The 116,072-nt window shown below is 33.5% G+C and overlaps 2 protein-coding genes and 1 long non-coding RNA gene across 6 annotated transcripts; 1 reads left to right on the top strand and 2 right to left on the bottom strand.

Annotated features, from left to right (window-relative positions):
* Positions 1-1,168: 1,168 nt before the first annotated feature.
* Positions 1,169-59,175, bottom strand: LOC140447537 (uncharacterized). 4 transcript variants are annotated; one of them, XM_072540242.1, is made up of 3 exons: positions 59,082-59,175; positions 8,830-8,940; positions 1,169-4,295 (listed from the first exon to the last, which is right to left on the bottom strand). In XM_072540242.1, the coding sequence occupies exons 2-3, from the start codon at positions 8,908-8,910 to the stop codon at positions 1,545-1,547; spliced, it is 2,832 nt and encodes a 943-aa protein (XP_072396343.1). In that variant the 5' UTR covers positions 8,911-8,940; positions 59,082-59,175; the 3' UTR covers positions 1,169-1,544. The 4 variants fall into 4 exon arrangements, with proteins under 4 accessions (XP_072396343.1, XP_072396341.1, XP_072396340.1 ...); XM_072540240.1 differs by lacking the exon at positions 59,082-59,175 and adding an exon at positions 57,730-58,077; XM_072540239.1 differs by lacking the exon at positions 59,082-59,175 and adding an exon at positions 10,459-10,718.
* On the top strand, positions 57,661-60,349 carry LOC140447538 (uncharacterized). The gene is made up of 3 exons (XR_011951605.1): positions 57,661-57,680; positions 58,319-58,399; positions 60,267-60,349. It is a non-coding gene; the product is annotated as an uncharacterized lncRNA (long non-coding RNA).
* Positions 60,350-101,561: 41,212 nt separating this feature from the next.
* On the bottom strand, positions 101,562-102,182 carry LOC140448815 (uncharacterized). Its single transcript, XM_072541935.1, has one exon. The coding sequence runs from the start codon at positions 102,180-102,182 to the stop codon at positions 101,562-101,564; it is 621 nt and encodes a 206-aa protein (XP_072398036.1).
* Positions 102,183-116,072: the final 13,890 nt, after the last annotated feature.

Here is a 116,072-nt window from a genome sequence, read left to right as displayed (position 1 = left end):
GCGCTAGCTGTAGATCGTTCTCTCTGATCCACCTACTAATACGACGTAAGACTGTGTTAGCCGCATTATCCATGTCCATTTTCTGACTCGCCTTCGCAACCAGTGCGAGATCGTCGGCATAAGCTACAAGAGTGCATCCCCTTGGCATCTGTAGCCTAAACACCCCGTCGTACAGAACATTCCACAGGATGGTACCTAGTACTGAACCCTGCGAAAAGCTTTTTCTCTTATGAACCTGTCAATTACGTTGAGCAAGTACTCACTAACGCCCAATTCTCTCAGCCTGGACATGATTTTCTCCCATAATGCCGTGTTAAAGGCATTTTTGACTTCAAGCAAGATGAGAGCCACCCATCTCTTTGTATCCTGTGCGACTAAAGAGGTTACTTCTGTGTCCGCATCTATGGTGGATCTTTTGGCCCTAAACCTTTTTTGAAGAAAACGTTGTTTCCTTCTCTACTAACAAAATTTTTTAACATTTCTCTCCACTAATCTAGCATTACGTTATATTTTACAGGGTTCCTCTAATCGTCTAATCTGTTTCCTAAAAGGGAAGGTACTAAATCCTTTTTCAAAATTCTTATATTCTTGCTGGCGTATTCTAATTCTGCCATGAAATCTTTCACAATCATCGATAGTAAAATGTACATAACACATTCTTACAGTGATCACATTGAATTTGTCAGATCGGTGACAGAAATGTAGGTACCCATTTCTTAACAATTATCTTTGGGAAAACGAAAAAAATCTAATTCTCTTCCGTTTGCGCTATATCTTATCATGTTAGTCATAGTATCATGGTTCCACGGATCGAATAAGTTAGCTAGTGAATCTAAATTTTTGCCGAAATATTAATTTTTGACGCGTAGCGACTAGTTAATTCTACATAAAAGTGCTAGTAAACATTTTTCTTCAAAATTATCTCCGCTACATTTATTATTTGAAACATTTTTTCTACGGCGTACAGATCCTTGATAAATCGATTTTTTCGATTTTCCCCCTTCGAGGGGGATTTTAGGGGGAACCCAGGGTATGAGTGGCAAACTTGTGTGCATGTTTTGTGGGGTCCCAAAATTAATATTCTCAGCAAAATTCAGCTTGTTCGTCTCGTTTTTAGAGATCAAATCTATGACAAGCGGACTATAAGTAGGGAATAAAAATAAAAACATAAGAAAATTAGATTTATAATTAAAAATTTATAAAGTAACAAAGTAATAGAAAACTAAGTATAATGCAATTCATAGCAGTCTTTCTAGAAAAATGTCTGTATTTTTAAAATACTTTCAAATATGATCTACGTAATCAATTGTCTGGGTGATTCAAATGTTTTCTTCACTTTCTCTCGTTGTTGTTAATATTGATTCAAAGGTTCTTTATTAGAAAAAATCTTTATATAATTCCATATTAATGTGATTTAATACTTTTAATTCGATTAGGTAAGATCACCTAGTTTTGAGAATTCTTTGTTTTTAGTTTCAGAGTCTTTGGCTACTGACTTTCGCAACAATCGTTTTTATTAATTTGATCTACTTTATTTTTAAATGCTATAGTTGTATGTAAGTTTTTTTCAAGTTGTTATTATCTATTGTTTCTTTTATGAATTCATTTTGATCTAGTTCTTCATCTGAAATGACACAACAGTCTAGATTGGCGTCTATACCGTTTTTTGCTATTTGATCATTTACTGTATCTTCTGATGATTCATTATCATCTATAACAATAATGTCCCCTAAAATATTTTCTTTATAACTTTTTTCTCCTATATCGATATTGTTGGTAACTTTGTTCATAGTTTCATTAATTTTATCTATCACAATTTCACAATCGGATTGGTCTATCTCAGTTTGGGCTGATGTTTTATTATCAACGTTATTTGAGTTTGTATTTTCAGTAGCCATTTTTTCATTTGTTAGATTCTTTGATACATCTTCGATTAATTCAATATCACGTATTAATAAAGTATTCTGACCCACATCTTTTTGAATTAAGCAGTTTTTTGTTATTCGTTTGTTCATTTCTTTTGTGTGTGCATTATCATGGTTCTCTTTTAAATTCTTGTCAGCAGTACCGCTTATATTCATACTAGTTTTATTTGGCGTTTCATCTACGTTCTTTGTCATTTTTTTAATAACCAGCTCCACATTGCTGTGATTTAGCTCATCTTTTTCCAAATTAGTTTGATTTAATATTTCCTCTAGAGTTTCACCACCGTCTTGATCTACCCCTATACTATTGTGATTATATTTTTTATTGTTTGATATTTCTTTTTCAGATTCAGTATCATTTTCTTTTGTGATACAGTCAGATTGAATGTTTATTTTATCTATAGTTGATTTTTTCTTTATGACCTCGTAACAGGTTTGCTTTACTTCCAAACTAACACGTTCTATCATTTTATCACTAATGATAGTCGAGTTTTTATTTTCAGTACATTTTTTTATGAATATGTCCGTATTTTTCGATTCTTTTGTATAATATTTTGCGATAAATTTAATTTGTTTAGTTTTACTTGACGTCTCTCCCACACTTTCGCCAGTAATATCTAGTTTTGTAGTATTCTTAATTTTATTTTCTTTAGTATTTTCTTCACTATTTAATACTTCTGTAACTTCAGCATCATCTTCAATTACTACGATATCTTCTTCGATATCTGAGTTTTTGGAGTAACTTTTCTCATCTTCGCAATTTTTAGTTTGGTCTAAATGATCGGGTGTTGTGACACATGTGCCTTTTGTGATATGTTGCGAGTCAACCGATGTTTTATTAGCCTTAGCGTCAGTCGTTGTTTCAGGTATTTTATAAAATATTGGTACAGATCGAGCATAGATGTCTTCTACTAAGATTTCATCTTCTGTTGATACTGCAGTATCGTCGTAAGTTATAATATCTGGCGTGACTTCAATGGTAATAGAATCGAGTTCCTCGGAAGGTGTGTTGGTAAAATTAATATCACAACAAGTTAAATCGTTCCAGTGATGCAACTTTTTCTTTTCTGCGATTTCAAAATTTCTTTTGTAGGATATTTTGAAACATGAACCGTAATTCACACAAATGGGTATTTGATGAAAATTCAACATTAACTTTAAGAATTTCAATTGGATTGAAGAATTTGCATGGTTAAATGTTATCGACGAGTCAGTCGGGATGTTAGTTTGAGTTGATTCACAAACTTTTTTATTCAATTTGTTACATTGACTTAACAAATTCTGAAGAAGTTCTGTGTCTGAATCTGTATCAGTTTTAAGCCCTTCAATCAATTTATCTGTTATTATAATCTCCGTAAACAAAGAATCGTCACTATCCACTTCGCATTCTTCTTCATCTGCATCTGAAAGAATTTCAATAATATCTGAAGTTACTTTAGTTTGTCCAGTGTTGGGAATTCTTGATTTTGGCCTATTAGCATCTTCTTTGGGAATAAGATTAAAAGCTGCAAAAGCTTTTCGGAATTTGTTTCGTATTTTTACATTGCATTCTATTTTTTGCAGAGGGATATCGGGTAAGGCGACCATAGATTTCATGATTTTCTGTATATTACAATCGTTCTTAACATGAGTGTCTTTTAAAACAATAGTTTTAAATTTTTTCTTGCAAAACTGACAACGCAGATGTTTAAACTTATGTTTTCTTAAGTTTGAAGCTCCCGAATAAACAGAATTGCAAATATTACAGACATGAAGCTTCTCAGATCTAGCGAAAGATAACTCAGAAATATTATCACTAAATGTTGACGGAACAGGACTAGGGGTTAAGTCAATTGGAGTGCCTGCAGTTTCATCAAGTAAAGGCTTCTTAGCACTTTGATGCGAAGAACTACTACTGTCGGATATTTTTCTTTTGCGGTTAGTAGTATACAATACGTCAATATCTTTTGAGTTATTGCAGGTCTCTTCACTTTCTTTGTTTTTTATCGAAAAAACATTTCTAGATACCACGTTTTTTGAAGTTGAAGCTATTATGGAAGTACTTTTCCGAGCAACTTGCTTTTCCTTCGTAAGTATATTTACATCGTTCTGTATATTCAAGTTTCGTTTTTTAAAATAATTTTCCACCTCGTCCATCTTCATAACCACAGTTGGATTTATATTAGAATTAATGCACATTGTAGGTATTCGCATGGTAGGATACTTATTAAAAATTGCGGTAACACTAGAATGAACCATATACGGGTGAGGTTTCTCAACCTTGGTAGCTTTTACTTTTAAAACATCCTCAGTTTTTACTTCGTCTTTGATCTTGAAGATTTTTTCAGTTGTATTTGCTGGTTGGCTTTTTATAAGTTTTGCATATTTTGCCTGAAACAATAATTATTAAAATATGATTAATTACAATATTATAATAAATGATTATTTAAAATATGTATACGGCCCATTTTTTCTGAACACCTATGTATTTGAAATTTTTTTATTCACTACTAATGAGGTATGAGCGATAAAATTATTTGCATACGTAGAAAAACAAAACTCGAAAGGTATACCAGTATACCTATAATTTTAGATGAAGGGGCAAAAGGAAGCATACAATTTGATCAAATGTCAAGATGAGTACAAAGAAAGTAGCAAAAATAGCGTAAGGGAAAGAAAGAGATAGAGGGAGAAGATAAAAAAAAACATGATGTTTTACCCTGGGAGTGACCGAGGAGGGCAAGTATAGCTTTCTTATTTCAATTGATTTTAAATTCAATTCTATTCGATTCAAATGTCCATTCGATTCCATTTCATTCAATTCGATTTAATTTCATTCAATTCGATTCGATTCCATTCAATTCTGTGCCATTCGATTTAATTCGTTTCGATTTCGTTCGATTAAATTCTATCCGATTCCATTCGATTCGATTCAATTAGTTTCATTTCGAATCCACTCGTTTTGATTTCATTCGATTCCATTCGATTCAATTCGATTCAATTCCAATCAGTTCGATTTGAAAAGATTCAATTTGTTTCATTTAGATTCCATTTCATTCGATTCCATTCGATTCGATTCAATTCCATTCAGTTCGATTCGATACGATTCAATTTGTTTCATTTCAAATCTATTCGATTACATTTCATTCAATTCCATTCAATTCTATTAAATTCGATTTTTTCGATTCACTTTGATTGAATTCGATTTTATTCCATTCCATTCAAGTTAATTCGATTTCATTTGATTCGATTGATTCCATCAATTCGATTAAATTTTATTCAATTTCATTCGATTTTTTTTTTCATTTATTTTATTAATTTATTAATTATTTAGGCATAGAACTGCGTTGACTACTCCACGTAATGTGTGGTCGCAATGCGTTTCATTGCATTTCATCGTGTTTGTTTTGTTTTTATTTTTTACACCTCTGTGCGATCCATTTCACCGCTCAATGCATTACATCCGTAGCCCGCGATAAGAAAGCTATGCTTCCAAACATGCACTAAACGTCTGCTGATAAAATTGATTGTTATATATTAAGACACTCAGTTAAAATCAGTCAAAGCATTCTTTAGAACAATTCTCTATAGCCCCTGTCTCTGGCAACTCTACTCCAATTTCGATATATTTTATGGATATTCTATTATGGAACTGTTCATCTTTCTTTGTGGTATTCTTAGTTTCGAGGCATTTTTTTTGTTGGGGACAGTGTCTCTGCACCGTATGTCATTACTGGCACACTAAAAAATTAAAAAAAAACATGGAACGTAATCCACCTATAAGGAAACCTGATTGTTGGGCAGAAACAAATAAAAGAAAGCAGAAATTTTCGCTTCACATCTTGAAACAGTTTTTAAACCTCTCTCAACACAAGAAGATACAGATGACGAAATCATAGCCTTTCTTGATTTAAAAATACCATCGGGTGAACAAATACAACATATGCATTTGTTCAAAAAAGGTCCAGGACACGACTTAATCACTGGAAAAATTATGAAACAACTACCGAGAAAAGGAACACTTATGTTAACCTACCTTACAAACGTCGTCATAAGACTTAAATGTTTTCCAGTACGATGGAATGTAGCGCAAATAATCCTAATCCTAAAACTTGGTAAACCTCAACACGAGAATTGGTCTTACCGACCAATAAGTCTACTGCCTGTTATGTCGAAAATTATGGCAAAATTACTAGCTAAGAGACTAATAAAAATTATTGAGTACACTTTTGAAAATAAGCAATATTGCTCAACTGCATTGATCGATGTGAGTAAAACTTTTAACAAGTTGTGGCATCAGGGACTACTGTATAAACTAAAAAAGGAACTGCACCAGAACATGTATGATACACTATACTCGTACCTAAAAAAAAGATATTTCCAGGTAAAATATGAAGACGAAATAACCGGTCTACATCTCATAAAGGCAGGAGCTCCTCAAGTTTTTAGGTAGTCGTTGGTGTCAAGCTTTGATTGAAATCCCGCCTGCTCCCTGGTTTGGTATAAGTCTGTTTTCATCAAATCTCATTTTTATTATTCTTGTGAAGAGTTTGTACATATGGTTAGCAGGCTAATGGGTCGATCATTTTCTAGTCCTATTTTATCTCAATGGTTCAATTTCTAGTTCAATGTTACAGCCTCATTCCATAATTCCATCTAGATCGTTCTTGTAAAAGAAAATTCTCAAAAAATCCTTGTATTTTGAGGATCAGGGTCTCGACCCCGTTCTTGAGGAATTCTATCACTAGTTCATCATCTCCTGGTGATTTATTGGCTTTCATCTTTGCCATTGCTTGTCTGATTTGGTATGAGTTCAGAAACTTCATTTAATATGGTTTTTTCAGTTGGATTTTTGTATCTTTGTTTCAGTGCCCTGTCTACTATTGTATAATTCTTGATAGAAATATTCCACTGTTCTTAGTAATTCAGTCCTGTAAATTATTATTTGACCTGTTTGGTTTTTAATTTGTTTATTTGACTTTTTCCAGTTTTTAATTTTCTTTAAAGTACCTTTAAACTTTTAGTTACCTCTATGGGTTGTTGGATTTTTTCGTTATTATATATTCTCAAATCTTTTCTAATTGCTCTCTGAACTTCTTGATTTAGCTTCCTTATTTCTTCTTAACTTTTGTCTATATTCGCCTTATATCATTAGGGTTTTGGTTTCACTGCTGAGTTTTTCTTCGTTCTTCCTTTTTGGGCAATGTTTCATTTTGTACAAAAGGGCAAATGTTTCATTTTGCTTTGTCCAAAAGAAACATTGTAAAATACATTATCCTATTCACTTCATGATCATCAGCTGTTTTGCGTCCACTGCTGAACATAGGCCTCTCATATAAATAATTCCATTGTATCCGATCTTGAGTACCCTGAATCCAGTTGTGCTGGATGCGCATGATGTTTATCTGTCCACCTTGTTGAAGGACGTCCTCGATTACGATAGGCATTGTGTATTCACTCATATAGTAATAAATGGTCAAAAAAGTGGTTTTCAGAAGAACTATCTTCTTCTTCTGGCGCATTCCATTACTGGAGTTTTGCGATCACTACATCAAAATGCTCTCTATTCTACCCTTCTTCGGCCCTCTATCTTCTGTGCAATTATTAATCGTAGCGGGTTATATTTGTCATTTCTCATTACGTGGTCTAGACGAGGTCCTTCTTTTCTTAATCGTTGTTATAAGTTCTACAGTATTGTGCGAATTAATGGAATCATTGACATTTTTGAATACTCACAGTTGGCAACACTGTCCACGAATGTACAACTTACCAAGCAGTGAAAACATAACCTTACTTTTCACTGCCTTTTATTTGAGTGTGTTGGTGTTGTTTTGTACTATTTTGTGTTGTTTTCGGTAATTAGTGAGTTTGTTTCGTTTAATTCCATCATGGATATTACGCCTAGGAAGCGTGAAAATATTATCACGTTAAATGAACACACTTCTATGTCACAAGGAGACATCGCAAGAGCGTGTGAAGAGAGTCAGGGGGTAGTAATCAAGATTTTTAAGCGTAAACGAGAAAAAGGATCAATGGATGTGGAAAAGTTAGGAAAATGCCGAAGAAAGAGAAAAACAACACCAGCAGATGAAAGATTTTTACTTCGAAAGAGCAAATTGGACCCAAGAAAAACAAGCCAAGAGCTATAACAAGATATAGCAGTTCAGGTGTAGTGACTTATGACTCAACTGTTCGGAAAAAACTTTTGGAAAATGGTAGAAGGGTAATGCGCCTACAAAAAAACAGCTTCTAACTGAACGAATGGGGAAACAAAGGGCCAAAAAATACTCTAATTATTGGTCTACAGTCCAATTGGAGAAAAGGCCTATTTACAGATGAAACTCACTTTATAGTTCAGGGAGAGCGGCCGAAATTCGAAGTCGGAAGTCTGACAATGAAAACCTTACAGCATCTCATATTGATTAAACCGTAAAACATCCAGTCAAAAAAATGGTTTTGGGATGTTTTTTATACATAGGGGTTGGATCTTTGGTACAAATCCATGTTGGAAAAGCGTTTGGACACAGAAATCCAAAAATGTCAGCCTCAAGGAGGAGCGACTTTTCAACAGAACCCTGCTCCCTGTCACAAGTCAAAACAAATGATGGAATTTTTTAAATATATATATATATATATATATATATATATATATATATATATATATATATATATATATATATATATATATATATATATATATATATATATATATATATATCGGTTTTAAACGTTCTCCTACGTTAAAGACTAAGACAAAAAACTATGAAAATACGGGGTGACTCATTAAGAGGTGGCATGTCGTGGGTAATTTGACTTAAATTGTAGACTAGGTTTAAACATACCAAAAACTTATTTTCTCTAAGCGGTTTAGGTTCATTTTATGATAATGGCCCATATACAATTTTCTAAGGAAACTAAAAATTACCTTAAGACTCTCATCATTTCTTATGGCTTGTTCTCGAAACTGATATGTCTTAATTATAATACTGACACATTTATGGCACATTTTTTGGGACACCTTATCTTCCTTAGTTATCTGTAAAAAAAGGATAGAATTTAATATCAATACACAAAACGTTATGTTAAGTTTTAAATTAGTTTAAGAACGAATGGTTAAAGAGATTCTGAAACTGTTTTCTTGTGACTTGTTTAAATTAAATATTGTATTTCTTTGGAACTAAATCATGATTTGTAATGAGAATTATATTTTATATTTGTGCTTAGGTGTTGTATATAGTTGTACCATTTTGTCCTCTACGCCAACAGCTCCTTTTGTTTAATTATAATGAAGTTTCATTTCAGGTTTATAGGCGCGTCTTTTTGTTCACCAACTTCATTATCAAAATGATCTGTTCACAAATCGTGGGGTGTGTTTGCACCTAACAGTCACTTTTCCAAAAAATTACGTAAACACAATGAGTTTTAAATGCTGTAATGGATGGAATATGTTAGAATTGAATTTAATGCGAATAAAAAATGGACAAAAATAAAAAAAAAATATATTAAAAAAGATAGGTGAGAAAAAGAATACCCCGCACTGGCTTATGAGGGTTAAACTCACCAGGCTTCCGGGTTGAACCGCGTCAAAGAAGACATCAGAGACGATGTCGACAGCTCGGCGTAGTAACAATCGGCGTAGTTTAACCCGGAAGCCTGGTGAGTTTAATATTAATATTTGGAATAGTATTAATCTTAGGTTTAGGTTATATATATATATATATATATATATATATATATATATATATATATATATATATATATATATATATGCAAAAGTTTACATATTTTAGTAAAAACTTGCGATCGCTTCGATGAACTGAAAATCCAAATATATGGCGCAGGAGCACAATTCGTCAAACCTTCCGTGTTTGAATCGGTATCAATAGAGTTTTATGACGTAATTTTAGCATTCCTGCTTCGTCAGACACTCTTCAATACCTTATGGATAAAAAGGAGAATATCTTTGATTCAAAACTGGGAAAAATGGTTCAATACGTCTACAACCGAACTATTCCAAATAGCTGACAGCAAAGTTAGGTTACCTATGTTAATCGACAACATCCGGAATAGATAGACATCGTAAGAAGAAGAAGAGGACAATGTCCCACTTATACGTGATACTATGGTGCAGCCCTGTAAGATTTAATCACAAAATAATCTTTACATACATTTACATTATTACAATTAGAATGACGTTATTCCACAAGTAATAAAAAAAGGATGAGCAGCACATGCGCATTGTTACATTTTTTACGTTCGATTTCTTGAAAATTAAAAAGTGTTTTGTCTTTGTTATATACAATATTCAATTGTAACTAATTTAATATAATGATACATTATAAATATAAACGTAAATCTGATACAATAAAAAAAATAATGAACGTTCCTTGTATATTAAAAACTTCCATGATAAAACATTCTGAAACATATAAAGGTTTACTTAAATAGTAAAAAAATAATATGTCTGAATGTATTAAATGTCGGTATTAAAAACATACAATAAATTCTGGTAATACTTTTAGAAAGTATAAAAAGAGATCATGGTAAACCCTACCGTAACTGACGTAATTGCTGCAACAATTTCTGATAATGGTTTCGGTACATCAAATTGATCAAAAACTGACACTAACTGAAAATTAGAAATACACAGTCTACATGTCTCTTCAATAGCCTGAAAAATCAACTTGTATTCCATTTGTACTTTTTCCATAGTTTTTAGAATAATTATAAAAAAGGGATTAATATTAAAAGTAAACACTATTTTAAAACACACTGCTCTAGATTGACGATTTGACGTGAGACGTATCTTCTGGCACTATTGCCAGTTGTTAAAATAAATTCAAAAACTGCGCAGAATCCCACGTTGCCTCCTCCTTATGAGTTCGAGTGTTCGAGTCTGATATCGATATCAATTCTCGTTCGTCGTTTTCGACTACATGAATAAGCGCTTTCTTAATCTTCTTTAGTTATAAACGATTATTTATTACGATCGAATCTAAATCCGAGACTTCCCCATCTTCGTTTACAATATCTGATGAATTGATATTTTTCTTTTATAAAATATTTATTTCCAGCAAGTGTGTATTGTGAGTTGTATAATATAATTTTATATATACGTACGGTCAAATATTCTGCAACGTTGCCGGCGTGTGCAGAATATCTGGGATCGTACAAAAAAGTAAAAAGAATAGAAAACTGTGCATTGGTAGGTTTCAACCCTTCGACGAGTTGATTGGGGGTGAGTGCCTTCCGCATAGCAACAGTATTTCTTGTTATGGGTCGGACCACGCTGTTACATGTTAAGTAAATTAGTTAGGCAAAAAGCTTACTTAGTTATTTTTGTACATAAATTTCGTTTGGTATTTTTTGGGTATATCTAGCGTTTTAAGTGAAATAAAAATATATTTTTATAGCTTGATTTTGATAAAACCAAATTTATTAGAACAGGATTTTCAGTATAGAAAGCAAGCAAAAAAACAACAGATGAACAACGTAGAAAATAAAAACGGAGGAAAAGACACAAACCGAAACACGACAGCTCGATTGAATCGGACAAAGAAGAAAGAGAAACAATAACGTACGCGAAACAAGATAAAGAAGAAGAATTTACCTATACAGAAGTAAAAGAGAAAATATGCAAACTTAAAAACCAAAACAGCGGGAGAAGACCGAACAGCAGAACGAAAATAGGGTACAGGCACTAAACAGAAAGATTTATGAACTAATACAGAATATATGGAGTAAGGAAATAATGACACAAGGAAGGAGAAAGGAATTATATTGACAATTCCAAAACAAGGAGACCCTAGAATACGTAAAAACTATCGAGCAATTAATTTACTGAATGTCGTTCGGAAATCGTTATCATAACGATTTCCGAAGTAGAAATTGAAACAAGAAAAACAGCAGGAGAAAGTAAAACATAGGAGAAGTAATGACGAAATAAAGCAAAGAACATCAATGGAAACAGACATACTAACATATATAGAACAAAAAGGACTAAAGTGGTATGGACATGTAAGAAGAACTAGCGACAGCAGATGGATAAAGAGAATAACCGAATGGAGCCCCATAGGAAGGAGGAAAAGAGGACGACCCCTAAAATTCTGGATGAACGAAGTAGACACCATGAGTAAGAGAAGGCAGTGAATACTGTCGAATCCCTGAATATATATATATATATATATATATATATATATATATATATATATATATATATATATATATATATATATATATATTGTCATACTTTTTCTTTCCCAACCAAAGAAAAATAAATAAAAATATCCATCGGAATAAAATTTTAAGATATCATTATAAACAAAATGTATATAGTAATTTAAGATAAGATTTAGTGTAGATAAGAATAGAAATTTGTTTGGCAAACGACCTTTTTCCGTTTCAAACAAAATTATCAAAAAACCTTTGTTTAGAATTAGAAGACATTTTACCTGTAAGTTAATCTTTTCATTGTTTGTATAGTCGAGTATTAAATGACCATATTCTAATCTTTTGAAATATGTATAAATTGTGTATTGACAAAACCAATTTTAAAGTAAGATATTTAGTTTTTCTCTGAAACCGAAATTAGGCTTTTCCAAAATCATGGTAAACACAATTTGAGCTTTTGATTGGACGGTCGTTTTTAAATGGGAATTTGGTGAGCCGATCAGGAGACCGGAGAAGTTAGTGATAATTTGGTCATCGAAAGGAAACAGTCGTTTGTCTCAAGATAGGGTGTGATTCGTGAATTTGGATACCGGCAGTGCGAAAAGAAGTGAATAGTTTTGCAGAAGGAGATAACAAGTAGATTAAAAGAGGTCCTTGTATCTACCGTGGGCATTTTGTGAAGTATATGTGAAAGTAGTTACGGCATCAAGTTGACAAAAGGAGGTCCTTGTGTCATAAATAAGTAGCTGAGTTTGGAGAAGTGAATCAGGTGTTTTTGGGTAGTCTGCAGGAGGTTTGCAGAGACGTTAGGAAGGAGCCGAAGTGCCAAAGAGGAGAGATCACATCGTTGAGGAGACTGGACTTTTCTGGATATGTTCCAACATACAACTCAACAAGAAAATAAGCTGTAAGTGTTTGTACAATGGAATTTTATATCTGTGAAGGATCGGTTTGACATTTTAGCATTCAAATTTAAGAACTAAGGTTTTGGTAGGCTAATCAAAAGTTTAAAGTTTTGTTGTTTCTTGTTTCAAGTAAAGAAAAATTTAAGTAAAATTGGTTTTCACGTAATATAAATGTATGTAGATTTAAAATCTTATTATTATAAAAATTTGAGTTATTTTCTTGTATGCTGATTGATAAGATAACGACAGAATTTGATAATTGTTTTATTCTTTCATATAAAATAAAGAAACGTAAATTTTTGTAATATAATATTTTTTTTTATTCTTATCCTTTTCTTCTCTATCCCGATAAAAGACAACTAGAAAATCTTTGAATCCATCGAACACAGGTAATATAAGCAGTTTATTTTACTTTTGATAACAAATAAGTTATATTTTTTTATTGGCTCAATAAACTAAGATTAAAGTTAAAATAAACAATCATGACAATATATATATATATATATATATATATATATATATATATAAATTGAAACGTCAATAAACTTATTTTAAACTTCAAAAATAGTAATTACTTTAAGATGCCACAAGAAAATAACTTCTAAACAATAGAAAGGTTTTGAGTGTTAATTCTTTCTACAATTATTGTAGGTTAAAACTTGCAACAAACATAAGCATATTCATTTACTAATAAAAAAGTAAGTCATATAAGATTTAAATCAGAAAATAATCTACACGTTCACTTACAATCAGTGGGATACTATTCAGATAATAATATCCAGAACACAACAGTCATAATACAGAAAATTATTTAAATTCAGACCATTAATTCTATCAAAAACAAAATAAAAATAAATCATTTTTTGGTCATCAGTAAAGCCGATAAAGGTAATTGCTTAATTATCCTCGAGCACAATCTATATATTGAAGAATGGTTTATATGGTTTACCTAAAAAGTGTTATAACAGATTTACAAAATCTATTTTTCAAAATATAAACACAGACAAATAAAACTATAGGTTGAGGTAACTACCGGTCGCGTCTCAAAGTCGTGGATAGGTAAACGACTGGAGACATTCTCTGCCTAGTGCCTAGTCTTTGGGAAGGGAGAAAGACGGTGAAATATCTTAATCCTCTACCAAAGCCCCTCCGCGGACTACCTCCTCCAATTCCAGGTGAAGATTCCGCTTTGAATGGAAGGTCGCTGGGAAGTAGTTCCCCAGGGGAACCACCCCCTCTGAACCTGCAGTAGGCCCCCATTTGGAGGTCTCCTTCTCACTACCATCGAAGAGCTCCCCATGTGGGCCTCCATTTCCATCGTACCATTGACTCCTCTCCAACCATATCATCGGACAGCTCCCCTATGGGAGCCTCCCTGCCCTAGTACCAGCGAATCGCCACTCTACGGGGGTCTCCGCATCCCCATCCTGTGCCATAGAGCTCTCCCTTGGGGACCTCCGACCACGCGCCTCCGACACCGCCCCATCGGAGAGTCTTATTCCAGTTCCCCTGGGAGCTGCAACGACGCTACCGTCCATCCGGGTTCCCGGAGAGCTGGTGGAGGGCCTCTCCTTGGATGGTGCCCCTTCCAGCGGCAACGGTGGCTCGGAGAGAGATGAAGGCGATGACCTCTCAGGCCTAAAAACGGGTATTGAAAGGTTAACAATGAAAAATAGAAACAGATCAGGGGCGGTTTCCACCTTGATATTCACTATTGTCGAGCGCCAACAAGGGCTTGTGCAGAGGGTACTGAGGCGTAAGAGGCATTGACAAAATTCGTGTATCCCTCAACAATAAAACTGTTAACAGGACCCTGGTCTTCCTGGCCTTTCGACATACGACCATTACCTAGCCACTAACCCCTACGAGTCCGACACCATTTGAGGGTGGCGCGTTGCACGAAGCATCGCGGGGCTCCACCCTCCCCGTAGTACCTGTGTTGCTGCACGCACACCCGTCCGTTATCCCCCCCGGGGCGGAAAGGTGAACGCAGGTCGAGACTCGAGCTCGCACGTAGACAGGTAGCCACCGAGGAGCTCTTCTCTACCACTCTTAAGTCTCCCAAGGTGGGTAGGTGCCGTAACCCCACGCCCTTAATGGGTAAAGGGTGTATGAAGGACGCAGCACGTTCAACCTCACCTTGGTTCTGTGGAATGAGAGTAGAGTGGTCCCACGAGAGACTCGTCTCTTCATTCCTTCCCTTAGTCGCCCCTTACCACAGGCAGGGATAACTTGCCCCGGCTGTATTCTTGTCTCCGCAAACCGAAAGGAGAGGCGTTAGAGGCGGCTTCTCGCCTCGTAAAACAGCCAAAACAGTTGGCCAGACAGAAAACTTGATTACAGAGAGTCCCAGTTCTAAGTCAGCTGTTGCTGAGATGGTAATGGTTGACCGTAAAGTCTTGCTTCCCGGGACGAGAGAGAGAGCTCGTTGGTCGGTAACAAGCAGAGCCCCTCTGGCCCGGAGTACTCCGGGGGAAAGAAGAATGCGGGCTCGGGTGACCGGGATCACTCTTCCTCCCCTGGGCAATGGCCTCAATTACCACAATGGTTTGGATTATCCAAGCTTACTTGAAGAACGCAAGGTAGCCTAAGGTGGACTCCTGAGAAGACTGTCAGCAGGAATAGCCCTCATCCAGGAACCTTGGGTGTATAGAGGAAAAATGTCCGGACTAGGGAACCGCGGTGGTCAACTGTTCTGGTTGTGGACCTGATTTCCCTCACACTGGTCAGGATATTTTGGGCCTGTCTTGCGATTTTGTATATTCGTTTACCCTGGAGGAGGTCTAGGGTCGTATTTATTCCTAAACCGTGTAAAACTGAATTTACCCTTGCTAAATCGTTCTGACCAATCATTCTCTCATCCTTCCTTCTAACGGCTCTAGAGAGACTGGTAGACCGGTTCATACGTGATGTAGCACTTAGGGACAGCCCTTTGCATGTACGTCAATACGCTTACCAGGCTGAGAAGTCTTGTTAGACGTTCCTGTATTAACTTGTCTACTGGGTGGAGCGGGTACTAGATCGGAAGCAATACAGCCTGGGTATCTTTATAGATATTAAAGGTGCTTTTAGTTGCGCTACTTTTGATTTCATGTGTGATGCTGGGGAAAAGCATGAGGTTGGACGCAGCTTAGCAAGGTGGATCCGGGCCCTGTTCTCAGATAGCTGCGTACCGAAACGGTTGTTGCGTTCGGGTGTCGGCATCTGGTGATTGCCCTCAGAGAGGAGTTTTGTCCCCCCTGCTGTGGTGATTGACGGCCTTCTTCAGCAACTGTCCGAACAAGGTATATATACGCCGACGACGTAGTTATACTAGTTGAGGGGTTTCCGGGGAATGGTGCACGAGGTTGCTCAGGTGAGCCTCGGGCTCGGGCTCGTTGAAAGATGGCGGCGGAAGTAATCACTCAGGGTTATCCTAAGAATACTGCTGTGGTTTTTTTCACTCGGAGAAGGGTCTTGAACCTATCAGAGGGCTTACCTTCTATGGTAAAACTTTATCGGTTTCCAAATCAGTGAAGTACCTAGGAGTGATTCTGGATTCTAAACTTTCATGGAAGGAACATCTCGACGTCAAGGTGAAGAAGGTTGCGGCAGCTTTCTGGGCGTGCAGAAAAGCTTTTGGAGCCAAATGGAGTCAGCAGCTGAATATTTTATATTGGATGTATCAATGCATGATCAAGCCTATACTGACGTATGCGGCCATTGTGTGGGGGCCCTGGGCTAGAATGGCTTTAGCTAAGGCCAAGTTTACTCACCTTTAGCGGTTGGCATCTTAGAAGCTATGAGGACCACTCCCACAGCGGCTCTTAAGGCATTGCTGAGGAAACCTGCTCGCATAGCCCCTGGAAGTGCCCGGCACTGGCCTATCGGAGATGGCAGATCCTAGGTCTGGTCTTTATGTAATCGAGCCAAATAAAGGGGTTACTCTTAAAGAGAGTTGTGGCTTTCTATGAGGTCACAAGGTTACTAAAGGACTAGACATTCGGAACGGCGGGATGGGCTCAGATTTAGAGGGATTATAGCAGATATGGAAGCCAGAGCACCCTGGGAACCAGAAACACCGAAGACTAGGTCCTTATGGGCGTAGTTTGTATGATAGAGGTGATACAATGGAACCATCTTAGGAGGTCTAAGTGTCTGAAGGGCTCGTAAATGGGCCCTGCCCCGATCTACCATAACCAACCCCCAGTGCGACAGAGCATGTCGCAAAGCAGACACTGCATGTATCTCTAATGGACCGAGTTTATTGACCACTTAACCTTAGCATTGGCCGTTTATGTCACGTGGTTTATAAACCCGGCCTATTAGAAAGAGATGCAGAGACTATTTTGCGTTAGTTTTCTCTGTCACTCTGGGGGAACGGGTCTGTATTGAAGCGCTCAGTCTCTTTGTATTACATGTCTATAAATAAAACAAACACAAAGCTAAAAGCTACGTTATTTTGTTTGTTTGTTTGTAACCAAAAAAGCTACCGACGGATATTTATATTTTATTGTATTTTCATTAATATTTATAAGTATTCTGAAAATATTTATGGGAGTGGGAAGTTAAGTTTTTGCTAATTCAGCATACAAGCGGAAATGTGGGTTTTTATATTAGTGACATTCTAATAAAATATGGTTTAAACCTCCCACTTGGCCCCATTCGCAATAAGGATAATCTTTGACTAAAATTTGGAATAGATGAAGAGATCATACGGATAATTGTGGTTAAATGTCTACTACCGATATATGATAATTTATTGAACCATGGTAGAGTATGAACTTGCTTATTAATTTTGAAATATAATGAATTACTTGTACCATATTCTTCATACCATTCAGCTGCCCAGATGGACCAAGTCTCTTTCTGTAAATAGGGTATAAAATTTAAAGATTATAGTTCGATATTCACGGGAATATTCAGGGAACGACCTATATTGGGAAGTTGGTCAGCTTTGTGGTTTCCATTAATACCAGAGTGTCCCGGGATCCATACAAGTAAGATTTTGATATTATTATTCCTTGCTAGGATAATTCCTCTTTTCGTTAAATACGATATATGTTCTGTGTCTTTAGAAAACATTGATGTTTTGATTTTTTGTAATGCGCTTTTGAAGTCAGAAAAGATAATGGCTTTAGTGATATTTTGTTCCAGTATAATTTGGACTGCATGATTGATCGTGATCACCTCCGCTGTACATATTTAGACATGATTCGGTAGTTTAGATGGAAGTGAATAGTTGAACCATCCGTAAAGATTTTTTGTATGAAGGGAACTTTTGAACTATTTTCACTAAATTCCTAAGGTTGAATTCATTTTTTGTAATGTTTTCATTCAGAATTCCTATTGGTTGAAGTTGTACTGTCAGTTAGTATTCATGGCAAGGAATCAGATTACTGGAGTATAGGTTCTGCAAATAATGTTGGATTTTACTAAGGGTATTTCTATAGTGGGTATTTGGAGGTGGAGAATGGATCAGTTGTAGAATTCGAGAAGGTGGATGAATATATGTACTTAGGTACTCTTATTGATCAGACATGTAAAGAAGAAACTGAAATCAACCTGAGACTGACCAAGAGCAACAGGTGTGCTGGAGCCATGAGCAAAATAATTAAGGCCAAAGATATATCTCGTAATACAAAAATAAGAGTATACAAAACTATAATTAGACCCACAATGCTATACGCTGCCGAGACATGGACTATGAACAAACCCGTACAGAACACATTGGAAGCATGGGAAAGAAAGATACTTCGCAGAATATTTGGTGGAAAAGTAGTAGAAGGAGAATGGAGAAGACGAACTAATGCAGAAGTGTATCAGTTGTATGCTAACCCCACAATAACAAATGTGGTGAAAAAACGTAGACTAGAATGGCTCGGCCATCTAGAAAGAATGCAAGGTAATAGACTAGTCAAGAATATTGCTTGGAGAGTACCTGAGGGCAAAAAAAAGAGAGGAAGACCAAGAAAGAAATGGAGAGATGCAGTGATGGAAGATGTCAGAGAGATGGGAATCAGAGATTGGAAGCTGTTAGCTAAGAATAAAAAACGATGGAAATTATCCATCCAGCAATGGGCCTAAAAGGCCTGTTAACGCTGTACATACATACATTTCTCTAGTATTTGTTGTCTATATAACAAAGTGCTTCTAATTCAGCGATTTATTTTATGACAGAGTTATTTTTAACACTTTTGTTGTTACCGATTCTCTTCTGTATTTTAATGGCAGTTATCCAGACTCTGATAACAAGGCTGGGATTGAGTTGTCTTCATGCATCCTGTGATAATCCGGATACTTAGGTAGTGCATTTGATCTAATTCCTTCAAGATATATTGAGGGCATGTAGCTCATGGAAAATATGGTCTGGGAATATGAAATTAATGAGAAGATATTTTTTGTGTAGAAAAGCAACAAACACAATTTTCAAACTTCCAAAACGTCGCCTTTACACCTGGAGATCACAAGCAGATACACCTGAATGTGTAGTTTGTAACCAAATAGAGTTCATATGTACAACCAAAAGATACAAAAATTCAGTATTAGCGTTCAAAATATATCCAAGTGCAGATGTGCCAACAGATAACAATATTCTGGTAGGAAAAATAAGGCTCAGATTGAAAAGAGTTACAAGCACTAATAATCAAACAGTTACTATTGATAAAAAAAGATGTCAAATGATACCATAAAACAAGAAATAACCAATTTATTAGAAAAAAAAATAAAGTTTACATCAAGCAAAGATGAAAGTACTAAGGAAAACTGGACAAAAATTAAAGATATATTAAAGATCATCAAAGAAACAAAATTAAGTGTAGTAAAAACAAGAAGAAAACAAGGGTGAATGACAAAAAAATACTGAAACTCATGGATCAAAGAACATAAATCAGAAATAAAGATAAAAACGAATACAAAAGAATCCACGCAATAATCAGGCAGAAGATAAGACATGCGAAAATACAATTTTAGCCACTAAAAAAAATAATTATTAAATTTAGACAGATTGGACTGGTATCGGTGAACCACCTACAGGAGGTCCTACAGCATTAATTTGTTTTTAAGCATAGTTTAAGGATATTTTCTTACAGTTAAATCCTTAAATCCATAATCATCGGCATTACCTTAATATTATTATGTTTAATATTATAATTGAACAAATTACAATTTTTTCTCAAAACAAAAAGTTAAAATTGTATCCCTTTGTATTAAATTAAATAGAATTATAACCTTGCAGGTTATACACTGATAATGCTTCATTAGGGTCGAAAACGTTTTGAATTTTAAATAATCCATTTTGGATAATTTTACCTCTTACAAAAATTAGTTTTTATACTATGTAATTGTTTAAAAAAAAATAATGAACACTCCTGGTATATCAAAAACTTGATTGAATCATGAAATATTCTGTAGACATTAAAGTTTTAAATAGCATGAAATAAGGTGTATGCATATAAAAAATCGAAATCAAAAACGATTCTTTAGCAGGGATGAAAAATGAGATCATGGGAGAATAACTACACTACTGAAACTCACGTAATGGCGACAACAATTTAGAATTATTTATGGCAAAAAATTTACTTTCTTTGGCACATCTATCTACTAGCGCTGTTGCCAAAACAAATTCATTCTGTTTCGGTATCTGTGCCGAAGCAAGCATCTGCTTGATTCGTTGGCGTTCGAGTAGTATCGAGGAATTCGAGGTCACTTCGATTCTTCGATATAATAAATACAGAGTTTACATGATTGTTTATCATTCATAAATACAAGGACAAAAACATATTTTCTTGCGGATGTTTATGTATGTTAAATATTAGTTTATACGGGATTAAATAAGAATTATATCTTATATTTGATTTGACGTTTCTATTTACAATAATTCCGAAATCGTTTTCAAAAATTCTAAAATAAAATTATACTCCGGTCCATATAGACAGTTAAAATAACAAAAATTCCCGAAAAGTCAAATATTGGTGAAGAGCTGGGGTTTACCATCACAAATAAAGCTTTAAAAATCCCCATCGATCGCTTGTGTGCTACAAAAGTTATTTGAGGTAAAAGATCAAAATTGGATGTTTTTGTATTTTTCTCGAAAACGGTAAGTTTTATAAAAAAAAAACCTTAAACTGAAGTTGTAGATCTTAAAATTCTTTATGGTCTTCACGATTTTTTCCTAAGAGTTATTACCATTTCTGAGATATCGCGACTCTAAAGCCTAGTTTTCACGGTGATAGTTGTCGCGATAGTTTCTTTTATGATAGTAACTGTCACATGAACAATGGCGAACTATCACCATGTAAATAACCTGATAGTAGCTATCATACTGTCACGAAAGTACTCTCGCACTATCTCGCTTGGCTAGATAGTTCGGCAAAACTTTCATGTTAGTTTGCCGTTGTTGTATATACAAATTGCACATGGTACGTGATTTTGGCAAGTATTAAAGTACCTATATTTGAGTATTGAAAATAATTGTTAAAAAGTGCAAAAAACAGTAGAATGAGCCGCCGAAAATTTGATATAATAAATTTTTTAGAAGAATATGAAAGGTTTACATGTTTATGGAAAAAATCTCCCCTTATCAGGACTTCTTACTTTTAAAGAACTTCTTCTTCTTCTTCTTATGCCGTCCCCATTCCCTCTGTCTTTTGCAACGTGGAATAATTCGTCTACAGTCATGTTTGTCCAGTCTCGAATATTTCGCAGCCATGACTTCCTCTTTCTACCTATTCCCTTTTTGCCATCGACTCTACCCTGCATGATGACCTGCAGAAGACTATATTTATTATTTCTCAGTATGTGTCCAAGGTATGCAGTCTTGCGTACTTTTATTGTTCTCAACAATTTTTTGTCTCGACCCATCCTTCTCAGCACTTCCTCATTGGTGACCCTGACAGTCCATGGAATTCTCAACATTCTCCGGTATATCCAAAGTTCAAAGGCTTCAATTGGTATTGGTATTGGTTTCATATTCATCATTCCATACCACAATATAGTCTTTCAGAACTTCGTATATGGCGTCAAAGACATCTGGTAGAAACTGGATTATCGTACACTTATCGCTATAGCTATCATATTGGCACTCGGTAAAGGTACTGCAAAGATCCTAATGAGTCGCCAGTAGCAAGATATCGGTATTTGAAGTTTCAGCTTTGTTGATAAAGACATTCGCATAACGGTATTATTCTTCTGTATCTTAATGATAACCTTGAAAAAAACAAATTTTTTTAATAAAATTCACAATTATTATTAGTCGTATCGGTGTAAAATGTACCTACCTTATTTACTAACGTATTAAACATTTTATCATTCATGCGTAAAAAGTTTAAGTGTTGCAGAAGCACCAAGTGTACTTCTTCTTTCTATCCATTTTCTCACCCATACCTTTTTAGGTTTTTTAGTTTTCTCCGTTTTTTGAAATAAAATTATTTCAACAACAACAGCAGCTGCCACAGCAATTAATACTGTATCGGCCATCTTGTTATTGATTACTATCGTGATAATTTTTTATACGTGTAAACACCTTACTTTCATGATAGCACTATCGAGGTTACTATCGTGAGAGTACTTTCGCGAAAGTACTATCACCGTGAAAATGAGTCACATTATACATGATATGCACATATTTCCACGCCACCTGTGAGGTAGTATACTCGGCGCGTTTTTTTACCATGGTAAAGTTTTAGATATTACCTTATTATTGATATTGATTATTGGGTTAACTATTGTTTTGATTTATTTAGATATTTTAATCAGATACATACTCCTGAAAGTCTACTTCAACAGTTAAGTCGTCTTCGATTTCTTCTTCTTTCTCTTGCTAGATGTTTAAAAATTGTTCAAATGTGGCTGAGTCATTCGTCTCTTCATTAAAATCACAGGAATCTTCCTCTATTGTACTCAACTGGACATTTGAGCAAGACTGACCGTGGAAATTGGTACACGCTGGAGAACACAGCAACTCGACTTTTTTACAGCCACATTTGGCACTACACCTTTTTTGCAATTGCAAAAAATAGTGTTGAGGAGTTTTTCTGGAGCAGGTGAGAGTAAAGTTTTAATCGGTTCGAAAATATTATCTATCAATTTCCAACCCCAGTCTTCTGGATTCAGTTGATTGCTTAGCCATGTTTGAACTTGATAAATGTTGTTTTAGGCATTTCAGCTGCATCGAAAAGTTATAAGAGGTAAGAGGCTAATTCATACTCAAAAACTTTTTCAATCTCATCCTCAAAAGCTTCAGGGATACTCATGCGATGAAATAATAATACAAGGTCTATAACTACTTTTTTTACGTGAACCTTCACGTTGCTACTCGCAGCTAAAAGAGGGATTACTTTTTCGGTGCATTTTAATTTTATATTATTAAATGTTTTACCTGTCATTCTAGACATGGAAGCAATCCCAACTTAACGAGATTTATGGTAATTAATCTTATCGTCACCAACAACTCCAGAAGCAATAGATACGATTTTATTAATTTTAGAAAAAGGATCATGTGATGAAAACCAGTCTAGAAGTTTTATAATATCTTTAGCATCTTTTTACGCCGCGAATCACTTACATCTACATGCTGATCTGTTGTGTCCATTTGAACATTAGCAAGAATTTCCAACCCCTCACAATAATCATATCTGTTGACGTTCCACAATAAAGTTTATCAGAATGTCCAACAGTAAAAAAACCTTCTGTAAACCTTTGATAAATACTTGGATCCATCACATCGTTCAATTGAAGCATGTTGTAACGTTATAAACGTCACATCTTTATTAATTTATATTTAAATAATTATTTTATTTTAATTTCTTTATTAATTTATTAATTCCTTTATCTTCAGTTTCTTTTTTATTATTTTTTCTTAAAAAAATAGTTGGCACCCTCTTTCTCTTTCTGTCCCGTAGAATAAATATTCGCCCTTTCTCTCTTTCTGCCACGTAGAATAAATATTCGCCCTTTCTCTCTTTCTTTCCGGTAGAATAAATATTCGCCCTCTCTCTTTCTATCCGGTATACTAAATATTCTCTTCTATGTTGACAGAAGAGCTAATTCCATCATAGGCATACGTCCTATGGCATCTGTGCTAAACTTAATTTTAATCTCTCCCTACCTTCTGTCAATCACCTTTTCTAAACGTAGTGGGAATATTATTTTTTGTCTGTAATTGAAATTTATAAAAGAAGGTAAGAATTATTATAAGCTTCATTTTATGACCTTCAGCAATCTCTTGGGTGAGTACTTTCATTGTAATCTATATTCTATAATTCTGACAGCAGTTTCAATATTCATAACCTCACTTCTTTTAAAACCACGTTTTCAATCTTATGCATCTGCAGAATTTAGATAATTTTAATGGTAATTCTATTTCATTTTATCCTTGCCATCTACTATTTGTTTAATTGTAATTTTGGTAAAATAATTGACAAGGAAGTTAAACCTTCCGTGATGTCTTCCTAAAGCTGTTCTTATATTCTAGTTTATTGGAGAATTTATTGGGTTAATCGGATATTTCATTGGATACTTTCTGAAATAATAATATGCAGCAGAAGAATAACTGCAGCTGTATGTAAGGCTTACTTTATTTAGAAGCAAGCAGCCCATCGATGCCATAAGTATCATTTAAATTTGTGTACTGTAAAGCTTTAAGCAGGGTTGTTTTTGCTTTGTTTTATATGTTAAAGAAATATGATTAGTTAAATCATTGTTTTATTTGTTACCAGCTAAATGTTCATGGTTTAAGTCGTAGTTTAAGACAAGACGGATTCACACTTGAGAGTCTGAGCTAGGCGAAGCATAGACGATAAGCTCCCATGGTTGATTGATGAATTATTTTATAATATTATTTTAATTCTCTTTGGTAGTCTTATCGTTACAAGTAAGTCCAAGTGCGCAGACTGAACATAAGGTAAATGCCCAGATGCATGGAAATAAGGCAGCATTTTTTAACGCAGTTCAAATGTGGTTGCCAGTCTCCCATAAGTTCTGGTCTTATAACCTCTGCAATGGACACCGTCCGAAAGTATTGTACCCATAATTGTGCGGTTGGCCTAGTTTCTGATATTCAATTAATTTGTTATTAAACTAATCAAGTAATTCCACTATCAACCACTACTGTTTTATCTTCACTTAAAAGTTTATTGCAAATAAAGCAAGACTGAGACATTTTTTAAAGCTATAAAATAACGTAAATGGTAAACGCTTGTAATAAGTACCTATATTCACCTGAACTGAACCTTTAGCACTACAAGAAACAGGTATATGAACGAGACCTACGGACAATAGAATCGCTAGATGTTTTTCAAGGTCACGTGAGTAGAGCGTATTCAGTTAGAGACTGACAATCTTTTATATCCAGGTTTTTAGAATAATATAATACATACAAAAGAGACACAAATAGGTATTTATACCTGTCTTAAGGGCATGATATGTATATACGTTGGTTATATGTGCATATCATGTATAATGTGAGACTTAGAATTCGATATCTCTGGAATGGTAACCCTTAGAAAAAAATCATAAAAACTATTTTTTAGAGAATTAAGAGCTACAACTTTGGTTTAAGATTTTTTTGATAAAACTTAGCATTTTCGTGAAAAATCCAAAAAACCTCAAATTTTGACCTTTGACCCCGAATAATTTTTGTAGCTCACATACGATCAATGGGGATTTTTAAACTTTATTTGTAATGGTAAACCCCAGCTCTACACCAATATTTGGCTTTCCGGGAATTTTTGTTATTTGACCAGTATTTTTTATGCCTAAATTGACAGGATTATTATGAATTACTTTAAATATTCTTCATTCTCCAATATATGGGAGTAATTTTAATGGTCTTCGGTTTTATTGGACATTCATTATATTATAAAGACGATTTTTCTTGGTGAAATTATTCCTTAGAGGATAATATCGACGAACTAAGGAAGTGGCAGCAAATCTCAGAGTTGAAGGTGAACACACTGACTATGTGAAAATCATGAGTGGAGTGAGGCAAGGCTGTATTTTGTCTCCTCTAATCTACAATCTGTACTCTGACAGAATATTTATCGAAGCTTTGCACGAAACTGAAAAAGGTATTCTACTAAATGGTTACCGACTAAACAACATCAGATATGCACATGACATCATAGTACTTGCAGACAATTTAGAAGACCTACAAGTTCTTATGAACAAAATCACGTATTACAGTAACAATATGGACTCAATATAAACGTTAAGAAGACAAAGCTTATGATAATTATCAAGAAAAGAATAACAGAAGGTCAACTCTACGTCAAACAATCCCCTGTAGAAAGAGTGACGCACTACAACTACCTCGGCACCATAATAAATGGATCCTCAACCTCTCTCTTGATACAAAAGTAAGAATGCTGCGATGCTACGTCTTCTCTGTCCTTTTTTATGGTGTTGAATCGTGGAGCTTGAACGAAGATATGTGCAGAAAACTGGAAGCATTTGAGATGTGGCTATATCGGAGAATGCTTAAGATCCCGTGGACCGAGTCACAAATGAGGAGGTCCTCAGAAGAATGAATAAGAACCGAGAGGTACTGACCACCATCAAATCTCGAAAGTTACAGTTCTTCGGACATATTATGCGAAATCCAGATACGCTCTCCTTCAAGCCATCCTACAAGGAAAAATATTCGGAAAACAAGGTCCAGGAAGAAGAAGAACATCTTGGTTAAAGAACCTCAGAATCTGGTTCAATACAACATTTGTGCAGATTTTCCGCGCTGCTGCAGATAAGATAAAGATTGCCATGATGATCGCCAACATTCGTAACGGATAGTCACATCAAGAAAAAGAAGAAGGAAGTGGCCACCTTGGCTATCGACTTAACCTAGGTTATTTTTTTTTTTTTTGGATAGGTAGATGTCAACAAAATTTATGGCAACATTCATGAAATAGGTTAAAAGAACTGACTGAAGATTGCTAAAGCTTTGAAATCAATAGTGAGTCATAGGTATTTGTAGAAATCACATAATCAAATATGTTTGAATAATAATTTTCAGTTTAAAGTGATAAATTCTCCATATTTATCATTCGAATTTCTATTTATATTTCTTAATGGGTTTTATTTTAGTAGCATTTGGTATATTAAAGTAATATGATATTTATTATTTATTTTACTGCCATACTCCAACAATTTATTGGAAAGGGTGATTCATTGCTAAGAACTGATTTTAAAACTGTCAACTGTTGGGAAATTCCACAATTCCGGTGGCGTCGTTATTTCATTATTTTTTTTAGGATTGCATTATTTTACTAAAAATTAATTCCATCGTGATCTGCAGGTACCTTCGTCGTTCTGTAAATTTCGTAATTACTTAAATCTTGCCTTACTATTATGGGTATGGGTATATATGGGTGACTTTATACGGTAAAAACTTTTACCTGAATTAATTTCTTAAATACACACATGATTAAAGTTATCTAAAAACTGTTGGTAAATAAAATAAAATATATGATACTAAATAATGGAAAATATTATTAAACCTGTATTAGTAAGGGTAATCGCCAACGAGTCAGAAGGCTCAACGGATTTCCAGGATTCCGATGATTTATAAACCAAGCTGTAAGTAAAAAGTTTAATGTGGTAGTCGTAAATATATTTTGACGAAAATTTTTCAAGCCATAATACTGTCGGTTGAATTCTTTTTAACGGATATTGTGTTTTTGATAGTTTTCTATCAGACAAATGAAACTCTGCAAATTGTTTTTCAATTTTCGTTCTATCTTCGTACCACTGAATATCGGCTTTCAACTTTTGTATTTGTTCACAAAACTCTACCAATCTGCACTGCATGGAAGTCATTAATGAGATAAACAATCAATATTTAAAATCAATATATAAATAAATGTTTTAACGCCCCTTCAGAATATAATGTTGACGATAATAATGATCGTCAACAATTATTATTTGATAATAACAAGACCATTGCAAATTCGTTTATTTAAAATTCGAGTAATTATTTAATCTCTCCCTGTATGTTGTTTTGAAATAATATTGAGATATTTTTAATTAGCGTTTTCACAGTCAAGAATATCCGGTGACGTTCTCGTTAGCAATATTATTTCGCGTCATATTATGTCCGGTTGTCGGTCTGCGACCGTGTGAGAAATGTTAAAAGGAAATGCACATCCGGTGAGTCACTGGCTGTGAATGCATACATTATCTCGCGTTATATTTTTGTTCCCAGCGATGGTAAAATGTATACGTTCGAATTTATAAAGATTCCCAAGTTTAATTATACACGAGCTTACTCGTAAATTACTCGTAAAATATAAATTGAAAAATAAACGAATTCTTACTATTACGCTATTCGTTGTGGATAAAATATATATTGGGTTTATCAAAAATTACTCTCTTTGTCCGTCATTCGTCTTCTTTTTCGTCTGTCGTCATTGGTGTTCGTCGAGGCGTATCTTCGTTATTATTGAGGGAATGGGGGGGGGGGGGGGGCGTTTGGGGGTTTTTTCGTTAATATTGTGGAACGTCTCCACCAGTCGTTCTCATTGGTGTACGTTGAGGCGTATCTTCGTTATTATTGGGAAATGGGTGAGGGCGTTTGGGTGTCTTTCCGTGGGACGCCTCCACCATTGGTCGATGTACGTAGTTCTCATTGGACGTCGATACACACGTTCCCATTGGTGGCGTTCCTATGTCACCATTGGTCGGTGAGACACGAGGGTTAACTTAATTCGATGTCATGATGCCACTATTGGCCGTAGATACCTTCCGACGTAACGAGTAGGGCGTTTTTGTGTCACCGTTGGTCGAGGATACGTTCTTACGTCACGAGTGTTGCGTTTCTGTATCACCATTGGTCGAAGATATGTTCTAACGTCACGAGGGGATGTTCCTATGCCACCATTGGTCGAGGATATGTTCTAACGTCACGAGGGGACGTTTCTATGCCACCAATGGTCGAGGATATGTTCTAACGCCACGAGGGGACGTTTCTATGCCACCATTGGTCGAGGATATGTTCTAACGTCACGAGGGGACGTTCCTATGTCACCATTGGTCCGGCGTTTACTTGAGGGCATTCCTATGACACCATTGGTCGACCGGCGTGGCCTAGAGACACGAGGGGCGTACCTACGTCACCAGGGGGGCGTGGCCTAGAATGACAGGTCACTTCCGCTCCAGAACGAACTTATCACATCTACTCAGATTATACAATACCAACGAAAGAATGCAGCCTCTTGAAAGATATTAGGTCCTATGAAATGAGATGCCGCGCTGATGCTTTGTCGTGCAACTCTAAAGGTCATTATCACCAAGCCCTTCACAAAAGCATCACAGGAAGAAGTCCAGGTAAATATACAAAAAAAATTATTTCAATATGCACCAAAAATACATTGCGAAGAAAATTAGATTACAAAAATTTGCAAAAATTAAAAAAATATATAACAAAAAACCATGCTCCAGATAAGATTATGAGACACAAGCACAAAAAACGTTAGAAATTGATCATGAAGAATTAGAGAAAATTAAAGAAAAATTTCTATCGAAACTTCGTAAGAATAATGAGGAATTCAATTATTTAATAACACATAACTCAAAGGAATTCAAGTGAATGGTATTCAGAAAGAAGAAAATGTCTGACAGCCTCGAATTTTGGTCGAATTTGTAAATTAAATTTAACAACCGACAAAAGAAAGGTTGCGAAAGACATTATTTTAAATGCTTTTAAAGGAAATAAATTCACAGCCTATGGAATAGAAAAAGAATCCATTGCAGTACAAGAATTAAGATACTAAAGTATATGGAAGTGAGAGATGATAGATATATTTTAAAGAGGAATCATGCATATTACGGGCAGTTATTTGTAGCAAATAAAAACTTTTCTTCCTTTTGCGTGTGGACCCCGCAAGGATCAATATTCCAGCTTATTTAAAAGGATGAACAATTATGGGAGCAAATAGTCAAAAAATGAGAATTTTATTTTAACAATTATCTTCCTCTATGAATACAAGAAATAATTGATGAAAAGTAAGGTTGAGTGTTTATATATTTTGTTTCCTATTTTTACATTTTCCATCGATTACAATACTTATATTTTATTTGTACGTGATTAGTTTTATAATACTGGCTCATTTTATAAAATCTTTTTTTTTTATTTATTTTAAAATACATTATAATATATGTATAATAGGAATCGGGGTTTCTGTACGTATATTTCTCCAGAAAGTAAACAATTTTTAGAACATTGTTGTATACCTAGAATTAACTTAATATACAAGAAACAAGATGACGTTTTAAGGAAATATTGTATTATTTGACTAAAGCCTACTCAGAATTTCATAAAAATATGACTTGTCAATAATGTTGAAACACGTTGTACACTTAAGATATCGTAAATATTGTTTAAACGATAAAATAATTAAACTATAGTCATACGTTAACATACAAAGTGTTCTGATTAAGGAAATAATATTAAAACATTTAATATAACCAAAAAAAAAACAAAATTTAATTGTGAAATAATTGTTATATAACAAATAATAAAGTAATAATTGTAAGTAATTGACACCCTGTGTATTTTCATATAACTTTAAATACGTCGGTATTTTCTATGATTAAGCTTGTACCCACAATTAAAATATTGTTTGGCTAAATCCATTGGTTTCGGAGTTATTAATTTTTTTAATGTTCTATAATTTAAGGAAAATCGAAATATCTCCTGAATTACAATATTAAGGTATGAAAAATGCAACAAAATACTGGGCGTTTCATAAAAACAAACATACGTTTGATACGTCCACTTTATGAGACCCCTGGTATATTTCAAAATAATTTTAAAACTGCCTTTACATTCCTATTAAGTTATATATCATCAAATTTGTTGTATTTGGTTTCGAACACTTTCGCTAATGCATCTGTTTTGAGAGTCGACACGTTTTCCCAGAACGGCATCGACGCCCAAACAATTCAAGCACAGATGTTTTTCTTTACCTGTTTACCTCGTAAGCACTCATTTATATGTAATTTCTTATGGTAATAAAAAACATCTATAAAACAATTCAGGAAACACACTTTTGAAATAATCCAATAATGATTAATTATGATTATAATAATAGGATCTTATTACAGAAAATATTTATAATTAACATAAATATCTTATAATTTAGTTTTTATTTTACTTTCCATGTAACTAGTTACTATGTATTTTCTAGAGGCCTATGTAATTTTATATAAGTTTAGTTTTAAGTCTTAAATGTACCATTGATATAGTCCAAGATAAATACTGTAAATAAAAAATGAATTTACATTGAACCCAGTATTTTAATCCTTACAATCTAAAAAAAATAAACAAAAAATATGTAGATGTGTAGCCGAAAATATCATTTTATTATTTTTCTTAAAAAAAACCGTTAAACCTCTCCATGAAAAGCAAAACCTTTAATTACAAACTCTTACAATCATCTTTTTCTTGTTTTAAAACAAGAAAATTGGAATATTTTGGATATATTACACGTGGAGAGAAATACACCTTGCTCCAACTGATTATGCAGGGAAAGCTCCAAGGAAAGAGAAGCATAGGGAGGCGTAGAATGTCATGGCTGCGCAACCTGAGAGAGTGGTACGGATGTACATCAAATGAACTTTTCAGAGCAGCCGTCTCAAAAGTTCGAATAGCTATGATGATTGCAGACCTCCGCCGCGGAGATGGCACTTGAAGAAGAATACAATCATCTTTATTATAATGCTCCCACATAATATATAATTATGGGGAAATTAGGCAACGCAGATACGTCGTATATATCGGTTATAAGCAAGCCAAAAAAGCAACGAGTATATTTTTTAGTGTTAAATAAAATTTCATTTTATTCATATAAACGAATGTTTTGCAATTTACCATCAACCGGATACACCCACATTCCAATACTGCACCCACTCCAATACGTTAATGCATATACAGTTTTAGAATTCGGAGAAAACGATTGCGCGAATACAATTAGTACGAATATATAATCAAAGAATATAGACGCTATAAGCGTCTATATTCTTTGATATAATATTGCAATGTGGAAAATACGCTGACGCATTAATACAGCAAATTCTAGAAATAGTCTGCAAATCGTTTTTCAATTGCAGTTCTATCTTTGTACCACTGTATATCGACTTTAACTTTTGTATTTTTTCGTAAAACTCTTCTAATCTACACCGTATGGAAGACATTGATGAAATGAAGCACGTTTAACGTAAAGAATAAATATATATTAATTTTATATTTGTTTGAAATTTTCATTAATCCTGACCTGTTCCTAATAATAAAATATTTATGTGTTAAATAGTATGTGCATCATAATTGGAATTACCTGTAAGCAAGCGTCATTATATTTTCTGCATCAGTTTATATTTAATTATACAATAAACGCAATCATTTTCTCCGAATTCTAAAACTGTATATGCATTAACATATTGGAGTGGGTGCTGTATTGGAATGTGGGTGTATCCGGTTGATAGTAAATTCCAAAACATTCGTTTATATGAATAAAATGAAATTTTATTTAATGCTAAAAATATAATCATTGCTTTTGGTTTGCTAATAACGGATATATATGACTTATCTGCATTGCCTAATTTACCCATTTATCATATTTTGTTACTAAATATCTACATAACACCATACAATTTTTTACTCATCTTTTCATTGCTGCTACTTTCCCATTTCGAACACACACCCGCTCTGGCGTCAGGGGAGGCTTTCTTGTACATCTACACAGGCCCCAACGCCACCTAACCAACTCTACCAGCAAATTATTCATTGCACAAACACGTATTTTCTACTTCTCACCCTTTTCAACCCTCTCACGACAGGGTGTACTTCTTCTATACTTATATTTATTGTACATCACATCCCTAGAGATTACTTCTACGACCTCAACGCCACATACCTAGTCATTCAATTGGCCGCCACCTTGGATCTGAAATTCCCATATCTCCTCTACTTATAAAATTATTGTTTGGCATCCTTAAGTTGCCATATATATCCAAGGAGCCAGTTTCATAGTATTTAAAAAAACAATATAGAGAACTTCACAGTTTTCAGTACCAGAACTTAACAAATTTAAACATAACAATTTCTTTAAGCCCCTTTGAAATTGAATGATAATTGGGTTGATACAATTACCGTGTTGTTATCTCATTTTTATAAAAAAAACGGGTGTGGCAGTCCAGTGGGACTGCCGGTGGAAGTTACACTTCTATACACGCATTTGCCGTTACAAATTTATTTGGGAGTCAATCTGCACAATCATTACATATGTAATGCTATAGGTAAGACATAGCAGAAAGAGAAACAGAATTAATAACAATTTACTAACAATTAATAAACCACTTTTGACCTGTAAGAGGATTATAGTAAATGAAGGATTGAATCAATATTGTGATGAAAATGTATATTTTTATTTTCATATATGTATGAAAGGAGTTTAATGCAAAAAATTTTTTACACATACTCTGCAGTAAAATTCATTGTTTATTTCGTTATTAATATAATAATACAATACAAATTAAAATGCAATATTCATAAGTATTTAAGAATGACAATAATATACATAACTTTTCTACTTACTATATACGCATATATGTTTAATTTACTATGTAATAATATTAATAAAAAAGTCCTTCCCGACTGGAAATCGAACCCCGGTCTCCCACGTGACAGGCGGGGATACTGACTACTATACTACCGAGGACATGACACAAACGTATTTCAAAATTGACAGTTTTGGATCATACAGTGATTTATTGAGATTATTATTTTGAAATACAAAAGGCTAATATAATTATGAACATTTAATAAATAAAACAAAACATATCACATAAATAATAATATGTATTAATAAATATTTTATACATTATATATATATATATATATATATATATATATATATATATATATATATATATATATATATATTATATGTATATATATCTTTATATAATATATATATATATATATATATATATATATATATATATATATTATATGTATATATATCTTTATATAATATATATATATATATATATATATATATATACATATATATATATATAATATTAAATGATATATACAAAAGGAACATTTTTATATTCGAGAGAGGAAGAGAGAAAATATATCTTTTGTCTCTCTTTTACTCATTATCTTACATATGTAATGATTTCACAGATTCACTCCCATACAAATTTCCAACGTGGAGCGCGCGTATAGAAGTATAATTAAAAAAAAAACGAGTGTGGCAGTCCAGTGGGACTGCCGGTAGAAGTTATACGTCTATACACGCGTTCGCCGTTAAAAATTTATATAGGAGTCAATCTGCACAATCATTACATATGTAATGCTATAGGTACGAGAGAGCAGAAAGAGAAAAAGAATTAAATATATGGGTATATGGTGCATCGTTTGCTGTATATAAACATTTGACCTGTAATAGGAGTATAGTAAATGAAGGATTGTATCAATATTTTAATGAAAATATATATTTTTATTTTTATATATATGTATAAAAGGAGTTGAATGCAAAAAAAATACACATACTCTGCAGTAAAAATCATTGTTTATTTTGTTATTAATATAAAAATTACAATACAATAAATACACTGCAACATAATTCAATATAATAATACAATATAAATTTACAAAATTTACACATACTCTGTAGTAAAATTCATTGGTTATTTTGTTAATAATATAAATTAAATATAAAATGAATATACAATGAATAAAAAACACAAAATAAATAAATACAATATAAATTAAAATGTAATATTCATAAGTATTTAAAACTGCCAATATACATAACTTACTTTACGAAGATAAAAATAAAAAACCAACAACTCGGATTATGTTGTAAATTTTCATTTTATTTTAAAATTTATGTTCTTTGCGTATATTACATATATTTAATAAGATTAACGTGAGATTTTAAATATTTCAAAAATAAAAAAGGAAATTCATAATTGGGATTCGAACTCACAACCACCAGCGTATGAACCAAACACGTAAAGGATTTGCCAATTAGACATGACACTAACGGATTTCAAAATTGACAGTTCTCCGTAAAACAGTGATTATTTTGAAATACAAAAGCCTAAAATAATTATAAACGTTTAATTTTAAATAATACAAAACATATCACATAAATAATAATATTAATACATATTATATTATATATAATATTTATAATATTAAATATATATACAAAAGGAACATTTTTATTCTCGAACGAGGAAGCGAGAGAAAATATATCTTCTGTCTCTCTCTTACTCATTATCTTACATATGTAATGGTTTCACAGATTCACTCTCATGCAAATTTCCAACGCCGACCGTGCGTATAGAAGTATAACTTCAAAAAATATTCCAAAGCATCTTGATTCAATTTACAGAATCTCACAGAAGCTACTCAAATCTAGAAGCTTTTTAAGGGTTTTAAGAGAAGTGTCTAGATAGACAAAATCTGAAAGTAGTTTTCTTATATGCTTCAAGTGAAATATTTGAACAAACTTCTTTCCTCATTGAAAACACTCAAATACTAAACACATAACAGTGAGTACACCCGGATACTCCTTATGAGTCGCTTGAATTCCTTAAGGACAGGGGGAGATTGGTTTTGTGTGGTTTCCCAATCTCATTGCACAACGACACCTAATCTTGGTGAGGATATAGCCACAGGCAGAGCTGAGTAGTATCCGGATACTTCTGTATCCAGATACAATATGCGGATACTTTTTTAAATTTTGTATCCGGTATCAGTACCTATCCGTGATCAAATTTTAAAGTAACCGCCATCCGGATACTTTTTTTGATATTCGGATACTTTTAAATATTTATCGCCCGCCGATAATGCACCTGTAGGCAGAACACTGCCATTCTTTCAATCCAGATGTGTCGAATATGTTAAATCCCATTTTTCGTACTCGTCACCGTTATATTATGTTATTATATAGCTAATGGAGCTTTGTTTTTACCTAATCAGTTATAAATCTTCCTAAGTACGTTGTTTAATTAATTACTTACATTTATTTTTTATATTTTCTATATCTCTCTTTTCAAGAACCCCTTTTTGTACCCTGTATAATTAGAAGAAATTATTTTTCGGATTATAATAAAGTACATCTTAATATTTATAATTTTATTTTAGTGTACCTACATGCACATCACAGTTCTAATACTAATAATTTATGCCCTTCTTAAAAAAAGTATCCTTCAAAGTATCCTAGGAAGTATCCGAAAAAAATATCCGGATACTTGTATCCGAATACATTTTTAAATGAAAGTATTCGTACTTTTTTAAAAAGTATCCGGATACATTTTGAGTATCCGTATCCGGTATCCGGATACTTTTTTTCAGTATCCCACCCAACTCTGGCCACAGGTAACCTCCACGCATTTGGACCGAAAAACAAAAGGCCCGACAATCTGAAGGGAATTGTTTGTTACCAAATGGAACTTGTATGTTGTTGGCAGGTTTGGATACCAACGTACGAAGACCAAGACTGGTACCAGGAACGGCTGCGGGAAGGCGAATTGGCGTTTGCTCACCACAATAAAAATATCATACTTAAAGTGCAAAATTTAAACGATGTTTCATAACGTTAGTCTCTCTACCCTAACTATTTTTTCTGATTCATAAATTTGTCTTACACTAACATAATTGCCACAGGAAAATGGTACAAAGCATTATCGGTATTAACATATAAAGAAGAATTGTAATCCAAAAAGTTTCCATTTATCTAGCCGAATTAAAAAGTATATGATACATTGAAAATGATACAATCCATTGACAAAATGATACATTTATCATTATGTCATTAAATGGTTTTAAAAAATCATTTCCTTCTAATTTATATAAGAGCAGTACCTTCACTATAATTAATTAAGGCATCGCGAATTATTTCATGAAAAATATTGCAAACTAAGGTAACGGTCTAATTCTGTCTTTCAATGTTTAAAAGCGTCTATATTCTTTGGTTTGACGGCTAAACTGTTTTGTAATTTAAATTGAAAGATGCTTTAATTAATAAATTAACTTAAAACATAAAAATTTATAAAACAGTACCTACGTTAAGTTTTAAATTAGATATACACCCAATTAGATAAATGGCAACACAGCGAGCCGTCGACATTTTACGAACCTGCTTTATCAGCGTAGATCTCTAAACAACGTGTTTGTTTATATGAACCTCTCCCCATATCAGTTGGCTCAACGTTAGATTGATAAGAAAATTAAATTTTAGAGAACAAAAATAAAAGCGCAGCGTAAATTTTAGAAGTTTTAATGCATCGAACAATATTTTTGAATTTCCTAATTATAGCAAATATTTTATAACTCAATGAAAACTATTGATTAAACAGAATAATAATAAATTAAAAAAAAAACGCAAAGAATATGTAATTCTCAGAATGCTAATATTCAAACCTCGAAATACATAGGCGTGCTCATCCTCTAACTAAAATGTAATCTTAAAAGAAAAGTTTGGATTTTTGGATATAAAGTATTTGGATATTTAGAACAAAAAAATTAATCCAATCCAATACTGGTTTAAAATAAAAAGATACACATAAAAATAATAAAAATTCTATTAATTGTGAATGATAAAGTTAATATAAAATAATAAAATACAATAAATTATACTGAGACGTAAAATACATACACAAAAACTGTAAGTTTTTATACATTCCCATCAATAAATTAATATTCTTAATACTAATAATATTGGAAATAAGAATGAAAATTATATCAGCAATAAAAAAATAAATAAATAAACAATGTAGTTTGCGGTAATTAGTTCAAATGTAAAATAAACTTCTGGGCTACAGTTTAAAGTTAAGATTCCTCATATTCTGTTTCAGACGAAGTGTTATCCGATCCGGGATGAATTATTATAGGTTCTATACTGCTATCTATTATATGATCAAGCTCCCACATATTTTTCTCAATATCCATAACGTGATTAATACATTTTTGCCAATGTTTGCCTTTAACTTCGGCCTATACTAATTCAATCGGATTTAGCTCGCAATGATACGTTAGTAGGCAAAGTATTTCAATTCCTCGTTTTTTGGCTCTCTTTGGATCTCCTCAATGACATATTTTTTATAATTTTGTTTATTAATTTTAGCAAGCTCTAATAATTCTGCATTTGTCGTTGTATCGTCAAAGATTAAATTGTTAGAAGTTAACCACATTGCAATTTTATCTTTCCTCCATTGAGTAGTTGGTAAACTTCAACTAATCTAGAGTGGTAACTTGCATTGTCCATCACAATAACTGAATTTTTAGGTATGGATTCAATCATCTGTTCAAAATATTCTTCAAACACGTCTCCGTTCATCTCTTCGTGATAATCACAGGTCTTTTTTGATTCAAACAAAAGTAAAAGAAATCCATTCATACTACCTATATGGGTAACAATTAATCATCGACCTTTACCTGTTGGTTCCCTGAAACTAGTTGAATATCCTTCCAGAAATGCTTGTCGACATTTTTTATAGTTTTGTCTTTCCAAACTCACCCTACAGTATGCCCTTCATTAACCCACGTTTCGTCTAAACAATAAATGTTCTTATTTTCTGTCCTCGTTTTTTTTATTTTTCTGAGGTAGTCTCGTCTCCAACACACAATTTCTTCGGAATCGATAAGCATCGACTGTCTGCCAACTTTTTCATACTTAAAGTTTAACTCATGCAAAACTTTCCAAAGTTTGTCTCTACTTATTGTGTGTAAATCGGGATCATCGGTAATGGCTTGTAAAACTTTATCTAAAGTTTGTATTTGTTTTAAAAAAAAAAATGAGTGGACCATTCTACGAATTGCATTTTGAAAAATTCATCCACATTCACTTTCGACAATTTTGGTCTTCCTGTTCACGGTTGGGGTGGGGTTATACCAGCTGATTTCTCCTCTTTTAAAATGTTATATACAGTTGATTTTGATTATCCCATTACTTTAGACGAAATTTCAACTATACTATCAACAGTATTGGAAGGATTGTGTTGCTTAAAATAATTGTAGACATTGATGATAACACTCTTTTCGTTACGTGATAAATGATTTAACTTTAATTTTTTAACTGGTGTATAATCACACGTTAATTCCATATTCTATAAACTCACTATTCACTCTTGCAAAAAACAACTGTGTCAGATCTCTTCACTCGCTTATAATCGACTGAACAAAAATATTTTGATATTAATGAATGATTAATGAATTAACCATTTTATTAATCATTGGTTTTCCAAACAAAATCGAAATTTATACTACTTAAAATAGCGTTCACATTTATCGGAAACCATCTTTCGCTAATCAACTTTTTCTATCTAAACTATCAAAAGACCATTCACTAAATACCTATTTATTTTAAGAGTTTCTATATTTCTTGTTATTTAATGGGTCATTATCATAACGACAAAAATAACCATAAATAAGGTTACTAAAATAAACAGATTTATATAAATATAATATGCTTTGAAAATGGTTTAATATCTAATAAACCGAAACAAATAATGTAATTACCTTAAAGTACGTCTATGACCAATATCTAAATAAAACCCAACGTAAAATAAGCTACAATATTGACGTTGTACGAAAAGCACACGTACTACAATATGCTTAACAATTTAGTTTTTTTTTCTGAGAATTTACTCCAGCTTATTTTTCAAATATACTATAGCGCCATCTAGGAAAGAAAATCTGAACTACTCAAATCTGACATTTCATTCATATTTTGTTCTTCTTCTTGTTTGTTTTCATTCATATTCATCAATACGTTCAATTAAAAATACTAACAATATTAATTAAATTACATATATTAGTACATATTAACTACATAGATAATTGATAATATGAATATTTATTATTTTTTTTTTTCGTAAAATTGACAAAATTCTTGATTGTTCTAATTTAAAGGTAAGATTTATTTTGCAAAATAATTTATATGTTAGTTTATATTTATTTGGTTTATATGCAAGAAGGTACAATGTGGTTTTGTACATAGATCGATTTCATAAGACGTCATTTAATTTCTTTAAAATTTAAGATTTAATCATTTTTATAACAACTCGAGAAATACCGGATCGACTTGGGTAATTTTTATTTTAAAATATTTGTATAGTTCGTCCCAAACCCTTTTTTCAGTGCGTCATAGTTGATCGAATTCTCTCTAACACATTAAGCTAGAAGTGACAGAAAAAAACGTGAGTCTGTGATTATTATACATAGAACTTAGAAAATTATTTATTGTAAAGCTAATTCTACTTACGGATGTATAATTGGTTAGAGTTTGGAATACGCTAAATAGATATCCAATCAATGATGCGCATAAGTATAATTTGACGCAGATTGTCTCGATCGTGACAGTACTTTCACAATGTCAACTGATAAAATGATAATTGTTATTCCAGGATAGTATTATCAGACATTTTACAGTGAAAATTTAATTTTGTATTTATTGTCATAAAAATATTTTAAATATGCCGAGATATCGAGAAAGAACAAAGACTAATAATAAAATTATTAAATTATTTTCAATTAAAAAAAGAGAGATTACGATCCTTCAACTGTCAAATTTAACTAAAATGTCATGCAATAATTCTCGACATTCTTAAAATCCTATATGACGTCAAAATTAGTGACGCACTGAAAGAAGGGTTTGGGACAGACTGTATAAATCTGACATTTCAATCATATTTTGTTTTGAAACGATACAATTGATTTATTGCTAACAATTTTGATTAATGACGTATAATATACATATATTATACCTCATACGTCACTAGTTTATAAAGTTATAAAGAAATATTTATTAAATATATTTATTTAATAAATATCATTGTTTATAAAGAAATAAGGGCTTTAGAAAATTTATAAAATAATACATATTGCCTATAATTGATTTAGGGCGTGTATATCACTTCTACATATTTCGTAATGACATTGCTTCTTTGTATCAAATTGATATGCTAATTTAGGTACTTTTTTATTTATTTTAGTATTTGTTCTTGTCAATAAATAGACTTTCTTTGGTCTTTTTTATCCCATTTAGGTGTGTTGACATGCACTTTATTATTTATATTATTAACTTAAAAATGTACGGAAAGAATAGCTGACAGTATTTTGCGATAAAAAGTCGTATTGATGATTTAAATAGTTTTTTAGTGTTTTGTGGTGGGTGTAGAATAGATCGTCGGCGAATGTGTTACGACAGAAAAAACACACATGGCGGCAATGCCAAAAGGGTATTATATCATATCTCCGTTGTTATTGGTCCGATTGGAGCGTGTAATATGTTAAATGAAAGGTAAGGAAATAAGATAGAAAAAACAAATAAGACAGCTACCAAGAAGGCAGTACACAGTATCTTCAATATTAATGAACGTATAGCGACATAGGAGATATCATAGGACACTATGAATAAAAATATATTTACTGTAAGACAAATTTTGATTTATTGGCTTAAAGAAAGCCTCTGGTTGAGTACAAAATAAAACTGAAACTAAACGAATCCTAATATGCAACATAGCAAATGAATTGGAGGATATAACGAATATATTAAGATAGAAAAAGTAAACAAGCGACTACCAAAAAGAAGTTACACAGCATTTCGTTATTTATAAACGTATAGCGATATACGAGATATCACATAACACTATGGATGATAATAGGCACTATAAGGTAAAATTTGCTTTATTGGCCTGAAAAAGGCCTCTGGCTGAGTACAAAATAAACAACTAGCCGATTCCTAGCATATGAGTCATCAAATAAAACGACATGAGATATGTAGTAGATATAATCTATATAGCGTGCCATCAAATATATATATATATATATATATATATATATATATATATATATATATATATATATATATATATATATATATATATATATATATATATATATATAGGATATAGTAAAAAAAATAAGAAGGATCAGAAGAGTATCAGATCTTACTTTATATTTACTTGGTTTATATGGAAGTTTATTGTGTTAAAAATTTAACGAATGACTGCAGATTGCCATTGACTGAATCTTCGGGCAGAATTACTAGTAGTATATAATTATATACAATAATTTGTATAGATGGTCACTTGAATCGTTGCTTAGTCCGAAAACCGTGTAAATTCACCGAATAGACTTTAGTATGTATCTTGGATACTGGTACCTATTTATAAAATAAAACAATAACAAAATGAAATTGTATAATTTTTAAAATATTTTAAAAGTACAGTAACAAAAACATATAAGTCTAATATAATAATATGCGATGATCTAATTATTAAGTTCACAAACAGTCTTCACTCTGATAGTAGATGTATCAGATATATTAGTGCCAGTAAGAGGTTCTACATGTATACTGTCAGTTGTCACAGTTGTTTCTAAACAATTTTTATTGGTCACTTTTTTGTTACCTTGTAAAAAATCGACTTCAGATTCTAATTCAATAGTCTCACTATCTCTTTCAATATTTTGTTCTATCCTGGAAGAACAATTATTATCATTGAGATTATTATCAAGATTGACACAATCTAGTTCACTTATCTGACATTCCCCGTTTTCTTTTTCTTCTATTTTTTTATTATCATTTGGATTAGTAGTGAGTTTAGTTTGTTCTTTGACTATGTCTTCATTATCTTCATTAGAAATGAAATCATCATTCAAGTTACAATTTCCCTCCGTATTTTCAGATTCTATTGTATTTATATTAATAACATTAGTAATTTTTTCAGAATCGACGTTTGAACTATTTTCATTCCCTTTTTCAGTATTTACCTCCATACCCGAAAAATCTGTGTCATTATTTTCTATATCTATAGATTTAATATTCTCATAGTTATTACTATGACCCTCAACAACTTCTACATTATTTATTTGAGCTTCCCCATTTTGTTTTTCTTCTGAATTCTTATGACTGGGATTAGTAGAAATGGTAAGATTTTGTTCCTCGTCAACCTCTTGTTCCTTTTCTGATTGGGAATGTTGTAAATTTAAAGAACGTTCGTCATCATTAGAAAGGCAAAAACCATTCAGTGTATCATTACATTCGTCCATAACATTTTTATAATACTCTTCTGTATTTTCAGAATCCATGGAGTTTGTATTAATATCATTAGTAGTTTCTTGTTCTGTATCACTTATCAAAACTTCTTTATCTCTGATATCCTTTTGAAGAATATTTGGAGTTTTGTTAATATCAAAGTTATTAGCAGAATCCTCCTCAATACATTGATCAGATGTTTGATTTTCTGTATTTTTATTCAGTTTGGAGGATACATCAGCGGAAGCATCAGTATTATCAAAACCATGTGAATTAGTAGATGAACAACGTTCATCACTGCTCGTTTCAGACATTGCAGACATAAGCGGTAAAGATGGCTTGTTTACTTGATTTGTTAATTCATTCTCATTTTCTTGTTCAGTATCATTATCTACCATTTCTTGTTTGATGTTTACGCGTTCGTTCAATCCACTACTAAAACTAATATCGCAGCAACTTAAATCATTCCATTTCTGTAATTTTTTGTTTTTAGAGATTTCGTTTTTGTTTTTGAATGAAGCATCATATTTGTATGACGCATTAAAAGAAGGTGCATGGTTAATCTCGACAGGTATTTTGTGATAATGTAAATTCTGTTTTAAGTGTTTTAGTTCAATAGATAGATCAGTGTGATGGAACTTTATTAGTGCATTAGTCGGTAAGTGAGTTTGGGATACACTACTAATCTTTCGATGCAGTCTATTATATTGTTGTAACATGCATTTTATCATTTTTGCATCATTAGTATTTTCTGTGGGAATCGTACTATTTAATATTTGGCTGTTGCGTATATTAATTTCAATATTTAGATCATTTTTTAATGTTCTGGTTGGAGTTTTATCTGCAACCGGTTTTTTAATCTTTGAAATTTCCGTCTGACATTTCGGGGTGGTATTATTCTTCTTTGGAACAAGATTAAACGCGGCGAAGGCGTCTTGGAATTTTTTTTGTATTTTCACATTTTGTTCTATTTTCTGAAGCGGTATATCGGGCAAGTGGGCCATAGATTTCATCATTCTTTGCACTTTACAATTATTATTAAGGTGGATATCTTTTGTTTTTAAAGACCTAAATTTAACTTTACAAAACTGACAGCGAAGGTGCTTAAGCTGGTGTTTTTTCAAACTCATCGCTAGAGAAAATACCGAATTACAAATATTACACATATGCATTTCTTTGGATTGGGCAAATGATAAATCAGAACCCGCATCACTGATAACCGATAGAGCTGGACTTGGACTTGAAGAAGATAAATCTTCACTAATATCGATGTTTAACGATTCCATAACGTTTTGAGGTGAAGAACTGCCACTAGATATCGCCCTTTTTCGTTTCCGCGAATTTGAAACTCCCACACTAACTTCCAGACTCTCAGACTTTTGATCGAAACGATTTTTATTAGAATTTTTGAGCGAATGAAAGTATTCAGGAATTGTCTTTTTCTTTATAAAATTGGATATTGTAGCTGTTGAGGTACTCTTCATTGCAACTCTTCGTTTCTGGGTCTTCAGTGCCATATTTATATACTTCTGCATATTTAAATTTCGTTCTTTAAAATAATTTTCAACTTCATCCATACCCATAACTACCCTAGGAGATACGTCCGATTTTATGCATATTGAGGGCAAACGTATACTGGGATATTTTTTGAAAATTGGCGTAATACTCGGATGAACTAGGTGTTTACTGCGTTCTTTTAGTTTAGCGTTTATATCAGAATGTGCTTTTTTAACTACTCCGCAATTTTTTTCTAGTTTGTCGTCTTTCTTAGGTACATCTACTTCACCGTTGTTAGTTCGTCGATTTTTTGTAATCTCTGCATATTTTTCCTAAAATTGATTTTATGTTATAAAATAAAATGACAATAAAACAGTTTAAAATTACCTTCAGTCTGTTATCGTTTCTTATAGATTGTTCTCTAAACTCAAACATTTTAACTATATTGAAGATGCATTTATTGCACATTTTTTGGGACACCTTATCTTCTTTGCTGATCTGTAACAAAATAAAATAACGGTAAATAAATTAGCAAGCACCTATTATACCTACATACATAAATTACATTCTTTGTACTCGCTCGACGTTCACGGAAAGAATTTTTAAACTGTAAATATGTTTGAAAAGAAAACTTTATATCCTGATCAAATCTCTTCCTTTTATTTTCACAAATCACAACACGGAATTCTTAGTTTTTTTTAGTACATTACGCTAAATACGATAGACGTGATTAGACTAGGGTGACCAAACGTCTCGTATTTACGTTGGGTTGATGATACACTTTTGTTACGTCTCTCCTGAGGTCGTCTGCCCTCTTCACGAAAATTAGTCGCTCACTGCTGTCTTCCCCCGTCCAAGACAGTTAAACTCGCCAGCTATCCGGAGTCAGGAGTCAACTCGAGTCAGACAAGTCGGCATGACAGTCATAGTGTCATTAATTACTAATTATGCCCAAGCGACAGTGCAAGTTGAAGTAGTATTCCAAAGAATGAAAGTATGACAATGAATGAAGATTTTTAAGTTTATCTTAAACAATGGAATGTACCGTTCTCTACTTTCTCAAAGTTTAAATGGATGCTTTGGAAGGAGATACCCAGTTGACATAAAAGCATTGATATAAATGATACTTTGCTATTTGTTCAACTACCACCGTTAGTTAGTGGATTTTTAAGGTGAAAAAATTAAATAACGGACTGATGAAAGATAAAAAATCACCCAATGTCACGAAAAATGGGTTTTTTGTTTTAAAATGCCTACCAGACCGATAAAGCAAGCTGAATTTTTAGATATACCAGTATGTGTTTACGATAGCTGCGCATAATGGTAATACTGAAAGAATATTTTCGTTTATGAACATTCAATGAACGGCCGAAAGGAACAAGATGGGGTGGATACCCTTTATGCCATATGCCATAGTACTCTACAATTTAAAAATGAACTGTCTTAGTTTTTATAACCTTATATTGGATAAGAAAGAGGTTTTAAAATTACTGGAACCAAATAAAATATCCCCAATTCAAATCTAAAGATTTTTAACACAAATTTGACCTACCATTTTAATTATCTTGTTTAATTATGTTTTGAAGTATGTAATAATAAAGAAGTACTCACTGCAAAATTGTTGTTTTTCAAATATTGAATGGGTTGCTTATGTGAGTCCATTTCAATTTAGGTAAAAAGTTTTACTACGGTTAGCTAACCATAACGGAGCTTTAAGTATCTTTTCACGTTAATATAACAACATTCCTTGCATCAGCATCATTTAATTGTCATACCGGAGACCTGACGATGCATAGTAAATTATAGTATGCGAAACCGGTCATCCGTCCAAGGTAGAATAAATTGATTGTAAATCTATTATTTATTTCTTTTCGCCTAAATTAAATTACATCAATTTACAGGTCTAAAATTAGCTAAAAAGAGCATGTTTCAAAAAGTACGTCTCGATGGAGGCCCCCTTTAGCTGGAAGCTATCAACCCAAGCCCTCCTTGGGCGTTTTTTCAAGTTTATGATTTGGTCACCCTAGATTAGATCGATTGTTGATTTTCAAACGAAAAAACAAAAATATAGAGTAAAACGATCGAAAAGCCGAGATAAATTTTGACGGTACAAACTCTTTTCTCAACTGATTATGACGCAATTTTTTTAAATGGGAATATTAATGAACACTAAAACTTGGCGGAATTGATAAGAAGCTTCTTATTGTGTCTGTTTTTTAGTATTATTGAGTTGTTGTCTATCAACCCTTTCATATCAAATAAATACGACAAAACACCCATATCATCATAAATTTGCGGACTACAATGGTGTGATAACCATAGTATAGTTTCAGAATTGTAGACACTAAATTCTAAGAAATGGTGATGACGATTTAGCATTATACTTGGTCTTCCAGTGACGTACTAAAAGATTAAGAGGTAACTCTACTTATATTGAAGAATTTTTACGAATTATATATACTACGAGGGTTGTCTTTTAGTTTTGCATATGGCCATAAAAACAAAACATATATAGACTTAAAGTACTTTATTGCTTTTCAAAATGTCCCACCAAGATCGATACACTTTTGCATACGTTCAAACCAATTGGTAAAACAGTTATTCCAGTATTCAGTTGATACCTGCAAAATCGCCGTTTTAAAGTCATCGATTGCTACTTCTGGCGAATCGGTGCCCACCCATTGAATTCTTGATTTTTGGGAATGTGAAAAGTCGTTGGGACTATACGGTCGGGATGGTTTAACAATTCGATGTTTTGAAACTCCAAAAACTCTCTTGTCTTTGGGGCAGTGTGAGCACTTGCATTGTCCTGATGTAGGATGGTTAGTCGTTGTGTTGCTTTGTCGGAGTTAAGATAACTTCTGGTAAACAGTTATATACCAATCAGAAGTAACCGTTCTTCGATATTCTAAAGCAATTGTTACTACATGACCAGATTGTGACACAAAAGTTGCGACCATTTTCTTTACACTTCGAGAACGGATCACGGAATATTAAGTTATAGTTAAGTTGAGGTTTTTCCTCAACGTGAAACACCCACACAGCGGATTGGCGTTTATTTTCCGGTTTGTAGGAGTAAATCTAAGACTCATCGCCACTAACGATACTATAAACTTTTTTTGAGCTTCCTTTGTTGAACCGTTCCATTGTCTTTCGACACCAATTACGCCAACCGCTTTTGCTCTTCTGTGAGAAAATGAGGGATCATGTTACACTATATGTGTCGCCGGTATATTACACGGCGGTCATCCTTAATTAGCTGACTTTGCTTTGTGATTGCCGTTTTGGGTGAACCTGGCCTGGATTCGTCTCTGAGTTGACTGAGGGAATAGTTGACTGGTGTGGTGCTTCATTCTCAAACACAGAAACCATTTCCACAAGGAAAATAAATTCTTGTGGTTCGCTGTATACCATGTATCACAAAAAATTTATTTAAAAATTCCTTTATAAAAGGTATAATAATAAAAACCGTATCGGTATACATCACAGAACGTTTTCGGAATAACTATTCCATCATCAGTGCTATCATAAACAAAACAAAACAAAAAGTGTGAGTAATACTTACTGGATGTACATGTCTGAAGCAACTAAATATACGGGTAAAACCCTTTAAATGTTGTTTGATTAATTTTGAGTAACATTTTTGATAATTAAAAATTATGATATTTAAGTTACAAAAGGAATTGATCGCATGGCAACGTAAGACTCCACTGGGGTTGCTAGTCCTTAGACGAAGTGTCTGTAAGGACTTGTTGATGGCAACTGATTAAAATGACATATTAGGACGGAAGTCTGAACAAAGCAGTCAATGTAACCGGAGGTATGTGCCTAAATGTGACAGTAGCCAGCAAAATGTAAAATTAAATATGTTAAAATTGATTGATAGTAACAGTAGCAACCATCAATATGTTGTAATATAAAGTATTTTTTATCCTGAAATTTTGTTGAAATTTGTAAATTGGATATTATTGTAGGTGGACTATAGGTTTATAAAAGTTAAGAATATAGGTAGGCAACCAACTATACAGATATCTGAATTCAATGGTGGAGAACTAAAGATTTTTTATAAAAGACACTGTTTTTTCAACATTTGGTACCTGGAATATGGAAAGCAGATATGTGTGGGAAGTTGGGATTTTATTATTACAGAGTAAAATGTTAATTGATGCATTTCAGTGTGTTATTGATATAGAAGATGAACAAAATAAATGTTGTAATATACTGCTGGTATATTACTTAACTTATAACTTAAGTAGAAAATGCCCTACCAGTTAAAAAACAACATTTGGCACCTGAGAAATATTCGGTGTCTAAGTTAAAGTTCATGAATATGAGGTGGATGGAGAGAGTTAAATAAATATTATTGTATGTTAACATAATATGGAAAACCAACAAAATTGATGGGTAAAGGGTGACTGTTTGGCTAAAATTATAATATGTGATGTTTTATTGTTAATGTGAGAAGAGAAAAGACTGGATAAGAGACAGATCTCCAGACGTCCGAAACCATAACTTGAGGAGAGCAATGTCGATAAGCGAAATAAGCGAGACATTGCTGTTGGGATGCTCTGAAAATTGTAAAAAATTATTACTCGAAAATGTTATCGACTAAGACCCATTTTTTGACCAACTTGCTAGTTTCAAAAATTCACTGTATTTTCACGACTTGTTTTATCACAATGAAACTCTCGATTTATATCAACAAAAGATTGAAGTTACATTTGTATTTGAAGGTTGTATTGGTGGCACATGAAAAACTAATTAGGTAAACCTAGTACTATTTATTCTCTCTCTAGCGCTAAGGAATTTCCAAAGAAATATTAAGACAACTGAATAATTTAGTAAAATTATTGCATCATTTACAAATTTTTTGATAAACCCTGAAATCTCGTCAGAGTCACAAGACCTGGTATCTTGATGAAGGTAAGCTAATGGTTAAGACGTGTATTTAAAGGCTATAAGAATTATTAAATGTATTTTATATAATTAAAACAAAATGTAAATAGTAATTGTAATGGTAAATGTTTTCAACCCTAGGCATTCAAAGCCTGTCGAGCTTTCTAAATAAATAAAATACTTTTCTAATCCAATAAAACAAATGACTATCATGAAGAAACGGACGCCTTAAAAGTTGAAGGTTGATTTTCAACGATTTCATAAAACTTTGGACCAAACTGTGTCATTGTTATGGACGCGTCTTACCAAGTCGACAATTTAAGCAGTCAACAACTGGCTGACGAAAAGCTGACTTCACAAAATAAAAGAAGAACACAATAAAAAAAATAAAACACAGATATTCTGAAACTTATTTATTTCTATAATGTTCTTTGGTAAACTAATACTTTGTTTTTACTTCCATACCTTATAAAATGATCTTCCTTAAACGACCATCTGCAGATAATACATAGTAAACTCTAACATTTCTGCAGTCTTGCCCTTCAGGATCATCACAAACAAGCATGTGTTACCCAGAAGAAGGTCCACGAAAATCTACAATAATGGAATCTGATTAGAATTAAGAATGTAAGACATTTTTTATGCTACTGTGCATGTCAACAAATAAATATATTATATTTATGATACTAAAATAAGGCAAATTTTAGGAATGTAATTAATAGATTTAAGTTTTAATGATTTTAAAACACTGTATATAAACTAGAATATATAAGATTCATGTTATAAGGTAAAGACTAATTTAAACACAGAAGCACAATGTATTAAATCCTGTATGTGTTCTTACCTGGTGCTGATAAAAATAAACTCAAAATGATGCGTTTAATTCTAATCTTTCCAACTTCAACTTATAACTTTCACCCACCCACAGAAAATAACCATTTGATTTCTCCGATTTGGAAATCGTTACCGATTGCTTGTAAGTTTGGTAAAATCCTAGATACATCACGTTTTATCCTTTATTTCTTTCATTTTAACAATTGTTAATAGATATATAAATTCCTTGTTTGGAAAAGTATTCGGGAATTATTTAAATATCTTATTTTTATTATTCAAAAATATTACACCTCTTTAACTAGTTACACCTCTTTAACTAATTATAAAATATTAGCTTATTATAATACGGCTGAATTGGCTGATTCATTATTATCGAGTTCTGATTTTCATTTGTCTAAAAACAACATGTTTTCGGAAAACTATTTATCACTCCAGATAAATATTTAAAAGTATTAGATTCCTTAAGGAAACGTACCTGTCTTTTGTGTAGAAATTTTAAGATGACACTTTAAGCTTAATTTATTGCTATGTGCGGCTCTAAGAACAAAAAAACCAAAGTACTCGACTTTCATACATACGTATTTCTTCGGTATGAATGAGCAATCTAAAATTGTCTCATTTGTTGTTGTCTATACAAATTATGTAAGTTATACAATAATTTTACTAATTTAAAATTGTATTGTTCTGTTTTTTTATTATATTTGTTTTTGTTTTATACTTCTTGTTCTTTTTGACTGATTTTTTTTAGCTTTGTCCATAAAATTGTTCAATAATTTTCAATGACAATAAAGCATATTTCTATTCTTAAACCCCGATCAGTCTAGATATCGGCCGCTTTCAAAAAAGGTAAGTGAATCTCATATAGAATTGACAATAAGTTATTAAATCTGCCAATTGTTATTTTTATTTACAATCATCTACATTACATCCTCATTTACATATATTGCATTTTACGTTATTTTAAACTAAATATTAAACCAAAGATTTCAATACGTTTTACATGAACATCCGGCTCGAAGGACCAAAATATAAATATTTTTATATTTTCTCAACTGATTACTTTGATTATTTATTATTGTTGTTTACGTACTTTTGTGTCAACTGATTTTTGGGAATTATTTTTATTGAATTTTATTATACTTTTCTACTCATTCTGTGTCTTGTTATTTTTACTTGTTTGTGATTGAATTTATCTGAAACAGTTAAACTTCCAAAGTTTAATATACCCACATTTTCAGGCATTTTCCGAGACTGGCCTAGTTTCTTTCACCTATTCAACAATTTAATTACGTCTATTATTCAAGAACCTTTGACTCTTATCAAAGGCATTCCTCTGGCCGATGCAAATTATCAGATAGCTTACGAGATTCTACCTAGAATAAAAGATATCAGAATAAACGAATTCTTGTTACCCAATTCCTTTAGTTACCAAAAATTCCACTTCCGGTTGAGCAATGGAATTTTCTATTATTCAATATGTTGTACACTAAAACTCGTACAGATTTTTAATTAGAAAACAGTCGAGCCTTTGACATTCCCACTTACAGGTAATTGATTTCTAGAAAGACAATGTATAGCTTTGAAATCGGTTCAGTTTAATTCATAATTAATCTTTGAACCCTTAGTGAATTCAATTCCCGATCCAGATCTAAGCGCTTTAAAGATTAACCGTCTGAATCCTTGGTAACTAATCCAAAGGATAAGAGTAGACTTTTGGAAAAGATGGTCTAGAGTATATTTATTCTCTTCGAGAGTGGGAGTCTCATCTCGCATTAAAGGTTTTCTAGTCCTCATAAAAAATGAACAACAGCTTCCTCTTCGCTGGCAATTAGCCAGAATCACTGAGTTGCATTGCGGTACTGACGGCATTGTACGCGTTGTTATGTCTGATGACAGCTTCATGTGGCATCCTACAATGTCGGGTGGTCAAAATCTACCCACTGTATATTTGTTAATAACTAGCTTTTTTCTTCATTTCTATTATTATAATGATAGTTTAGTGTTCGTTACTTATCCTTATAATAGTAGTTGTTTTTAAAAAAAATCGTTTTTAGGGGGGGGGGATTGTTTGGAAAAGTATTCCGGACTTAAGTACTCCGGGCTAAGTAGCGAAAATATTTCTTCTAGATTTTTATAGATGTTTAGAGAGTCTCGAAACTTCCCCCCATCTTTTTTGTAGTATAATCTTCTATTAACGCCACGTCAATGAAATTAAATACCTATTTTACAACTTTTTTGTCTTTTGGTATTTATAAAATCATTAACTTAAAAGATACATTCACTTTTTTAAAAGTAAAGCTAAAATACAATATTAATTTTCACAAATATCAACTTTATCATTCGAATAGACAAATTGATATTGTGTTCTCTATCTTGACAGTGGTTTGACAGTTACTATGAACGAAAGTTTTGTTTAAATTAATTTGATTGAAAATGAACATATACATTTTTTCTGAAACTGCAAATAAGCACTAGTCTTAGGTAAGAATAACAACTACTGAAATATTGATTGTGGCTAGTGATGGGAAGACCTGGTTCGTTTCGGTGACCCGGGTCTTCCAGGTAATTCATTAAAATGATCCGTTCATATGAACGGCTAATTAAATTTGTTGTGTAAAGGTCAAGTGTGTAGAGTTTAATATTGATATGTTTATGAATACTTTTGAGAGTATATGAACTAATGATAATGCAGGACCCGTTCATTAGAACGACTATAATTATATTGGTGTTTACGTGTAGAATTCGATATTGTTACTATAAATTTAAGAATAAAATATAGTTTAAGGCTGACAATAAGATTTGTATTTCTCAAATCATCTTCAGAAATCATTAAGATATAAAAAAAATATTTGAAAAAGTTAAGTAAAATTACAAATTCCATATTTATGTTCATAAATGAATGATAATGCAACAATTAAAATGGATTTTATTTCCTACAAATTTATAAACAGAACAGACTACGGGACTATTGACTCGACAATTCGAATGTATATAATTTTACAGTTTTGCAGCGTAAGGGTTTCGCCGTTCTGGGAAACTGAAATCAGCGTTTGAACGATCCTTTGCGGTTCGCAGTTGACCGAGCAAAGTATCGCGATCACACAGTTCGTTTCGTAAACACTAGGATAGCGTCATTCATAGGGTCATTCGAACGATAGGGTCTCAGAATGTGATTGTATCAATCACGGGTCTTTAAAAAAATCAGATCTTTGTGGACGGATCGTTCGTGACCTTCTCATCACTAATTGTGAATGTCAAGAAAATGGTGCTGTAACAGTAAAGCGTTATGCAGATATACTCGTAGTCATCCGAGGCGAAAATGGCATTGAACCTCTAAAAATCATACGCACAATCTGAGTTTTGCTGAGAATATGATTGGAACCCCAAAAAATACGCAAAGAAGTATATCATTTCTACTCCTGGCATTTTCCTCAAACCCCTCTCGTGGGAAGGAGGTCGGAAAAAAATCGATTTACCAAGAATATATACGCCGTAGAAAAAAATGTTTCAAATAAAATATGTGATTGACAATTTTGAACAAAAATGTTTATTAGCACTTTTTATTTAGAACGAACCGTTCTCTCAGAAACAACGCTTGAAGCGACCGGCGATTTTGAATGTCAGTTACGCGCGCATACTCAATGTTAAATGAAATTTATATCAACTCGACGGTAAAAATTCGATCTTTTGATCAGAGTGTCCTATCGAAAAAAATCATAATGCGTTTTAAAAGTGAAGGGTGCAACTTTCATACGCAATTTTTGTAATATAATTAATATAATATATATATATATATATATATATATATATATATATATATATATATATATATATATATATATATATATATATATAATAACGGATTGATTACGGCTGCCCCCAATTTCCATCTTTTTCTCTCATATGCAGTTGCCTCTTCTAAGTCTCTTGCCGCCATTGCTTCATCACTATCGTTGCGCCAACTTCTCCGTGGTCGTTCTCTCTTTCTTCTTTCAGGAGGGATCCATTCCAGTACTCTTCTAGGCCATCTGTACTCTGGCATTCTTTTAACATGCCCGAACCAGATTAATTATTTTCTTTCTATTTTAAGTTAGTTTTTCATAAAGGTGTTATATATAAGGTGTTGAGCGATTTTTGCCATTTTTTATTATTCTCATGAAATCTATAAAATTAATCACTTTCATTGATTTTCACTATGGAATTTCCATTGTTAGAGCCTAATGTTCTCAAAACCTATAGCATAAAGTTTCAGTTTTAAGTTTTTGCAACAAATTGATCTTAAAATCGAAATTTCATGTTATAGGTTTTGAAGATTAGGATTTTATCACTTTAGAAAGTGATAAATTTTATTGATCTCACAAGAATCTTAAAAAATGACAACTATCGCATATTTATTTATTTAACACTTTTATAAAAACTGACTTCACCTGCGGCAAGATACAAAAATTTTATACGAAAGCTGTACTCTTCACCTTTAAAACGTATTTTGATTTTTGTGGATAGGACACCCTGATCAAAAGATATCTAATTTTTACCGTCGAGTTGATACAACTTTTAATCGCCGGTAGCTTCAAGGGTTGTTTCTGAGAAAACGGTTCATTCTACATAAAAAGTGCTAATAAACATTTTTGTTTAAAATCATCTCCGCTACTGGGGGGTAGGAGTGGTAAACTTCTTTGCATCTTTCTTGGGGTCCCAAAACTGACATTCTCAGTAAAATTCAGCTTATTTGTATGATTTTTAGATATCTCTGACGACTGGAGTAATAAGTAGCCTAATAAAAATTTACCGGACAGGTGCACATTCTTAGCAATTGATTACCATTTAGGAGAAATTGCTATAGAGTTTGGGTTAAAAGTTAGGACAGAAAAAAGGCAAGAATTGTCGGACACCCATTTAATTCCAGAATTGTTAGTAGAACCACTTGATTAGAGAAATTATAGGAAAATGTCTGAAAAATTACAAATTGTTGTTTTTAGTGGCACCTATAATATAAAATCAAAACACTACAATGCTAGTTTTTAATGAAAATTGAAGATTGCAAGAGTTAGTTTATTTGAGTTAGTAACACTGAGAGGTAGGAATTTTTGTGGTATATGTTTCCCACAATAAGTCTGTCAAAATATTCCAGAGATGAGCAAAGGACTATAACTATTTTATTATTTAGTTTATAACTGGAATTTGAATATGCTCCAGCTGAGAAAGTTGTGAAAAGTTCATAAAATAAGTATTTTTAAAAATAACCTACTATAGCAAATTGGACAATTTTTTAAACTTTCTGAAAATTTAGTATGTAAAATTTCGAAGACATCTCCACAACAAAGGTTCAAAGAAATATAGGATACCTTTTTTCTATTTTTGCCCATAAAACACTCGTAAAATCGCCCATTTTTTCATTTTGGTTTATGTCACTATTTTAGAGATAACTTTATATTTTTTATACCAAATTTTTAGAAATGTTTAAAAGATTTTTTAAATGTAATATATGAACGTTATTTTTGCAATAGTTTTGCAAATTTTCATTTTATTACAATATGAATTAGTGAGTTTTTGTCGAATAAAACAACCAAACATGGATTTTTTTGCTTATTGAGATACTAATATAGGTTTATACCAAAAAAGATACAATTCAACAATTATAATTAGATTTTTTCAACCTGCTAAATTGGATTGATGTTTTGACTACAATAATAATTTCAACAAAAAGGCCAAACTAAGCATCTTAAAAAAACTCAACATGAGGGAGAGAGAGTGAGGATTAAACCAGAACTGTATTATTCTTCTGTGATTATTCTCTTTAAAAATGAAATAATAAAATGAAATATTAAGTATGATATTCTCAAATACAACAGCAATTGTATTCTCAAATAGAAACCTGAATAACTGTTAGCTCACATTAACTAATTACATAACCTTAATAGCTTCGCTTACTGGCTCAGCTAATGTACCAACTTAACAAACCCTCACCTAGTCACCTAATCTCACTCGTTCACATAGCCTAACCTACCCTGAAACTAGGTGTATACAATCGAAACTTTGCACAAACATTGTTATAGTTTTTCTGCCTGTTCGTTCCTACTGTAATGAAACACTATGTAGAAACAATTTGTTTTAATTAATATTTTATTGGTATAAATATGAATATGTATACAAAATATAAAAAAATTAAAATTGAGCCCCCAAAAAAATGTATTCACATTGACCTCTACTTAACTGAAACAGATTCGTAGAGCTTATACCATTATAGTATATGTACTAGTAAAAACTATTGTTTTGTAATAATATGTAAAGTTTTTCCCATTATATTGTAATAAACCTTTATTATATATATATATATATATATATATATATATATATATATATATATATATATATATATATATATATATATATATATATATATATATATATTTAAACGAAGGACACTGCACTAGAAAGTCCTGATACTATTTTGTTTTGTACAGAAATGTGTGTTTCTGTCCTGAATTTAAATAAACATATTGTATCTAGACTTAACAAAGTCTAAATGTGGAGGTATTTTGAAAGCTATTACACAATTCACAAGATGCACATACACAAGTTTTACTTTGTTAATCCTTTATTTCTATTATGAAAATATATCCAATAGGTATACAATTTTTAAACTAAATAAAATCATATAAGCAAAGATCTTTGAAACCATAACTATAATAAATATAGGTTAATGCTTTTAATTTAGAATGTTTTACTTGAGAACTAAAACTTGGAAGGGAATATAGTTACTTAAATGAAGCTAGTAGTATTTTCATAAAATAATGAATAATTTGATTTATGAAGTTGTGAACGTGAATACACATTTTAAGAGAATGTATTGGACATATACAGACATGCTGCAAGAAAATAATTTCAGAAGCTCTTGAGAATGTATTATTTGTACAAAAGTAGCTAATTAAATCTTATGATGATATAACTCCTTAACTTTTCAGCCGATGTACAACATTAAATGCTAAAAGAAGAACTCAACTAATGAAGATAACAAATATTTTTTTTGTTATTTACAATTTACATTGTTTGATAAAATATGCTCACAAAATATGTCAGTTTTAACGGAATGAAATTACATTACAAGTCTGCACTAAATGTTTCTGTTTTGAACACTTTTATACTCTCTCAAAACTCAAAATTCTGGATGCACTACTATGACAGATGAAGTTGACAATTGTGTGGTTAGTGGTTGCACATGCGCATAATTTTGTACTTATATTGTTACCCTGAATTAATATTATGCAAAAATTTTAGCTTAAAATAAACTTTATTTAAACTAAATGATAACACATAACCATAGCCTTATTATTAACTAACATAAAATTACATAAATTCTCAAAACCAAAGATAAAAAATATTGGATACACCTCGTACTTCATAAAAAGTGACTAGTGCTTTAGTGTTACAGATACAGATTTTAGGTTAGTTCATTTGGTTTTAACAAATTAAATAAAATATGATAACGCTTACCTGAATTGTTGTTAGTACAGTTACTATTTCCACTAACGGTTTGGGACCATCCACCTTATTGAAAACGGACACTAATTGTACAGTCCCAGAACATAATCGACAAATATTTTGAATACTATCTAAATCTGAGTTTTTCGCCACTTCCAAATTCATTTTTATTTATTTAAACAAACACAATAGTTTTAATAAACCGTCTAATTACTACATAATACATTAAATTCAATTCATACTTCGTAAAAGCATCGCCACAACAAAGACTTAACAGACATTAACAAATACCTGGTCCCAGCTGGTATCTTAGTAATCGACTACGACCACTGTCGGATGGAGACGCCACAGTCGGTGATTTTTCGGAGTATACTATACGAGGTTATTTCGGAATGCATGTATTTCAAGGCACGAATTATACATGATCTACCTTTACAACAGTAAAGTTTAGTGAGATACAAGGAGGATGAAATATTTTTTGGAAAAGTACTTCTAATGAAGAAAATCATTCCATGATAAACTCAATTGTGTATGATATGTATTTGAAAACAATTCTAGGCACAAGAAATAACTAAATTTTAAGTTAACGTTATTTTATTAGTATTTTTAGGTACCAATACATATTATGCTGTCCAAAATTAGGTTTGTGATATACCAGGAGGATGACATATTTTTGGAAAAAGTAGGTACCCACTTCTAATTAAAAATTATTCAATAATACATTCAAGTGAGTATTGTTCTGAAGCTATTTTCTTGTGGCACCTTAATAATATTTTTCACCTTTTATGGGTTTAAACCACAATTTCAATTAAAAATTTGTTTATTTTGACGTTTCGTAAATTAAAGTATACACAAAAAAATTATTATAAGAAATATCCATTACCTTTCCATTCGATTTCATGGAACAAGTACATATTTAATATTATAAATATATTTAATGAATTTTAAATATCCTAATTCTCACATCCACATCATGTTTTTGACTTAAATGTTTTGTACCTAATTAAAACGTATAAATTGGATTATGGTGTATTACGTATTACCTATATATATATATATATATATATATATATATATATATATATATATATATATATATACATATATATATATATATATACATATACATATATACATATATATATATATATATATATATATATATATATATATATATATATATATATATATATATATATATATATATATATATATTATATGTCGGACCAGGTATAGATAACAAGTTTTGACATAACAAAACAGTAATGTTCTGGTTGAAATTGTAAAAAGTGGCAGTTTTTGTAGAAATTTTGTTAAAACTTGATAGTTAAAGAAAATTTTATAACAATCTTGTAAAAACTTACCTGTTACTTATCTGTACTGAGCATAATATAATAAACTAGACCAAGGAAATAAGCATAAACGTACCCTGGTTGTGACACTGAACCTAAACCGGCCAGGCAAACGACAGTTGTTTTGAATCACGGTTCGTAGACTTATTACGGTTGCCTCTTCCGACTAACCAATGAACATTAAGCCCGAAATTACGTCACGAGAGTACAGTAATTTGAATCGTAACATTGTTAATCGTCGTTTTTATGTCTTTGATGTGTGGAAAATAGTAAAGATAGTTATGAAATAAAGATGTACAGTGGATTATAATACCTAATTATGGAAAACTTTTGATATGTATGCAGTTTGGTACTTTAAATTAATCAGAACCGGTTGTTAACGTTTATCCAATGTTAATGCAGGATTTACGTAAATCTAGGACTTCGATCTCCATTTTACACTGAAAATTTGTCGCGTATACTGAATTTCCATTAATACTGGATTAACTATTGAATGAATTACCGAATTACATAACTATTTTTTCCATTTTTTTAATATCTTTCCTTGATTGATCATTAATGTCTAATGGCATTCTAAAATTTCATTCAACATTATTATTAAACAATGAAATTTTAAAGTTTTAACCTACCTTATAAAAAGATACGAAGACTATAGGTACGATGTACAACTACAATAAATAACGTTTCTTCGATAATTCAAAATAAGTTTTTATAGAAAACAACACCCAAATTTCAAATACAAAAATATAAAGAAAACTGAGATATTTAAGAAACGATAAATAATAAAGCAAATAATAAACTGAAAGATAATTACCATGAACAAACTGTAATAATAAATGGGTTTTGTATTCTTGTGTACTCTGGTGACGTAACTCAAGTATCCCCACCCCAGTCGGAAGAGGCAACCGTAGTAAGTCTACGAACCGTTGTTTTGAATATGTGGTATGGACACAGAATAACAAACAATCAGAATGCCCACTATGCTTGTCAAGATAAGTACGCACATCTCGTTCGTGCAGACGGAATCAGCAATGTTTTAAACAGAATCAGAGCTGTTCAGTGAAATTTTATCTGATGTGCATAGAAAAATTTAGACCATAGACATAATATGCACTATTTTATTTGTACTTTTAGTTGAAGAATAGATTAAATTATTTCAAATTTACTAAATTATTAATCTAAAAATTTAAATTACAGTTCTGTCGTAGCTTGTCACAAATTTCTCAATTCGAGGCTATGCTTCCGTTCCGATGCTGTACACTTCAAAGGCGGCATCTGAGAGTGGGCATTCTGATTGTTATTAATTCTATGGTATGGACCTCTATATGTTTCCTGCAGTCGATTTTTTGGACTTACTTATTGGACTTGGATTAATTATTAACAAATTAAGTGTTGATCTAAATGACCTGACGACGGACCTGTCGTCTTTGGAACGGCGCAAGCATGGCTTGACGACGGCTTGTCGCTAAGGGAAGATAAGTAAGAAGTCCCGTTACTTCTTAACGGAAAGATGGTAAAACCAACCCTCCTCCGGCAAACGCATTCTGTTTCAATTCATCGAAGTAACAACATGTAGTATAATATTATAATATTAATATATTCGTAATTATTTTTTTATTTTCATTATTACAAACAATTAAGTTTTTTCATATTATAACGTTTACATAGAAGTATTAAATAGTTTAATTTACGGTCTTGTGTTCTTTACTAAAACCACGGGAAGTCCAAATAATGTTTAGCAACAAGTAACTGGAAGAACTCAAGATTCCATTTTCCACTGAACAGTTACACAACAGTCTGGTCCTTCGATTTGGAAGCTTGCTGCTTTGGAAATACAAAAAATCAAAGGTTAGTGCTTTTCCTTTTACCATTATTTCATTTTTTTTACATTTTCACATGAGATTTACATTTGATTTGTTTCAATTCGGTGGAAAACTACTTGTATCTTAATTGTTTATTATTCCCTATTTTGTACAATATACGAAACATTTATTTGATTATTTTACTTGGTATAAACGCGATGGTGTGGTATTACAGGGTTTTATTCCTTATTTTACATTTACTAATAACTAATTTGATTTGTTTTTAAATAATTTCTGCATTCTTACACACTCACTCAACATATATATATTTTTACTTCCTATTTGGATATATTTAGTATAATTTGCTATAATTTACATACACTTTTGGGTTCTATATCCAATACGGTTCGTCATTTGCGACTCGTAATCATACATTATCGTCATTTCTACATCCTTTGTGGATAGATTTGACATATTTTCTTAATTTGCAACTCTTGGGTACTATTTACCAACCTTAGATTAAAGAAACCATAGATATAACGTTCAGGCAAGAAACAGATGCGCAAAGCCTGCCAAATATTTCACGTTAGGACAAATGGGTGGGAGGAGTGACAGGTACGTATTTAGGACAATTTTGGAGTAATGAAATAACGACGATTTAATTATTAAATAATTTATTTAAAACAATAACTAAAACTAATATGAGTTAATTTAAAGTAAAGTATTCGAAAGTTTTGCAGATATTAGTGATTATAGTGATTATATATATATATATATATATATATATATATATATATATATATATATATATATATATATATATATATATATATATATATATTATATGTCAATGGTGAAGTTAATTGGGTTAGCAGCTGAAATGAAAGCCAAAGTGTGCTCTTTACAACGAGTTCGTTATATTTCGTTAAATTTCTTTAACATCTTCAGACGAAAAGCTATTTGAGGTTTGGAGGCCATGATGGTATACAAAAAAAAACATGTTTAAATTTTAGTGAATAAAAAACACATCGAGTTATTGGTATGTGTAGTGCAATTGAAGGCTTAATTCCCCATACAAATTAAGTGCATACTTGCCTGTGAGTCAGTACAATAAAATTATTTTAAAAACATTCCGAGTTACATTAACTAACTATTGATAGCAACTACCTCACCGAAAATTACAAAAAATAGTATCTATATAAGAAGGATGAGAAGGATGTAATGGTTTTTATAATTGATAATTACTTTAATTTATGTCACTTTCAAATAAACCGTAGAAGTATCAAAATGATGACGTTAAGCGAAATTAAATATCATCACTCAATAATCTGAGATCACCACTCAAAACAAATTGCAGTTTTTAAAATTTAAAAGTCCGGTTCTGAAGTACAGCGTCGAACACTTCCCCTCGATACAAATATGGCTACTAATGAATACAATATTACAAATAGAATATTTTAAACTTACCTAAATAGGTTAACTGACTTTTTGTCTTTCACACAATTTGCAGTTGAATGATAAATATAGTTCTTAATTATACGTTTCGTTAATCTAAGTTACCAACCGATTCGGCTTTCCAGCGATTCGGGCACACTTTATAACTAACATCTAAATCACTTTAATCGTTTAAACATTTTCTGTGCTATTTTATTACAGCAATTTTATTATTTTATATCTTTCTAGGCACAAAAATTTACATTTACTTACATTTTCATTTAACACACAAGTTAAAATACTTAACATTGTACCTTACTTATTTTACACTTAATAAATTTACTTGTCACTATGGCTGAAGCTGCTGATAATGCTAAAATTAAACGCACTTCCATTAAGGGCACTTTAACTCGTTTCTCGAATTATTTTAACTCTGTCATAGAGTTACCTGCAACTGAAATTAACTTTAGGCATTTACAGTTACGCCTTGAGAAAGTTGAGAAGCTCTATGACGATTTTGATAATGTTTAATCAACTATTGAGGATGCTGACCCAAACTACACTACAAATGCATCCACTATTCATGACAAGAAACGAGCATCTTTTGAAAATCCATTCTTTTCTTTCACTGGCCTAGCTAGAGAACTTCTTGCCAATCTTTCGACTCCTCCTGCTGGTCAGATATCCCAATCATCTACACCTTCCACAAGTGAAGTTAACATTTCTCAACAAAATATACGTTTACCTACCATTCACTTACCTCCGTTTGAAGACGACTACGACACCTGGTTATTTTTTCAGAGACACTTTCAACTCTATCATCCACACAAATTCCGAACTTTCGAACATACAAAAATTTCACTATTTGAGACTATCCTTAAAGGGCATTGCTGCAGACACAATACGCAATCTAGATATTTCTGATGCAACATATGCCACAGCATGGTCACTTTTAAGGGAAAGGTTTGAAAATAAACCACTTCTGGTTAATAACCACATCAAAAAGCTCTTCAATTTACCCAACATTTCTAGAAACTAACATAATGATTTGCGAGCCTTATTAGACAGTTTACAACGACATCTACGATCTCTTGAATCTTTACAAATAGACATTACAGGTTGAGATCCTCTTATTATCTACTTAGTCACTACAAAATTGGACAACACATCTCACCGCGAATGGGAACAATCATTGAAAGATAACGCTACAAATTTACCCACATTAAATGAGCTCACAGAATTCTTAAAAGGAAAATGTAGAGTTTTTGAATCTCTTAATAAACACGATGATAAACTCCGCACCAATGAAAAATCTTTTGTATCTACGAACAATAACAGCAATACTTTAAATTGTTCATTATGTTCACAAAATCATCTTATTTATTCTTGTCCTAATTTTAGTAAATTACAGCCAACCTCTTGCTTAAATAAAGCAAAACGTTTAAAACTTTGCATCGATTGTTTACGTTCTGGACATCCTACTAAAAACTGCAAATCTTCTGGCTGTCACAAATGTGGCAAACCTCATCATACGCTTTTGCATTTTCATAATTCTATTCAGGACACTCCAAATTTGGAAGCATCATCTTCTTAAACACCTTCCAATCAAACTACAACCTCCTTAACAACTCACAACCATTTTGCTAGTTCGTCACAAATTTTACTGTCTACTGTTTTAATTAAGGTCTTTGACTCCAAAAGCAACATGCATGAAGCTCGTGCACTGTTGGACAGTGGTTCGGAAAGTAATTTCATTACTTAACGTTGTGTTACGTAAAAATATGAGTCATATTAAAAAACCTGTAAACATGTTTATTTATTCGAGTATTTTCTAGGTCATGAATACCTGACACACGATGTTATAAAAACAAAGTTCGAGGCGAGTCGATGGGAAATCCAGTTTGCCCTTACCGTTTTCGCCGTCCAGTCTACTCAAGAAGGTTTTAGACTTTTCGAGATAACGGCGATTTATGTATATAAATAAAACATTTTTATATGGAGGGACAGTTAATATCTGAAGACCCGCGGCCGCGATTTTAATTGTTACGTTCGCCTAAAATAAATTATGTATTAATTAGTGGTTAATAAACTTATATAAATTATCGTGCTTTTTAATAAACTAGAATAAGAACAATATAATAAATTAATAAAGACATTATAAATTAAATAAAGACAAAACAGTTAAATAAATTTCATTACAAATGGTGTCGGAAGTGAAATCAAAGTAAATTAGACTTATAGTAATCAATCATAACGTGTTTTTCCGAAGAGAATATTTTTAAATCGTGAAAATGACGACGATTTATGAGCTCACAGTGACGAATTTAAGAAGACATCTCGAGGATAGAGAATTACCTTCTACCGGAAAAAAGGCTGAGTTAGTCCAACGACTAAAGAACGCTTTGCTAGAAGAAGGACTAGATCCAGAGACTTATATATTTGAAGATGCTGTCCTCTCTTCGATTTCGAAAGTTTCTGGTGATGTAGCCAAAGTTTCTGGTGACATCGCATCATTAGAGAACAAAGTTTCTGGTGACGTCGCATCATTAGAAACAAAGTTTCTGACGATATTTCGAAAGTTTCTTCTGATGTAGCCAAAGTTTCTGGTGACATCGCGTCATTAGAAAACAAAGTTTCTAACGAGATTTCGTCCCTGGAAAGCAAAGTTTCTGCTAACATCTCTTCGGAAATCTCTAAAGTAACTTCTGAGATGTCTGCCCTCGACGATAGAATATCTTCGTTAAAAAACCAAGTTGCTGCCGATATGTCGGCCTTCGAAGAAAAGATGAAAGAGATGGAAAGGAAGATGGAGGAAACAGGGACAGCAGAGAGAGGAAACAACCCGATTACAATAGAGACAAAAGAAGACGAGACGAAATGTAAGTTGGAAATACGGCCGAAATTTGAAGGAAGTGGAGGTTCTATTCATGTTAAAGTCTCAACTTTCGACGGAAAATCATCATGGAACAACTACATGAAACAGTTTGAATCAGCTGCAAGAGTAAATGGATGGTCTGAAAAAGAAAAGGCTGTAAACCTGACTATCGCTCTTCGAGGAGATGCCTTAGATGAGAACAACTGAAGAAGAGGTTAAATATGCGATATGGCCACGAACATTTGGAGCATGTATATCAGTCGCAGCTTAAAAATCGTAGACAGAAGAAAGATGAGGCTCTTCAAGAATATGAGGTAGATATTGCCAGATTAGTACGATATGCTTATCCAGCAGCCCCCGAAGACATGATGGAAAAATTGGCCGTTCAAACGTTTATTGATAGTCTTCGTGATCATGAAATGCAGAGAACACTGCGATTAGCTCGTCACAAGACGCTGGTTGATGTCCTATCCGCCGCCCTCGAATACGAGTCAGCTACGCAGGCCTCTGGCGGGTACAGCAAAGTTAGGACTGTAAAAGAGGAAGGAGATGAAGATAAACTTGACCAGCTCATTAATATGATGAAAAGCATGGCATATAAGAAAACGAAGACCATCAGATGCTGGAATTGTGGCGAAATAGGACACGTACATCAGTAACACTCAGATGGGATTCAGAAAAGGGCTGGGTACAAGGGAGGCTCTGTTTGCAATGAACGTTCTCTCACAGAGATGCTTAGACATGAACCAAGAAATTTACACCTGCTTTGTTGATTTCGAAAAGGCCTTTGACAAAGTACAACATGAACCACTAAGACAAATTCTAATAAAGAAAAATATAGACAGCCGAGATATTCGAATTATATGCAACCTATATTGGAATCAAACAGCAAATGTGAAGGTTGAGGGTAGGCTAACAGAAGAAATTCAAATCCGTCGAGGAGTCCGGCAGGGATGCATCTTGTCGCCACTTTTATTTAATCTGTATAGTGAAGCTATTTGTGAACAAGCACTCGAGGAAGAAGATCTTGGTCTGATAATAAATGGTGAGACGATCAACAATATAAGGTATGCTGACGATACGGTTCTCCTAACGGGAACGCTAGTAGAACTACAACATCTCGTTCAAAGTCTCAATATATACTGTAACAGTTACGGCTTGAAAATTAATTTGAAAAAAACTAAATTTATGGTAATCACGAAATCAAAGAACATCAGAGCTAATCTTGTAATAGACAATACAACGATTGAGCGTGTGTCCTGTTATAAATATCTAGGTGCTTGGATCACAGACGATACTGATCAAACAAAAGAGATTAGATGTAGAATAGAAATCGCTAGATCAGTCTTTAATAGAATGCGCAAACTCTTTTGCAATCGTGATATCAATATAAAGTTACGAATACGAATGCTGCGGTGTTATGTCTTTTCTACCCTGTTGTATGGAGTAGAGGCTTGGACACTAAAACAGTTGACCACAAAAAACATCGAAGCTTTCGAGATGTGGTGCTATAGGCGCATTCTCAGAATATCATGGATGGACCGCGTCACTAACACGCAAGTACTCCAAACTTTAGACAAAAGATGCGAAATTCTAAATGAGATAAAAACTAGAAAGATGGAATACTTGGGGCACATTGTGAGAGGTGAAAAGTACGAACTTTTAAGAAATATCATGCAGGGCAAAATTAAGGGCAAAAGAAGTGTGGGAAGAAGAAAAATATCATGGCTTCGTAATCTACGTGAATGGTTCGGGTGTAGTTCGATTGAACTTTTTAGGCGCGCTGCTAACAAAGTCGCAGTGGCCATGATGATTTCCAATCTCCGCTAGGAGTGGCACGAGAAGAAGAAGAAGGACACGTACGAAGCTCCTGTAAGCACCCTAGGTACGACGCAAATCAAGAAACTCACCATCAGGAAAACTAGAACGGGTCAGCCTTAGGGGGGCAGCTTCGACCCAGAACTTTTCCAAAGACCCTCTCATACTAATAGCTTCTTTGAAATGTCGTGAAGATAGTGTATATGTAGATGGAGAAATAAATGGTAAAAAGCATACGTTGTTGGTGGATACCGGAGCGACCAGAACCATTATACGCCCGACAGTTATAAACAGCCGTAAGAAACTGTTACCAACGAGGTTGCGACTTCGGACCGCTACAGGTGAAAATGCCAACATTCATGGAGAAATCCAGGTACAATTGGGAATTGGAACAGAAAAGTTTCTCCATACTGTTATAGTTGCTGACATCGAAGAGGATGTTATATTAGGAATGGACGTAATGAATATGCATGGATTCCAATTGGATTTTAAGAATAAGGTAATCAAAGTTGGCAACGAGGAGGTATTTCTCCATCCACATAATGACAACACTGTGCAAGCAGCCATTACAGAAGATACAGTCGTGCCTGCGAGAAGCGAAACGATCATAGTAGCGCGGCTACAGGGAATTGTGGACGAAGGGAGACCTGTTATGATGGAGCCTTGGAACCACGACGTTGAGGTTGGCCGTGGAATCATAATTGGAAAGGAATTGGTGACTTCGGCTAAGGAAATCCCTGTGAGACTTATCAATGTCAACGACTACCCAGTGACCATAAAGAAAGAGACAAAAGTAGGAACTTGTGTACCTGTGACATCCATAATCCGTCAGGCGACAACATCTGATAATTCCAACGACAAATTCGACCAAATGGTTGCAGTTGCAGGACAGTCTCTAAATCAGATGGAGAAAAGGAAATTAAGGGAATTTCTTCGGCAGTATCGTGATCAAGAAATGGAAAGACTCTCGATTAATATTATGGGAATAAGCGAAATGCGCTGGACAGATACGGGATACCGAGTTATCAAAGATCACAAAATATTTTACTCAGGAAATCTTAAGAACGAACATATAAATGGAGTGGGCCTAATTATGAATAATAAAATCGCCAATTGTGTCAGTCACTTTGTACCTGTATCAGAAAGGATGCTCTTAGTTCAGCTAAACACAACTCCCATAAAAACAAACATTATTCAAGTATACGCTCCTACAGCGGACGCCCCAGAAGAAATCATAGAAGAATTTTACAATGACCTTACTAATATTGTCAAAAGGATTCGGAAAAACGAAATAATACTAATAATGGGAGACTTTAATGCCAAAGTTGGCAAAGGACAAAGTGGAAATTTAGTGGGATCCTTTGGTCTAGGGGAACGTAATGAACGCGGAGACCGTTTGATTGAATTTGCAGCTGAAGAACAGCTCGTAGTGACAAACACCTTTTATGATCTTCCTCCAAGACGACTATATACGTGGAAATCTCCCCAGGATACTCCAGATCACACAGTACGAAATCAAATAGACTATATTCTTATTAACAAACGATTTAGAAACTCTATAACATCTGTTAAAGCGTACCCGGGATCCGACATAAATTCGGACCACAATCCACTTATCGCCAAAATGAAACTTAGTTTAAAGAAAGTTCAAAGACCAAAAATTATGAAGTACGATATTAACCAACTGAAAAATAAAACAGTAAAGGAAAAGGTACAAAAACGCCTAAAAGAAAAAACGTGGGCTCGTACAGAAAAACCATGGGCCCGTACAGAAACAGATAACACAGATGTAGAACTAGAAAATTTGCACAAAGTAAGTCAAGAAATAACAGAAAAATACTTAAAACCTGAAAGAACAAATAAAAAGGAATGGATGACGGAGGAGATTCTATGTATGATGGAAGACAGAAGAAACGCTAAAGATAATAAGAATTACTACAACAACATAAATAACGAAATAAAAAGGGCTATTAAAATAGCAAAAGAAAATTGGTTTAGCTCGAAGTGTACAGAGATAGAGTCATTACAACAAAAACATGATTCATTTAACCTCCATAAAAAGATTAAAGAAGCGGCAGGCTTATATAAACACAAGAACACTGGATTCCTGACAGATAATCAGGGAAACATAGTACTGGAAATAGAGCATAAAAGAGATATTTGGATCAAATACGTGGAAAAAACTTTTGAAGATATACGAAGTAACACTGGTATTACAACAAACACCAATTGCGAATCTGGACCACCATTTACAGTCGAAGAAGTAAAATATGCCATCAAAAGCACCAAAGATGGTAAAGCAGTAGGCCCTGATAATTTTCACTCAGAATTCTTAAAACTTATGGACTATGATGGCATAAAATGGTTGACAAATATATTTAACAGTATATATGATACGGGCGTGGTTCCCCAAGAGTGGTTAGTGTCAACTTTTATAAATCTTCCAAAAAAACCCAATGCGAGAAAGTGCGAAGACTATAGAATTATAAGCCTTATGAGCCATTTACTTAAAACATTTCTAAAGGTCATCCACAAAAGAATATATACAAAATGTGAGGAACAACTAACAAGAACACAATTCGGATTTCGTGATGCTCTGGGAACACGGGAGGCCCTTTTTGCTGTACAGGTGCTATTTCAGAGATGCAGGGATGTGAATTGTGATATATACGTATGCTTTATAGATTACCAGAAGGCATTTGACAGAGTAAAACATGACAAATTAATGACTCTAATGCAAGAAATTGGAATTGACAACAAAGATCTTAGAATTATCAGAAACATTTACTACAATCAATCGGCCAAAATCAAAATAGAAGACCAGTTAACTGATAAAATTGCAATAGAACGTGGAGTACGACAGGGCTGTATTTTGTCTCCATTGTTGTTCAATATTTATTCTGAATGGGTATTTAAGGAAGCTTTAGACGGTTGTGCGAAAGGAATACTAATAAACGGTGAATGGTTGAATAACATTAGATATGCAGATGACACTATAGTTTTTGCCGATAATCTGAATGACTTACAGATATTAACAAATCGCATAACAGAAGTCAGCAACAGATACGGACTAGCTCTTAACATAAAGAAAACCAAATTTATGACAATTAGTAAAAAACCAATACTAAACGCTCAACTTACAATCAACCAACAGAATATCGAAAGAGTCGAGCAATATACATATCTAGGCACCAATTTAAATAGCCAATGGGACCACTCAACAGAAATTAAACAGCGAATAATAAAAGCAAAAGCAGCATTCGTTAGAATGAGAACTATTTTCAACAGTCGAGACATATCATTAAAAACAAAATGCCGTCTATTGAACTGCTACATATTCAAAGTTCTGCTCTACGGAATGGAAGCATGGACACTGACTGTTGCATCTATGAATCGGCTCGAAGCTTTCGAAATGTGGTGTTATAGGCGCATCTTACGTATATCCTGGGTTGACAGAGTTACTAATGTGGAGGTCCTGCGTAGAATGGGGAAAGAATGTGAAATTCTCATGACCGTCAAAACTAAAAAGTTGGAATATCTAGGTCATGTAATGAGAAACCAAGAACGTTACGGCCTTCTCCAGCTGATTCTCCAAGGGAAAGTAAATGGTAAGAGAGGACCGGGAAGAAGACGCATTTCCTGGCTTCAAAATTTGCGAAAGTGGTATAACACGACTACCACTGAACTGTTCCGCGCTGCAATAAGCAAAGTGAAGATAGCCGTGATGATCGCCAACGTCCGGAACGGATAGGCACTTTAAGAAGAAGAAGTATCGTGATATTTTCGTACCGAAAGGAGGAAAAACGGGAAGAACTATCGTTGTTAAGCATAAAATTGATACTGGTAATGCTAAGCCAATTCGTCAAACAGCTCGACGATTACCACAGGCGAAAAGAGAGGAAGCTGAAACGATTGTTCAGGAAATGAAGAAAGACGGGGTGATAGAACCTTCTACGAGCCCATGGGTCTCTCCGGTGGTCCTGGTTAAGAAGAAAGACGGAACGACGAGGTTCTGTGTGGATTACCGTTTGCTGAACAACGTTACCAAGAAAGATAGTTATCCTCTGCCTCGGATCGATGACACATTGGACACATTGGCTGGAAGTAAATTGTTTTCTACTTTGGATTTGAAGTCTGGATACTGGCAGGTAGAAATGGACCCAGTAGATAAAGAAAAGACAGCCTTCACCACAGGATCTGGATTGTGGCAATTCAACGTTATGCCATTTGGACTCTGTAATGCTCCTGCGACATTTGAGAGGCTTATGGAAAATGTGTTGAGAGGGTTATCTTGGAAAACATGCCTGGTTTATTTAGATGACATAATCGTCTTGGGGGAGACATTCGAAGATCATTTGAGGAATTTAGAAAACGTTTTTAATCGACTTAAAGCTGCCCAATTGATGCTAAACCCCAAGAAGTGCCAGCTATTTCAAGGTAGAGTCAATTATCTGGGTCATATAGTCAGTAAAGAAGGAGTGACCGTGGATAAGGGAAAAATCGATTCCATTAAGCAATGGCCAAAACCAACTGACAAACATCAAGTGAGAAGTTTTCTTGGACTATGTACTTACTACCGGAGGTTTATTAAGAAGTTTGCAGATATCGCTAAGCCATTAACGCGTCTTACGGAGGAAGCAAGAGATTACCGCTGGGATACAGACTGCCAGACAGCATGCCTTTGAGACCTTGAAAAAGCATTTAATAACAGCACCAATTTTAGGGTATCCACTGCCAGAAGGAGAGTTCATCTTAGATACAGATGCAAGTAATGTGAGAATTGGAGGAGTGCTGTCTCAGATTCAAAGAGGACAGGAACGAGTCCTCGGATATTTTAGTAAAGTTCTTTCAAAACCTGAGCGGAATTATTGTGTCACGAGAAGAGAACTTCTAGCAGTAGTAAAATCCGTAGAGCACTTCTATCAATACCTTTATGGTAGGAAGTTTTTAATCCAAACCGACCATGCCGCCCTTAAATGGTTGATGCAGTTTAAGAATCCAGAGGGTCAGATAGCCAGGTGGATCGAACAACTCCAAGAATACGATTTTAAGATTGAGCACCGGGCCGGAGTTAGCCACAGAAACGCTGATTCTCTTTCCAGAAGGCCATGCCCAGCAGAGTGTTCCCACTGCAACAAAACGGAATCCAAGGAAGCAGCAGTGCTAAGAACAACGATGGTCAACGACGACTGGACGCCTACTAAGATCAGAGAAGAACAAGAAAGAGATCCAGTTATACAGAAAATTCGAAAATGGAAAGAGGAAAACCGTCGACCACCTTGGCAAGAAATATCAAACCTATGCTCAGTAGTTAAGACGTATTGGGCCCAGTGGGACTCATTTGTCATGGAAGATGGCTTGCTCAAACGAGTCCTGGAAAATGATGACGGTTCAGAGAAGAGAAGACAGTTGGTGATCCCAAAGGGCAGAATAGCCGAAGTACTTCGTCAGTTACACGACAGTCCATCAGGAGGGCATCTTGGTGTAAAGAAAACCCTTCAGCGAATTCGGGAACGGTTTTATTGGATAAACAGTTCCGACGACGTAAAAGACTGGTGTAAGAAATGTACTATTTGTGCTACGAGTAACGGGCCTTACCGAAAAAGGAGAGCTCTTATGGGACAATATAATGTTGGAAGCCCGTTTGAAAGAATAGCTTTGGACATCGCTGGGCCATTTCCAGAAAGTGAAAATGGAGGCAAGTACATGTTGGTAGTAATGGATTACTTTACTAAGTGGGTCGAGATTTACGCACCTCCCGACCAGAAGGCCGCCACCGTTGCAGATAAGTTGATCCAAGAATATATCAGCCGATTTGGAGTGCCTTTGGAGATACCTAGTGACCAAGGCAGGAACTTCGAAAGCGATCTATTTCAAGGAATATGTGATAGACTAGGCATGAAGAAAACAAGAACTACCGCGTATCATCCGCAATCGGATGGTATGGTAGAACGAATGAATAGGACAGTTGGCAAGTATTTGACAAAGATGGTGTCCGATCATCAGCGAGACTGGGACCAATACCTTCCGTTCTTCACAATGGCCTACAGATCTGCTGTTAACGAATCAACAGGCCAGACACCAGCCAAAGTCCTATTCGGACGCGAAATGCGACTACCTTGTGATCTAGAGTTTGGATGTCGACCTGGAGAAGATGTAGCAGGTGAAGATTATGTGATCGAATTACGAAGAAGAATGGACGATGTACATGAGTTGGTCCGTTCCCACCTTCAGATCGCTAGCGACCGAATGAAGAAACGGTACGATACACAAGCCGAAAAGGGTTGCTTTAAGAAGAACGACAAAGTATGGCTGTATAATCCCAAGAAGCGAAAAGGTTGTTCTCCCAAATTGCAGCAGTTTTGGGAAGGTCCATACCTCATCATGGAGAAGATTAACGATGTCATCTACCGAATAAGCAAGATTCCGAGGGGAAAGCCGATGATAGTACACCATAACCGGCTGGCGTCTTTCGAAGGTGACCACGACGTAGATGAAGAAGTGGAAGTAAACCAAGTCCAAGATGTGTCTGACCTCACGTTTGAGGAATTCATGGGTGCCTATGAAGGTACCGGTAAAGCAAGACATGGTGTTACCACTGAAGAAAAGCAAGATCTACTCGCGCTCCCCGATTACCACTCGCTGGCCCTTACCATCCCGGCCAGTATCAAAGACGCACCAGGGTTGGCATCCGTCTTTCGAAGGAAGTTTGGTCGAGTTGCAGAACTTCAATGCCAAGTGCCAGCTCCCGGTAAAACCTTGAAACTCCAAGATGCATCACGTTACCTTTTCTACCTGGTAACAAAAGACACTGCCCGTGACCAACCTACCTACCGAGATGTATGGGAAGCCTTACTTCAATTGAGAGAGCACGTACTAGAGTCCGACGTGCAAAAGTTAGCCATGCCAAAGTTGGAGTGCCGCCAATTAGATTGGAGGGTTATCCGAAATATGGTGGAGGAGATCTTTAAAGACACCGAAGTCCAGGTGTTAGTCTGTTGCAATCCGCATAGTTACTGGTGCGGAGAGAAAACCGTCCCTTGTCATTTTTATACAACTGGAAGTTGTAAAAGAGGGTCCAGTTGCCGATACCAGCATACCGTTCCAGTTTTAGTCCCGACAAGGTTCCAGGAGGAACCATCTTTTGAGAGGGGGGCAATGTTACGTAAAAATAGGAGTCATATTAAAAAACCTGTAAACATGTTTATTTATTCGAGTATTTTCTAGGTCATGAATACCTGACACACGATGTTATAAAAACAAAGTTCGAGGCGAGTCGATGGGAAATCCAGTTTGCCCTTACCGTTTTCGCCGTCCAGTCTACTCAAGAAGGTTTTAGACTTTTCGAGATAACGGCGATTTATGTATATAAATAAAACATTTTTATATGGAGGGACAGTTAATATCTGAAGACCCGCGGCCGCGATTTTAATTGTTACGTTCGCCTAAAATAAATTATGTATTAATTAGTGGTTAATAAACTTATATAAATTATCGTGCTTTTTAATAAACTAGAATAAGAACAATATAATAAATTAATAAAGACATTATAGATTAAATAAAGACAAAACAGTTAAATAAATTTCATTACAGTTGACTTAATACTTTGAAATTACCCACAACTGCAGTTGATTTTTCTGTCTATGGCATAAATCAAACAAATGCTGTGGTTCATCTTAAAACTTCTCTTACCTTCAAATCAAATACAATCAACTTTACACGTACAATTTCTTGTTTAGTGATGCCTGAAATAACTGGTAGAGTGCCTTCTGTCACACTAAACAGAGAATCTCTAAACATTCCCTCTAATGTTACACTCGCCGATCCACACTTTAACGTTTCGTCTCCTATACACATTTTAATCGGTGCAGAGACATTTTGGGATCTTTTATGCGTTAGTCAAATTAAGCTATCACATGGTCAACCAACTTTACACAAAACCAAGCTTGGCTGGATTGTATCCGGTCCTATACCTTTCCAGGAGTGCTTCCAATATGCAGATGATTTTGTAATTCTGGTACAAGGGTCAGATATATATATATATATATATATATATATATATATATATATATAAATCAATTAATTCCTTAAATACTTATTTACAAAAATTACAGGAGTGGTTTGAAACACACAACTTTAAAATCTTAGCACATAAATCAAATATTGTTCTGAAGCTATTTTCTTGTGGCATTTTAAATTAATTACTATTTAACTGGGAATAAGCCACAATTAAAGGTTAAAATACGTTTATTTTGACGTTTCAATTTCCACTTCGGAAATCGTTCTCAAAATACAAACATTAGTAAATTAAACAAATTTTGTTTTTGTTACTTAGTGAAAAATTCTTCTAATAATTTAATTTTATCTGACTCATCTATATTGACAATTCAGACATACATTATACATTTTAAAGTAGACGACTTTAAAATGATATTGCCAATATTGTTGAGTTGCGTTCCTGGGACGACTTTACTTATAAGATAGTTCATTCGATTACATGAAATCAACTTTAACTTGAGAATATCCGTCAGAAAAGATCATAACATGTAATTCGTCTTTAAAAAGACAAATACATGCCATGATGACAGTAAAATTCTCCTGTTAGTGATTCCATAGTAAATTATGAGGGAAAAACCAGGAAAAAAACCTCATAATACTATCCCGACATGGTAAGTATTTGATCTTGCATTTATTTTACCTTCAATAAATACCAAATTCCGATTTTATATGTTTGTTATTTAAAAAATATAAATGATGTATTCTCTATATGTTACTGACTTACCAATACTGGTATTTTCTTTTTAATAACTTCCTCTTTCAATATGGGTAACCAGATCCTACTACATTCTGCCGAGGAATTCGCGACACAATTGGTCTCATTTAGCATAATTAGAGCCGCTTCTTTGATTTTTCTCTTTTTACCATCCGTTTCTTTTAGGACTATATTTGAATCATTCCATTGAACCCTATGTTCATTATCCCATGCATGTTTACGTATTTTAACCTTTAATTGTGGCTTATTCCCAGTTAAATAGTAATTAACATAAATCAAAAGCAATAATATTTAGAAAAAGAGCTCAAGCTTATAACTTCCCCCACCTTATGTACCAAAACATGGAAATCTAATGGAAAAATGAAATAAAGTATCTGGGGTTCCATCTACAGTGTAACTTGAATATGACAATTATATGAATAAATATAAAAAATGTGGCCTTAAGGATTATAACAGGTTCAATACAACATCTATGCAGCTTTTCCGCGCTGCCCCAGATAAGATAAAGATTGCCATGATGACCATCAACATTCGTAATGGATAGGACATCAAGATAGACATCAAGAAGAATAATATACTTCTAGGAAAATACTGATGATGGAATATTAATTTCGAAAACTTCTGGGCTGCAGCCCGATAAGGTGTTTTAATTATATACCTTTTATAAAGGATTTTTAAATAATTTTTTTTTAAACAATATCTCTTGATAATTATCCTGTCTATACAGCATTTACAAGAGATGGAAATTTAATAGAAAAAAAATATGTTTCAGTATAAGGTGGTTACATCAACCGACGCCGAGGAGCAGGGGTACTTATGGTAGTTTCACAAAGAAATGTGGAGCCAAACAAAGTAGCAAGGTAAATGGCCATTTTCTTGCAGTTTTTCTCTTCAAACTCTTCAAACCTTCCTGCGAATTTCTTTTCAAGACCTTCAATGAAATCTAAAAATATTTTAATGTCTATTTCTTATTCCGAATTATTCTTGTATTCAAGAGTTGTTGGAAAGTGAATTAGTTCTTGACTCGAAATGTCTTTTTCAAACATATCGATCTTGCAACAGAACGAGGACACACTTTGTATCGGATCACGTTTTAATTTCTCATTTCCTTGTAGTTCGGTATTGAGCACATTTAAGTGTTACAAAATGTCTTGCATGAAAGCCATCGCTAATATACTTATTTCGTTTGCCAGGAACTTCAAATGCTTTATTGCTTCTTGGGTATTTAAGTTTTCTAAGAAGATAGTTATTTTATTTGCCAAAAACGTTTAACCTCTTGACCTTTACTCAGCCAACTAACATTGTTGTGTTGAAGTAAGTCAGAATGCGTTGAATTAGACATAGATCGAAAAACTTTAAACTGGCTGTGCTAAAGAGCAGAACGACACCTCATAAAATTAATCAACTTCATCAAGTTTTTTTTTATTACCTCTTTCAGAGTGTCACTAAATTCCCCACACAAGGCTTTCTAGTGCATTATGCGTTGATGAAATAGTAGCGCAGCATTCTTTTCTTTGATTTGCTTTACAAGCCCCTTTCTTTGCCTACCATAGCTGGGGCCCCATCAGTTGACAGAGACACCGTTTCCGTTCTTTTTGCGTTGCTTTTTGTCGACAATGAAATACCTCGAATTGCGGCAACAATATTATTTTTATCTTTAAAAAGCGCTGCGGCCACTCCTAGCATTTAACTAACTCATAGTCTGAATATGGCTTCTGCTGTTTATTGTGCGTCCAACATTAAAATCTTTTGATGAAACTGTTAATGGATCGTTTCATAATATCTCTTTAAATTAGTACTTTTAATAAGAGCGACGGTTTTATTGCATATTAGGCAAAGTAGAACAGCGCCAGGTCTATCAGGAAGCGTAAAACAATACTGTTCAGTTCATTCATTCCTATTTTCACTATCAACTTAACGTTTTTACGATCCATATCGATAAAAAATAAAAATTACAAGTATCGACAGTTACAAGTAAAGCAAGTTAACACCACATTGAACATAGCAAATGAAAGGGGAGGAAATAACGATTACAATAAGATAAAAAAATCAGTTTTTAGTTGTTAATACCGGTAGAGAAACGATAACTGCTATTAGACCGAAGTCTGTTACTAAGTGGTAAACAGGATACTATAGCTTATTTGTAGTGTACCGTTTTGTGTCTCTTAAAACGTTTTATTTTGCATTTTTCATATCCATTCATTATATCTAAATAAATCAGCAAAGAAAATTTTTAATGTGACAAAACAAAAGCATTTTAATAGAACATTATACGTTCTAGAATCCCACATTTTAGTTGATTTATATTTTATTATTAATTTAAGATTTCGTCTGAACAGATGGCGCTGGAGCAAACCTAATAATTTATTAAATTATTTTAATAAAATATAATTTGCTTAAAATATAAATAATAATAAAGCCAAAAGTTTTAAAAATCATATGAACAAGCTGAATTTTTCTGAGAATGTTAATTTTGGGACTCCAAAAAACATGCAAAAAAATTTACTATTCCTGTCCCCCGCCTTCTACTAATAAAAACTAACTAAATAAGACTATAGGACTACATCCCCTACATCGACCTATTTAAAACCTGAAAACTACGGCATCGTCTTCAAAGGTCTGGTGAGCACGGGCACTTTAACCCGGCTGTAGACAAATGGTCTGAAAATCTCACCAGTGGACGGGTGGTGTCTATCAGGACCAAAATTTAAATGACCCACAAATTTTAGATAACATTCACATAACGTTTTTAAGTATTTTGTCGGTTTACCTGTCTCTTACTTAATGATTTTGAGGCATTGTATTTTCGTTTTATTTTATTTTTCATAAAATATAGCAGTTAATCTAAAACCTTGCATTTTCTGCTTTTTTTTTAACTTTTATTAGCACTGATTAGTAAATAAATGTTTTCCAAAATTCCTACATATGTTTTATTAAAATACAAATATTAAGCTAAATAAATTTGGTAATAACAAAAAATAGAAAAATTCTCTGCACAAAATACAAAAGTTTGAATTTTTCCCTAAATTGTTCTCTCTGCATTCAGAGCAAGATGCTACAATATGCTCAATACACAACCAGAACAGACAAAATGTGCAAAAATATCGCGTTTTTTTGTCTTTTACAGTAGTTGCAATTTTCTCTTTTATTGGTGGTGACTTCTAATGGGCCTGGCATAAGAGTATTTGATAGACGCGACGCTGATTGTCGTACAACTAGAGCTAAATGACGGTTCAAAGTTATCCTTCCCATATTTTCTTTTGTCATATTTATTCCTAAATTTTTCATCCTAGAGCCACAAACAAATTACATTTTAGGTCAAAAACCGAAAAAACTGCATTACAACTATATGAATCTTAACTTCCAAAAGTAACACGAGTAGACGGGTGGGGTCTATCAGGACATATTTTCAAATATCTCCGAAAAATAAATTTGTTAGTTGGAGTTAGCAATTATTGAAAGGTACTGAAAAGGTCATTTGTATAATATAAATAACAGTTATCATTTTTCATTCTTGCATGGACCAATAGACCACACCTGTCCACTCCCGAATTAAATAGAAAATAGCCCACTTCTTTCACATACTCAAACACTTCCTTCAAACATTGATACTTGGCTTAAAAGACCTACTTTGAATATACATAAACGTATTTAAATTTAACGTTATTCAGGTCAAATAGTAATGCCAACATAACATTAGCTTTTTCACAACCACATATGACAACATGAAAAGAATGTGGTAGCAATTCACCATGTTTACTGGTTCTTGTCACGTTATCGACAAAATCCAAGTTTTTCACTCGGTCAAACTGGTAGAACTTTTAACAAACGTATAGCAGAACAGAAAAGGGCTTTCAATAATAAAGAAACAGATTTTATTTCAGCACTTCACATTCTAGACCGTAATCATTCAAAAAGCAATCAAATTCTTCATATTCAAAATAAAGGCCTTAAGCTTTTTTATTAAAATCGGAAAGTTTTTTTGTTTTTTTTTTTTAATTTAACCCAGCCTGTGGAACTTGTAAACCCCTTAGAAATGACACTCGGGTGTTACAATTCATTGGGGCGAGGAGGATTAACTCTTTTACTCAGAAGTCACTCCACCGCGCCCCAATGCTCCAGACCATCCCTTCCCCTACCCCATAGCACTCTGGTGCGCGATAGGGGCACATCTATCAGCAAAGTGCTTGTCGTGTGGAAGTCCTGGGAACAAGAACTCCAACACGATATCCTATTCCGATCGAAGCAAGTTAGCGTAAGGCGCTCTTTTCCTGCTATCTCTGGTGATTTATCATCGAATCTGAAATTGCTTGATCGGGCCCCAAGTCTCCGCTCCGGGCTTGCCCAGTTCGGTGACTTGGCGGTTGAGGATGTGGGCCTCTCGTGCCCGGGTTTTGGGTTTTTTGTTAATTTTTTTTGGTGGCTTTCGCTTTTTTTTTCTCCTTTTTATAAGTAGTTTTGTAATTTTTTAAGTTTTTTGTATTTTTTTTTAAAGATGTCTAAAAAGTAATATCATTATTCATTATAAAAATTGCCAGTGCTATGTGCTGGGCTGTCTTCTGTTGATAGAGCTACGATTTTCTAGACTTTATATGTTGGCCAGAATTTGCTGTTTTGGTCTTTTGTGCTTCCATCGATGGAACGCATCATATCTTATTACCTCTCGCAGTAACGGGTTTGGATGGTTCTTTAGCTCAGCAAACTTTGTTCTGGCTTTTCCTTCCATTATGTCTGTCACCCTTACTTGTTTTAGTTCTCTGAACAGGAAACGTTAAGAAACGTATCGGGGTATATTTACCGCTTCTCTGAGGATGTTATTATGTGCTGCTTGTATCCTCTTTTTGTTTGATTTACTTATGTGTCCCATGTGAGAGATGCGTATGTTATTTTTGGAAGTATAATGCTGTTTATCATCTTATTTTCGTTTTTAGTCTTAATTTGCTTTTTCGACCTATGAGTCCTCTTATTACTACTCTGGCTGTGGTTTTTTTTTGGATGGTTTGGTCCACATGTTGCGTCAAGGTTAGTTCTTGATCAATTGTGACTCAGGTATTTTGCTTATCTTTCCCATTCGACGGGATTATTTTGTACTGTAAGTTGTTCGTCTGGGGGTTCTCTTCAAACTGAGAAGTGTTTCTGGTGTTAATGGAACATCGGTGGTGTATATTGTATACAGTAGAGATAACAGAACCGCTCTCTGTAGCACTCCGGCCTCCGAAGCTCCGTGCTCGGACAGGACTTGTCCAATCCGAACCCTAAACCTCCGCCCGCCCAAGTACGATGAGATTAGTCCTGTCGTGGCTCCGCTGTATCCATAGCTTCTCCTTTTGTAAGTCAGTTCTTTATGGCAGACTCTGTCAGATGGCTGCTCCTGTATACTCGTTGTCGTTGAATCCAGCTGTTATTTACTGTGTTAGTTTGAGTACTTGTAGTTCTCTGCTTTCACTGTGTTAGTTTGAGTACTTGTAGAGCTTCCGGGACTATTCCTAACCTGTCTGTTTCTGATTGGAGTCTGCTTAGTATGACTCTGTCTACAATTTTGCTGACTGTTGGAAGTAAGCTTATCGGCCTGTAGTTTTGCGGAAACGTGTAGTTTTTTCCTGGTTTTGGAAATAATGTGGGCTTCCTTCCATCGGTTTGGGAAGAGCCTTTATCTGAGTATCGCATTTGTGATGTTTGTTAAAAATACAATTGCTTTCGCTGGTAGATATTTTAGAGCTCTATTTGAAATTTCATCTAGACCAGGTGCTTTTTTCGGAGAACTATTTTTTATTAGTTCTTTTATTTCTTGTTGAGATGTGGATGTGATTATCTCGTCTGCTTCTTCGGGCATTTCTTGGTATTCTTCGAATTCTTCAATGAAGTCTACGTCTTCGTCTTGGTGATAATTTAGTGTACACTCTCTCTCGAGGGTCCTCCTCATCACCTCGGCTTTTTCTTCAATGGCGTAAACGATGCCATTTTATTCATGTAATTGGGGATGGGTTTTCTGTCGTTCCTTAATGTTCTTTGAAGGTTTCAAATATTTTGCATATTTGGACCCTGTTCGTCCATTTCTTTTACGTAGTTGTTCCACCTTCGGCTTCTCTGTTGTGCCAATGCCATTTTCACTTCGCTGTTTAGACGATTTTCTCTGTTTTTGTCTTCCTGGTTTCTTGTTCTTTTGGCTCTCTTTTTGGCTCTGTTTTTTCCCTAATCATGTCTTTTGTTTCCTGGTTTATATCTCTAAACCTTCCCATGTGTATTTCTAACTGTTCTTCAGTAGTGCTGTTTCTTAGAGCTGCTTGGATGATATTTACGAATTCTAGGACTTTTTCTTCTATTTCTTGTGGATCGTTGATCACTGGGATGTTGTTGATTCCAATACTCACTCTTGTAGTTTGACCACTTTGTTTTCTTTGTGCTGTTTTCTTCCTATGTTCCTATTTCTAGTAATATGGGATTGTGGTCTGCTGATCCTTCGTTTAATGTTCGGATATCTCTCTGTAGTCCTAGGTTTCTAGCTACTACTATGTCTAGATGGATGGGTTGAGCATCTCCTTGGAAATAGGTTGGCTCGATGTGCCCTATTACCATGGTATCGTAGTTGTTTGCTAGATAGTTATTTAGTAGTCTTCCATTTCTATTCGTAGCTCTACCATTCCAGTTTGGGGATCTTGCGTTTAGGTCTCCTATTTATGAACGGCTCTTCTATAATCAGGAACTCATTTAGATCATCGTCGTTAAAATCAGAAATTAACAAATTAAAAATACAGACATAATTCTGAATGACCAACTTGACACAAACAGTTCTTCCCTTCTTAACTTATTTAGTTAAATAAAATACACAAGGAAAATAATTTCTGCAGCTGGCTGTATACCACGTATCACAAAAAAGAGGATAATCTTTGTAAATGGGTATATTTAAAAAACCCTTAAAAGGGCTACATCAAAAACACGAACGTTTTCGGAACAACAGTTCCATCATCAGGTTAAAAATACAGGTTAACATGCCTGAGCCACCAAAATATTTGGGTAAAAACCCTTTAAAATATATAAAGTTACCAAAGATTGTACATGATGTTATAAATATTATTTGATGTTTAATATTTTAATTAAATTTTACTTCAGGTAACATACACCCATGCTTTAAGTGAGTTCCAGTGTCTGGAGAGTAAACCTCTTCAAACGGACTTCAGCTGGTAACTGATTGATAAGATACCCATGAACGGTGTCGAAAACAAAATGTCAATGTACCATGAAACAATATTAGTTAAACATAGCATTACTACAGCCAAAAGATTCAAAACTTTGATGATGTTAAAAATGATAACAGCAATCATTGCTTATTGCTTAACTAATATTGTTTCATGGTACATTGTACAGTTGTAGTGATAATAATTTATAATAATTTTGGTGGAAGTGTTGAAAACAAAAGTTTTCAGTGTTACGAATTTCTATCAAGTAACCGTCGAATCCATGACAACACTTTAACTTAATTATAGTGACAGCTAGTTAAATTCTGAGAGATTATGTATTATCGCTCTCAATTGGACTAGATTAAGAAAGAACCATGCAAGTGTTCATGGGAACTATGCATATTTTAACCCAGATATAATTTATTATAGTGGAGGCCGAAAAAATATATTCGAAGACGAAGTCAGGGACATAAAAACTGTCTACTTAATATTTTTGGTACAGACTGACAAAAATTTTATTTTGAAAAGAAATTGACATGCCACAAATATAATATTTAGTATAACTTTGACGTGTCTGTCAGTGTACAGCAACTTTGTTGATAATTAAGCAGATGGGGTTGTCAGCAAACATAATAATTTATTGAATTATTTTAATATAACCTATTTTGTTTTAAATATAAATAAATAATAAAATTATTTTGTTTCATTTTAAAAATACCTATTATTTAAATTTGAAAAATACAAAAAACAGAATCTTCGCGCTATGAAACCATAGTAGGAAGTAACGCCTACTGTACCCCTTTTTTAGTTGTTAAGCCGGTTATTTTGTGAGGTGGGATCGTTTGACACAATAGGTCTAATTTTGGTTGTGCTTTCTGTTTCTTGAAATATATTGTTTAAGTAATTTTAGTTATTTCTTCAGCGGTTTTATTAATTTTTTGTAGTAGGGGAGACCATGGCTGGTTGACGCACCGGGTTGGTAGACGCAGTGTGATATTCTTAAAACTAAGAAACTTTGTATTCACGCGTTTACCCAAGTTAGAAGGCTTTCTACAAAGCGCACTCTCGGAAGGTAGTTTCAGTTTGACGCGATTACTATAAGTCGAACAGATTTCAATTAAAGGTGACTCATTTAGAAATTTAACTGTTGTACGTTCTTTGGAGAGGCCAAATTTGCTCTTACTGGACAATCATAATTCGCATTTGTCGATAGCGGCTCTAAACTATTTAAAAAGTAAAGGAGTAACTGTTTTATCATTTCCATCGCATTGTTCGCACAATCTTCAACCCCCCGATAGGTCTTTTTGTGAACCATTTAAAAAATCTCCTGGATCACTTGTAATCCTGGACGTACAATGACGATATAGGATATTCCGGCGATTGTTCGAGAGGCTTGCCCCTTACAGCAACATCAAAAAATATTATGTCGGGATTTTAGGTGTTTAAATGATAACTTAAAGAAAATCAAACAAGACGTGATAAAAACAGCAGATGGTAATGACAAATGGAACATGGTACAGGAAACTTTAATAAAGGCAGGAGAAAAGCTGCTGCAGACAAAAATAAGAAAAAAACAGAGATGGATGACTTCAGAAATCTTAGATCTAATGGAGGAAAGAAGGAAACATAAAGGCAGGAGTAAAGCAAAATACAAGGAACTACAGAGATTGATGGGAAAGAAAATAAAAGAGGCCAAATCCACCTGGCTTGCTAATCAATGCAGTGAAATAGAGGTATATGCTAAACAGTATGATAGCTTTAACATGCATAAGAAAATAAAGGAAATGAAAAATACACTGAGAAAAAAGAAAGATGCCCTTCTGAAAGACGCAAATGGAAAAATCATTATAGAAATTAAAGAGAAATTAAAAAAATGGAAGACATACATAACAGATCTGTTTGAGGATAATCGACAAGAACCGGAAGAAATCGACAGCGAAACGGGGCCAGAGATCATAATAGAGGAAATCGAACAAGCAATACGAAACGCAAAAAAACGAAAAAACTGTAGGTCCAGACGAAATACCTGCGGAACTACTGAAATGTCTAGACGATGAAACTCTACCTGTACTTCTGGACCTATTTAATGAAGTATATAAAACTGGAAAAATCCCACAGGAATGGTTGGTGTCCACCTTTGTAGCAATACCAAAAACAGTATATGCCAAAGATTGTTCTGACTATAGGACAATATCACTAATAAGTCATACCCTCAAAATATTTCTAAAGGTGATTCATGGAAGATTATATAGAAAACTAGAAGATGATATGGATGATACTCAGTTTGGGTTCCGCAAGGGACTGGGAACGAGAGAGGCATTGTTTGCTTTTAATATCCTCTCTCAAAGATGCTTAGATATGAACCTAGATATTTATTCCTGTTTCATCGACTTCGAGAAAGCATTCGACAGGGTCCGACATGAAAAACTAATAGAAGTACTGAGAAACAAAGATATAGACAGACGAGACTTACGAATCATTATCAAATTGTATTGGAATCAAAAGGCCAATATAAAGATAGAAGAACAAAAGACCGAAAATACAGATATAAAGAGAGGAGTAAGAAAGGGCTGTGTTCTGTCACCATTACTGTTTAACGTGTATGGTGAAGCCATATTCCAGGAAGCGATAGCGGATCTGGGTGATGGTATCTCTGTAAACGGAAGAATAGTAAATAACATAAGATTCGCTGATGACACCGTTATAATGGCAGACACCCTGGAATCGCTACAAGAATTGGTAAATAGAATTAACGATTATTGCATTAGATAGGGACTAAAAATAAATAAGAGAAAAACTAAATTTATGATTGTCTCAAAAACGCAACATGGAAATGAAAGATTAATGATAGAGCAAACCCAAATAGAAAAAGTAGAGACATATAAATATCTGGGAACCTGGGTGTTTGACAAAAATGACCAAAGCAGAGAAATCAAAGTCCGAATTGAAACTGCAAGGCAAGCATTTGTGAAAATGAAGACAATGGTTACCAACAGAGACCTTCAGTTGCATCTCAGATTGAGGGCTCTAAGATGTTACATATTTTCTATCTTACTATACGGAATGGAAGCTTGGACATTGAAGAAACAACACAAAAGAAAAATAGAAGCGTTCGAAATGTGGTGTTACAGAAGAATATTAAAAATTCAGTGGGTTCAAAGATTACCAATGCTGAGGTACTACGACGTCTAAATAAGGAGTTAGAAATTATGAACAGCATAAAAAGAAGAAAACTAGAATATTTGGGTCACATAACCAGAGGAGAAAAATATGAGCTGCTGAGAATTATTATGCAAGGAAGGATCCAAGGAAGAAGAAGCATAGGAAGAAGACGCATCTCCTGGCTGAAGAACCTTAGAGAATGGTTTAACTGTAGTTCACTACAACTTTTCAGAGCAGCAGCCAACAAAGTGACCATAGCCGTTATGATATCCAACCTTCGATAGGAGATGGAACTTTAAGAAGAAGGAATATCTCCATTTATATAATAAGTGTATCTTTAGTGATCACGAATTTTTACCATCATATGCTACTGACCGCCCTGCTCCTAATGAGAATAAAAATAATTCCATTCCTGACCAGTCAAATACAGATCTACAATCTACATTTGCTGCCTGTGGAAGAACATGAAGCCTTTTAGAATTTTGCAGATTCAAACCAGTCCGACGATTATTATATAGAAACTTTAAGTTTTGAAAATCAATCCACAAAACTGTAAAACAAATCCAACGAACAGCTGCAACCAGATTGTTTGAAGGCACTTAATGCTCACAAAAATATTGAAAGATCTTTAAGCAAACCTGATGAAGGGTCGAAGTTGTGCTTAAAGGAACTTGACGCTTATAAAAGTAATCTTGATCATTTTTTTTTGTAAAATCTTCAACCGTCTATAACATCGCAGACCGCTTAAATAAAACCAATAAACAACATTCACAGCCAGAGTGTTCCAAGGAACATGATTCACTTTTACAACAAAAATCAATCCAAAATCAAAATGAGAACTCTCCTTCGCTGAGTCCGTTCCTTCTGAAACCACTAACAAAAGCAGCGGCTACAATTCAGGATCCAAAATATAAAAGAAGGAAGCGAGAGACAGCAATTTTAACCGACACCCCAATAAAAAAGCTCTGGAAGATGTGCAAAATAATAGTAAAACTCTAAAACGAATCATTTACCTAGATAAAAAAGCAGAATTAAAGAAACCAAAAAGAAGAAAGTTGTTAAAGACAGAAAAGTGCATACAATGTAATAGCAAAGAATATAGACGCTTAAGCGTCTATTTTTTTTGTCTGCAAAAAGTGGGCACACAAACCTTGTGCTGGTAATCCTAGAATTTTTTCTGTTTGCGTAAATTATGAATGCGACTAACTATCTGAAATTAAGTATACTTACAGAATATGTATTTGGTCATATAGTTTTATTTTCCGTGCCGGTGTGCGGAAAGAAGGAGGAGTTCTGAATTGAGTAGGGGCTCTTCAGTACTTCTTGGAAAACACACTCGGAGGGGGGTAGTTCTCAACCTCAACACGGCGCGTCCCAATGGCTGATAGGGAACGTCCTACAGATATGTGGGGCAGGTGTGAATAAGGCTCTGCCAAATAAACACCCGCGGATCAACTGAGAGCATGGCATAGGGCAGCTGCTATGTCATTACAGGATCGGAGCGGTAGAGAAAATCTCTTTACCGGTCTGATACTGAATAATCACAGCCGGTAATTATGATTTAACCGGTTGTGACACTGCGAAATCACCGAATGTTTGCCGGTATAAGCAAACCCCCACTTACTGACCAACGGCTTCGTGCGGATGAGTTGGTAAGCGGAAGGGCACTCTTTTGTCCTGAGATTGAGAAATCGATCTCAAAAGGCGGATGAACCAAGATCAACGGCATAAGGATGCAGAAGGCAAGGAGAAACCACTGCATTAAAGATCCCTAAAGATTCTCAAGAACAACCACAAATGGACGTAAATCAAACAGTGGCCCCGAGTGCCCGGCGTCCCTTTAATGGGACAGGGGTGCGAAGAATCCCCGGGTGGAGAAACAAATTTAGTGTAAGCGATTTAAAACGCATAGCAACGTGGAATATAAGAACACTTTATGAAGCAGGAAAATTAACAACAGTCATGCTAGAAATGGAGAGATTAGACATACAAGTATTGGGCCTTTCAGAAGTCCGATGGCCAAAGTCTGGAAACTACACCAAGGATAATAATACTATTTTCTAATCAGGCAAAAGCACTGGAGAACACAGCCATGGTGTTGGTATTATTATCAACAATAACTTAAAAGAGTTTGTGACAAATTTCATTCCCTTTAACGAACGTATGATGCTACTTCAGCTGAAAGCCAAACCTCTAAACATAAATCTAATCCAAGTGTATGCTCCAACATCTGATAGCAATGATGCTGAAGTCGAAAAATTCTACACGGACTTAGAACTGTTAACAAAAAACATAAAGAAGCAGGAGGTAAAAATAATTATGGGCGACTTTAATGCTAAAGTCGGTCGAGGAAAAACTGGAAATATAGTAGGAAATTTTGGGTTAGGTAAAAGAAACGAAAGAGGAGACAGACTAGTCCAGTACTGCCAGGAGAAAGAATTAGTCATAACAAATACATACTACGACCTACCCTTACGAAGATTATACACGTGGACTTCTCCAAAAGATAACACCAACAATATAATCAGAAACCAAATAGATTTTATAACGATTAACAAAAGGTTTCGTAATGGAGTACAAAGTGTAAAAACCTATCCAAGCGCAGATGCAGATACGGATCATAATCTATTACTAGCAAACGTCTACATTAAACTCAGGAAACCGGAGAAAAAAGTTAAAACCACCAAAATTAACATCAAAAACCTAAAAGACGACAACTGCCAACAGCAACTAAACGCAGAGATAAATAAATTAACTGAAGAAGCGTTGAATGGGCAGATATGAAAACAGCCATACTAAAAGCGGGAAAGGAGGTCCTAGGCGAAGAAGAGAAAACCACTAAAAAAGATTGGATAACACCGGAAATAGTTGAGCTAATAAATGAAAAAAGAAAATACAAAAATAAAGATGAAAATAAATATAAAACCATCAAGAATAAAATCAAATATGAAATCAGAAAGGCTAAGGAGGAATGGATGAACAAAGAATGCCAGGAATTGGAAGAACTCAGCAACAAACATGACACCTCAAACTTACATAAAAAAATGAAAGAACTTACAGGCAACACCAGACAAAGAAGAACACTCATAACAAGAGATAATATTGGAGAAATACTTACTGAAGAGAGCAAAATAAAGGAAGTATGGGAACAATATATAATCCATCTGTTCCATGACGAGAGAGAAAATGAACAAGATATAGGTGAAGAAAAACAATACCTACAAATTTTACCCTCAGAAGTAAAGAATGCCCTACAGAATGCAAAACAAGGAAGAGCACCGGGTCCTGATCAAATTCCAGTTGAACTGTTAAAAGCCTTAGATGACGGTAATATAAAGAGACTCACCCGAATTCTCAACCACATATATGTAGAGGGCAACATCCCGGAAGAATGGCTTAAATCGATATTTTTACCTCTACCAAAAAACAACAATCCCAAATCATGTAATGACTATAGATTGATAAGCCTAATGTGCCACCCTTTAAAGATTCTCTTGAAAATTGTTCAAAACCGAATTTATAAGAAATGTGAGGAGCAGATAGATGAAACTCAGTTTGGCTTCAGAGGAGGCATGGGTACAAGAGAAGAATTATTTGCGTTGACGGTACTCTTGCAGAAATGTCGGGAATATAACAAGAGTGCATATGTATGCTTCATAGACTTTAGGAAGGCCTTTGACCGAGTGCAGCATATGAAGTTAATAGATGAATTAAAAAAACATCAATTTAGACAAAAAAGACATTGAGTTTATTAAGGCTATATACTGGAACCAGAAAGCAGTAGTAAAGGTGAACGATATAGAAACAAATAACATACCGATTGCGAGAGGGGTTAGGCAAGGATGCGTCTTGTCTCCGACGCTTTTCAACGTGTACTCACAGGTCATATTCAGAAAAGCCTTATGGGAAAGAAAAGAGGGAATAAGAATTGGTGGAGAAATCATAAACACCATGAGATTTGCAGATGACACGGTAATTATGGCTGAGAGTATAGAAGAACTACAAACTTTACTAGATGCAATAAATAGTGAATGCATTCAAATGGGACTTGACATCAACACAGATAAGACCAAATTTATGATAGTATCAAGGAGTCCAATAAATAATGAACAACTAACTCTTGGTGGACAGCAAATAGAGAGAGTGACAAAATATAAATATCTGGGAGCTTACATCAACACAGAATTAGATCCAGACCAAGAGATCCGGGTACGAATAGAAATGGCAAGGGCAGCGTTCTTAAAATTCAAACAATTGTTCTGTGACAAAAATCTGAATACTGCGCTGAGACTGAGGTTTGTTGAATGTTACGTCTGGTCGCAACTATTGTACGGGGTAGAAACATGGACACTAAAAGCGCAAATAGTTAAAAAGATTGAAGCCTTTGAACTTTGGATATACCGGAGAATGTTAAGAATTCCATGGACTGCCAGGGTCACCAATGAGGAAGTGCTGAGAAGGATGGGTCGAGACAAAAAATTGTTGAGAACGATAAAAGTACGCAAGACTGCATACCTTGGACACATACTAAGAAATAATAAATATAGTCTTCTGCAGGTCATCATGCAGGGTAGAGTCGATGGCAAAAAGGGAATAGGTAGAAAGAGGAAGTCATGGCTGCGAAATATTCGAGACTGGACAAACATGACTGTAGACGAATTATTCCACGTTGCAAAAGACAGAGAAGCTTTTAAAAATGTGGTCGCCAACCTCCGTTAATGGGGACGGCATAGGAAGAAGAAGAAGTTTTTATTTAAATCTTTTTTATTAAATAAAAAACCGATTTATCACTTTTGGTTACAAAATTTGGTTACACTTAAAACTAAAAAAAAAAAGAAAAGATTTTATGCTGTTGGTTTTTATATCTAATTTATTATTTCAATTAAATTTAGATCGAGAACTTCAAATACACCAATCTTTTTTATAGATAATAAGGTTTTATTTATTGTTTGTTTATTGTTGTTTTGTTACTTTACATAGTGACATACATTTTTCTTTCTCAAAATTGAACATAAAGTTCAGTCTTTAAGATGTTTATTTTTACAAAATCTCTTGCGGAAAAGATTAAATTTTCATAAATTTAGCAAAAAGTCGTACTGTATCTTTTAATTTAGCATTTAGGTACAAAATGTAAAAAATGTGTAAACTATACCCGGTTTCCCCTACTTTATTTCTTTTTTCTTTTGCATTGTTGATTGCTGGTATCGTAAATAGGCAGGTAAAAGTCAAAGTTAATTCCATTTATGTAGGGTCCATAAAGTCTGGAAAATGGTCATTTAGCGAATTTTCAGGGTTCTGGTTTTTATTGTGCGAATTTTTTCTAATAGATCTTCTCTAAATTTAATATTTTGTGTAAATATGCCTATTTATACCAATAAAGTATGATTTAGAACAAAGTATTTCTTTTTACAAAGAGTTCCAGTACAGTTTTTTGTCAAGCTATTAGTGCTCTACTAATAATATTCAAGTATTTTTAATCTATAATAATTTTAAAATTTTTATTTTTAATTTTTAAACCCTCTACCCTATGAGCCTGTGGCGCACCCAGGGGTTAACCTCCCCCATACCCCCCCCCCCCAGGGCATATAAAGTAAAACATATATAAAGAATAGTAGGAAAATGTAACTTGTCTTTCACATACCATACAAAAAATCCAAAACGCTAATTAAATAATTAAATTACCACGTTAAATATGTAGAACACAATAATTATTGTATAAATACACAATAATTAATAATATTTTTCATTATATTTAGATATAGATATCTAATATTATGGTATGTCCGCTGGACATACCATAAGACAGAAGACGACAGATGGAATAAGATGATTATACACTGGAGTCCATATAGTTACAAACGAAAAAGAGGAAGGCCACAAATGAGATGGTCAGATGACTGAAGAAATACGCAGGCCCGAAGTGGATACAAACTGCCTACAATAGAGAGACGTGGAAGAAGGAAGAGGAGGCCTATGTCCAAAATTGGACAGCAAGGGCTTTGTAGATAGATAGATAGATAGATAGACCTAATATTAGGCTTATGACAAAAGTAGACAGAACGAGTCTGTTGCGAGTAGCATGCGCCTACAGGACTGTATCTGTATCTGTAAAATGGGAGTTACAAGTCAGCATGAAGAAAACAGAATATTTAGTTATCGATTCAGATGCAAGGTTTGAAGTGTTGATCGACGAGGACGTGGAAATCAAACAAGTGGAAAAATTTAAATATTTAGGTGCACTCATTGATAAGAACGGGTTGGGAGAAACCGAAATTAAACACCGAATTAATCAGGGACGTAAAATTGTAGAATGTCTAAACTCCTTATGGTGGGAACGCAACATTTCCAAAATAAACAAAAAAAAAAAGAATAGGGCAAACCATGGTTAAATCAGTTATTTGTTATGGCTCTGAGGTATGAACAATTAATGCATGGTCCAAGGAGCATGCCTTGGACCGGCAGGATTGGCGGAGGAGAACGAGAATACGGCGATAGCCGACTTCAAAATGTATTGTATTTACAAGTTGGTTCAAACGCCAATAAACTTATTTTAACCTTCAATTGTGGCTTATTCATATTAAAATAGTAATTACTTTAAAATGCCACAAGAAAATAGCTTCAGAACAATAGATAAGATCTAGATAAGCGAAGGGATTGTTCCAAAAATGTCGTCAACTTTACAGCGGCCACCCCACTTTGGGAGTGCGACAGTCAAGTGCGCACAATTAAGAGAGGGTGGGTTTAGTTTGCAAGCAGGATAATAGATACCTGAATCTTTGGCACTGCTATCTATAGTACTTTAAATTAAACTAAAACCCAAATTTTAGGGCCTCAAAATGGAGGTAGCATAAAAAAATTTCAAACCCCCCCTCGTTAGACAAATTCTAGGTGCGCCACTGCTATGAGCTAATCTCTTTAAGAGTTTATATTCCTATAACCAAATCAAATAACGAGAGCTATAACAAACCAAATCCAAGCGTGGATTGACAAGAAGAAAGAAGATTAATCAATACAGTTTACGAATATAAGACGCCTGTGAGACACATTGGGCCCCCTTACATTAATTATCGTCGCCGACCAACATAGTAAAAAACTGCATAAAATGAAAGGATATAAAATTGAAGAAAAGAGATTAGCATTTTGGGCAGACGATGCAGCACTAGGAAAAAGGAATTACTCAGAGCAATAAAAAATCACTTTAGTTAATTTTATAGCCTTGCCCATATAATGTATTTATTAGTAAACATTTCTTATTTTTATATACAACAGATCGTGGAGAAAATATTGTTGATTGAATTATCCTATTAGCTTTATTAATTTTTTTAGAATCGCCCAAAGATGAGTAGGAGTTCAATTTGTTCAGACATTTTTAACTAGCTTATTAAAAGAAATTGTATAGAACATTTTATTTAAAAATAATTTTGATCCCTAGTAGCGAGTTTGGAAATATAAACATGGAGTGGGGCTCGCAAACATGAAAACTTGAAACATAAGACCTGGTAGATCAACAGCAGATGACCGATATAAAAGTCATGAATTATATTCCTGAGTGAGTCATTCAAGTGAAGCTTGATACGGATAATCCTTTGCTCAATCTACCTTGTAGATTGAATAAAATGGCCCCCATAGAACATTATCCAAAGTTCAAAACTTTCAGTTGATTTTTGCCGGATTTACATATATTGTTACATGAATTTACTATAAAATAAGTAAAAAAAATATCATATGAAAAGGAAGTGATCCTAAAAATGGTTTTTCGTTTCTCCTACAAAATGTTGTAACTTTTTAATTCCTTTTTTTATCATTAACATTATTTTCTGTTTTTGTGTAATGTAATATAGGCTGAAATGCATGCAAAAACATAATCAAATGTTATTTTTCTTCAAACTTGTGTTTTATTTCACCGATATTAGCACGAAAATATACAAAATCTGCTTTACCTCAAAACTTACTTCAACTGAGTTTTTTGCATTGATAATGGTGCGATATTATGTTTCAAAAAACAAACAATTTTGCATTTATTCAAAATGCTTTGTTTTTAATTTATTTTCTGTCAAGTTGTTTATAGGTTTTGTGTCAGCAGTTAGGAGTGGAAATAAGTAATTTGTAGAGTAAGCATTTTACATAACATTTTGTTATATAGTTTGTTTTATTCAGTTAATTGTGCAGTTAAAAGAACAATACCATTGTTGCATATTTGATGAGCAATATGTACTCTTATTAAATTACGGTTTTAGTTTCACATTACTACAAAAGGATAATATTGCGGTTTTAAAGATATTAATTTTATTTTGTTATGGCCGTTCCTCGCGATTCTGGGCATAGCTAAATTCCAATGTAAAAGTTTATATCAAATAACGCAAAAACTATGGTAGATATTGAGATGATTCTTTTTTTATATGAAAGGTCTTAAAAAGTTCTAGTGCACTATTTGGTTGTAAATTAATAAATTGTTTAAACAATTTTTTTTTCAAATATTTTTGGTTAAAATAAACGTAAAATTTTTTTTTGAAATAGGGCAGTACAGAATTTGACCCACTTTCCGAATCTGTTTTTATTTTTAACATAAAGTGTAACACAAAGCAGCTATTTGGTATAAACTTTTTAAAAATCTCAAAGTTCTGCTAAATGTTAGTAATAATATTTCATTGGGTTTAATACATTTATTTAAACATACTTTTTAACAAAGTCTCCAAGAATCAACAATGTCCCAAAACCCATGTTCTAACAATGATCTTGACAAGTAGTGACAACTGACAAAGAGTCCCCATACATTGTGCCTAGAGCCCCGTGACTGTAATCATAACCTACTGATATGACATCTTTCCCCTTACATTTGATAGTCCTTAAAACGCACTGGAGGCCTTTTGATTCTAGCACTAGTTCTATTTTCAGCATTCATCTGGGAGGTTGAAGGTTCCTCTACTCCACAACTCTGATTCCCAGATGAGGAGTTTAATGATCTATCATTATGTGCGAAATCAGTATTCTTCTTAATTTCCGCTTTAACTAGGGAAGGCCTCAAGTGATAACTGTTTCGCCTGACCACTTCCCCATTTTCTTTCTGCACTAAATAAGATCTGGGTGCCTCATCTATTTTTTCCAGAATTTTACCTGGTCTCCATTCTCTACCCTCTCTGACACCTACATTCTCTCCTGGCACTATTTCTCTTCTTACCTTGGTGTTTCTATCATAATAATTTTTATATTCGTTTCTTTTTGCCTCTAGTTTCTCCCACTCTTCCTTCAGATTTACGTCTTTGTGCTTTTTATTTGATGGTAGCTTCGATCTAAGAACCCTGTTAGTCACTAATTGGGCCGGTGTTTTATCTGTTCCATTTATTGGAGTATTTCGATACTCCAGGAGCGCCATATCTAAGTCGTCACACTTTCTAAGCATGTTTTTTGCAATTTGAACGGCTCGTTCTGCCTGCCCATTAGACCGTGGATAGCGGGGACTGGACGTTACAAACCGAAAATCCCAGTCTTTAGCAAATTGCTGACAATGCCACGAATTATAAGGCATGTTATCTGATATGACTTCATAGGGTATTCCGTGTGTTGAAAAAATTTTCTTTAACTCCTTGATGACCACCTGAGAAGTTTTTGAATTAATTTTCACTATATCGAGCCATTTAGAAAAATAATCGATCAGAACTAGATATGACTGTCCACCATAATCTAATATATCACTTGCTACCTTTTCAAAAGGTGCTTGAGGCAACTCTCTAAGTAATAGTGGTTCTTTAGCATTGTGACTTTTAAATATCTCACACTTGCTACAATTTCTTACCCAGTCTTCTATACTTTTGTTCATTTGTGGCCAATGTAATATCTGTCTTGCTCTCTGTTGGGTTTTCTGAATGCCAAAATGACTTGAATGCAATAATCTTAGCATGCTCTCTCTCAATATTTTTGGGACTATAACTCTGTCTTTGTAAAATATTAGTCCGTCAAGTAAATATAGTTCATTTCTTATATAATAATAATACCTAATTGAATCGCTTACTCTTGACAAAGTTTTGGGCCACCCTTGTATACAATATTTCTTTACTAGTTTCAGATCCTCATCAGCATCCACTTCAGTCCTAAATTGTTCTCTCTTCTCATCAGTCATGTCAATAGTATGAACTATTTCTGTAATAAATTTATCATCATCCACTTCATCTTTTATAAAATTCCTCGATAATAAATCTGCCACATGCATGAACTTGCCTGGCTTAAATTTTACCTCTATGTCATATTTAGATAATCTTACCCTAATCCTTTGTAATCTCGGCGACATTATGTCCGCAATGCCTTTATGCATTAATGCCTCCAAAGGCTTATGGTCAGAATCAATTTGCACTTTCCTTCCGTAGATAAAATTGTGAAATTTATTGCATGCATAAAGGATTGCCAAGAACTCCTTTTCAATTTGACTCATATTTGACTCTGCTTTCGTTAGCGCCCTAGATGCAAATGCTACCGGTCTGTTATTCTGTAAGAGACAGCACCCCAAGCCATTACTACTACTGTCAGTCTGTATCACAGTTGGTAACTTCTCATTGAAATTGGCAAGCACACTACTTGACATAATTACTTCTTTTATTTTATTTAGTGCATCAGAATGTCTATATGTCCATACCCATGCATTACTTTTTTTTAAGAGTTCTCTTAAGGGCGTGGAAATCTCTGACAAGTTTGGAATGAATGCCCTTAAATAATTTACCATTCCCAAAATTTGTTGTAATTCCTTTTTATTTTCTGGATCCTTCAATCTTCTTATCGCTTCTACTTTTTTGTTGTCAGGTCTCATCCCATCTTTATCAAAGATATGACCCAAGTATCTAACACTTTCAACGCAATATTGTATTTTGTTTGGGTTAAATTTCACATTTAGTTCTCTAGCCCTATCTAACACCTTATTCAGTGTATTATTATGCTCTTCTATTGACTCACCACAAATTAATAGATCATCGAAGTAGACTATACAACCTGGAATATCTGCAAAATTTTCAGAATTTAATTTCTGGAAGTATTCAGGTGCTATGTTAAGACCAAATGGCAGGCGGCAAAATTTATATGTGCCAAATATAGTGCCAAAAGCACATAAATTACTGGATTGCTCATCCAGTTCTACTTGGTAAAAACCCTCCTTAAAATCTAGAACTGTAAAAAATGACTTACCCTGTAACATTGAACGAATCTCATCAACAGTAGGTATTATACAAAATTCCCGTTCCAATGCCTTGTTCAGGTCACGAGGATCTAGGCAGATACGTAATGATTTATCAGTTTTCTCAACAATTACCAGGTTACTAAGCCACTGCGTAGGACCATCAACCTTTGCTATGATTCCTCGCTTTTCAAGATCAATTAGTTGATTATTAAGTTTAGGCTTGATTGTAAGTGGGACTCTACGAGGTGGCCTAGCCACTGGCACTGCATTTTCTTTAAGCTTTAAACTACATTTTTTCTGAAATTTACCTAAACCTGAAAAAACATCCTTATTCATTTCTACAAATTTTTCTTTAGAATGCAGTGTTATGTTATCAATTTTATTAATTAAATCAAGCTCTATGGTAGAACATAAACCCAAGATAGGTGTTGATCTTTCCTTTACAACAACAAAATCTAATAAATGATCAATATTTTTATATTTACAGACAAGTTTTATTATACCCAAAGGAATGATCTTAAAACCACCATATGTCTCAAGTATGACCTTAGTTTCTTTTAATTCATTAATTTTGCAAACTTTTTCAACAAAAACCTTGGGTAAAATGTTAACCTGTGCCCCTGTATCTATTTTAAAGGGTATATCAATGTTATTAATTTTTAAATTTTCCATCCAGTCTTTATTATTTTTATTCTTAATTTCATTAACAGTGATTGATGAAATCATGAAATCATATACTTCATTATTTTCACTTTCTTCCACTTGTACCTCTCTTACTAACCTACCATGATAACACACTTTATCAAAATGCCCATATTTACCACACTTTCTACACTTTTTTCCATATGCTGGACACCTCCTTGGTCCATGGACACTCCCACAGTTTCTGCAGTTAAATTCACCTCTAGAAGAACTGGCACCCCTGACTGTTTGGACTGAATTATGCCCCTGCTTGACTTTACTTCCAATTGATTCAATTTTCACCTTCTCTAAGCTGTTCTGAACTTCTTTTATTTGAGCTTGGGATACTTCATGCATTTTACATATTTCAATAGCTTTAGTCAGATCTAAATTAATTGTTTTTAACATGCTTTGTTGTGCATCCTTACTATTGGTGCCTAATACTATTCTATCTCTGACCATTGAAAATGCTTCAACACCAAACTCACAATTTCTTACTTTATTTTTTAAATCTGTTAAAAAGTGGTCAAAAGGCTCTCCTTCTTCTTGAATGCGCTTATAAAACAAATATCTTTCATAAACCACGTTTTTTCTAGGGGTAACATAAGACTCAAATGCTTCCAATACATCTGCTAGCTTTCCTTGTTGGACCTCTGTTAATTCCAAACTGTTATAAATCTCAATGCCTTCTTCTCCAATTAAATTGAGTAAAATTGCTACCTTAACTTCATCACTTTTACCACTTTTTCCTGATGCCATCAGATATATTTCAAAACTTTGCTTAAATCGTTTAAAATTTTCGGCCACATTGCCTTCAAATGATAATGGATTTGGTAACCTTGCTTCCATGATTTTTGTTTAATTTCCACTAGACTGCGCCAAGTAATAATATTTCATTGGGTTTAATACATTTATTTAAACATACTTTTTAACAAAGTCTCCAAGAATCAACAATGTCCCAAAACCCATGTTCTAACAATGATCTTGACAAGTAGTGACAACTGACAAAGAGTCCCCATACATTGTGCCTAGAGCCCCGTGACTGTAATCATAACCTACTGATATGACAATGTTACTCTCTCTCGGTCAGTACAGGCTGTCTTTGTCGATAGCTTCTGGATTCTCGCCGACAGGTAGGTAAGAAATATACACCCTCTCATAAATAATGTTGAATAACATTATTAGGGCTTATTAAAGAGTAATACCCAAATATTTAGAAGTATTTGAATATGGAATTTGATTATTTATAGTTATTGGAATATTTATTTTAAACGTTTTTGTTAGTAAAGTTTACATAATATATGAAGTTTGTTTCGTCACTTGCTTGTCCAGTCATATTAGTCCAGGGTAATAAAGATTTTCTCGTGACACTCAATAATCCAGGTAGCTGACAACTTTTTTAGTTATTGTAGACCTATAAGAAGAAAACCTATCTGTTTCCTGCCTAAAGTTCGGAGCCGTTTTTTAATGATTAACAATTTAATACAAAAAACGCGATTTTTTCTATTTTTTGCACTCCACTAGAAAGCTAAATACTTGACATATAATTAAAAAATTTTATTTTTTAGAATATTGATAAAGCTTCAAAATGCCGATTTTTGAAAGTTGAAAAGTCAATTTGTTGCTTCGCAAACTGCAAAATAAGTGACAATTGATATTTGTTAAACACTTTTAGTAAACTTAAACTTTAAACTTTAGAGTTCCACCCAAAGTTGGGTATTGGGGTACTTAAAAACCCCTCAAAATTTGGGACCGATATATTAATTAGTTTAAAACTTATTGTATTTGTTTATCTCAGAGACCTTTTTTTTACAATAACATAAGATAGAAAATAATAAAGATAGGGTAATTCTGTGGGTGACAAATGAAAGCAAAAGACTTATACTATCAATATGCATTAAAAAAAAATAAAAGAATAATTTATTATAGTCAAAAATCCTGATGTCAAATTTTTGAAATTATGTAGTTTATAAACATTTAGAATAACTTTAAAAACATTGTCCCTAGAAAAAATCTTTTTTTTGCATTCGAAAAGCTAGTATTTTCACCCGAACTTTTAAATAAAAAAATTTGGCCTAGGTTAATTTGGGCCAAAGTTAGCCATGTTTTTTTGTTAATTCACAGCTAATTTGATTATAATAATTAAGGAACCTCATTGACGCCATGTTAAAGAATGGGATTTGTATTTTTTGTTAAAAAATTTGCACAAACATTGTACCTTTACAGGACCCTCTACGAGTTTTCGAAAATGTAGTTCAATTAGTGACTAAGAAGAACCCACAAATCCATGGCGTTTAAATACCGAACAAACAATTTTAAACTAATAAAATTTTCTATATCTCCGGATCTACTCAATGGATTTTGATCACTCTTTTTTTAATTTGTATATAATTTCTACGTACATTACAAATATGTAATTTGTTTATATATTAATTAAATAATAAATGGTCTAGTTTGTTTAAACAAGTCGTGAAAAAATAATTTTCTTCCACAAATCTATTTTTTTAATACTAGTATCATTAATAATCATAGAAAAACTCTCGTTTTTTGCATTAAATTGTTAATAATTAAAAAACGGCTCCAAATTCAAGGCAGGCAACAAGTAGGTTTTCTTCCTATAAGGTCTACAATAACTAAAAAAGTTGTCAGCTACCTGGATTATTGAGTGTCACGAACATGGTCTATTTTTTGCTTGTTTCCCTGGAGTATATATTTGATTAACATCTTCGTAATTTTTCTGTCGCTTCCTCGCTGGTTTTGCATATTGCTACGATAGCAGTATCATCGGTAAATGTTGCAATTGTATTATTTTCTAGAACAATAATATAACACGTATACAAAAGGTAAAGACACTTCTTTGTGGCAACCCTGTTGTAATTTCTTTATACAATATATATATATATATATATATATATATATATATATATATATATATATATATATATATATATATATATATTGTGGGGTATTAACAAACAAATGTACTATTACAAATTAATAGTACTTAATTAAAAGAACTATTCCTTCGATAACTCTGGCGAGAAAAATGGACTTTTCCTCATTGGTGCGAATAATTATTAAAATTTAAATGGTTGCAATAAACAATCAAAGACAATTTATAGGTTTAGGAAAACTAGGTAAAAACTTACCGCTGGGTCTAATTACCAGGGTTTGCACTACAAAACAACGAACGAAATCAATTCAATATGCGTGCATGGGTTCACGTGCCGGGTTGCGTCTTTTCTTTTCAACGACTGGTGCTCTTCTCTCTCAAAGGGACCCATTCCACGAGCCCGATGGCGGTACTTATAGGGATCGTAGGAATACAGGGAGGACAAATGTATTGATTAATTTATACAACCATATTTAAATTCAAACATTCTCCCCCCTTTAAAGGCCATAAGGTCTTTAAAAAACAAAACGAATTCCAAATACTATAATTACTTAAACAACTAAAACGATAATTAATATAAACAATTCCTATACAAATCTTACACAAATATTCAAAAATTAAACTACAATAAAAAAATTAAAATTAAAATGGTGGTTTCGTCGCGGTTATATTGACAAAAGTCGAACAAAACAAAATCAGTAAAAAGGCTGACCATCTAATCTTCATCTATCGGCAAGGGACAGATTCGAACAAGAGGCCGTTTTAAGGTTCCGGTGATCGTACGCACGGTAGCCACTCGAGCTACACCGTCTTTACCCTCATGCAATTCAACAAGACGCGCGAGAGGCCATTTACACGGAGCCAAATTATCCTCCTTTAAAACAACTAAGGCACCGATTTTAGGTACAAAGCCAGAATCTAACCATTTGGACTTTTGTTGCAAGGTGTGCAAATATTCCTTTCGCCATCGAGCCCAAAAATCTCTATGGATGCGTTGTAACAACTGCCATCTGGACAAACGATTGAAGGATACTTCCGAAAAATCAGGCACAGACAAAGAGGTCAAGGGTTCAAGAGTCAGGAAATGTCCTGGGGTCAACGCATTGAGATCTTCAACATCGTTAGTTAATGGGGTAAGAGGGCGTGAGTTTAAGACCGATTCAATTAAAGTTAAAACGGTATAAAATTCTTCGTAGGTCAAAATTTGAGCCCCGACTATACGAACAATATGTTCCTTTACAGAACGAATTCCCCGTTCATAAATACCACCAAAATGTGGAGCAGCAGGAGGAGCAAATGAAAACTTAATATTTTCTTTATCGAGAGCGCTCTCCATGAAGCTACTAAGCTGTCGATAAGCACTATGAAAATTAGTGCCATTATCACAAAACACTTGCGATACTCGACCTCTCCGAGCGATAAAACGTTGTAAAGCGGCCAAAAAGGCTTCCGCGGTCAAATCACTAGCTAATTCAAGATGTAAAGCCTTTGTAGCACAACATACAAATAGACACAAATAGGCCTTTTGAGTTCTAACTCCCCTGTAACGAGACATGGTTATCGAAAACGGTCCACCATAATCTAACCCACAAATCGAAAAGGGTTTAATGGCACCGAGATGAAATTTAGGCAAATTACCCATAGGGGGTTGTAAGTTTTTAGGAGATTGTTTCCAACATCTAATACATTTGGACAATACCGAATTAACGGCTTGTTTAGAAGACATTATCCAAAACCTTTGACTAACCAAAAACTGAGTACTCTTAAATCCAGCATGTAAATACTTCTCATGATAATGACGAACTAGAAGAGTAGTAAGACGAGATTTTTTTGGTAACAAAAACGGGTGTTTTGCTTCATACGATAACGAAGACTGAGATAGACGACCACCTACTCTTAAACACTGAGTACTATCATCTAAAAATACTCCCAACTTACGAAATGGTTTTGGAAAAGAATTTGATTGAAGATGTTCTTCAAAATACTTTTCTTGTGTAAATCTGACAAGAATAATCAACGAGTCTTCTAATTCTACGAAAGTCAAGGGTCCTGACTGTTTCGACCTTTTATAACGAGAGTTGTGCGCGAATCGCAACATAAAAGCCAAAATTCTTTGGATCGAGGTAAAAGACGATTTATTTTTCAGCAAACAAGACAGAAAATGTTCCTCACGAGTGGAAACAAACACTAAAGCTTTCTTTATCTCTTCCAAAGAGGATTTTTCCTGCAATGAGGGAGGAACCTCTGGAAAAATTAATGGAATATTATACAAAAACGAAGGACCTGTTAACCAGTCTAATTTTGATAGATTATATTACTTAGTACAATTTATACAATACAATGTTATATACCAATATGTACTAGCAATTATATTAAGCTGTGACCGATAGATGCCAACGTTCCCATTTTCGGAACATGTTTTTTTTTCTCAAAAACAGCATTTTATTTGTTTTTCACAAAACAAAATGATAATCGATATCCCAATAACATCTTTTTTACGGATAGTTGAAATTATTTTGCAGTTTTTAATGATTCGACGTTTAAAGGGTTAACTATAGTCCATTTCCATCATATTGATAGCACATTATGTATGCAAATCCCTAAACTGTTGATCGGGTGACCCAATGAAAAATAGATATTTGTCAACAAGTTTACAGAAGTATATAGGAAAACAATTTTAAATTGAGTATGACCACCAGGTATAAAGGTTGAAGCAGAATAGAAAACAATAGTTTTAAGGGTTACTAATCCCTACATAAAGTTGCCAGTGTCGGAGTGATGGAGATTAACAGGTAATAATTAATTTGCAAGAAATGTAAGATGTTTATTTTATTGGTTATATATAAAATAATTTGTGGCCGTAACAGGGGCCGATTTGTAAAAAAATGAATATTATTTTAATCAAATTCCATTTCAGATTCACTGCTTTCTTCAGAATCTAAGGAATCTTCAACTCCAATGTTAATTATTACCGGTTCCAGCATTGCATCAGTCATATTATTCAAATTCCACATTTTATTTTCTTCCTTGTGAGCATGACTAACAGCATTTTTCCAATTTTCTGGAGTTACTTTTGATAAGGAATGTTCTAATAATTGTTGTAAGTCTTCTAATTTAAAAGTTTTGTTGTTGCGTCCGACTTTACCCTTTACTTGAGACCATATATTTTCTATCGGATTCAGGTCACAGTGGTATGGGGGTAAACGTAAAATAATTACATCACGGTTTAATGTCATTTCATCAATTATATATTTTTTATAAGCTGCTTTATGTTGCCTTACAATAGGTAATAATTCCTTTTTTGTCGAATTCTCCTTGTACTCAATTGCGTGTTTATCCAACCATTCGATTATCTCTCCTTTTTTCCATGCCGTTGTTGACAATTTTTCTGCTAGTCTTGAATGGTAACTAGCATTATCCATGACTATGACAGAATTTTTTGGAATTAAATCCAACATTTGCTCAAAATATTCTTCAAAAACGTCAGCAGTCATTTCCTCGTGGTAATCTTTGGTTGACTTTGAGGCAAAACTTAATAATCCACCATTGACAAAACCGTATTTGTTTCCATTATGGGTTATTATGAGTTTGCGTCCTTTTCCAACGGGAATATTGTTTATTCCAGTAGATACACCTTCGATGAATGCCTGACGGGAACTTTTCACATTTGTATCAACCCATAGATATGGTACAGTATGACCTTCATTTAGCCAAGTCTTGTCCAAATAAAAAATTGTTTTCCCTTCTTCTCGGTACTTTTTAATCGTTCTTAGATAATCTCGTCTCCAACATACAATGTAATCTTTTTCAATTAAAACGGATTTTTTTCTATTCTTTTGCCAACGAAATCCCATCTCTCTCAATAGTCCCCATAATTTCTTGTTGCTTATGATTGGTAACTCTTCGCTTTCTCTAATTAATGTTTGGATTTTGTCCAATGTTGGAAATTCTTTGTTAAAAAAAAATGAGTGGGTGCTGCGTCTTATCATGTTTTTATGTATTTCTTCAATTTCCAAGGGTTTACTCCCTCCACTCTTCTTGGGAGATGAAACAGTTCCTCCTTTTCTTTCTTTTAGGAATCTATAAATTGTTGCTTCTCCAACCCCTGTCATATTTGAACACATGTTAACGATTTCACGAACATTACTTAAAGGGCGTTGATGTACAAGTGCATCGTGTATATTTAATATTATATTTTTCTCTCTTAGACTGAAGGCACCTTTAAAACTACACTTAACCGGGATAAAACCTGCTGTCGACGTCATTTTTAAATGTAAATAACAAAATATCGACACCAAAAACGTAGGTAGGTAAGACATGAAAAATGTACATCTACAAACTAAATGGAAGATGCAAACAATTTCTAATTTATATTATTGGCATAAGCTGTAATGTGGCATAAAAACTACTTAAACTATCATTAGTGAAGCCTTATCAGTAATTCCAGGTAATCGTTCAAAGAAGGTATTCTTTTTGTGTCAGGCGATAACTTGTATAGAAAACAATAATCACCTTTAAATTACTGTTTACATTAATTTATTTCGTGAAACATTGAATTCTCTAGTTAATCACCCGTGTATAATTAACAATAATCGTGTGGCATATATACCGACGTCTTTTACGCACAAAAAAGGTATAGTGAGATTAGTGGACACTTATTTTACAGAAGATTTTTTAAAAGATAATGAATTGTTGACGGCATCTTGAAATATTAATTTTTTTTATTTATTTCAAAACAAGTATAGGGTGACGCCTATGGTTTTTTGACCTGTTGAGGATTTGCATACATAATGTGCTATCAATATGATGGAAAACGACTATACATAAATACGTAACGCATTTATAGTAAAATAATATACCAAAGTATGCAATTAGCGACCTCTAAAGAGGAAAAATGAAGTTAGTGTCGATATTGATTAAAATAGGCATACCCAAGCTTATCGGTCGACGCTATTTATTTTGTTTATTGTTCATACTCGACGAAGAGTATAAAAATGATGGTTATTTACATGCGTCAATTGTTGAATATATTAAAGGAATCTAAATAATCCCAAAATTGCTGGATAATAGCTTTATTAGCTTGTGTTTACAGCTTATTTTAATTGCTATCGACACTGACTAAATTACACATAAGTATAATAATTATAATATATATAGTCTCGCCTCTGGCGACGCCAAACCTCAAGTGGTTGTTCTTATCGTTTTCAAATCCAGCCCGACCAGCCCCAAAGTACCACCAGATGGTTTAAGGGTAGAAACTAAGACGAATTTATGTAATTTATTATCTGAGAAAGATTTTTTCAGATAAAAACTATCTTTTAACTATTCTCACGACTTACACGTGCAAATGTGTCTGGTAAACATAATATCAGCAGGATACTCAAGAGTTTGTAAAGAAATTTGGTACAATACACTGTCCTGTCTTGTGTGGAGTCCTATTCAGGATAGACCTCCCACCGCACAAGTATATACCTCCCAAGATAAGTAGGTAGGTAGTTAAGTTATGTAGCCACTTCCATCGGAAATTTCCTGTTTACGCAATTTTGGTGACAACGCTTTGCTCTAGAATACGGAATATTTTTAAATTCTAGAATATAAGTACATTTCCATACAAAGGGTATCAAAACCCTTGTAACAAGAAATCTTTGTCTTAGTACCTTTAATTCAGTATTAGTGTGAGTTCGTCTCAATCAACTAATCGTATTAATTTGTATTTCGGCTTTAGTGTTCCTTTATTATAGAAAGTTAATTGTAAAAGTTAATTTTTAAAGTGTAATAAAGTTTTTAAAAAAGATCACGTCGAAACAAATTAAATATTTAGGTCCACCTCCTACATTAAAAAGGCCTTTTCATTGTTATGAAATATAATATGGGTGCATTCTGTAACACCATTTATGTAGTCACTTTCATCGGAAATTTCCTGTTTACCGCAATTTTGGTACTTGTAAGAGCGCTTTGCTGGAGAATGAGGAACATTTTTAAATTCTAGAATATCGTACATTTCCATACAAAGGATATAAAAGCCAATGTAACAAGAGGTAGTTGTCTTAAGTCTCAGTCTCCATCTTAATCATTGTGCAACCGTGTTAGTTACATATTATTATATTTGTATTTAGGCTTTAGTGTTCCTTTGTTATATAGTTAAATTGTCAAAGTTGATACTAAAGTTTTTTTTAAAAGAACATGTCGAAACAATTATTTATTTCACTTCCGTTAAATTTTACGGACGTAGAAAATTTTAGCGTCCCTAAAAAATTTGTATTCTGTAACGAGCAACCCAAATGAAAATAATTACTGATGTTCAGTCTGTGATGAGTCACTAATGAATTCACCCTATATAATTGTATAGGAATCCACAGCAAGCACTATACTCCAGTAAATGACCGTTATAGTTATTTTTTCCGTTACGACGGATTTGCTTGAAAATTTGGATTTAGATTATTTTTCTGCAGACTCGTTTTACATTTCTGTAATGTATTGACAAAATAATGATTAATAAATCACAGGTCTACAAAAAAAACTTTTTGAAAGATGTTTTATATTTGACTAGTGATTTTATATAATTTTGGTGCGCTGTTTTCAAATCTGTAAACCAATTTTTTCTATCACGTAAGATATTTTAGCAAATTAAAAAATAAAAAAACACTAAATGTGCTTATAAATACATTTATTAATATATTTTAAAAATAACAGTAATGCTCAAAATAAAGAAAACTCCATATTTTGTATGCACAACTTAATGAAATCTTTTCCTTTTTGTCAAAAAACTGCGTTTGGTAGAAATTGTTCTATAAATTTTGTCAGGATTATCACGTTGTAGCATCCAACAGTAGTCTGTCATCATGGATACGCTCCATTTACCCTGATAACGTCTTTCCATCTGCTTAATGTCTTGGTGGAAACGTTTCACTGGAAATTGGTCTAGATTAGCGAATAAAAAATGTACTTTTAAACTCATATTGCATCCTAGAATACGAAAATTTTGTAGCATTTGTGTGACAATGTTCTCATAGTCTGGAACTTTCTTATTTCCCAAGAACTTTTCGATAACTTCTTTAAATGAAGTTCACGCTTTCTTTTCGATAAGCGTCATAGAATTTTGAAAGTTTTCGTCTCTGTATAAAAATCTAATGTCGGGACCAACAAAAACTCCTTTTAATTTTGCCTCGGACAACTTGGGAAATTTTTAACAAATAAATTTAAAACATTCTCCGTTTTTGTCAATAGCTTTAACAAAATGTTTCATCAAACCTAATTTTATATGCAGAGGGGGCAATAAAATTTTTTTCACGATCAACTAAGGCATTGTGTTTTATGTTTTTACTTCCTGGCGTAAGGTTTTCTCTTGTAGGCCATTCTTTTTGCGTCCAATGTTCCAATTATCTCGTGCTCGGCTGTCCCATTCACACACGAAGCAAGGATATTTAGTATAACCTGACTGTTGCCCAAGTAGCATACACAGAACTTTTAGATCTCCACAAAGCATCCAGTTATGGTCTCGGTATTTAATTTTTTCTAAGAGAAGTTCCAAGTTTTCGTATGTTTTTTAAGGTAAACAGAATGAGCGACCGGAACAGAAGCCAGTGTATTACCATTGTGCAGTAAAACACCTTTTAGACTACTTTTGCTAGTCAATAAATAGTCGCCATTCTTTCTTTTCATAAGAGGCAGCTCCTAGCTTAATAACTCGGAGAGTTATAACGAGTTATAGCTTAATAACTCGGCTAAGTCGGAGATATTGTTACAATATACTAAAGAATCTTCTTGAGTAAAATATGAACTCAGGTCCTTTTCTCGATTTCTGTAGGAACTGGTTGATATACCTGGAGCCAGCAAATTTTTATCACGAAGTGTAGAGGTTAGAAGTTTTGAGGCATCTTTGGGAAGATTTAATTCTCTTATTCAATCGTTTAATTCCATTTGATTAAATAGTTGTGGTCCTTCTTCTGCTTCAAAAGTAACGGCGGGATCTGTGGACTCAAATGCAGACTGTTCCGTATCAGACGATAACACATTCTCTAACTCCTTTGGTGGAATAGGTATGGGTATATCAGGGCCATGAGAAATAGGCCTAATAGCAGATTTTAGGTTCGGGTATAAAATACTTTTTTTATTCTGACAATTAAATCCCTTTAAATCGCAGGAGCAAAAGTAGCAATCATCACAATGGTTTTGTGGCTCACGCCACACTATGGGAACTCAAAAACTAAATGACTTTTTTCTTCCTTTTGTCCAACTTCTTAAAGCTTCTACACAAACTTTACATACAATATGTGGTGCCCAAGATTTGTCTTGTTCTCCTATTTTCACTCCAAAATAGCTTCCACCCCCATCTTTTTATCCCTGGTCGTCATCCCAGATCTACCTCCAGAAATTTTAATAGATCCAGTTTCCGATCTCAGAAAATACGTTAAGTAAAGAAATTTAGTGCAATCAAGGTAACTTTTTTGTTTTAAACTTTCAAAAAAATAATAATTTAAATAATAAATAATAAAAATAAAAGGTTTTAATAATTAACATTGTAAATCTTAGGGTGTGGCTATGCTGTCATTTTAATTCTTCTCTATTATAAAATTCATGTTGACATATGACAGCTAGATTCATATTTTTGTGACATTAGCTTGTTTTGTTTTTAGAAAAGGTTGATCTTTATGAATAGTTTTATTTAAAAAGATTATTCTTTACTTGTAATAATTTTTTATTAGCCACAGTTTATAGCCCAGTAACATTTGTAAGTTTTGTTGCAATTCCCACTTGTAAACGAATAGGACACATGTAAGTTTTTCTTTGTTATTTTTATATTTACTTTTGTGACTATTAATATAGTGTTTATGTATTTGCTGTATTTGTAACTGTTTGTGGTGAGACAGTAATAAATGTTTAATTTATTTCTCTGAACCATTTTGTCTTTTATTTTAGAAAAATAGGCGTGATACGCATTACGAACAAATAAAGTTATGTTATGTCTTTGTTTTGCAACCACAAAACTGCCACAAATATAACAAAAGCAGTCTGCATAATTAACACAATGTCTCCTTTCCATAGATCGAAAAAAGAATAGAATAACAAATAAATAGCACTAATTCGAAACACGGCGATAAACCTCCTGGAACTGCTAAAAACAAACAACTGATTTTGATGTAAGCGTTTATTTACGACTGGGAGAGGTGCAGCTGCGGTATTGCACTAGCTCACTAATTTTACAGTGTTTACAGTCACAATTCAGAATTTTATTAAAATAATTTTGGACATCTGTTTGTGCCATATATATTTACACAAAAAACGGTTTTTCTAATTTTACATGTAAACTTTTCGTATAATCAAGGAATCTTTATAAGATCTCGATTTGCGAAAAATTGGAAGGTGATAGAAAAAAAACTAATGTCAATTTTGGACTCAGAAGGTCAAAATTACCTAACAAAGGATGTTTATTTTAAAACATCAAATTCATTGTTGGCCTGTGAATCGATCTTTAAATAACAGAAATATTAATGATTATCTAATTACATATTGATGAGATATAAACTAACTTTTAGATATTAAGAGAATTATCGGAAAAATACTTAATTAGGTACTACTCCAGTAAATGACCGTTTTGGAGTGTAATTTTCCTCGTCACGACAGATTAGCTTGAAAATTTGGATTTAGCTTCCTCTACTTCATTTGTGGGCTTGAGCCCAGGGTTGCTTTTACTTGGGGCGTGAAAGCTACCCCATCTCAGGGGTGGAAAAACATACGTTCAAAATAAGTACTAAATTGATAAATTGACGAATTCTAAGCAACTTGTATTCTATAGAGTTTTTTCAGCAAGTCAATACTTTTTGAGTGTGTAGACTCAGTAAAAGCAGAGTTGTAGCTCATGAAAAGTCGTATTTGTCAAATTTTTTGAAATCGAATATTTCCACTTGAGATAACCAAAAAATGAAGCACTTTTCAGGTAAAACTCATCATCCAGTGTTTAAAAATGCTTTATTTTTGTTTTTTTTTTAGTTTCTAGCATCAGACCTAAGCGAGTTACGCTCAAAATAAAGGTGATCCCTTACCAGAAAATCACACCTTAATTAACACTTTGGTGTTGGTTCTAAAGTAAACGAAAATTTCTGAAATTTTGAAAAAATCCTTTTTTTTCAAAATATATTTAGTCTATATTACGTAAAAGTATTAGTGATACGAAAAATCTCAAACAGTAAAAAATAAAGGCTTTGCTTTTTTTAACATTTTGGTTTTATTCTGTAACACAAAAATTGATTAAGATATTGCCGTTTAAAGTTTACATTCGTGATTAGTGACTCGTTCAAGCCCATTCAACTACAATCCTTTTTACACGCTATTCCTTTAAACCGGCTCAAATTTATAGCTTAGATGGGGTAGGTAGGTAGATAAAATTATTCTCATCATATTAAATACGCAATTTTTTTCAGACGGGCGTCACTAATGTCCAGCGTGATCAAATAGGAAAAGTAACATCCAGGAAAAGACAGGAACTCATGACCCATTTTGGTATTATTTGTGCAAATGGGAATGCTTCACCACCAGTTTGGATTTTTCCGCGCCAAAGATTTGATGCTGCCAGAATGATGAAGTCAGTTCCTGATGACGGACCTTTAGGTTTACCCAGCGGTTGTATGATACGTGAAAACTTTATTCAAGTTTTAAAACAATTTGTCAAAAATGTGAGATGTTCCCCAGAAAATCGGGTTTTGCTTGTAATGGACAACCATGAGTCGCATATATACTTGGAGGCAATGAAGTTTTGCAGAGCCAACGGCATCGTAATTCTAACGCTTCCCCCGCATACCTCAAATAAACTCCAACCTTTGGATCGAACTGTTTTCGGTGCATTTAAAACTTTTTTTAATCAGGCAGCAAATTCATGGATGCTTTCTCGTCCTGGATAAACCCTGAGCATATACGATCTACCTTTGATATATTTTCAGTCTTGGGACAGAACCGCTAATTTAGTTAATATAAAATCTGAATGATGACAGATCGTCCTATAGCTGACAATATGGCTTCTGCATCTACAAGTTCAGTTCAAAATCAAGAAGTTTCAGATCCGCAAACACCACCTAAAAACAACTCAGTGCAAGACTCAAATAATTTTAAATCTCCAGAACTTATTCAGCCCTATCCAAAAGCGCCTGCTAGAAAAATTTCTAATAGGGGTAGGGAAAGATGCTGTTTGGCTTACACGTGGTTCTATTGACGATTGGGAATTTGTAGAATGAATAGGGTTTAGGGTTCCCACAATCATCAAAATGACCAATTCAGCAATTCACCGTATCACATTTCTTAAACACATTATTTCAGTGAGTCGTTAACGAATATAAACATTAAAAGAATCAAGAATTGATGAATTTAAAAAAAACAGACTTCAGTTTACCCTAATCATTTGCAGTGCGATTACATTTCGTTTTTTGTGAACGGTGGTAAAATACGAAAACACTTTGTTTTTATTTAATTGCTGTGTTTGTTTTAAAATGCCGAAAAGAAATTGCAAATTCATAAGCGAACTTGAAAAAGAATATCCTTTTATAAACAAGCTTTGTAGTGACAATAGCAGGGTGAAATGCCAGCAATGTTTTTCTTTCAGAATTTTCAATTGCACACAGTGGGCGAGCAGATATTAAAGATCATATAAAGTGTGCAAAACACAAGACTGGTGTAACGGCGATTGCAAGTACTTCTACTATCAAATTTTTTTTTTAAAATGATGATCCCATTCAAAACGATTTATTTATTGCAGCTAAAGAGGCCACATTCACTTATCACACGGCAATGCATTATATAAGCTTAAAAACATCTGATTGTACGTCGAAATTGATTTCAAAATTTTTTGAATTAAAATTTGGGGTTGCGAGAACCAAATGTGAAGCGACCATTTTAAATTTGTTGGCACCTTTGTCTTTGTCAGAGTTACACACCGACTTACAGAAGGCTATTTTCGTAAGTGTTACTAACGACACCTCAAATAAAAAGCACAGTCAAACTGACACCGATTATTGTTAGATACTTTTTACCATTAGAAGGTGTACATGTGAAACTATTGAATTTTAAGTTCGTTCAGGGTGAGACACCGGAAATATTGTAATACAAATTTTGGAGGTGTGTATAGAAGAGGACAAAATAATGTTTACAGAAGACTTAAACAAAAACTCGGTGTAGATGTTGTAGGAATTGAATGTGGCGCACATATTGTACACAATGCACTTCCAAATGCTGTGGATGGTTTACCAATCGAAATTGAAGCACTATTTGTCAAAATATATAAACATTTTCATATCTACACAGTTCGAGTCACTCGAAAGAATTCTGTGAATGTGTAGATGTGGAATATAAAAACCTAATCCAACATGGAAGTACCAGATTTCTTTCTCTTTTGCCGGCAATTGAGAAAATTCTAAATATATTCGAAGGACTAAAAGCATATTTCCTTTCCCAAGATAACTGTCCACGTGCAATGCGAGATTTTTTTGAAAGTGAAACGGGTGAGTTATATTTTTGGTTTGTGCATGGACAATTAAACAATTTTAACAAGACTGTACTACTCAGGGAAAAAGTGAAGCAAGTGCGACTGACATTATTTTGGAATAAAGAAGATTGAAATCTAATCTTCAAGAACGGATGGACAGCAATTTTGTACCACAAAGAGCGAAACAATTATTATTAAAGAATCTTGGTAGTAGCCAGGATATTGATAAATTTCAAACAGAAGTAACTGATTTTTATCGACGATGCATTTCATACATTGAATTGTGGGAAGACAGTTTCGGAGGAGCCGACATTTTCGAATGGATTGGACTGAATCACGTATTGAAATGGGACGAAATCGAAGGATCTGCTGAAATTATAAACAAAATACACGGTTCGGACGATCGACAAAATATTAATACTGACAACCTTTTTGACGAGCTGTCACTTACGAGAGTTTTTATGGCATCAAAGAATGATGAATGGAATTCCACGACGATACAAATTGATTATGTTGACAAATGGGTTCTACTATTTAAACATTTTCATGAACAACACATCGATACACCCAACCTGGTAAAAATGGTGCAATATATTTTGTGCTTACCAGGCACCTCTGCTTCTTTAGAGCGTGTCTTCTCGATGATGAAACATATTTGGTCGGACGATAGAAGCCGTTTGTTGGAGTTTACCGTACAAGCATTACTATTGTTACGATAAATTCTGACCCAAAAACGGTAAATATGTTTATTACTGATATGCTATTCATTCGAGTATTTTCTAGGTCATGTCTACCTGACACATGATGCTATAAAAACACCAGTTTGAAATTTTTGGAGGCCCGCCGATACCTGTTTGCTGCCACTCAGTCTAGTCTAGAGGGTGTTCGACTTTTCGAGATAACGGCAATTTATCTATATAAATCAAAACGATTTTATATGGAGGATCAGTTTAATGTTACGTTCGCCTATATATAAATTATGTATTATTCGTTAAATAAATTGATATAAGTTGCTTTTTAATAAATTAAAATAAGAACCTTTTATTAAAGACATTATAAATTAAATAAAGACATAAATAAATTTCATTTCACTATACTGTAAATTAAACTTTATTATGACATGTAACGATTTTTACGAAAAAACAAAAAAAAAATAACATTTTATTAACCTTCTACCACTGACGTGTTCTTTCTGGAACATAACTATGGATGTGGTGCCATGTAGACCCCATATAAATTCTATTTGGTATTGCCAACATTTTTTAAAAATGTGACAAAATATGTTCAATATAATTTTTTTGATATATTTTACATTAGTGTATGCATTTTTTTTTATAATATTTTGCCAAATTGTTAGTTATTAAACATATTACAAATTACATGCCAAAATATCCTAAATAATGAAACGGTTTACTAAAAATGTTGTAATTTTTTTATTGTTTAAAATGTTTATAAAATAGTTATGGAAAATTAAAAACCAAATATACGAAATATGAAAAAACAAAATAAACCAAAAAAATAAACCCCCCATATAAAAAACTACAACACCCAAACTTTAGCAAATTTGGAATTCAGATAAAAAGTTACTTTGTACGTTCTTTACAAATATTATTCCTACAGTTATCACACATTGATATCTTACAAACATCACATGAATTCTTAGTCTTTTTATCATTTTTTCGTGGACAGAGCACACATCTTTTTTGTTTTTGGTTCATATCGGGATGCACGTTTTCATCAATCATCGGTTTGTTCAGTATTCTACTGATGTTCATTCTCAATTCTCTTGGAAGTCTTTGATTGATAATTCTTCTATTCAAATGTCATTAAACGAGTTCTTTGGCGAGTAGCTTCACAAATACTGTCCGTAATATGTTATTTGCTTCTGGATAGCTTTGGTGTAATATATATGAATTAACTTCTGCGATGTCGATGATGGAATAAAATACCGCCATAGGCCAACGCCTAGTACGTCTACTTGAACTATAATTTGCACATTTTTTTTTTCAAGGGCATCTACGCCCCCTTTGATTTCATTATAAAAGACAAGTCACCACTAGCTCCCTCAGTATCATCTTCTACTACCGAATCTGTATCATGCTCAGTTTCAATGTCATTTAAAGAGCCACCTGACTCTTCCATATCGCTACCCTCACTTTCTACTTCGTCATGCCATGCTAACAGAGTTTCTTCATAGTTTTTATCACCGTAATGTACTGTTTTGGATGAACCTGCCATTTTCGTAAATTTTTAACAAACACTGACGTGGTGCCAAAATGACCCCTTTCAAACTTTAGATAATTATAAACTAAATACCACACTACTGAAAAACTTAACAATAAGTGAAGCGATCGACGTCACTGTAACTTGAAGGTAGCTGCAAGTCACAAACCTATAACAACAAAAATAAAAAATTGCGCGTAATTTGAATTTAGTCGGGGGTCATGCGGGCACCACGTCCGTAGTAGAAGGTTAAAAAAAGTACATACAAGCGAGAAGTATGAATGGTACAAAAAATAGGTATTTTATTAATAAAAATTTTTTGCAGCAGCTTAATCGTTTTTTTTATACTTTACCCTATCCACCGTTTACTGTCCCGGTTAAGAGTTTCATAACTATGGTAAGCCTAATTATGTATTAGTATTATGTCGATTTTGTAAGCGTTTCTGAATATACAATGTTTTAGTTTTTCTTAAAAATAAAGGTTATTTTGATAAAATGCATTGTCCATTATCTTCTTTATGTTTGGCCATA

The sequence above is a fragment of the Diabrotica undecimpunctata genome, chromosome 8 (genome assembly GCF_040954645.1).
Source record: "Diabrotica undecimpunctata isolate CICGRU chromosome 8, icDiaUnde3, whole genome shotgun sequence".
In the NCBI taxonomy this organism is placed as follows: Eukaryota; Metazoa; Arthropoda; class Insecta; order Coleoptera; family Chrysomelidae; genus Diabrotica; species Diabrotica undecimpunctata.
Note: the sequence above shows the minus strand (reverse complement) of the source record. Positions and strands in the feature narration are given on the sequence as shown.

Coding starts and splice junctions, on each gene's coding strand:
- LOC140447537 (XM_072540239.1), bottom strand. CDS start 10,614: ATGGAAAAAGTACAAATGGAATACAAGTTGATTTTTCAGGCTATTGAA. Junction 8,941..10,458: donor CAGCAATTACGTCAGTTACG/GTAGGGTTTACC, acceptor CTTTTTTTACAG/ATAACTAAGGAAGATAAGGT. Junction 4,296..8,829: donor GAAATGATGAGAGTCTTAAG/GTAATTTTTAGT, acceptor TTATTGTTTCAG/GCAAAATATGCAAAACTTAT.
- LOC140448815 (XM_072541935.1), bottom strand. CDS start 102,182: ATGGAGAGCGCTCTCGATAAAGAAAATATTAAGTTTTCATTTGCTCCT.